General features: G+C 39.3%; 1 protein-coding gene across 1 annotated transcript; it reads right to left on the reverse strand.

Annotated features, from left to right (window-relative positions):
* Positions 1–26,215: 26,215 nt before the first annotated feature.
* On the reverse strand, positions 26,216–118,681 carry Zdhhc15 (zinc finger DHHC-type palmitoyltransferase 15). Its single transcript, XM_051141713.1, has 10 exons — positions 118,309–118,681; positions 97,107–97,133; positions 63,818–63,912; positions 56,675–56,795; positions 42,461–42,530; positions 38,160–38,192; positions 37,319–37,439; positions 32,265–32,397; positions 30,388–30,514; positions 26,216–26,496 (listed from the first exon to the last, which is right to left on the reverse strand). Exons 1-10 carry the CDS (start codon positions 118,442–118,444, stop codon positions 26,385–26,387), a joined length of 975 nt encoding a protein of 324 aa, XP_050997670.1. The 5' UTR covers positions 118,445–118,681; the 3' UTR covers positions 26,216–26,384.
* Between the last annotated feature and the right edge of the window lie 25,498 nt (positions 118,682–144,179).

Genomic DNA, 144,179 nt, shown 5'->3' on the forward strand with positions numbered 1-144,179 from the left:
GTTTCTTGGCCTGCATGAGATCCAGAGGTTGTTTCTTCTGTTTCTTTTGTTTGGTTCTTCAGAGTTCTCCCTTTGAAAAATCATTGCCATGTAGTATTAACCTGTGTACAGGTTTAAAAGCCATTAAAACTTCAGGCTTACATCTTCCACAATCCAGTTAAGTGACAAGGAGTTGTTGGGTAAAAATGAGTACAATGTCTATGAAGATTTTTCTTTAAGAAAACATTTCTGACATTTAAAAACCATTGTCAGTGTCACTAAAAATAACACTGACATGTGCTAAGTATTCCAAGAGCTGTCATCTTAAGATTCCTTTAATTTGATGAGAAACATTTGGTCCCCTGTTGTTGGAAGAGAGGACAGTATATAGAACCTGCTGTGTGCACAGCCCATCTCTCTAATACCCTTAGAAACCACCATGCTGCTACTCATCCGAATGCTTCAGAGCCTCAGGTAATGGGGGTGGAGGATTATGGAAATAGCAAGTTTGGAAAGTAGAATAAAATCAGTGTTAGGTTCACACTAATTGGTAACTGGTGGCTCAGTTTGATAATACCATGCTGGGTCACATTCAAGTGCACTTATTTGCTTTGATGCTTATGTGAAGATGGAACATAGTTTAAAGTAGAAACGTGTGTGTGTGTGTGTGTGTGTGTGTGTGTGTGTGTGTGTGTATGTCTGTGTTGCTGAGATGGAGCCCAGGGCTTTATTTATGATGAGAGCATGATTTATCAGTAATCCAAGACCTACGACCCCCCACATGGTAGTTTATAACTACCATGTGAATATATTACAGAGCCACTTGGAAGCTTATGAAATTACAAAATTATGTGTGTTTCATGTACATGTATTTTATGTGAAGAGCTTTGGAAGCCTTTTCCAGAAACTAAAAGGTGTGTATGATCAAACTAAGAGTTTTTCTTACTTCCTCCCATTGAAACCCTCCTCTGCTTTTGAATTTTTTTGAAACCCTTCTTCTCACCAAGCTCTTTCCTACTTTGCTCTTCTTTTTTGACCCAGTGAGCTAATTATGGTTGCTTGCATGAGTAGAGGGTTATGTACTGGAGCATGGACAACTTATCAAGACTATACCACTGAGGAAAAGAACACCTCTTCCCCAGGACCCATTAACTACCCATAGTCCCTCAATACATACTTAGTTATTTAAAATTAGTTTTTTATTTCTGAGACCTGTTCTTATGTAGTGCATACTTCATTATATTGCCAAGGACGACCTTGAATTCCTGATCCTCCCACTTTTACTCCAAAGTGATAGGATTACAGCTGTGCACCACAATGCTATGGTTTAAAATAACCTCATAAAAATTAAATAATTCATGTGTGTTTGCGCGTGCATGCACCACACACACAGAGGTCAGAAGACAACTTAAGAAAGTCAGTTCATCATATAGGTTCTGGAGATTGAACTCAGATGGTCAGGCTTGATGGCATCCTTTGCCTGCTGGCCCAGAACCTAAAAATTTTTTGACTTAGAGTTGCCTCATGTTGTCCAGTCTGGCCTTGATCCAGCAGTTCTCCTACCTTACTCAGCCTTACTGCATGCTGGGATAGTAGGCTGGAGCCAGTAACTCAGCAAGAACTGTAGTTAAATTATCAATCTACTATTTCACCCTGCCTCTCTGGGCTGGGGATTAACCTCAGAGCATCTTACATTCTACAATTGTATTATATCCCCAGCTATTTAAACATACATATATGCATGTATGTGTGCATACAAACATATATACACACACACATTTACTTATTTATTTTTATTTACGTATTTATATTTTTACTTATTTTTGAGATGGTCTCCCTAGGTTAGAGAGGCTGGCTTTGAATTTACTCTGTAGCTCAGCCAGGCCTTGTACTTGCAATCCCTTACTTAGCCTGGGATTACAGGCTTGAGCCATCCAGGTTTAGTTTAAAATTGTAATTGTTTAGTTTTGTTTTGAGACAGGGTTTCTCTTTGTAGCCCTGGACGTCCTGGATCAGGCTGGAAGTAGCTCTGTAGATCAGGCTAGCCTCAAACTCAGAGACCTCCTGCCTCTGCCTTCTGAATGCTGGGATTAAAGGCGTGTGCCACCACCTCCACCAGGCAAAACTTGCAATTTTTATAGCTTCAAAAATACATATAGCTAGGAAAAAGGTTCTGAGCTTAGAGGACATAACAATTGGTGTAAAGAGGTTAAAGAAACGATGCTTCCTATTTTATTTTGGCTTATTTGCCTGGTTTTTCATCTTGACAGTTTTATTTTATAGGGCACTCAACTGCAGTGCCCTGTAGCCCTGCCACATGCAGACTCTTTGTGATTCAAAAGCAACTTCAGGTTTGCATTTATTGGGTCTCTCTGAAGCACACTACTCTAATAAGTGCTAATTAAGGTGTTTTATGTAAAGTATCAGGGTGGATTGGTAAGTATAATTTAATACCATTTTGACTACATTCTGTGACGTTCTAACAGCAAAATTTTTGCTTTCTTTACACCTTGACATGTGTTTTCTCTTCACCAAAATCTCACATGCTACAGCTGGCTTTATCTGGGAGTGTGCTGACATGGCAGGGGCCGGGTCTAAGCTTGTACTAATTTGTAAAGTTGACGAGTATTTTGGTGAAGGTTTATGGGGAGCATGCCTCTCAAAACCGTAAACATTCAGATATTGTTGTCAAAAATGTTTGCTTTAAGATGTCCTAGCTTCTTGGCTACATTTCGGAATCATCTGGAGTTGGTAGTCTAAACCCCGAATCATGCTACTGTGCAAGAATGAGTATGGATAATATTCATAGAGAAACCAACTAGCTTTTCAATGTCACTGGATACGGTGAGAAAATTAATTTAAAAGATTCTGTTGCTTATATCATGAAAAATGAATACTGGTATGTTTACATGCTCCTATATAAAGCATTCTATATATTTACGTCTTTATTTATATCTATAAAGTTTCTTTTTGAATGTCTATGCCTTGAATCTCCTTGGTAACAACCTTAACTCAAATAAAATTCTTATATAGAGACTTCCTTTTATGTCTTTTTCAATCTAGAAAGAAATTCCTTTTCTTTTGTTTCTAGTACATTGTGATGTAAATTAAAGCTGTTTGTAGCTGCTGCATTGTAATGTATCAAATGACATTAGAAACAAAGATACTTAAGGTCTTTACTTAGAACAAAGTAAATACATTTTTAAAGACTAAATAGAAATAAAAGACTCTTCTGGGGTTCTGTAGGGGCTGACCTATACAAGTTGGGCCTCTCCCACCTGGGTCCACTTCTCACTATTTAGTCACCAAACTTTAGCTGATTGCGCTCTCCATTTCAGTGATTTTTGCCTTCTTTTCTTGGCTAATTGGAGGGGAGAGGGATTTCCACAAAGAGCTTTTTGCGCAAATGACCCATCTATTGATGGAACGCTTACTTATGTGTGAGTGCATGTGAATGTGAGTGTAGAAATCAGAGGACATCAGATGTCTTCTCTAGTTACAGGATCTCTCACTGAAGCTGGAGCTTTCTGATTCCTTTAAACCGGCTAACCAGAGAGCCTTGGGGATGCTCTTATCTCTGTTTCTTCACAGCTGTGATTATAGTCATGTACTGCCACCACACCTGGCTTTTTATAAGGGTGCTGGGGATCTGAACTCGATCCTCCTCCTCCGTCACCTTACCAAGCAAGCCCTGAAGGAAGCTTTACCTTGTGATACCTGAAGGCAAATTTTCAGGATGCTCATGTGATGCCGCTGGTTTCAAATATTTTTCTAAGTGTATAAGGTGTGTTTTAGGAGCAAGTGGGGTGCTACATTTTTTTCTCTGAACTACTGTATTCTTTCTTCAGATGATATATTTTTGGAGACCAATAAATACAGTTCTCAGTATGAGAAAAGGCAAAGCAGACTTGAGAGCATGTTTAGACACATAAAGGAAGACTTTCCTTCCCTTTTTACTTATCCTAATGGCAAAGTAAAAGGCAGAAGGCGTGTGAGGCTGAGCAGAGGCTGAACACGATTAAGTGCCATTAGCCTGGTCAGTGTTCTATCAAAAAGCCATTACCGTTAATTTCTCAGCTCTACTCATGTAAAAGGAAAACACTGAAAGTGTAGGAGGGGGCAGTTCACAAGATGAGATGTTACAGAGGAGTTTATATGTCACACTTACCAATCCACCTGGGAGTGAGTAAACGCTATTGTTTCTCTGGGAAATGAGATGTACAGAACCTGCCAGAGTGGCCTGAAGCTCTAGCCTTTACCAATATTGTTTTGAAAATTCTGATATAGAAAAGACACAACAAATTTAAGTATATAGTTTTAATAAAGGACATAGGAAGATAAAGCTGACCAGCATTTTCAGTATTTCTGCAGCAAGACATTGTTTTAAGAATACTATATATATATATATACACATATCACTGTAAGCAGACTGATGGCAAAAGGGATTTATAGCAAATTGGCAACTTGATCTTAACTACTGAAGTCCCCTGGTGTCTTTCCTTTTCTGGCTCTCCAATATATTCCATATATTACCAAGACCCAGACCCAGCTTCCCTGCTGTGTTTTGCTGATTTAGACAGCAGGCTGAAAGCAATTATTTTGTGAATGCATCTTATCTTACTGTACATTTCTTTTAACCATTCCCTACTGAAACCCTACATCCTGATAGATTGAATTGTGTGTTTTAACTCATTCTGCTGATGGATGTTAACTAGGCTGCTCCAAAGAACACATGTAATGGCTTTGAACATTGTGCAGGACACAGCCTTAGCCCTTTTGGGGAAGTAAACAAGTCAAGGGTTGCATGCTAGTAAGAGCCACCCATTCCTTACTATATTACATAACACCCACATGCAAAGGCAACAGCACAATATGGTATTTTATAGGTGTGGTTAAAGAAATGCGAATGTAGCATACACTGTCAACCACTTTCTCCTGATTGGACAGAGTGCATGAATTTTCTGTGAACATGGAACTTGCAATAGGGTCTGATGATCTTGTTAGATGTCCTCTGTGCCTTGGCATAGAACATATCCTTCAGCCCAACTGAGTCTCTTAGCCACGACAGTAGATATTTTAGAACAGAATCCCTTTCTGTGATTTTGGACTTCATTAAAAAGGAGAGAACAGAATCATCCCTTTAAAATATTTGTTCTAATGACCGAGCAGTCTGCCTCTAAAGAAGGACATGCATTCATGTCCATGTCCTCACATGTGGACAGCTGTGATGAGAGTTGAAAGAGACAGACTATGCATGATTGTGACATTCCTGTCAATTGGGGCATTGTTAAATCCCAGGTGTATACTGAAATAACGCATATACAGTATTCTTAAAACTGCTAGGACTGTGCTTACATAGCCACTAACATAAATGTCTATACTTTGTGCAATTTGGCACATTGTTTTCCCTGGAAAAATGAACCCTGAGGTCGGGCTGTCTGGGTGCCACAGATTATGGCACTGGCCAATGCCATCTAGTATGACATACATGTCTCATAGGGCTAGTGAGGGGGAAGAGGCACATACTGCATTAGAAACTAAAGAGCTGTCGAAATCGCAAACTTCAAGGTTTTGGAGGAAGAGGGTCTTGGAATGTGACTCTGTTCTCTTCACTCCATGGTAATTCCTGCATTAGGAAGTCAAGTCTCTCAAAGAGTGGGCTGTACACAGTATCTACGTGCTTTTGGATGGCACCTTATCTCTTTTTTTTTCTTTAATTTTTGGAAAAATAATTTCCATTCTGTCTCCTTACAAGGACATTGTTGGAACAAATGGAAGAATATGAATAATGTACTCTAGGCTCTGCAAGAAAATATTCTGCACCAAGAGCATGGAAGAAAAGAATGGAGCATATTTGTTTGCTCAGAAATACTGTCATGGTTAAACTTTTCATTCTAGTCCTGCAAATAAAAATATGTAAGAGCACTGGGAGGTTATATAGCACCTTTCAGCTGTGGGATATTAACAACAAGTGGCTCCATTTTCCAACCGTGGAGGAAGAGTACCAAAGGTTGGGGGATGAGATCCCACAGAAGTTACTGGGTGGGGTTCCAAGGAAAAGAACACTAATGAGTGAGAGTGAGGTCAGGGTGTGCTGATTATGAAACAAACCTGTCTTCTTGATCAGTAACTAGCCACTTAGATGCCTATATACAGTAATCAATATATAAGGAATCTACGTATAGGGATACTACCAACATCTACAAACTAATGGGATCAAGATACTAAAGCAAGAATAGGGTTTCTTCTTTCTCCAAGCACCCAGAGAAACCCCTGGTCTATTTGGCCTTTTGGAGACAGAGTAAGTCTTAAGACACTGAACAACCAGCTTGCATTAACCTGAGCTGTACCCTCCCGCCGCTTCCCTGCAGTTTACTGTCTTCTGTGCCATGGTGTCTATGAGGGCTGAGGGCTAACACACTCTACAGAGGAGGTGCTCCTGATGCTTCCCTGACTTCACATCAGACAGCAGAAGACCATAGGTGGGGTCAGAGGAGGTTGCTTTGATGCTGATTTCCTGTGAAGTGCTGCTTGCACCCCTTTAGAGAAAGGTACATTTGTATGGGACTAAAAGGCAAGGCCTGTGGATCATAAAGCCACATGGATGGCCAAATAGACTTCCAAGGGAAACCTGGACAAAAGAAATGCTTCAGGAGGAGCATGGACAGGGAAAGTTTTCCCACTCGAAGGCATAAACATTCATAAATCCAGTATGCACAGTCGGCTAGGCTGCTCCTTAATCTGTGAGTTTTAAAAGCAGTCCCTAGGCCCTTGCCCTGAAAGATTGATTCATTTCTTGTACTCTCTCAAATGAAAAGCTGACTAGTCTGTTTATTTGATGCTAAATGTCTCACCTTGGTTAAAATGACCTACAGGGGACCAAATGGACGCATTTGGTTGTTGCTTTAAATAGCTGGATTGTTTTCCTTCTCGGTTGCACTGGAGCCCCAACACAGGTTTGCTTGTTCCAGGCAACTCTTTTTCACTCAGAGACATTTTAGAGAGAATGATTTAGTAAACCCAACTATCTCATAAGGAGTTCAATCCCTTGATAACCGTGAGATGCCTGTAACTCCCACTGATCTCTGTTAAGAGTTGGGGCTTTTATTGTCAGCAGCTGTGCATTAGAGTGCTGGCTGAAAAATGAAAAACATCAATACTCTTAGGTACTATTATTATAAAGAAGCAGCATTAGTGTCCATCTCATTGATCCAGGCACTAGGACTGAAAGGAAGGCTGGTTATAAATAAGTGGGGAAATGGATGTAAACTCTCTTAATGGCTGAGCTGCCACCGAAGCTTTAAAAAAAGAGGACTGGAATATCAGTGTTCAGTTAACTCTGTACATTAACTCCTGCTGGGGAAACACAGACCTTTAGTTAATCCTCAGGCTAGTGTCATATCTGAAACTTTATCTTCTCCAACAGAATTTTAATTATACCTGAAAATCACCCTCAAATCCTTTTTTATAAAAGGGATGGTCCATGGCTTAGGCTTATAGTATTTGTACCATTATAAAAGTAATTTACAAAGGCTAAAATAAAGCTATATAGCAGAGAAATGAATAAACTAGAGATTTTGACCATGGCCTGGCATTAAAAGTTTTTAAGAAAGTAATACCATTTTTTGTTTGGTTGGTTTTTTCCCCCAGGACAGGGTTTCCTTATGTAACTCAAGCTGGCCTGGAAGTCACTATGTAGAACAACCAGGCTGGTCCTGACCTTGCAGTGATCCCTCTCCTCTGCCTCTCAAGTGCCAGGATGACAGGCGTGCACCATCATGCCTGGCTTTAAAATGCTAATTGCTATGCTTACTAAAGTGGAAGTCTGATCTGCGCTTCCACATTAGCTGTGATGCTTTCAGAAACTTCTGTGATAGGACAGGTTTTGTATTGTTGTTCAATTCTCAAGAGGACCTTGGTCACGGTCTATTTAATCCCCTTCTTAAATTTCAGATACATGATATAAAGTTTGTTCAGAGTTCACCAAATATTTAAATTGCTCTTTAGGTGAAAAGCAAGATTAACTCCAAGCCTCAGTTTTTAAACCTTGATTTTTGGCAGAAATCTGTATCGATATATTGCACATGTATGTGTTTATATATGCTCATGAACATAAGCCGAAAACACATGCTGACTCCCCTCAATACCAGAAAGACCCTGCAGAGAGACTTGAATAATAGTCTTTTATGGGGGAATGAGACTCCAAGGTAATCTTCTGAATTCCCTTTTACCTGACTAGATGGATATAAAGATGTATATTTTACACTTAGGCTTTCATGGATTGGGGGAGGGCAATAAAAGAAAAACTGGCTTGAAGCAATTGTTTCCAAACTGAGTTCAGGCAGCAAAGTAAATTTGCAAAGTCCCAAACCATCTGCACAGCAAGTATGTGATGGAGCACGCAAACTGTGAAGCTTTCAGTCCAACATGGTGACTTATTTTGAGGATTAGAGTGGTTGTTCTCAGCATTGATGTCTGTAAGCCTCATGGGAGAAGGTGGTTCCTGGGGATGAAAAACAGAAACTTAAAGGTGAGTCGAACTACTGCGAACAAGCACATAGTGACACCTAGTTGATAATAATTTATAACCATTAAAATGATTTTATGAAAATGTGTTTTAAAAAAAGAGAAAGATGGCTTAGAGGGTAAAGGCACTTGTTAGCAAGACTGATGACCTGAGTTCCATCCCCAGATCCCACACGGTAGTGGAAGGAGAAAATTGACTCCCGCTAGTTGCTCTCTGACACCCACCTCTTTGTCATGGCATGAATGAACCCCACTCCCAAACAGCAGACAAACAAACAAACAAATGGCAATTAAACCTTTAGAAAAGAAAATATATTCATATTAGTAACTTTACTTCTAGATTCTGTACTATGGAAATGGTTCCAACTGATTTATTTTCAAGGAGCGCCTTCATAACCTTATTCCAAATAATGAAAAGATGAATAAAACCTGAAAGTTAGATTCAGTCTACAACACACACACACACACACCATTGACAAATAAGTTCATTCATAAAGCATTTTCATATAATCTTGTTAATTGTTCTTTAAAATAAAAATTTTAATCATTGTATAATATTTTATTAGAATGATGGAGTAGTTTGTTTCATTAGTCTTCTCTTACTAGATACTTAGTACTTAGTTCTATTTAAAAAATTCTGACAGTATAATAAATTGATAAATAATTGTATAGAACTTTGGCTAATTCATTTAAATACAGTCCTAAATTGTAATTAGTTACCAGATAAAATACTATGAACATATTAAGGCTTTTATATATGTCACCAACTTGCCTTTACACAAATAGGTGATACATGAATTTAAACATATCTGCAGTGATTAGGAATATTTGTCTTTGTGTCTTTGCCAATGACAGGCACTATAATTCATAAAGCCTGATTGATTTACTAGGTAAAAAGTAATACTTACATTATGTTAACTTACACTTTTTACAGTGACATTGAATAATTTTCTAATTTATTTATTACTTTTATTGATTATATTGTTACATCTGTTGCCCATTTTCAAACTGTTGTTTTTCTTTCATTGACTATTTGCAAAAAAAATATTAAATTAAAGATGCTAATTTCTGATTGCTGTATATTTTGCAAATAGGTTTTCTTTTTATTTTGAAGAAAATATAGAATCAGTGAGTCTTTGTGTAAAGATTATGGAAATAATTATTCTTATATACAAAAACTGAAACAAAATTAAAAGTTACTATTTGTTAATTCCTTTCTGAGATTTTATTGTATGTGTGCACTTGTTTTTCCTGCAGCTATGTCTGTGCACCCTGTGCATACAGTGCAAATAGAGGTCAGATCTCCTGGAACTGGAGCAAGAGTTGGTTGTAAGCCATATGGTTCCTGAGAACTGAATCTGGGTCCTGTGTAGATGTTTACTTCAAGTTTGACAAACACAAATAGCCAAATCACTATGCTGTAACATTTATATAACTCATGACTGTCTCATGGTTCTTCCTGCTGTATGTAGTTTATTTTATTCATGTGTAATAATATAAATGTATATGTTAAAGAAGAAACACAATAAAAATGAGTAGACAGTATTCTTAACTGTTGAGCCCCTTCTTCAGTCCCAGTGTTTGTTAATCCTAAATTATGAGCGTGGGTATTCATTTTGTTCTTAATTTTTCTTTAATTAAAAAAACTTCAAAATAAAGCAAAGGGGAATATATTCAAAACTACAAATTTGGACATATATAACGTATTCAATTATTCTATGAATGGATATTTAAGTTGCTTTTAGTTTGGATATTTTACAGATATCACTGTAGTTACTATCTATAAATACCTTAAAAAGTCTTCATAGCCCTGAGTATCCTAGAATTCACTATGTATACCAGAGGGAAAAACTCAGAGATCTGCCTGACTCTGCCTCCAGAGTGTTTGGATTAAAGGCATGTGCCACCACACTCAGCATCTTGACAAGTTTTAAAATATTTCTCCCTCTGTTCCTTCAAATGGTCTTCTATTATTACCAGAACATGATTTTATTGTTCCCATAAAGCCAGTTATTTGGACAGTGTTCCCTGGAAAATGTATTCCTTAGTGGCAATTTTGCTTCCCTGGGGAAGTCGAAACAATGTATTTTATGGTTTAATATTCATTTAGGATGTCCACAAAAGGTTAGGGGCAGCTGCATGGCCATGTACGTTTGGGAAATGTCTTACTCCACTTTGGGGGAGTCACAATATTGCCTAGCATATTAAAAATCCTAGCATGTACTGCCATAAGGTCAAGGTTCCATGACTTGGATAGGAGTTGATAAGAAAGGATATGATATTCAAATCGATTCAAAAGGTGACTACAGCTACTGCTTAGAGACTCACAAAACTTGTAGCTCATTGAAAGTCTCAAGAATTTCTAAACTAAGTATGCTTATATGTTACTCTCTAGTATCACCCTTTTCATCAAACAATTAACATATCAAAATATTAGTGTTTCAGATTACCTTTAGACATGGACTGAAATAAAGAAGCATCCTAGATAATGGAAATGCAGATATTATAATTTGTCTTATCAAGGAATCAAGCATTTCATCAAGACCTGGAATAAGAAAACAGACTCAACTGTTCTCCATTATAACCTTTAGTTATCAGTGAAGCTGCATAGCCAAGAAACCATCATGCCTTTAAATGCAATGTCCCAATGGACATGGCATGACTGGAAGCCACACAGCCCTGGGTTGCAAATCTTAGGTTAGCCACTTGACAGCTGTGTAACCTCAGTTAAGTGGTTTTCCTGTATTTCCATTTTCTTATAAGAAAATGTGAATTGTAACTGTCACCTGGCTGAGTTGATGGAAGTACTTGGAGAACTCACTGGCACACACGAGGTCTGGTACAGTGCCTGTACCTGTATCACATAGCAGATGTGACTGAAGGGACATGACTGAAGACAGCAGGACTCACAAACAGACTGAGAGGCTTCTGAGTAACTGTTAAGCCTTTTCATGGGAAAAGAAGTGATGTCTTAAACAGTTCAGAGCTTTGAGTGCCATGCTACTTCTATAACTAAACGTATCCCTTTACTATGGAATCATACTGGTCTTATTTACTCATAAATGTTGCGAAGAGAAGGCTGTTTGGCTTTTCAACAGGTTAAAGAGAATCCTGTGCAAAAAGCTGCCAGCCGCTGATAACAAATTAGTAGCATGTTAGGAAGGTTGGAATACAGGGAGGCTGCTCTTGGCCTGTTAGCGGGTAAGAATGGGTTATTAACAAACATAATGGAGTCAGGCAAAAAGAACTTATTTGTAATCTGTATCGTTTCAGAGACCTGGAATGCACTGCGACAAGGTTTATAATTCACAGTATGAAAGTAAATAACCTGAACGGGATATTGGCTGTTCTTGGATCCCCTGGGGTCTTTTAGCACAAGTGAAGTACATGTGAGTTTGTAGGGAATAAAGGCATCTTTTTCAGTACATTGCACAGGGAAATTATGCATAGAGCTTCTCTTTCTGTGTGCAACGAGGGAGAAGAATTTAACGCCTTGCTCACCAGAATGAGAACACTCTTTTTTTTCCAGTTCTGCTCCCAAGGCTGCTTGTTAATCCAGGTGGCACTGAAGGTGCCTCCTTCCGAATACTGACCTGTCAGAGATGCAGAAACTGTGAAGACTGCTAGGTTTCTGTCTCCACAGCGAGCGATGATGAGCCTTCCGCATAGTCTGTAAGATTGAAAGGCACAGGTGAGCATTCTGCGCTTAGTGTGTCCCTCGGAGGTTTGTGCTGCTTGGTCCCCGGAGTGGGAGCACTGAGTGGTGGGAACTTTCAGGAATGGCATTTAGTAGAACGTGTTTGGGTCACTGGGAGTTTTTGCCTCAGAAGGCAACACCGTGGTACGTATATGAGGATAATTCTTGTAGGAGAGGATTGTTAGAAAGCAGAGCTGCTCCCAGTGTTTGGCCTTTTCTGCAGCAGCCATTTCTCTTTCTGATGGTGCACCAAGTCATGATACAGGCGTCTCTCTCTCTCTCTCTCTCTCTCTCTCTCTCTCTCTCTCTCTCTCTCTCTCTCTCTCTCTCTCTCTCTCTCTCTCTCTCTGTGTGTGTGTGTGTGTGTGCTGTGCTTTGGCACCGTCACTAAATTGTTTCCACCTTCCAACAACCAGAATTGCAAGACATGTAAACTACTTCAATACAGTACATGGCCTCTGATAACTTTTTATATTAACAGAAAATAGACCAAAATGGTAATCAAATGTCCCTCTGTCTGTCTTATATGGGTGGCTATTTGGTCAGGAACATTTTTTGCTTTCTGTTCAATCCCCAGAGGTGGCTAACATCTATAGAGCTCCAAAGCCTGGTGTTCTACAAAGAAACCTTGATAGGCGCAGGCATTACATGCCAAGAGCAACAGGTCTGCTGTACTATGAACTAAGATTAGTTTACCAGCCTAATCTGATCCATAGTACTGACGTGTATTTGACTTAAAGAGCTGTGGTAATAGCTCAGCACCATCTGTCTTTAATGGAATGTTTTGGGTCTTGTTAACTCACAAAATTACACTATCTTGTTATTCCATTGGACATAATTGAGCCAGCTATTATAGTATTTTAGGTGTTGGTGTGTTTCTGAAAAGGAATGAGGGATCTAGAAAATAGGAGCATTGGGGATTAATAAGAAACATCACTTATGGTACAAATGGTTTGTTTCTACCTCTAGCTTTTTGGAAGTGGAAAGTACACTTTAGATCACCCTGCTTAATGTACAGATACGCACTTTCCCCACACCCTCAATAGAATGATGGACTTGGCATTTTAAGAGAAAAATGTTCGCAGTGGTCACCCTTACAGTAGCTAGTAAATCTGCTTTACTGAAATCAGTGTGCCATTCAAAGTGCTCCCCAGAGTGTAACAGCTCTGAAATCTGGGGCTAACTAGTCAGGGTGGGCTGCTTTTGCTATGGCAGGCTGGCGAGCACATGTTACTCAGTCAGTCTGACTACAGACCCACTGCACTTTCTCCAGAAATAGAGAAAAGCAAACGGGGCTGTAAAATGTTTGTCTTTAGAATCAGAACATTATTGTGGATGCATTATTGTAGATGTCTTCTCGAGAATCCAAGCCCCCCACCTCTCTCTCCCCTCCCCCCACTTGTCTTTCTCTCTGAAAGCTTTTGTTGTGAATTTGCAGCCCTCCTCCGGCATTAACTTTCCACGTGCTGGCCTAACAGGTAAGTGCCACCATGCCTAGCTAGCTGGGCTTCAGGCTGGAGTTAAGTCAGAACGAAGATCACACAGAGCAGCCCAGTCTCTGATGAGGGGTGCAGACTAGTTCGTTTGTAAAAGAAAGGGACAAATAGGTAGCAAGTGCTAAATGTCATGAACATTCTGAGATAGCAATCAATAGTGGCAATGACAATTTTTAAGTGCAGTAAATGTCTTGGCCTTGTTGCTCCTGAGAAGTGACGCTAATGAGCTCGTTCAGTGCTCATGACTGGCGGATAGCTGCCTGTCTTGATGCATTTTAGGTGTGTTTGGCAGTAACATCTTTGAGAAGTTGATCTTTGGGAGTTTGCTAAGTGGGTTTCTTTTCCTTTTTCCCAGACTGACTCACACACTGATTTGGCACAACACTCCCACCAAACAATGCTTTAAATTAAAACTATGCTCTTGTGGGCACGGGTGCTTCAGATGGAAAACCTGATTTTCAATTTCCTTCATGGCTTCCTTCCCAGGCTGAGATTAAGCTAAGACTGCATAGGTGAGGAATGAATTGATAAAAATGGCAGACACTTCAAAGAATTGTGTTCTGCGTAATAGAAGACAAATAACAGGATTTAGGGAGTCAATTCAATGCCGCCCACACTCTGTACCTACAGCTCCCTCCATTCCCCCACCCCCCAATCCCCCCCATCCCTTGCTGCTTCTGCTGTAGTGATTTCCCTATTATCCAATCAAAAGCATGTCAATCCAGACTCAGTGGCTCAGCTCTGCCTTGCGTATGCTAAGATCTATCCCCCTCCTTCCTTTAAAATCTAGGTTACTCCATGAACCCTTGGTACTCTGTGAAGCAACTGTGTGTGTGTGTGTGTGTGCGCGCGCGCGCGCGCGCGTGTGTGTGTGTGTGTGTGTGTGTGCGCGCGCGCGCGCGCGTGTGTGTGTCTAGCCACTGGTCCTCCGAAATGAGAGTACAACGTGGAGAATCCAGGAACTTGAGGCCTGCTTGCTTCAGGCCACATTACCCTTTTCCCTCCAGCCTCAGCCTTTTCATCTGTGAGATCGTATTGCTGGGTAGTCTCCCCTGGACTTTGTGTTCTGATAGTCTACCCTTGGCTCTCTACTTTCTCTCTAATCATTTCCTTACCCACGTAGATGCATTTCACTGTACTTTATTTCCTTCCTCACTTCAATTTTATACTCTTCCTTGATTATCTCCTCCAATGATAGTTAAACTGCCATGCCTATCATACATGACTCCCGTAGCTCACTAGTTCAGTGGCTCTCAAGCTGTGGGTCACGACCCCTGGAAAATCACATCTCATATATCTTACATATCAGATATTTACATTAAGAATCGGAACAGTAGCAGAACTACAGCTATGAAGTAACAACAAAATAATTTGGGCTGGAGAGATGGCTCAGTGGTTAAGAGCACCACCTGCTCTTCCAGAGGTACTGAGTTCAATTCCCAGCAACCACGTGGTGGTTCACAAGTATCTGTAATGTGATATGATGCCCTCTTCTGGCGTGCAGGTGTACATGCAGGTAGAACACTCTATACATAATAATAAATAAATAAATATTAAAAAAAAAAACAAAAAAAAAAAAACAAAATAATTTTATGGTTGGGGTCACCACCACATGTATTAAAGGGTCGAAGCCTTAGGAAGGTTGAGAACCTCTCCTCTAGTTGATAGACTGTTCCTAGCTATACAAAAGGGTTTTCAGCCTTGATCCTTTTTCTCCATTTCTTTAGTTACTGCCGGTCATGACTCTTCACATTTCTTATTTCAGAATTCTAATTCAATCTGTATATCAGTACTTCAATGATTTTTCTAAAAACCACCTTTAATGATATCAATCCTAACTGAAAGCTATAATGTTAATAACAACTGTTTCTTATTTTATTAAATCTACCAAATCCTCTACCATGTTACCTCCATTATGACTTGTACCTTTTCCCTATGTCATTTATTTTTTCCCAGTAGCTTTTTAACATTTACCTTAAGCCACGCATCTTCCCTCTTCCTTACAACTGTCATTAGTGCTATTTCTGCCTCCTTTGTCAATATTTTATTTCTACTTTTGAGAAAAAGAAAATTAAAAAAAAAACATAACAAGGTGTCGTTTAGAAACCACTGGCCAAAATACTAGTAGAGGTGATAAGGTGAAAATAAGTGAGTATAGAAAGAACGCACGAAGAAATTTGGTCCCGCTAAGTAGGTTATGTTAATACTGTAAGTTTATCACGACCTTTAGTGCATAACAGCATCCTTTAAAAGTGAGACAGAAACTATTTGGCAAAAAATTCAGGTTGTGTTATTCAGCTTAATCTTTGACCCCTCAGCATCAGGTGGGCTCACTGTTGAAGATAGCTTGGAGATAATGGAGTTGAAACTGAGGTACAGAGAGAAGAGGCTTCTCCAAAAGTCACATGTTCAAACTAGTGACTGGGAACTTCACTCATGTTTCTTCATCCTTCTATTTCTGGCTAATGAGGCACAGGAACTGAAGTCTTTCCTTTTAAATGGAGCCTTAAAAAATATATAAATTGAAAAGGGGATGGAAAAAAAGAAGAGATACTGAGGGGTGCAGTAATTAAGGACTGTTTACATATGGAGACAGAATCTATTACTCTGCTGTGTGACACTTGAGCTTATCTGAACTTGAGTTTCACTTTCTTCTATAAAATGAAGTTAGTGAATATTTACAACTCATAAAGTTGATTATGATTATTAAATTTGATAGGGTCTATATATCACCTGGCACAGAACAGGGACGTTCTCAGCTACTACCCCATTGTGAATACTCTTTACTCAAATCAGGCTGCTTTCTTTTTGCCCCTGTTAGTTTGAATTCTGTTTACATCATTCTCTTATTTGATCAGCGAACCCATAGGGAATCATCCTTTTCTTTAATCTTTATAGCACAAATTTTATTATTCTGCTCACTTAGTAAATAACATGGTTCATTAAGTAGTGTGTGTGTGTGTGTGTGTGGGAGAGAGAGAGAGAGAGGGAGAGAGAGAGAGAGAGAGAGAGAGAGAGAGAGAGAGAGAGAGAGAGAGAGAGAGAGAAAGTTTCAAACTTATATTCTTCTTGTCTCAGCCTCCATATTATTGGAATTTTAGGTGTTCCCCACCATGCTGAGAAAAAAGATTGTATTGCATCACCTATAATCTTAAGCAACTTTGGAAGTGTCTTCCAAATAAATAGCAAGAATATTAGTTTACCCTTCATTCTTTTTTTCTGCAGTATTTTTGGTCAATCATATAGACATCCTACTCTAGAATCAGAATGCCTCTTGTATATAAGAATAAGAAAGAAAATAGCCTGTTGGAAATATCTACTTACATAACTATCCAAAATGTCTCTATACTAAGAATATGATTCATGTGAATACTAATTCCAAAGGTGTTAGTACACATCAATATGCCTTGAATTCCCATGTAAAAAATGTAGTGAAAAATTGACCAAGTGTAAGGACTTTTCCCTAGCTGTCCCATGTACTGACCCCACATTTGAAATAATGACTGAGGAAGTAGATGTTTTTGAGGAAGGGAACATGAATTTTATGATTTTTAAACATTACAATTTTAAACATCACCTCCTACGGTGATGTTTAAGGATCCACACACATGATCATATAGGTACTGTTAGACCTAAAGGGGTAAGTGATGAAGCAATGTTTTCTTCAAGCAAGAGTCAATGGCTGTCTCTGCCTGGAAGATGATTGAACAAAATTTCACCGGAGAGGAATCCTCCAAGTAACACAGCTCTTGATTGAAAGGACTCTTATCTCCAAACTAGGGCTCTTGTATACAGGATGTACTTGGAGAGTTTGAGTTCTGATGAAGAGAAGAGCTCTCACCAGTCCTCTTAGAAAGGTCCAGGGTTTAGAGCAATCTCTCCTACACGATGACAGTATATTTTCTTAGGAGTATCACTTCATCGTCTTCTGAAGAAAACAGTTCCCTCACATATCTCCTCGACCAAAACTTCCAGTAGTTCCTGACCACTGACAGAATAAAAGTTTGGTCTTGAGTCTAAGGGCTCATCCAATTAGATGCCTATTTACCAGCTGAGTCAATCTAAGAATGTACTCATTTGCTCAATAACATACTGTATTGTGCTTTGATGGGAAACTTTTCATGTATGTATCTTATGTCACCCAAATACTGCAAGACCCTTGAGTTCAGAGAAGACAGTGTGTAATGATATTATGACTACAGGACACTCTCAATACAAATGAGTTTATTTTCTTTCCCTATTCTTTCCAACAAAAGACTTTTCATAGCAGTAGAAACCAAAAGATTAAAAACAAGTAAGAAATATGCTCTACCTTGAGCAGTTCTGATAGGTATCATATAAAGAAAGTTTATGCAAACAAAGGAGTAGGAGATTAGATAGATTCAAGACCATCCAGGATATTGTTGACTTGTTCTTGGCAGCTTATATGTAAAGTATTTCAAATACTGGGGACAAAAATCAATACTTTTCTGGGTAACTGTTCAACAACCAGAAGGCAGGATATTGATTCATCCAAGTATTATCATTAACAACAGAAGGTTATATTTATAAATTCAAGCAAATTTTTCATTTCATATTATAGACCTTTTTTTTTTAACTAGATAAAAATATCCCGGAGGATATTATTAAAAGCTATCAAATGAAATTAAGGTTTCATTTTTAGTATTGTTAGTTGGACTTAAAAGCAGTTTTGGCCAGTTAAAGAAAATTTGGGTCTTTTACTGCTGGATTCTTTGGAAGTGTTTTTCTTATCACAGTTATTGCACTGATTAGAGGGTTTAGAAGAAGCCATAGAGCATTATCATGTTCCTTGACCTGGAGCTCTCTACTGTATTCTTTTTTGTTGTTGTTTGTTTTTCTTTGTTTGTTTGTTTATCTTTTGGAGACAGGGTTTATCTGTGTAGCCTTGGCTGTCCTGGATTCACTTTGTAGACCAGGCTGGCCTCGAACTCACAGTGATTTGTCTGCCTCTGCCTCCCGAGTGCTAGGATTAAAGGCGTGCGCCACCACACCTGGCTGTATTTATCAACTTACAACATCTATCTAGACTTAAAAACATCTTAACCCCTAAACATCTAAGCTTAATTGTAAACCTAAACTATCTGGTCTTCAACCCCATCAGAGACTTGAGTGGAATAAAATGTAATTACCTGAGTCAACTGGAAGGGCAGATTAGCAGCTTCCAAAATGAAAAAAAAAATGACAGTTTGCTGCCTGAACAGTCACCCAAAACTCTTTATAACATTGAAGCATCATCTTCAGCCTTCTGGCCCAGTATATCTGATGTATTCTTAAACAGGGTAATGGAAGAGCTGTGTGAGAAGTCCTTTTGAATTGGATTTACCTTCTTTTCTAAGAAATAAAGAAGCTAAGCCTAATGGATACAAGCCACATAATTACAACGGACAATTGCTAACTTATTAAAGTCAAAACTGATTTCAGTACCTAATGGATAACCACCAACTGGGGTTCTTTGACATCTGGTTTTAAAGGCTTAAATTTGAGGGTCCAGGTGAAGGAATCAACTGAAAGGCCAATTACTATTCATTTAGTTTTAGCATAGAAAATAGGAACCTGGAAGTTCCTATAAATCCTGGAACAACTTAAGGCTTGTGTCTACACTCTGACGAAGCCTCACAGATTCACCTGGTACCTAGGTCACTTGTCTCCTAAGACCCTGGCAAATCCATACCTAAGTTAGTAACCTTAGGAGAGGTTAAGGAAGATGTAGGCTGACCAATCATAATATACACTATATAGTTCAGTTTAGGCTTTTCTGTGAGAGTACCCCGACATGAGAACCATAGATCACTTGAAGTTGCTTGCTTGCATCAGTGTGAAAAGAAAACTCTTTGTAAGATCTTCAAAGCAAATTTTCCTAACAAGTAGGTGGAATTCTGATTTCTCTCAAAGCATTTCTAATAACATCTCAAGAGCAACTAATATCATCAGCCAATCAGATACTGACACAAGGGTTATTTCCAGGTAACATTCGCTAGATGGTGGAGTAAGAGTTCTTGGCCTTCTTTCTTCCCACAAAGAGCAAACATTTGCAATCTGTGCATGAATTAAAATAACTCTGAAAGAGCTCACAGGTCCTATTAAAAAGCTGAAGCCATACAGTGAAGGAAGCAACCCAAGGAAGGACAGTTTTATTTTGCCTGTATCCCCTCATTCTCTAACGTAGCACAGCTCAACCAAGGGAATAAACCTGACTAAGAAAGCAAAAGATACTTATTCTAAAACCTATAGAACAATGACATAAGAAATTGAAGAGGACACAAATAAATAGAAATAGATCTTATGTCCTCAGATTGGAAGAATCAACATGGTTAATATGTCCATGCTGCCAACACAATCTGGATCAAAATTCCAATGGAAATTTTTTATAAATAAAAAAATGTATAAAGAATTACAAAAAGATAATAAATAGCCCATACAATCCCGATAAAGACAAAAAAGTTGAGGACATCATACTACTGCATTTTAAATTATGGTAATAAAAACAGAATAGAATTAGCATAAAGGCAGACACATAGAACAATGGAACAAAAGAAAGAGCCCAGAAAGAAATGTAAGCATGTACTATCAATTATACATCTGGAATTATAAAACTTCAACAAGAATCCCACAGGAGAAATGTCTTAAGAATAATTTTTTTAATATGACACCAGAAACAAAGGAACAAACAATAAATAAATGGTAGTTTATAAAACCAAAAAGCATTTTCACAGCAGAATGACAACAAAATGAAAATGCAACCTGTAGAACAGGAGAAAATAGGTGTGAAACACAAACATGACAAGTATTCAACAAATAAACTGTATTACGGACTTCAGACTAGGAGCAAAACCCAACAAATAATTGAATTTAAAATGATTAAACTACATAAATAGACATTTTTCTACAGATGTCATGAAAATGCCCACCAAGTATGTAATAAAGTGCTAAACCGTTAATGGTCATAGACATGAAAACCAAAAGCACCATGAGATGTCACCTCACAACTATTAGGATGGCTGTTATCCAAAGGTCAAAAGACAGGACTATGTATAGACTATGTGATAGAATGCTGTCCTAGCATGTTCATGGCCCTAGATTTAGAACCCCAACCCACAAAAATGTCAAAAACAAAAACTATTGGTGAGTGCAGAGAAATGGCCACCTTCATACATTGTTTCTGGAAATGCAAATTGCTACAACTGCTATGGAGGTTTCCCTGAAAACTCAAAATGGAAGCACATGGAGTGTATGACGCAGATAGCTTTCTTCTGAGCATACATTCACTCCCATGTTGATTGCAGCATTATTCACAATAGCCAACAAATAAGATTGACTGAAGTGTCTGTGGATGGACATGTAAATAAAGAGATTCTGTCTGTCCCTCCCTCCCTCCCTTTCTCCCTTTCTCCCTCCCTTTCTCCCTCCCTCCCTCCCTTTCTCCCTCCCTCCCTTTCTCCCTCCCTCCCTTTCTCCCTCCCCTCCCCCCTCTCTCTTCACATTGTTATTCATCTTTAAGACAGAAAGGACTTCTCCAATTTACAACAAAATGGACTAAAATGGATAACATTATGGCAGACACATAAAAACAACACTTCATGATCTCTCAGATATGGAGAAATTTTTAAAAAGGAGTAAAATGCATGGCAACAGAATAGAAGAGTAGTCACCTAAGGCAGCACAAGGTAAGAGAGAATAAAGAGGTATAGGCCAAAATATACAGGGTGGCCATTATAGAGAAAAATACGGAATTGGGGACTTCTAGAATACGCAGTACAATGGTGTTCTGAGATGACATATGACTTCACTGAATATATGTATGTAAAAATATCATATTGTATACTACACATTTTTACAATAAAAATAAAAGAAATAAGTAATTTATTCTCTTGCACTAGTTTGAATATTTTTAATCTTTAATATTTAAAAAAGGATCCTGTGTTAAAGTCTTTGAACCATAGGGTGGCACTATCCATAGGTGTCAGAATTTTAAAGAGCTAAGGTCTATTGGGAACTTTTAGGTTACTGGGTGGGGGCATAGCTTTGACAGAGTACGCACTTCAGCAATTTATTAAGGGTCTTAGTTCCTTGCTCTTCATTTGGCTTTACGACTATGAAGGGAGTGATTTTTCATAATAATAGATTGTCTTCACTGTGGATGTCCTTATGAGTGGTCTAAAGCAATAGAACCAACTGATTGTGGATTGGAGCCATCAATAAACCTGCTCTCTTTAGAAACTGACCATCTCAGGTATTTTCTTACAGTCACAGAAAACTAACACATTTTACAGGTGGAAACAACTATTGCTCTGCTGATGAAGTCTCTGTCAACATCTCTGTTAAGTTCACAATCTACAGAATATTGACTGTAACTACCTTTCCTGAATTTCTACAGATGCTGCATCTCCAATAAACATTCATGATCAAGTGCTCAGCTACTAATTTGAAAAAGGCTATTGTTGGAAAATGGCATAGGCTTTGTTACCTCCTGAAACAAAAAGAACAAAGAACACTCGGAAAGGCACCAGTGCCGTAAAACATGTTGAGACGTCACTTCTATCAGAAAATAATAAGAGGCTCTAGACTTCTTCCCCTGAGAAAGTCACGGAGAAATTCAAATATCGTTTTTACATGCAGGTAGATGTTGGCTTATAGTAGTTTGCATTTCAGCATCTCATTGACAATCATGCCCACTTTAATATTCATGACTGTTACGATAGGCAGGGCTGTAGATGCCATCCATCCAATTTGGAGGAAATGGTTTCATTTGGAATAGATTAGTATAAAGACTTTTATTGTCATCACTAATTTTTTAATGTAAGTTATAGGAAAATTTATAATGAGAAAAAACAATAATGTAACAGACGTTTCTGGATCACTTCCTTGAAAAGCTAAAATGCAACTCCAAGTCTCTCAAAAATCTTTTTAAAAGATGCCTGTTTAATCTCTGCAGAAAATTACGCAGATGTGCATACTCATTTGTGCATCTTCTGTGTATTTGTGCATTAATTAAATACTTATTTTTAAAAGCCTCTCCAGAGGAACCTCTTTAAATGCTTTGATTTCATAAATGTGTTTTTTTAAACCTAGTACTAAATTAGGGTAGGGATTTCAAAGAAGATAAGCTTTTCAAGTTGATGTTGCCATATTTTACCATTTTATACACATCTTGAGTATTTTACATTATGCTATTAATAAATCATGATGTACAGTAAATATTATATTATTGGTTAGAAATTAATCCTGACATAATTTCTAAAGGAAACAGAAATAAATTACATGCAATACATGTAATTTTACCTTGCAGCACTTTTATTGGAAATGCAATTGTTAAAAGTGCAAGAACTCAAAGTTAGATGTGAAGGAATAGGAGGGCAGAAGGGGCAGTTATGGAACTGAGGGTTGTTAGTATGCTCAAAATACACTGTATAAAATTATTAAAGAATTTGCCAATAGGTGGTGGTGCACTCCTTTAATCCCAGCACTCAGCAGGCAGAGGTAGGCAGATATCTCTGAGTTTGAGGCCATCCTGGTCTACAGAGAGAATTTCAGGAGAGCCAGGGCTACACAGAAAAAACTTGTCTTGGAAAAAGAAAGCATAAGAAAACAAACAAAAGAAAAAGGGAAAAAGAAATCATCAAGGAATTAATTAAAACATTGTTAGAAAAAAGCACACAATTTGTATATGATCACATATACACAGAAGGCATGCATAGCTGAACACAGTCAACTGAGCAATCAGTGCAGCTTAAGAATCTGTGTTAGAGAAAAGCACTGTTCTATAATAAAGTTGTTAGATATAAGAGTGGCTTAAATTCTCATTTCTGTAAGATGGCCTAGTGGTCTTGATAAAGCTAAGAGACTTGTGGTCTATGATAACGTTTTTAGGACCTTGGAAGCAGTTGTATGCTTCAGATAACAAGATGGAAGTAAATCACAGCACTGTGTCTTATATTTATTCACCCAAAAGACAGACATACCATCATACTGCAAAGATCTCAGGACTTAGAATCAGGATACCTTCATTTGATTCCAAGCACTGCCTGATTCATGTTATGTGATTACGCTATGTTGAATGAGTTAGTTAATATCTCCCATTCCCACTTTCATTAATTATAAAATATTCGTGTCTACACAACACAATTATTAAAGTCAAAGGATGGAAAACATCATCATATTTTATAAAAGATAACATTATATAAAATATTATGACTGAATATTTTTGAAAAAGACTAGAATTAGAGGCTTCTGTTCTGGGTGGGAGAGATGGTTTGGTGGGTAAAGACAATTGTGCAAACCTGGCAACCTGAGTTTAGTGCATGGAAGCCACATAAAGGTAGAAAGAGAATCAAATCCATAAAGTCATCTTCTGATTCTCCCCCACACACAGTAGGCAAGCACATCTACATCTACATATTAATAAATAAAATCTACTTCCGGTATGGATGCTGGGGATCACGTCCTCAATGCTTGTGTAGAAAGCACTTTACCAACAAAGCCATGCCCCCACCCCTCCGAGGCAACTTCCATGTCATGTGGCACTACACCCTTAAAGGGTCTGGCTTGACAACATAAGGCTCGCAGATGAACTATTTCTCTCTCTCTCTCTGTCTCTTTCTGTGTGTGTGTGTGTAATTATTTCATGTAACTTTAAGATTAGGCCTGCTTTTCATTTCTGTTGTAAAGAATCAATGCCAAAAGAAGAGCTCCCGTCATCTGAGATTGCTAAAAGTTAACGCTGTTGAGAAAGACTAAGGGCAGCAGGATGGCGCATCCAAACAATGCCAGCTCCACACGGTAAGCAGGGTGAGGAAATGGTATCCTTTATGTGTTTGAAATTTTTTGGCTGGGCAAGAATCATCTTCTTTTCTAATTATAAGCCTGGGCCTGATCTGTTGTTTTTCAACCCTGAAACTTGCTTTCTTTGAAGAGAGTACTTTCAGGAAGAGAACCCATGCCTGGATAATGTAACTGTGTGAACAGTCAGAAAAGCTTGTTTTCTGCATCTGGCCCTCATTTCAAAGACTTTCAAATCCTCATGCAGCCTCATTTACCCCAGGTAGGCGTCATCATGACTGTTAAAATTTACTACTTAAAAATTGCTGCCAGCTACTGCATTGTTTCAACAATTTAAACAATTTACTATGATAGCTGTTATCAGCAATATTTGCAAAGATGGAAGACATAGCAATGGGCAGAGACAAAGACTACAACGTGCATTATAGAAGTTTATCTTGGGATTTTCACAAAACATCTCACGATGAGCCAATGATCTGATGGAAGACACTGGAAGGCAAAGTTCTCTGTTTAAGTTCTTCCTTTGTCCTTATTGGAGGTGTGCGTAAGTTTGCCCCCATACAGCTTTTACTTTGGAGTGTATTTAAGCCATTGAAAAGTGTGTAAGATTTTAAAGACAACTGAACCAACATGAATGAAAAGATGGTAGAGAAGAGTGAACGGGTCCCCATTTATGGAAGTAAAGATTTGCATTCAAGTAAAATGCTGAAAGTAATTATCCAGGAACACTGTTTACTCACATGCACAGTACTGTTCATTACAAGTCCTGATTTGTATAGTTGTAAGTCATGCTATAGTGAAGTTTGCAGGGAGCTGCTTAAGCTACTGTCTAATGCTTTTGTGAAGGTGGGCTCTCTTTTTTGGTGTGTGTGTGTGTGTGTGTGTGTGTGTGTGTGTATGATGTGCATTCATATATGTATACATGTGGGCATTGTGAGAGTACATGTATGTGCAGGTGTGTCTGTGTTAGCATGTGTATGTTCAGGACAGAGACTGATATTCAGTGTCTTTCTTGATCACTCTCTACCATACATACTGATGCGGGATCTCTCACTGAACCTGGACCTCCACATTCTGCTAATGTTTCCAGGAAGCTTGCTACAGAGAGTTCCTGTCTGCCTCCCACATTGGGATTAAGGGTGGGACACAGACCAACCCACCTGGCTTTTATTGGATCTGGGGACCTGAACAGCACTTTATCTGCTGAGCTTTCTCTTCAGACCCACTGTTTGGTCTTATTTGTGAACTTGATAGAATCAACTTGTGGGTTGTCTGGGAAGGTATTTCCAGGGCTGATGCACTGAGGAGGGACGATCTGCTCTCAAAGTGGATGACACGAAGGGCTGGCCCAGATGCAAAGATGTCCAGCAGTGTCACCTGGCTACATTCTCTTCCTTCTGAGTGACTACACCTATCACTCCCATCCCCCACTGACATCCCCTCTTTCAATCTTCCCATGTGGACCTAATGCAGGAATCTTTAGACCTCCAGGACCAGAGTGGGACTTCTGAGGCTTTCAACTTTGTAGACTGATTACATACTGTTTTTTCCTGCATCTTCATCATAAGGATGGCCACTGCTGGACTACCCAGGCCCTATATCCTAAAAGCCATTCTAGTCAATCCCCTTTCATAATAATAACATTTACATGTCTTTTATTGGTTGTATTCTTCCAGCAAGCTTTGTTAACAAAGCTACCTTAGACGCTCATATTTGTTAAACAAATCTGGCCATACTTGTCCTCCTCCATCCAGAGGGCATGTATGAGGTTGTCATGCTTATAAAATCTCTTCAGACATTGTTTTACTCACTGCATGCTCCATTGGCTTTATTAATATGGATCATGTAGTGTGGAGTCTGCCATGCAGGGAAAGGGCTTTCTTCTGAGCCTACTCACCTCGATTATCATCGTCGTTGTCTTCCCAAGGTTCCTCATTTGCCAACAGTGGGTTCTGTGACTCATTCATAGACCTCATAGGGAAGGAGTGTCCATCACCAGGGCTGGTGGGAGACAGAGGAAATGAGTTTGCAATGGACACAAACGTTCTTTTTTTTATTCAAATTTAATCACACACACACACACAGAAGGAGGGAAGGGGAAGGAGGATTTTATATATATATATGGGGGGAGAGAGAGAGCGCGCAAGTGCACATGTATGAGAGAGAGAGAGAGAGAGAGAGAGAGAGAGAGAGAGAGAGAGAACATGTATGTGTGTGTATGTATGGGTGTATATGTGGAGGACAACTTATGGCAATTGGTTCTCTCCTTTCACCATGCGGGTCCTAGAGATTTAATTTAGGTTATTAGGTTTGGTGGCAAGCATCTTTAGAGCACTGAACAATCTCAACAGCTCAGGCAGGGGTCTTCTTTTGTGGTTCAGTCTCAGTTTTGTGTGTGCTAGGATATAGGTGTGTGTAATCATGTGCATCTAATATAAACTTTTGAGATGGTAATAATCTTCTTAGAAATGAGATATAATCATGGCTTTGGGGCTGTGCTGTTTTGAGGATTCTCTTGTCAAATGCTCCACTACTGAGTATATCCCACAAGACTTGGGAAGTTTTAGTCCTTTTGTCTAAAGCCATGGTCAAATAAGCTCTCATTATCATCTAAGTATTATCATCTACTTGCTGAATTGCTTTCAATTTCCATGTTTTGTTTGTCTGTATCAGTGTTGACTGTTTTCGCTTGTAAGACATTCTTTAACTGGCTTTCCACAATGCCTAATGCAGCAATATACAAAGCAATTTCATAAATACCATTTAACTATGATAGTCTCAATTATATCCCATTATCATATTGTTTTGATTCTAAATTTTCAAGGGAGATGAAAAGACTCACAATCACCAAGTATAATGGGAAAAGGCTGCCGTGAAGGGTGAGAGAACGGTCCTGTTCCCTGTTGTTGACTTGACTTGTAGAATTGGAAAGAGAAATGGCAAGGTGTCTGTGCAGTGTAGGGTCTAGGAATGATTTAGCTACATGTTAGTCTAATCTAGAGCATGCCCCTAAGTCAATTCTGGCCATTTCAAACTTGGAGGCCATGGAGGAAATTATGGTGGCCCTAGCTAGATCCTGTTACAGTTTCAGCACTTGAGTCGATATAGCTGAGTTTATTCTAAGTTTAACTCTGAATGACTTTTAGATTATTTATTTGATACTATATGTACATTTCCTCCTGTTTTTGAATGCTCTCGATAAAATTTTTACATATTTTATTTACATTGCTCTACAGAATATGTCTGAATACTGATTATGTAAGTGAACAGGCTTTGCTTTCTGTTTTTGTTTTGAGGGTAGAGTGATGTGGTCATGGCGTTTGACTGTTTGTGTGCCTCTGTATGTGGCCAGAGTGTATGTAGCTAATTCCTGCTAACAGTTATTAATAAATATTACCCATTGACAAGTGTTGTCAAGCTAGAAGAGTTTACTAAACCACTCCTTAAACAAACAACCCTGAAAAGCATTAGCTTGCATAGAGGAAGTATTGATGCAGCAAGAAAATGGACGAGATTTAACCTTCATTAGTGCCTGATTCCAGCAAATGTTTTTCCAACAAAGGAACGTGAATATACTGATATTTGAGCAGTGAACCTAAAGGGTACAAAAAGGCCAAGACATGTGCTGCTCTAGAGCTCCTGTAGTTTTCGCTGAGCTCATCTTGCTCTCAAAGTTACTCAGAGGACATAAGCCTAGTTCTACAAAAATTGTGTTTCGTTTTGTTTCTATTTTTTAAGATATGATTTCATTAAGTAAGTCTGGCGGACCTGGAACTCACCATATAGATCACACTGGCCTCGAACTCAGATCCACTTTTCTCTGCCTCCCAAGTGCTGGGATTAAAGGTGTGCACCATCACACATGGCTTAATTTTTTTTATTCAGTTGAACTCTTATTGCAGGACTAAAAATAACCTCCAATCTCTAAATCAATCTCTATTTGTTCTTGCTTTTTAAATACTACCTTTATAACAACAGGGATCAACTTCAAATATGAAAAAGGGAGAAAGGAAATATAATTTCTAAGTGTATTGGCCAAGCTATTTTTAAGCACTTTGGGGATATATTTTTTCCTGTGCTTATTATATATATATATACACACACACATATATATCATATATAATGCACACATATATGTATTTGCTATATAATATTTTGGGTTTTAGATTTTCCCTCAAAAATAGTAAGAATTTCTCCTTGTGACATAATCTTTGTAACCACTACTTTGGGCTATGTAATATTCTACTTATCCATTCCCATATTATTGTATACTTAAATTGTTTTGGAATTGATGGCTATAAACTATGTGTGATGAATATTTTTAAAGATTGTGCTTATTACTATCATCATCATCACTGTAGGGAGCAGAGGAAGCCCTAAGTGAAAATGTATCGCCAACATGGGCATGTCCATGTTGAGGACCCCAAGACTTCAGACCTACGGGAAATTGGCAAAGCCATTACCGATATGGACCAGGCTCAAGGAGTCCAAGGAGTCCAAGCCTGAGTGTTTATGAACAACTGATCAGTGTGTGCAAAGATCAACAACTGCAGCAACCTCCCCTCAGATGCTCACAGCCTGAGGCTGCTCACCTACTGTGACCGGCTAACCTTTCTCCCTGTGCTGAACACAATGAACAGGCCAGAGGGGCTCGGTTGAGGGGAAACAGATCCGCCTGCTTTAGCGTTTACTGTATGCGTGTTTGTGTGCCTGTCCTTTCTACACTTCCTAGTCAGGATTCCAGGACCCAAGTTACTCGGGTTGCAACAAAGGCTGATGTCAAATTCACGCTTCTCTTTCCTCAAGCTTTCTAACGCTGGAATTACAGGTATGAACCATAATGCCCAGACTATGAAGAACATTTTGGTGTGTAGTTTACTCTCCATAATTAGGGCACATTCCAAGCAACATAACTACTGGGATAATGAATATGTTTGTTTTGTATTTTTTAATATGTATCTCCAAATTTACTAAAGGTTGGTGCCAGTTTACCTTTCCACGAACAAAACATAAGAGTGTCCATTTGATCATACCCTCACTTCAAGATTTGTCTTTATGAGCATAGAAGTAAAGAACTTGGAGGATATAATAACTACTAAACTGAAACCAAATTTGCATTTGCAGCTGGGAATGGTGATACAAGCCTTTAATCCAGCAGTGAAATGGAAGAATCAGAAGGACCACCAGAAGTTCATGGCCAGTTGAGTCTACATAGTGAGTCCAGACCAGCTACATAGTGAGAACTTGTCTCAAAAATTTTTGAGTCTAATTTGCTATTGGGGATGCTCAGCCTTCATCAGAGAAGCTTCTTACTGAAGTGGGAGGTGGTTACTGCAAAAACCCATAGCTGGCCAAGATGCTGAGAATAAGTGATAACAGCACACTCAGCCCTAAATGGGACTTCTATATCAACCCCTCCAAGGTTCAGGGAACATCATGGAAGAAGGGGCAGGAAAAAGGTAAGAGCCAGAGGGTACAGAAATGGACAACAAAAAGATATCTTCTGGATGTGACATAGCTGCTACACCCAGGAACTCAACAAAGATAAGTCTACTTGCATAAGATGAGGCCCATCAACACTTCATCATGAAAGGCTATAGGTAATGAACAGTTGTTGGGGGAAGGAGTAGTACCTCTTACCCATGTACAGGCAAGCAACACTAATTTAAGTGAGTGAGTAACAAACCTAAAGAAGATATAAAAGTAGAACACTTGCTGAGATGAAAGGTTTCATCAGGAGAGAGGAGGGGATGAGAAAGGGGACTGGAGTGTGAAAATTATCAAAATTCATTATACACATGTGAAACTGATAAAGAAAATCACGTAAAAATAATGCTGCTGCTTTAATGCATGGCTCAGCATTAGCTGCTTTCAGTGGTAATAATTACCTACCTGGACCCAATAGGTATTAACCAGAACTTCTTATTATCACCAAACACCTGCTGGATATTCTTGATGAAGCCAAGGTTGAACCCATTTTTCTCTGGTCCACTTGTAAATACTGGTGTGCAGAAGGCCTCTAAGACAGTCCCAGAGAGTTCAAAAAGAGGAAGCGAGAAGTAAAGGAATACATATTTCATCACTGTGATGATTTTACATCTCTCAAAAAATGTGACCTGGATTTATGATCTTTTTGCTGTTTTAGCATAGGTCCACATTCTCAATTATTGCTAAATTACTTTGTAAAACTCAGTTTTATCATCTAATAAAAGGTAAAATTTTTATTGAAAATAAGGAATTCGCATTCTTATTTTTTTAAGCCAGGGTAAATACATGACAAAAATAATACAGCATTCATGAGGGGAATGTTTTTGGACTGCTGGATTTAAGGAGTGCAGGAACAGATTTAACAGCACTTTATTTGATCAAAGTGGCAACAATAGCCAAATGGTCTCCATCTGTAGATGTGGGACCAAAGTAATGACACATAAAGAGATGGTAATGACATTGGTTTGGTTTTGAAACATTTCAGAGATGAAGATGTTCACAATGAAACCTGCAATGTAAAAACCTAGTTTTGCTCCAGACAAAGTGTCAACGGGTGAACTGTAATCACCTCAAAGACTAGGAGGAATTGGGCTGCATTAGTGCACATTAGTTTTCGACCCACATTTATCCCATTAAGCAAACACTTTCACTGTTGGACTCTGGCTGCATCTCGCCATTTCCCATTTGTCCTTTGTTTTCAGACCCTGTTATCATGAAGCTTTTAGTACTTTTCTACTTTTGTAGCCATCTCTCAACCAAATGTGCTAATTTACTACCCTAAGTACTAAGTGCTATACATATATTTGATTTAGAAAAATGGGTGCAAAGACTTCCCTAGCAAATGAGTTCTCCAAGTGCAGTGGCTTTTACACTAAATTCCCTTCAAATCTAATCCACCCTAGTTAAACATTTAACACTTGAACACTTTCTTCTTATTCCTTGGGTACTGACTTGTAGACCATGTAACTATTCACCATACATGAAGTAATTATTGCACTAGAATCTTTTAGTTCTACATATAATAACAAGCCTAGAGTTTAATGCAAAAAAGCCCTCATTTAGTATACTGATTTTCTGCAGATTTAACATGCATAGCTCATTCGCATGTTCCTTTTATGCACTCTCGTTTGACTTTAAATATAAATTTGATTCTTTATAAAAATAATTTTGCATTTTTACATTTGTTTGGGGTGTGTGTGTGTGTTAAGGTGCACACACTGTGTGTGCATGCCATGGTGTGAGTGTGGAGGACAGAGGAAAACTTGTGGGCACCGATTCTCTCTCCCTACTGTGTGGGTTCTGGAAATTGAACTCAGGTTGTCAGGCACCTGGCAAGCATCCTTACCTACTGAGAAATCTTGATGGCCTGGAGTTTTGCATTCATTCTTGTTATTCATTTGGATTCTTTCTAAGCACTCAGTTTTGAGGTGTGCATCATTAATCAGATTGTCTGTCTTTATTTAGTGCCACTTCGTCCTTTTGATATTCATTTCTTTGTGTGAATACTTCTGTGAAGTCAGACTTGTGAATGTGCACTATAAAGAACTATGGCCATTTTCGGTTCTCTATGGGATGCAGGCCATGAACCCTCTGTGTCGTCTGTAAGCTTTGTTCGCTATTGTCCAGTTTGGTAAATCTTATTTCCATCTGTTTCAGTTTGGAGGCAAAGGGGTGTCACAAAAGCTAAAATACTTATTAGGATTTCTCTCCTAGAGAACAAGCAAAAGGGCACAGTGATACAGATTGCTTTTCATTTTCCTAATATTAATATTCCATCTTACCTAAGGTAGTTTTGTTTCTGCTGACGAGCCAACAATGGTAACCAAAGAGAATCACAAGGCTGACAAAAAACATGCAGGCCACAAAGAGGAGGAAGAGGACATGGAACTTAGAGCGAACACTGGGTAATTCTCCCTAGAAAAGAAATGATAAACAAAGCATTAAAATGGGAATACTTGGCTATTTTTCTATATAGATTAGTAGTGTTCGCATGTAAAAATCCAGCTCCAGTTTTAAAAACAGATTTTGTCAACTTAAAGTTTATTACAGGTATTTATTGTGTGTGTGTGTGTGTGTGTGTGTGTGTGTGTGTGTGTGTGTGTATAGCAGTCAGAAGACAGTTGCAGGAGTCAGTTTTTGCCCTCTACTACGTGAGTTCTAGGGCCTGAACTCAGGTCATCAGCCTTGGTGGTGAGTGTTTTAGCCTGCTGAGCCCTGATTGTTATTTACGTATTTTTACAAAAGTGTTGACCATCATACCTTATTATAGGTATGTCTTTGACTTACAAAGCTTAAAAGCAATTCTTGTTTAAGTGAAATATATCATGTACCAACTAGAAAGGAATCATGTGAAAAGGTATGCTGAGGTCATAATTTCAGTGAAGCTCATATTCCACTGAGCTTGAGAATTATGAAGGATTGTCTAGGGAATAGTAAGGTCACTACTGTTCATCTTACTGTCTGAATGTGGCTATAATAGAATTTTTATTCTTTAAATAAAGCCTTATGTGAGAAAGATTTAAATTTTTTTTTGCTATAGTGTGTGTGTGTGTGTGTGTGTGTGTGTGTGTGTGTACCTTGTGCTTGCCTGATGCCCACAGAAGCCCTAAGTAGACATCAGATCCCCCGGAACTGGAGATGTAGATGGCTGTGAGCTGACATGTGGGAGCTGGGAGCTGAATCGGGGTCTTCTGTAAGGGCAGTCAGTGATCTGAGGCACTGAGGCACCGAGGCACCTTTCCAGCTCCCATTCTTTGGCCATGTGTGTGTTGAAAATGCTCTAGTAGTGAATATAAGAAGTGAAAATGCAGAAATTTAAAGTGTCCTGCCTGAAGTCATAACTTGATTTTAAAGCTATTGAGAATTTTATGCGGTTGCTTTTTTTTTTTTTTTTCTTTTTTTTCTAAACAGCCGGAAGTAAAATGTAGTGATAAACTACATCCTGTAGAGCAGCTGTTCGGACAGTAAAAGTCAAGCAGGGTTTTAAAGGTGATTGTAAAAGCAGGGAGCTAAAGATTGTTATGGTTAACAGGGACATCTGATTTTCCGTGTAGCACCAGCTTTTGTTTGATATGCACCTTCTAGAACAGAATGAATGGTCTAAAGTCCTACAGCATGTACAGCATTTAACATTTTAGCTTGGAAGACATTTTGACTTTTAGAATGAACAGCTGGAGGACCGTCTATGGCTTATTTCCTCCTTTCCCTCAGTGACCATTGTTTGGCATGATGGATTGACTTGAGATACTTCCAGATGCCCCTCCAGTGAGAAAGTTAGAGTGATTCTTAACTTCTGCACGATCCTATTCTACTCCAGTTAGAGAAGGTTAGTGCTTGGCAGCACTTGCTAAGTGCAAACACTATAGATTTCGTTCTTTCCTCAGAGGCTATTTTTACTTATTTACATATAAGGAGATGCTGGACCTCTTCCAGGTGGGATATATGTTTGCAGTATGAAGATAAGGGGAAGTCGGCACATGAGATATGGGGAGGTCTGGGTGAAACCTCCACAGTCCAGGAAACAGCTGGACTTTAAGAAACCTTTATTTGAAACCCTCCTCTTGAGATGTCCCCTCCACAAAATCTTCACCTAAGCACCCGAATTGGGTTGCCTTGGTTCCTGGTTGGTTTGATTTACGGTTATTTTTTCCATTTAGTTTTTTGTTTGTCAGTTTTTGTTATTGTTCTTAAGTAAAATTTCAAATACTATTTTGTAGAATTTCTTGTTTTCACTGGGATTTTGATCTCATGATCTCTACTTTTTGTGCATGTTTTTATTTTTCAGATTTTATTTTTGTTTTTATTTATTTTAATTTTTACATCTACATTTATATTATTACACATATATACAATAAAGTACCTATAGCAAGAAGAACCATGACACAATCAGGAATTATATAAATGTTATATTCATAGTGTTTTGTCTATTTGAATTTGGCAACTTTGAAGAAAACATCTTTTCTATCTTGGTGAGTCTAAAATTCTGAATGTAAATCCATATCTATCATATCTTTATCAACTTAAAACATCTACCTAGACCTTAAAACATCTTAACTCCTAAGCAACTAAGCTTAGTTGTAAGACTAAACTATCTGGTCTTCAACCCCATCAGAGTCTTGAGAAGGAATAAAACTTAATTACCTGAGTGAACCAGAAGTCCAGGTTAGCAGCTTCCAAAATGAAAAAAAAAAAAAATGACAGAGACAGTTTGCTGCCTGAACAATCACCCAAAATTCTTTATAACACTGGAGCATCATCTTCAGCCTTCTGGCCAAATATGATGACAGAGCAAATTTTTTTTGCTCTGGCGACTTCACAGGGTTGGGGTGAGGATCAGATGCAATCATAGATATAAAAGTACTTCAGCCGGGCGTGGTGGTGCACACCTTTAATCCCAGAACTCAGGGAGGCAGAGGCAGGTGTATCTCTGTGAGTTAGAGGCCAGCCCAGTCTACAAAATGAGTCCAGGACAGCCAGGGCTACACAGAGAGACCCCGTCTTGAAAACAAAAACAACAACAACAACAAAAAAGGACTGCAAGAAGCATAAAGTACCATATGGTAGAAGTTGCTGTTCTTGGGAGCACAACTCATCTGTTTAGTGTGACTTTAAAAATATATGGCAGTGTTTATTTTTTTTATTTTAAAAGGTGGTTCAATTTGAACTCAGAAAACCATCTATCCCTAAGCTATGCTAATGTGGTCCTAAGTCTATTTGCCCCAATTGTCAATGCCATTTTCCATGTAAGGACATGCTATGACAGGCCTCATGCCATCTCAGATGACAGGCATAAACTAGGCTATTGTGGAGGAACGGCAATGAAGGAATAGGAAAAGAACAGGGCCACACTCACTGTGGATTTGATTTTACTCCTGGCACTTTTCTCGTGATGAATTCATATTCAGTTAACATCAGTTAAGTGAAAGAAAGCATACAGTACCTGGATTGCATTTCGGTGTTTGATTATTGGCTGGCTAGGGGAGCTAAAGGCAAAATGTGTGAAATACAATGTTGTTTACTTTGCAATAAAGGTAAAGAGTCATGATTAAATAGTAGCCCACTGTGTTAAAGACCAAGAAAGGTATGTAAGAAAGATCAAGGCTCACACTTCCCCACTGATTGGATGAAGCAGATTTTCTTCATATTTATAGTAGCTCAGCATGTGGATGGGATGCCAAATAGGTCATAGAAACCTGAGCAATGGGGAATGGATCTTGTGCTGTGGAAAGGGGCCAACGAAGAGATGCCAAGATGTGTAGCTTTGTAAAATGTTTCCTACTTGAAGAAAATATATGGAAGAAACCTCGTCATTTGTGTTTGTAGTTTGAATTGGAGCTCTTGATATCCAATATATAGCTCCTGATTCTCACAGCTACTAAATATCTGAACTGATTAAGCTAGTCAAATAGAAAGTGTAATTTTCGGCACCACTAGGAATAAAAGCACCAGCTCATAATTTTAATATTCTTGGCTGTTTAGCCTCTCAGTGCCTTGGCTTTTTCTTTTCTCCAGTTCATGATATTGTGGTCCAGTATTGTGACCATGTGATTTGTGTTCTTTTCCCACTGGTTTACTGTTCCAGCTAAGATGTGATGCCCTTGTTACATAGGTTCATGCAAGTCTTCCAAAGTAAGAAACAGAAGCTCGGCTCAGATTTGTGTTTTCTACTCAGAGCACTTTGGATACTGCTCATTGTGGACACCTCAATAACAACTTTGCGGTAGGAAAGGGATTTCTTTGAGAGTCTATCTGGCTGATGCTGACAAATAACATATTTAAATTATTTTACCAGGCATTATATACATTTGCAAATGGAAAATCTGGCTTAATTAAAAAAAAAATAGATGGGATCTGACTGATATTTCCAAGTAGGAGAAAGGTGAAAGTAAGTTGTGTTTTTTTTTTCTTGTTTTAGATTTCATGATAATTCATTAGAAGCAACATCTATCATTAGATCTTAGACAGTGAAGCAAATAATAGAGCAAATACCAGCTCCCCTTCTCTCAATTGCCAACCCACTGTTTGTCAGACCAACCTCAAAAGAGAGGCTGGGTGTGGTGGTCAGAGGCAGGCAGATCTCTGAGTTTGAGGCCAGCTAGGTCTACAAAGCAAGTTCCAGAGCAACCAGTGGTGCACACACAAAAAAGCCTGTCTCAAAAAACAAAAATCAAAAACCAAAACCTCCAGAAGGTTCAAAAGAGAGTCCCTGATTCATTATATGCCTACATGCCTATGTGCAAGGTAATATCTTTCTTCCCAACAGAAATGTTGCAACTACTCTTTGAACATGGAATTACTAAGTATTTTTCCAACAAATCTGTTAAGTCTTTCTTTTTCAAGCAACTAGTGATTTGGCTGGCTGGGTGGTGGCACATGCCTTTAATCTCAATACTCCAGGAAGCAGAATTTCTGTGGCTTTGAGGCCAGCCTGGTCTACAGAGTGAGTTCCAGGAAAGCCAGGGCTACACAGAGAAATCCTGTCTCAAAAAACAAAACAAAACGTAACAACAACAAAGAGGATTTGGAATCAGTTTCAACATTTTTTTTTTCAAATATAAAAATGGTCTTTAAAACTCAACCACAGACATACTTTTTTTTTAAAAGAATGGGTTAGCAGGGAGGTTACTCTACCACAGAAATGATACAGCTTTGCTTAACTGGAATCTTTACTCAACAGTTTCTTAAACATCAGAATATTCAACACAGAAAATTTGTTTTTACTGCCTTGCCTTCTGATGAGTTCATTATTTCAAAATGAAGGTGAGGAGTTCTACATTTAGAGAAACTATAAATTTACTTTGGGGGGGGGAACCAATCTGGGTTTTAAAAAACTTACTCTCCAGTATTTGATGAAATAGCTGAAGACTGTTGTAGCAATGTACAGACAGTAGAGAACAGAATAAGCTAAGAACTGCAGGAAGAATTTGTAGTTGGAAAATCCAATGCAATTATTAACCCTAAAAAAGAAAAGAAAACTAGTTTGAAATCAAGACCTATTGACTGAGAACACACTGATGCTTAAGTGGACTAACCAAAAGATGCACGTGACTCCTGTTGCTTCATTATGTATTGCATAGAAACCCAATTGAAACAGAAGTTCCTTAATGTAAACAGACAGGGAAAACAAGCTCATGTCTCATTTATTTCTATTTTTATGTACCAGCACAGAGTCACCTGAACTACCCAATAGCTTTAGAATGGCTCCTGAAACACCCAAGCAAACCTGGCCTTTCATTGCTAAAAACATGTTAAAGTCTTAGTAGCTACACTTTGTCATGCTCTCTTAGCAATTGGGTGATTCCAGATTGTTTCTTTAGGTTAGAAGAATCGCTGAACTTAACTATCTGTAACATTTCACAGTCAACGTAGCTAGGAACAGAAATGAATTGCATAATGTTGAAGAAGAGATAACTTGTGCCGTATTTCATTACTGTGCTCAAATGCTAAAGTTAATGGACAGAAGACTCTTAGCTTCATGACCTCCAGAACTTACTACCATACCTTTACTAGTATTTTCATCCTGTTTTAAAATGTTATTCCTACCCTGCCCCACATAAGTACAATGAACAGTGAATTACAGTAACAAAAGAAGGCACGATTCAATTCAGATGAGGAATGTGGGTACACTGAACAACTTTGACTCTTTTAGACGACAGAAATGAATCAAAAGGACATACCATGGGCAGTGATGGTCCATTTTTAAAACACACCTGCGAAGAAGATAAAATAATAAATGTGGCTATGGAAATGAAGAAACATATTCACAATTGAACTCAAGGTTCTAACAGTATTTTTACATAGTTCCAGTGAAACTACCTATAAGCTTCCACTGTGGTAACTCCAAAATTACTGACTCCTCAAATACTCACAGGATGATCACACCACAGCAGCAAACGACAACTCAAGAAGTGCAACCTGGAAAGGGATAGGGAACTCCAGACCACTGAGACAGTGAAAAGGTTCAAGATGCCGCCTTTAGTTTTGTTTACTTAATTTAACAATGATACAAGAGGAATATATGTCTCTGAATTAGTAGAGTAGGCACTCAAGAACACAGGCATAAAGATTATATATACTACCACAAAAGTGGGGTTTTAAACCTGGAACAATTTGAGAGACAAAATAAAACGCAATGTTGGCTAATAACACAAAATAGAAAATAAATATCTATATTTTTGTATTGATTCAAAGGATTGAATAAACAAATAAGTGGAGCAAAAGGGACACATCTTGTGATGCAGACATACTCCAAATAGTTTATGCACAATATTCACCTTCAAGGAGAGGCATCCTACTACTTTACTGGATGTATAGTGACTTCCATCCAAATAGTATAGGTCAGAAATGAGAGGGGAACAGAATAACTATACACAGGAAACACCTGGCAAACATCAGTTGAGAGAGATGTTCAGTATCAACACCGTAGTCACAAGTCCCATTTATATGTACCCTTGATACCATGGAATGAGAGTAGTACTTTAGTTCCATAGTCTTCCTCCACAAATCCCATTACCCCATTATAATGACCATGAGAAAGGAGTAAACTAATTTTAACCAAGGAAAAATTTATAAAAGCATCTGATTCCTTTTTTTTTAAATTTTTTATTAATTTATTCTTGTTACATCTCAATGTTTATCCCATCCCTTGTATCCTCCCATTCTTCCCTCCCTCCCATTTTCCCCTTATACCCCTCCCCTATGACTGTTCCTGAGGGGGATTACCTCCCCCTGTATATGCTCATAGGGTATCAAGTCTCTTCTTGGTAACCTGCTGTCCTTCCTCTGAGTGCCACCAGATCTCTCCCTCCAGAGGACATGGTCAAATGTGAGGCACCAGAGTACGTGAGAAAGTCATATCACACTCTCCACTCAACTGTGGAGAATGTTCTGACCTTTGGCTAGATCTGGGTAGGGGCTTAAAGTTTACCGCCTGTATTGTCCTTGGCTGGTGCTTTAGTTTGAGCGGGACCCCTGGGCCCAAATCTGCCTATCCTAATGTTCTACTTGTAGGTTTCTAGGACCCTCTGGATCCTTCTACTTCGCTATTCTCCCATGCTTCTCTCATCTAGAGTACCAATAGGATGTCCTCCCCTCTGTCCCAGTTTCCCGGTAAGTGAAGGCTTTCGTGGGACATGCCCCTTGGGCTAGTATGCAGATATAAGTGAGTATATACCATTTGAGTCTTTCTGTTTCTGGGTTAACTCACTCATTATGATCATTTCCAGCTCAATCCATTTATCCACAAATTTCGGGAATTCCTTGTTTTTAATAGCTGAGTAGCATTCCATAGTGTATATGTACCACAGTTTCTTTATCCACTCTTCTACTGAGGAACACTTAGGCTGTTTCCATGTTCTGGCTATTATGAATAAGGCTGCTATGAACATGGTTGAGCAAATTTTCTTGTTGTGTGCTGGAGCATCTTCTGGGTATATTCCAAGGAGTGGAATAGCTGGGTCTTGAGGAAGCCCTATTCCCAGTTTTCTAAGATATCACCAGATAGATTTCCAAAGTGGCTGTACTAGTTTGCATTCCCACAAGCAATGAAGAAATGTTCCTCTCTCCCCACATCCTCGCCAGCATGTGGTGTCACTTGAATTTTTGATCTTAGCCATTCTGATGGGTGTAAGATGGAATCTCAAAGTTGTTTTGATTTGCATTTCCCTGAAGACTAAGGAGGTTGAGCATTTCTTTAAGTGTTTCTCAGCCATTTGATATTCCTCTGTTGAGAATTCTCTGTTTAGTTCCAAGCCCCATTTCTCAATTGGGTTATTTGGTTTGGTCGTGTTTAATTTCTTGAGTTCTTTATATATTTAGGATATTAGACTTTTGTCAAATGTAGGGTTGGTGAAGATCTTTTCCCAGTCTGTAGGCTGTCGCTTTGTTTTCTTGACAGTGTCTCCTGCCTTACAGAAGCTTCTCAGCCTCATGAGGTCCCATTTATTAATGGTTGACATTAAGGCCTGGGCCGTTGGTGTTCTGTTCAGGAAGTTGTCTCCTGTGCCAATATGTTCCAGGCTCTTCCCCACTTTTTCTCCTAAGTGACTTAGTGTCTCTGGTTTTATGTTGAGGTCTTTAATCCACTTGGATTTGAGTTTTGTGACATTATGAGTCCAGTTGCATTTTTTTACACATAGACATCCAATTAGACCAACACCATTTGTTGAAGACGCTATCCTTTTTCCATTGAATGGATTTGGCTTCTTTGTCAAAAATCAAGTGACCATATGTGTGGATTCATATCTAGGTCTTCAATTCGATTCCACTGATCAACCAGCCTGTTGCTGTGCCAGTACCATGCTGTTTTAATTACTATTGCTTTATAGTACAGTTTGAGATCAGGTATGGAGATTCCTCCGGAGCACCTTTTATTGTACAAGATGGTTTTAGCTATTCTGGGTTTTTTGTTTTTCCATATGAAGTTCAGAATTGCACTTTCAATGTCTTTAAAAAATTGTGTAGGTATTTTGATAGGGATTGCATTGAATCTGTAGATTGCTTTTGGTAGGATGGCCATTCTTACTATGTTAATTCTCCCGATCCATGAGCAAGAAAGATCATCCCATCTTTTCATGTCATCTTCAATCTCTTTCTTCAGAGTTTTGAAATTTTTTTCAAACAAGTCCTTCACTTGCTTAGTTAGGATAACTCCTAAATATTTTCTATTGCCTGTGGCTAATCTGAAGGATATGGTTTTTCTAATTTCTTCCTCTGCAAGCTTGTCATTTGTGTATAGGAAGGCTACAGACTTTTTTGAGTTAATTTTGTATCCAGCCAATTTGCTGAAGGTGTTTATCAGCTTTAGGAGTTCTCTGGTGGAATTTTGAGGGTCACTTATGTACACTATCATATCATCTGCAAAGAGGGATAACTTGACTTCCTCCTTTCCCATTTGGATACCCTTGATCTCCTTTTGTTGTCTTATTGCTCTGGCTAGAACTTCGAGTACTATATTGAAGAGATATGGAGAGAGTGGGCAGCCTTGCCTTGTTCCCGATTTTAGAGGAATTTCCTTGAGTATCTCACAATTTACTTTGATTTTGGCTATTGGCTTGCTATATACAGCCTTTATTATGTTGAGGAACGTGCCTTGTATCCCCGATGTCTCTAAAACTTTAAACATGAATGGGTGTTGGATTTTATCAAATGCTTTCTCTGCATCTAAAGAGATGATCATATGGTTTTTTATTTTCAGTTTGTTTATATGGTGGATTACATTGATGGATTTCTGTATATTAAACCATCCCTGCATGCCTGGAATGAAGCCTACTTGGTCATGATGAATGATATCTTTGAAGGCATCTGATTCTTAATGCCCCAAAATGTCAAGGTTATCAAAACCAAGGTAAAGGCTGAGAAGTTGTCCTGGATTAGAGGACCTACAGCGACATGACACTGTAATGTGGTATGCTTGATGAAATCCAGGAGCAGAAAAATGATATTAGGGGGAAAGAGGGGATATCTAAAAAGTACATCCAAGTCAAAAGTTAAATATATCTTATCCAACAGATATACTCACACACATACAGGATGACATCTGGACAAGGACATTTATATAGCATTGGTTTGAGTAGCAAAAGCTGTAAATTACATAAAGGTTCACTAATAGAGCATTTCCTTTTTGATAATTAAGCTATACTACAATAGAACACAATGAAAACAATGTCTCAATATTAGTTTATTAGTTTTATCAATGTATCATACTAATGGAATATATCAAATGGGTGTGGAGCATACAAGAACTCCCTTCACAATAGATGCTTAAATTTGAAATGTTTCTTTTGAAAATGCTGTATTAGTTTTCTATCTTTAGACTAGAATCATTATCACCCCTGTGAGAGGGTTTGGCATGTGTTCATTATGCCTCAAAAGAAATGCTCTTATCTAGGCATGGTTACATGTTAGGATCAGTCATTTTGTTGTCTAGGCAACCATCAGTGGCCAGCATCAGCCCAGGGAAAGTTTAGTTGTCACTTACATGGCACAGACAGAACAGTGATGACAGCGGTCTGGCTTGATTAGATGGCACCGGTCACAGAACCGTACAGCTATAAGAAATAGAAGGTGGTTAGTATGACTTCAAGGTCAATATAAGACCCTACACTTTGCTAGTTAGTGGATATATTTTGTTACACACTGACTATAGACAGTCAAACGCATCTCAAGCTGCTAAGGAAAAAGTAACAACATAGTAGATTGTGGTAGGTAAGATTTTGTGTTGGGTCAGTGTTAAAAGCAACTTTAAGAGGATGAAAGAAGGGGGAACTTTTCATATTTGGATAACTGGCCACAAGATTTTGTATTATACACTAAATACTAAGAACTGTCTCAGTGATTTGGGAATTCATTTAGCCTGTTTATCCCAACTTTCCTCTCTGCACATAAGAATTTAGCTGCGATTTCCAGAGGTTAGATTGTAGAAGATAGATATGATTCTTACAATACGCTAAAGATGGTATTCTCAGGATAACAATTTGAAGAAGAGAAGAGACATTCTACCTAGAACATTTTGTTTAATTTCCCATCTTACAGATAAAGAAATAGAAAACTGTACCATACCAAGTGCTGTAATCAAGGCCATGACACAGCAAATGAATGGCAGGGCTCTAACTTCTTTAGTTGTTTTTATGACTTCTTACACACACACACACACACACACACACACACACCCTTCCTTCCTCTTCCAATTATTTTCTTTTAATTTTCTCCATATTTGCTGATACAGTATTGATATGTATAATTGTATAATGCTATTATTATTCTCAAAACTTAAAGGTATAGATAATTTGAAAAATATAACAATTCTATCTAAAGTGTGCTTTAGGCACATACAAATGATTTAACACAATAGGCTGCAAATTCAGCAGAGTCCTGAGTTCATTTCTACTAATGAGTGCTTATGTGTGTGTATGGTGGGTGGGGGATAGAGCATATCACCATATGCCTGCAACAGTTCTGTAATTGATCATTAGCCCTTCATTGTTGCTTCCATATGGTATTTAATATTCAGAAGTGCTAGTTGGTTTGCTAAAAAGTAAATCAAATCATATTATTATTCACTTGATACTCAGTTAATTTCCAACATGTGAAGAATAAATTCCAAATTCTGTATCATAGCTTGCAGCCTCTGACTAACTTTTCAAGCATCCTTCGTACCACTCAGCATTCTCTATGTTCCAGTGACATTGGCTACCTCTCTGCCCTTCCAAAATTGCACTTTTGCCTGTCTCATGGCCTGCACAGTTGTTTGTGTCTTCAGTGACTATCTCTGTGCTCTTTGAATGGCTTGGTGGCTAATTTTATGTGTCAACTTGATTGGTGTGCTGGCTAGTTTCTGTCGGCTTGATAAAAACTGGAATCCACTGGGAAAAGGGAACCTAAATGGAGGCATTCAGAATGGCCCGTGGGCGTGTCTATAGAGTGTTTTCTTGGTTGACGGTGTCATGCTTGGACAGGTGGTTCTGTGTTAAAAAACAAAGCTGGCTGGGCAAGCCAGGGAGAGCAACCCAGTAAGCAGAGTCCCACCAACATCTCTGCTTCAGCTCCTGCTCTAACTTCCCTTGATGATGGAATGCTATTTGCAGTGTAAGATGAAATCAGTCCCTTCCTCTCCAAGTTGCATTGTTCAGTATTTTGTCCTAGCAACAGAGAAGAAAAAAACAAAGACAACTGGATATTTATATATTTGTGTTCCAGCCTTGACTCCCTAAAGTGTTGAAATGTTAGTGAAAAGTGTAATATAAATCAAACTCTTTCCTATCGTAGTAGCATTTGGTTAGTGTTTTATCACACCTACAGAGAAGTGAACACTTGGGTTTCCACATATTTGGGTAGGTTTTAGATCTGTGTGCTGTGAGGGTGTTTCCAGAGGAAAGTGGCCTTTGAATGGGGAGAATCAGAAAAGCAGGTAATCTTCTGCAGTGTGGGTTGGCTGCACTCAATCTGCAGAGGGCTTGAATAGAACAAAAAGGCAGAGAAAGGAAGACTCTGCTCTCTGCCTGACTGTGTGAACTGGGACATTAGTCTCCTGCTGTTCCTTGACTGGAACTTAAACAGTTTGGACTCCTTTTTCCTCAGGTCTTCGACTTGAACTGAAAATTGCACCATTAGCCCTCTGCTTCTCTAGGCTTTGGATCTGGCTTAGAATGTACACTCTTGGATTTCCTCATGCTTAGGCCTTTTAGATCAAACTGGAGATATACCACTACCTTTTCAAGGACTGCAGCTTTCATATGTGGATAATGGGACTTTTCAGCCCTTATAGTTTCTGAAAATAAATTCTCATAATAAATGATCTATCTATCTATCTATCTATCTATCTATCTATCTATCTATCTATCTACCATCTAATCATCTTCCTTTTTTTCTAATCATTTCTTTTTTTCTAATCATCTTTCTTTTTTTTTCTAATCATCTTTCTATCTAATGTAATCTACTGGTTCTCTTTCTTCCAAGTAACATAAGTAACATAGAATTTGGTACTGAGAATGATTCTAGAGGAAAAAAGAATAAAAATGTTTTCTGAAATTGTCTCCAGTTTGACTTTCTGAAAGTGGGTTGCTTATGTTACTCAAATTAAGTTTTTAAAACTTGATCAAATTAGCTGGGCATGGTGGCGCACGCTTGTAGTCCCAGCACTAGAGGAGGCAGAGGCAGGAGGTATCTCTGTGAATTCGAGGCCAGCCTGGTCTACAAAGCAAGTCCAGGACAGTCAAAGCTACAGAGAGAAACCCTACCTGGAAAAAAAACCAAAAAAATTATTAAATTAAATTAATTGCTACATTTCAGTATTAAAGTGGGAACTGGTAATTGATGATGCTCTGGCAGGGCAAATGTGTAAAATATCTTAAATCAATGCTGTCAGTCATGACAAGAAGCAAGGAGATAGGTGGTTGTGTATACATTTTGAATATTTTAAGAAAACTAATGCAATGATGTTGGCTTGTTGCTCCTAACAACACTGGTAAAGTAATGAAAGAAAAGCATGAGATAAGGGCTTCATATTTCCTACTCAAGTACTACATAAATGACCTGAAAGCTTCTGAAGGATGCTTATCTCCGGGAGCCTCAGGACAAGGATTAGTGAAAATCAAAGACAGAATTTCATCTTGGGATTACTTAAATTGCAATGCAAGTTGGACTCTTGGTCTTGTAGGATGTTTACTGCTACACTGAGGGCACTGACCGTGAAAGAGTAAAATTTTGTAAGAAGACCTGGTGAAGCCAGGTATTTTGAGCTCCTAAATCCTTTTGAATATCTTTTGCCAGAAGAAGATGCCTCCCACATTATAGTGGAAGCAGCCTCTTTGTTATTGGTGGTGTTAGCTTTTCCATCCCTGACTAAAGGGCTGTACCAAAACCCGGTGGCCACCATACCATACAATGCTGACTGCCCTCAGGACCTACTTTTCTTTGGCTCTAGATCTTTAATTAGACCAAAGCAACAGCATGCACACAAAGGTGAGATACCAGGTGACCCAGGATCACGTACTGTACATTTGAAAAGAACTACTTGAGTCTTATAATACAAACACATAAACCCAAAGAACAGATACTAAGGATTAAAGATATAGGACAATGTTGGAAGGAACAAAAAATTATATTTGGGCGAATTTATTAATGTATAAGCAGAGATTTTGCATTAAGGTTGAAGATTAGGAAGGTGAAGTATTACACATTCTTGTTTCTATGTGGAAGCTAAAGAGTGGTTCATAAATGAAAAATGTAGAATATAGTCACTAGAAGCCAGGAAGAGCTGTAGGTAGCAGGATAGAGGGAGTGCATAGTTACTTTTCTATTGCTGAGATAAAATACTATGATCAAGGCAACTTATTGAAGTGTTTATTTGGGCTTAGGGCTCCAGAAGGTTAGAATTCATGATGATGGAACAAAGGCATAGATCTTGAACCACTAGCATGAAGCAGAGAAAACAAACTTGAAAAAGTGTGAGTCTTTATACTCTCAAAGTCTGCCTCCAGTGACATACTTCTTCCAACAAGGGCACATCTCTTAAGCCTCTCCAAACAGCACCACCAACCAGGGATCAAGTATTCAAATGCACAAGACTGTAGGGGGCATCTTACTCAAGTCACAAAAATGTTGGATAATGGGGAGACCTGGGGGCACCTAGAGGAAGGATAGCAAGTTACCAAGAAGAGACTTGATATTCTAAGAGCATATATAGGGGGAGGAGGTCTCCTTTAATCACAGACATAGGGGAGGGGAGAAGGGGGGAAGTGGGAGGGAGGGAAGAACGGGAGGAAACAGGGGAAGGGCTAACAATCAAGATGTAATATGAATAAATTAATAAAAAAATTAAAAAATTTAAAAAAAAACAAAAAAAGTAAGGGAAAATATTGTATTGATTTATTCTGCATAGGCACATTATATAGATGATGGTGACATGAATATTGAATATATACTTTATAATATTCAAAAAAAATAAAATAAAATATAGTCACAATAGGATGAATAAGTTCTAATGTTCTATAGCATAAGAGTGCTACAGTAATTTACTATATATTTTATAAAGAATATGAAGAAAGAAACTAAAAGGTTCCAAGTGCACACAAAAAACAATAAATGCTTAAGGAGGTGAAAATTACTCTGATTTAATACTGTATAATGTATAGTTGTTTCAAATACCACAATTATTTTCTCCTTCTTGATAATAAAAAGTATAAGACATGTTAGAAATTAAACAAACATATATCTCTGGGCATAATAGACACATGTGTACCTAATTCATATCCTCTTTTAAAATCATATTTTCTATACTACTACCTAAATTATATACTTTTCTATCTGGATTTGATAAGAATTTTCACACACAACCAATGTCTCAACCCTTCATGTCCTTCCCATCTTCCATCAGAGTCTAGCCAGGTGATTCCACCTGATCTATGCCTCCATACCCTCATCAACCACCAAATATAGCTATGGTCCACATTCAGTGCCTTTGTCTAGTCTGGCCAATCTGACTTGTAACATCCCCAACCTCCAGGCTCTCACCAGGACCTGTGCTGTCTACCACCAACCTATAGATAGACCTGTCATGTGCCCATCTAATATCTCCTCCCAGCTAAGCTCTGCAAAACTTTCATGAGGGTCTAGCCAGGTAAGTCTGCCTGATACTCTCCTCCATACACTCCAAATCCCCATATCTATCCCGGGTCCCACATCTAGTGTCTAGGCCTCTTTGGGACAGCCCTGATCTCACTGCACACAAACCATGGGCCCCGAGAACTACATCCAACCTCTCTACCCAGCCAGGCACTGGTTGGCCACACCCTCAATCTCTGCTCTATCTTTATCCCTACACATCTTGTAGCCAGGGTCTAGCCAGGTGAGTCTACCTGATCTTTCCCCCCAAAAACCCTTCTCACATGCTAGAAGAGACGAGGGAGAAGATTTCTAGGTCAATAGCTTAGAAGGATCTATAATAAGGTCATAGAAGAAAATTTCCCCAGACTAAAGGGAAAATATACCCATATAGATACAAGAAGCACATGGAATGTCAAACTGCCTAGACCAGAAAAAAATATCCTCATTGCATATCATAGTCAAAACACCAACTATACAGAACAAAGAAAGAATACTGAAAGCTGCAAGAGAAAAGACAGGAATCATGTGTAAAGGAAAACACACCAGAACAATAGCTGATTTCTCCATGGAAACTCTGAAGGCCAGAAGTGCCTGGAGCAATGCATTCCAAGTTCTAAAGGACCAAGACTACCAACCTAGACTACTGTATCCAGAAAAATTATCCGTCATAGCTAACTTCACACAATACAAAAAGCCTAAAAAAAAATGTTTGTATCTGGCAGACCAACCCTAAATAAAATACAGGAAGCAATACTTCTCAGCTGAAGAATAAACCTAGCCAAGAGACTGTGGAAAGAAAACAAGCTATAATTACAGAGATATAAAGTACCACTGAGTACACAAATAACAACAACAAAGAAACAAAAACACAATGACTGTAATCAACATATATCTTTCAAAACAAATCAAAAGACACATGCTGTCTGAATGGATCAAGAAACAGAGTCCATCCTTCCGTTGTCTACAAGAAACTCGTAATAGCTTTAAAGATAGGCACCGATGTTGAGGGAAATGATGAACAAAAGTGCTTCAACCAAAGGGGACCAGGAAGCAAGCAAGCATTACTACCCTAATATCTGACAAAATAGACTTCCAACTAAAACTAATCAGAAGATATTTAAAAAGGGCATCTTGTTTTATTCAAGAGAACAGTTAAGAAGATATTACTATCCTAAATATATATCCAACAAATTCTGGCATACCTAATTTCATAAAAGGGACACTACTCAAATAAAAAGACACAGATTAACATAAGTTCATTAATACTAGGTGATTTCAATGCCCCACTTTTTCTAATAGACATGTTATCTGGACAAAAATAAGCAGAGAAACACCAGAATTAGTTGACATCATACATTGTGTGGATATAAGAGATATCCACACAAACACTAGACACTATACATTCTATTCAGCAGCCAATGGAAACCTCTCTAAAACAGAGCACACCACAAAACATAAAACAAAGTGAAACATTTCAGAAAGACGAAAATAACATGTGTATCTTATCTGACCATAATACAACAAACTTAAAATTAACAGCAAACAAATTTCTAGTAAATACACAAACTCATGGATATTAAACAACTCATTACTGAATGAGTAGGTCAATGAAGAAATCGAAAAATTCTTGGAAGTAAATGAAAATGAAAACACAACACAAAAGCCTCTGGAACACTTTAAAAGTAGCCCTAAAAGGGAAATTTATAGCTTTAAGTGCCAACACTGAAAAATATTTTTCATAAAAAAATAAGCTGCAATTTAAAAAACCCGAAAGAGCACAAATAAATGACTTGCTGATGCAACTCATAAAATTGGAAAAACAAGAACAAATCAAACTTCAACCTTGTCTGTGGAGAAATAATAAAAGCCAGAGCAGAAATTAATGAAATAAAAGCAAAAACAAACAAATAATACAAAAATCAATGAATCTAAGAGCTGATTCTCTGAGAAGATAAACAAGATTGACAGACCCACAGCTCAACTAACCGAAAGGAAGAAATGACCCAAAGTAGAAACAAGCAGGGAAATACTACAACAGACACAAATAAACTCAGAATATTACAAGGAAAACTAAAACTTGTACCCCATTGAATTGGATAATCTTAAAGAAATGGATGAATTTCTAGATTAATCCAAACCACCAAAATTAAACCAAGAAGAAATGAACAACCTAAACACATCTATAATAAATGAGGAGATTGAAAGAATAATAGCAAGCTTTCCAACTTAAAACTATCCAGACCCAGAGAGACACAGCAGAATTCACCAGCCTTTCAAAGAAGATCAATATACACAATATTTTTTTAGTTATTCAAAAAATATAAACAGAAAGAAATTCCTTTTAGGAAGTCAGTATTGATATGATATCAAAACCAAGTAAAGAAACAACAACAACAAATTTCTCTGATGAATGTAGATATGAAAATCATAAATTAAATATTTTTAAACACAATACAGATACAACAGAAAGGTTACCAACACTGACCAAGTTGGTTTTATCCTGCAGATGAAGGTAAGGCACAATATCTACAAGTCAATAAATGTGATAAACAACATAAATGGACTTGAAAACAGAAATCACATTATCATTTTAATGGCTGCAGAAAATCTTTGACAAAGACCAACATGTCTTCATAATAAAAGTTCTAAAGTAAGTAAGTATAAAGGGACATACAACAGCATAATAAAAGCTACATATGAGAAAACCACAGCCAACATAATTCTAATCTTCAAGAAGTCCCACTGAAATTCAGGAGTGAGATAGGGATATCCCCACTACTTTTCAATAGTGTGCTTGAAGCATAAGACATGATACCATTAGAGATCCCAAAAATCTCATCAGAAAATTTCTAGAAATGATAAAAAAAAAAATTGACAATATGGGAAGATACAGACTCAACTTACAAAAGTCAGTAGCCTTTCTATACACCACCAACAAACACAGAGAAAGATGTCATGGACACACTCCCATTTACAATAGCATCAAAGAAAATTAAACTCTCTAGGAATAAAGCTAACCAAGGGAATGAATGACCTCTACAATGAAAATGTTAAATTTCTGAAGAGGTGGAGAAAAACACTATAAAATGTAAAGATACCCTATGCTCATGGATTGGTAGGAATAATATTGTGAAATTGACCACTCTACCAAAAGCCATTTAGAGATTCAATGCAATCCCAATAGAAACTTCCCATCTTATTCTTCACAGAAATAGGGAAAACTATTCTAAAGTTCACATGTAAACACTAGTAGCCAAAACAAAGCTCAGCAAAAAGAATAGTGCTAGAGAGATTACCATTCCAGACCAAAAGCTACAATACAAAGATGCAGTAATAATACCAATGTTACTGGCACATATAGACCAACAGACATATAGACACATAGAACAAAACACAAGAGCCGAATATGTGTATATATAACTAGAATTATCTCATATTTGACAAATATTCCAAAAACATACATTGTAGAAAAGACAGCATCAATAAATAGTGCAGGGAAAATCAGATGTCACATGTAGAAGAATGAAATTAGACACATATTTATCACTTTGCACAAAGACTAACACCAAATGGTTCAAAGACCTAAACATGAAACCTGAAACACTGGAACTTCTAGAAGAAAACATAGACGGTATGATGTATTTGTAGAAAAGGACTTTTTGAATAAGACTCCATTTGCTCAAGAATTAAGAGCACCAATTGACAAATGGGACTTCATAAAACCAGAAAGTTTCTGCACAGATAAAAAAAAGTAATAATATGAAGCACAAGCTTACAGAATGCAAAAGTATCTCTGCCAGCTATTCATCTGACATAAGTTTAAGATCCAGAATATATAAGGAACTCCAAACATAAAGAGTCAAAAATGATCCACTGGAAAAAAAAAACCCAAGTCCTTGAAAGAAGTAATAGTGACTAAGAAATACCTAGACTACGTGAGAAAGTCATATCCCACTCTCCACTCAACTGTGGAGAATGTTCTGTCCATTGGCTAGATCTGGGTGGGGGTTTAAAGTTTACTGCCTGTATTGTCCTTGGCCGGTGCCTTAGTTTGAGCGGGACCCCTGGGCCCAAATCTGCCTATCATAATGTTCTACTTGTAGGTTTCTAGGACCCTCTGGATCCTTCTACTTTGCTATTCTCCCATGCTTCTCTCATTTAGAGTCCCAATAGGATGTCTTCCCCTCTGTCCCAGTTTCCTGGTAAGTGAAGGCTTTCATGGGACATGCCCCTTGGGCACTCAGAGGAAGGACAGCAGGTTGCCAAGAAGAGACTTGATACCCTATGAGCATATACAGGGGGAGGTAATCCCCCTCAGTCGTAGTCATAGGGGAGGGGAATAAGGGGAAAATGGGAGGGAGGGAAGAATAGGAGGATACAAGGGATGGGATAACCATTGAGATGTAATAAGAATAAATTAATAATAAAAAAATAATAAAAAAGAAAAGAAATACCTAGACAATATTAATCATTCCTAGCAGTTATGGAAATGTAAATTAAAACCACTTTGCGATTTCATCTTATCCAGAGTGGCAAAACTCAAGAAGACAACAGATGTGTGGGAAAGGGAACTCTCATTCACTGTTGTGATTGCAAACTTCTCAAACCACTTAGAAAATCAGTATGGAGAACGTTGGAAAAGCTAAAAACAAATCATATGACCAAAGAAAAAATAGCCCACATGACCCAGCTATATTAATCCTTGGCATTTGCTCACAGGACTTCACAGATACTTGCACAGCCATTCTTTTCACAATAGCTAGGGCATGGAAACAGACTAAATGTCCTTCAACTGATGAATGCATAATGAACGTGTGGTGCCTATACATGATGGAATACTACTACTTAGCTGTAAGGGAAAAATAATGTCATGAAAATTGCAGGCAAATGAATGAACCTTGTATTTACTGAAGTAACAAGACATGCATGCTCTATCTCATCTGTGCTTGCTACATCTAAATCTTTGGATGTGAATGTATAACATGGAGAAATCACAGAAAGCAGGAAAGTTAAAAGGGACATGAGGGTGCAATAGAGAGCGAGAATAGAAAGGTACAAATGATTTGAAGGGAAATGGGAAAATGGAGGTATTAATTAGGAAGTAAGGGGCCAGATCAATGCAGAAGGAGAGCAGGAGGAAGGTAAAATAATAGCAAAGATGTCTGAAAATGCCATAAAGAATCATATTTTTATCTATTTAAATAACAACATATAAGACATAAAATTATCTCTATGTATGTATATATAATATATTTTTAAACGAAAAATTCCCACCTGGTGTATAATATACCCCAAGATCAACAGACTATCTAATAAAACATCAATGCTAGGCATAAGACTTCATTTGAATTGTTGGTCGGGATTGGATCTGACTTGAAAGCCTCCTGCATGAAGGTACCATGCAAGTTTACAAAGGAGGGAAGCAATCAACATTTCTAGCTATGATGTCTATGAACTACAATAATGATCAGCATAGCATGAAAACCCTAAGGGTGCACTAGTGGCACACATACTTTTGCAGTAACCAATAGCTCTCTAATTAGAATTAAGACCTGCTCAACAAGAAGGAAATCATGCCTGGTACTGGAAAGCTACCCACCGATCCAGGGCTAGTAAGGTCATGAATCATGAAGGAGACCTACAACTTCACTTTACTAAACCACTATACTCCCTAACTACATTCTAAATATTTATTTTTAAAATGAATTAATTTATTCACTTTACCTACTGGTTGTAGCCCCCTCCATCCTCTCCTCTTAGTACCACACTCCCTCCATCTTCTTCCCTCCCTCTTTCCCTATTTTCAAAAAAGGGAGTCCTCAACCAACCACACACCTCAGGTCATAAAGTAGCATCAGGACTGAGCAAGTCCTCTTCCCCTGTGACCTGAGAAGGCAGCCCTGCCAGGGGAAGGGGAGTGATCAATAAGCAGGCAAGAGAGTCCATGTCAAAGACAGCCCCCACTCCCCTTACTAGAGGACCCTCATGAAGCCTGAGCTGCCCATTCGCTACATCGCTGTGTGGAGCCTAAGCCCAGTCCATGTATGGTCCTTCCTTGGTGCTTCAGCCTTCCCAAGGCCCTCTGTACCCTGGTTAGTTGGCTCTGTTGGTCTTCTTGTGGAGCTCCTGTAATCTGTATGTCCTTTTCTCCATACCCCCCCCCCCACTTATTCACAAGACTTGCTATGCTTTGCCTCAACATTTGGCTGTGAGTCTGAGCATCTGTTTGCAACCGCTGCTGGGTGGAGCCTCTTAGAGGACTGCTATGCTAATCCCCTGTCTGCAAGCATAGCAGAGTATGTTAATAGTGTCAAGGATTGGTTCTCTCACATGGGGTGGGTCTTGGACTGGGTCAGGCATTGGTTGCACATTGCCTCAATCTATCTTTATCTGCTCTATCTTTCTCCCTGCACATCTTGTAGGCAGGGTACATTTTGGATCAAAGCTTTTGTGGGGGGATTGGTGTTCCCCTTCCTTTACTAGGAGACTTGACTAGTTAGAGGATGTCCTCTTCATTCTCCATGGCCCCTGCTACTAAGAGACTCAGCTAGAGCCCCTGTCATATCCTCAGAAGCCTACCCTGACTTAGGTCTCCAGCTTGTCACAGAGATGCCTTCACCCATGGTTTCTCTTTATACCCACAGATATGCATAGTTAGTTCTCAATACTCATCAATAAAACTCTGTGCAACAGAGACCATTACAGGAAACCACAACTGATTAAAATGCTGAGCTGTGGAGCCCAGTCCCAACTGATACCTCTATAACACAACCTAGACCCAAGGCTCAGGAATCTTTATGGAAGAGGTGGGAGAAAGATTGTAAGAAAAAGGAAAAGAAAGTTTGCTGTGAGACTGTGTGTCTCGTAGAAATGTCGGGGCAGCTACATGGTTCCCTAAACAAAAACTGAACAAAGACAATATGCTAACATGGAAGGGGAAATTTCATGGGGCCTTAACTCTAGACAAAGAACTGTATGCAACCAAAGAATACTGAGAACAGGGGAATAGCGGTCCTCAGGAAGGAACACACTAATTGGTTAGCCAATACCAAGTGGTCAGCCTCAATGTCATATAATACAGCATCATTCTATGAAATGAGGGGCTTGCATTTCCATATTTAGGAATACACAGACACACACAGACACACACACATACACCACCAACAACTAAAGAAGTAGAAGTCATAAATCTGAAAGAAAGCAAGGGGTTGCATGAGAAGAGTTGGAGGAAGGAACGAAAAAAGGGAAATAATGAAATAATATAATTTAATAAAAAAAAGAATTTCTATTTCTTAAGAGACCTGGGGCCTATCTAATTCTGCACTCACATTGCTTGGACCAGTGTCTCACACGTATTATTAACTTTTTAAAAATTAGTATTGTGGAAGTTTTTTATTAGTTGAAACAACTTGAGGGAAGATAAATTTATTATAGGTTATGGCTTAAAAGGAACTAGTCCATCACGGAAGGTAAGGCATGGAACAGGAGTAGCACGTGGCTGTTGTAGTGGGAGCTAGCTCGGATCTGGGTGGATCAGGGGACAGAAGAAGAGGAGCCATACAGTACTTTCTCCTTTTCTCTTTTTAATTCAGTCTGAGACACCAGTTCACGGGACTGTGTCATGTCATTCACACTCAGAGCAGGTTGGCCCCACTTGGTTAACCTTCGCTTCACATCCAAGGTGCATCTCAGTAACGTGCCTTGCTGTTCCCTCCTCTGTTTTCAAGATAGAGTCTCACTATGTAGCCCTGGATGGCTTGGAGCTTGCTCTGGAGACTAGGCTAGCCTCCAAGTCACAGAGATTCTCCTGCCTCTGACCACTCCCCCCTCCCCAACGCCAGTGCTGGGATTAAAGATGTTCACTGCCACACTCTGTTTTATGTCTTTCTTAATTTAATCAAGGTGACAATCAAAATTCCTTATCACTCTGTCCAAACACCCACTGAAATAAGAGGACAAAGAAGCACATGCATCATTGCCCAGGTTCAATAGGTTCAAGAATGGGCCGTTTTCTCTTTATTGCTTTCTTCCACTGCTCTGTTACCTCAGCATTTAAAGCAAATATTGAAACAACCAGACAGTTAAGTGTGTATGAATATTTTGAAAAAAAAAATAGTAAGTACTATGACATTACCCCTCTAACAAAATTAACTATAAATCTTTATTTTTGTCTAATCAAAATTCCCTCAACTGTCAAACTGCATCTTATCAGATATCTGCTGAATAAACAAATAGTGAAAAAAAAAATGACCCCAAATTGGACAGCACAGGAGAACTGTCTCTGTAAGTACTGTTCCATTTATCCAAATGAAGTCCAAGAGTAAAACTTCACAAAGGATATTTAACCGCATAAATGAAGATACATTGTCTTTCATTTATTACTACAAGGATGTTCATAGCAGACTGATTCATATCAGCTAAGCATTGGAAACAACCCAAATTTATATCAGTCACTGAGGAGATAAACAAGCTGTTATATTCATACAATGTAAGCCTACTCAGCAATACAAGGAATGAAATATCAACAATGTGAATGAATGTCACAAATATTATGCTGACTGAAAGAAGCGAAACACATGTATACAAAATTCTAGAGCAGGCAAAGCTAACACCATTGGAGATCTATCAGAATAATAATTTTATGTGTGTATGGGGATTGACTGAGTAGAAGCATGGCAGGACCTTCTTGGAGTGATGGCAAATTTTTAGCAGCTTTGATTACAGGTGTGCATGTTTTTCAAAACATGTTGAATTGTACACCTAAGATATTTGCATATTTTCATATGCAAATTTTATCCACAAAAGGGTGGATATGTACTGGTGTTTGCTATTTGTTTTAAAATGCATCAGAAAAATAAGATGATCCAATAGAAAACAGACAGAGAGTTGACTATATAGAAAGGAATATGTTAAAGCTGGTAGAGCCCAGGTGTTACAGTTACTTACAATTCTCCCAACTTTGATAGGCATTTGAAAGCTTTTGTAAAGAAATATGGTTTTGAGAAAAAGGGAGGAAAAGGCTAGCCTGACAACACAGATGATTTGGTATTCCTGTTAGCTGCTAGCCTGCATGACATGATGAACTGACCTCCACTCCCAGTTCTTGTGTACACTGGTAGCTTCTTGGCCATATCCACAAGCATCTGCTTCTGGACCTCAGGTCTATCTTCATTTTCATAGCGCTCCTTGTCTGTATAGGACAAGTGGAACTGGAAGCAAAATAGGCAAGGTTATTTTCTCAGATTCCCAGATGGGATTAAAAACAACCATAACAGCCTAAATGAAAATATTTATTATCTGTCCTTGAACTTCAAATGCCAGTTTGTCTTTTACATTTCTTTGGCTAAGTATTTTATGAGACAGGTGGTATTCTTTTTTAAATTAAAAAATAGCACATAGACAGATTAAGTACCTTGTCCATGGTATTCAATTAACTTGTAAATAGCAAAGCAGGCCGCCAATGCATGTCATCTAACTCCAAGACTTGCATTATTTCCATTCCATTATGCCTTGTATGATGCTATATACAGTTGTGTAATACAATTCTGCGAGGATCCCTTCTATGAGTAACCAGGGTTATTGAGTGCCAGCTACTTTTTCATAGAATCATAATGCTGATGACACTCTTGGAGAGTCTGGCTTTGTGACATTGTCTGAATATTATAATTTTGCAAATGGGTAGAATTGTGGATAGCCTTACTAGTTACAGAACTTTTTGCCAATTTAATGCTACATTTTGCTAATATTGCCTAAGGTAACCCAATTATTTTTTCAATATAATATAGAATTGAAAACTTCTCATTGCTCTATGCAAAAGGGAGGAATTTATAGTGCGAATTTATGGTTTAAGCCTTATTATGAACAAAAAATAGAAAATAACTTTGGAAAATTAGACATTCTTGATCTAAACATTTTCTCTGTAAAATAAATGATATTTATTTCAGAAGACTGGAGCAAGATAGTAATACAAAGTACCATTTAGCATTCTAATTATTAATCATTTAAATCTATTTGATATTGCCAGTCATGTGAGTTTAAACTTTTAGTATACAGTACCTTATTGTACTTTTTAAAAAAAACTCAGTACTTTCACAGCTACTAGTGAATACGAGCATCTTTTTGTGATGTCATTCGGGGGATTTCTCTTGAAATACCTATACAAGTCTTCTGTCCACTAAAATAATTAGGTGTTTCATCAGTTTCCTTTGAGGATGAAGTCTGGGGGGTTGACTATGCTCCAGTGAAGGCCACATACCCAAGAACACGTGAGTAACACAAGCAGTACTTGATGAGTTTAAAGAGAAAAAGAGGACAGGAGTGGGTGGGCAGGTAGGGTGGGGTGATAGATCTAGGAGGAACATGGGAGGGGTGAATATGATCAAGGTTGCATGAAATTCTCAAACAATTGGCAAAGGTGAGAACAAGTTAGGCTATTATCTTCTTATGCTGAATAGTAACAATTTTTTATACATTGTAGATTCTACTCTTTTGTTCACTATTTTTCTAACAACATGTACTTTTCTTCCAGTCCTTACATGGTACATTTTGAGGGACATAGCGCTTGGTGGGAATGTGGCTTTATAATCCAGTTGGATAACTTAGGTAGTAGCTAAAATGAAATGCATGTCTACAGTGTGACCTAGCAATTCCACTCCTAGTTATATAAGCCAAGACAATAAATATATGTGAGTGAAAGATATATTTAAGTATGTCAAAAGATATGTACAAGAATGCTTAGATTGGGTGTGCACATGTACACATAGATGATATTTTAAAAATGAATTATAAATAGAACATTGCTGGGCATGGTGGCACATGCCTATAATCCAAGAACTCTGTGAGTTCAAGACCAACCTGGTCTACAAAGTGATCCAGGACAACCAGGACTACACAGAGAAACGTTGTCTCAAAAACCAACCAAGCAACCAAACAAGAATAGAACTATACCCATGGTGCATTTTATGGTATCGTGCCATAGCATAGGGGGCATTTAATGCTGTCACAACAAATACGGTTCATTTATAAGCATTCAATTCTTAGCCCTGAGTTCTGCTGTATTCTATAAAAATATAATAAGTAAATATTGTAAAATGACCAGGAACAACCTGGCTGTTTTGTTTTTATAAATACAATAATACTAACATGAAAATACAAAATGTTTTGATTTTCATTTATATTTTGATACTTGACAGTTGCACCTCATGACAGTGTTTTAACCTTTGAAGCATCCTCTCGAATGTAACGTTCTCAGGGGACTATGCACTAGTTGAAGAACACTGGCACAGTGGTTTCTGTTTAGATGTGACAAATACTTTTTGGTCACTCGAAAAATAGTTTAGAACAAGATGTCTGGCACAGATAGCATATTTCTGGCACCATCTAAGCCTTATTAAGGATTATAAAGCAGTGAGCTAATAAGCGCATTTTGGATGAGACAACTGGTGACAGATTGGAATGTTGTGAGTATTAGAGAAACTAATATTGTGGCTATTAAGAAGACCCAAAGAACTCTTCCATTTTTACAAATTGAAAGTGATAAAGATGTACTCATACACATTTAGACATTTGCAGCACATGATTCAAACCTAACATTATCTCATCAAGTTCAGGTCTACACAAATTTCTAACCACTTAGCCTTTCTACTGACCTAAAAGCTTTCATACAGAATATGAAGGGGGATACTTAATTTTCATTAAGCTAGAATTAAAATAACATGGCATTTTCTTTTATCAGGTACATTTTGTAGTGCACAAACAAAACTACCTAGTTCCAAAACACGCCATCACTCCAAGAGAAAATCTTTTGCTTATTAACCTGTCATTATCTCTAGGCAACTACAACCAGTATGTGCTGTACATCTATGAATTTGCCTGCAAAACAGTATGGCCTTTGGTGTCTGGTGTCTTTCAATTACCACATTTCAAGGTTCATCTATGTCAGTACTGCATTCCCTTTTATGGCCAATAATATTCTGGTGTGTGTGGATATACAATCCATTTTTTTTCACTGATCAATATTGGGGTTGTTTCCATCTTTTGGCTATGGTGCTTGATCAATATTAGGGTTGTTTCCATCTTTTGGCTATGGTGCTGCAATAAAGATTTGTGCAGACTGAACCACCAACCAAAGAGCAAGCGTGAGCTGGACTTAGACTCCCTACACAAATGTAGCAGATGTGCAACTTGGTCATTATGTGGGTTCCTTAACGATGGGTGTAGGGGCTGTCTGTGACTCTGTTGCCTGCCACTGGATCCCTTTCCCCTAGCTAGGCTACCTTGTTGGGCTTCAGTGGGAGAGGATGCGCTTAATCCTGCTGACACTTGAGGTGCCAGGGTGGGATGGTCCCCCTTGGGGGCCTCCCCTCCTCTGAGAAGGAAAGGGGAGGGATGGGGAGGGACCATGATGGTGGGACTGGGAGGAGAGGAGAGAAGGGGCTAGGATTAGGCTGTAAAATGATTAAATATATGAATAAATGAAAAAGAGAAAACTTGGAGCATATAACAAAAAAATTTTTGTGCATATGTATTTGGATGCTTTCTTTCAATTATTTTAACTACATACCTATGAATGGAACTTCTGGGTCACATGGTAACTCCATATTTAACCTTATGAGGAAAAGCATAGCTATTTTACATAGCAATCTGCCATTTTATGTTCCAAGTCAAATTTGGAAGATTTTTAATTCTCAGCATTCTCACCAACATTTGCTATTTTTCATTGACTCATCTGTTCATTCACTTAATGTCTTCCTTCTTGATGGTTTTTGTGTCTAGATTTGCATCTCTTTAAATTAGTGCTCATGAACTTTTTGTGTACTTTACAAACAATAGTATATATTCATTGGAGAAAAAACGTCTATTTAAGATCTTTCCATATTTTACAATTGTTATCTTTAGTTGCTGAATTAAGAGAATTCCTTATGTATTCTGAGGAGATGTAAGAATTGAAAATACTTTCTTGTACGTTTTGGATGGCCATCTTACTGCTCCGTTTACTTCCCTTCTAACTGTCATTCTTTCAAACTTTGGCTTTAGATCATTCTTCATTATATGGTTCTCTAAAACATCAAAACAGATTATTTGAGATGTTTATTCATTTAAGTGTTGTTACAACTATAAATTTTCCTGGGAGCACTGCTTGATTGAATCCTATAATTTTTATTGTGCCATGTCTTACTTTCATTCCTCTCAAAGTCTTTTTAAATTTTCCTGTGGTTTCTTATTTGATCCATTGGTTTGGAGTGTGCTTAATGGTTAATGGGCAGAGAAGAAGAGAAGACTGCCTTAAATGGGACACCTAGTTTCCATCCTCTTCTCCCAAGGCTCAGGGATCACTGAAGAGAAGGGGGCAGAAAGACTGTAAGGTCCAGTGGTGGTGGCAGTATATATTAGAGCAGTGTTTTTCATACACAGTGGGGTCATTGCACATATGAACTCACAGCTCTTGTGGTGGTATGCACAAGACGGTGCAGGCTCAAGCCAGACCAAATCCCAGCTTGGAGAGGGGAGGGGGCAAGAAGTTCTACCGATAGCCGAGGAGATATTGGCAACTGATAGCTTCTGAGAGAGAACCGACCTTCCAGTGGATGCTTAAACACTAACAAGTAGTACATGAGTAGCACAAATGGACCCATTTTTTTATGTATGAGGAGGTATAAGGACTCAAAGTTGGATGGGAAAGGAATGGGGTTGGATCTGGGAGGAGTTTGGGTGGAGCTGAATACTATCAAAAATACACTATAAGAAATAGTCCAAGACTGTGCTTAATTTTCCCACACTTGTGAGTTTGTAGCTTTCTTTGTTTTATCAACTTCTAGCTTTATTTCAGTGCATTTAGAGAAAATACTTTGTATGGGTTCAATGTTTTTAATGTATCAACTTCCGGTGGCCTAATAGAGTGTCTGTATTGGAAAATGGTCTATATGCAATATGAAAAATAAATGTACATTCTTTTATTTGGGGGGTAGGTTGCTTTATGTATGTCCTTTCAGATCCTACATTTTGTTTTGATCTTCTGCCTACTTGTTCTATGCACTATTGAACACATAGAACTAAATTCTTTTTAAAATTCTTCTCTCCTATTACATCCCGAATGCAGTTTCTCCTCTCTCCTCCCCTCTGCATCTCCTGCCCATCCACCCCTCCTCTGCTTCTCTTCAGAAAATGGCAGGCCTCCCCTGGATAGCAACCAAACATGGCATATCAAGTTGCAGTAAGACTAGGCACAAACCCTCATATCAAGGCTGAACATGACAAGCCAGGAGGAGAAAAGGGGTCTCAAAAGCAGGTAAATGAGTCAGAGACAGGCCCCACTCCCACTGTTAAGAGTCCCACAAAAACAACGGGCTACACAACCATCACATATATGCAGAGGACCTAGGTCAGACCCGCACAGGTTCCATGGTTGGCACTTCAGTCTCTGGAAGCCTCTATGAGCCCTATTTAGTTGATTTTGGGGGCCGTGGGCCATGTTCTCCTGGTGTCCTCCACCCCTCTGGGTCCTATAATCATGTCCTCTCCCCTTTCCACATGATTCCCCAAGCTCTAGTGTTTGGATGTGGGTCTCTGCATCTCTTTTCATCAAGAACTAATATCTTTTTTTTTTTTTTTTTTTTACTGTTATTGAAGAACAGCACTTTCTCAGATTTTGCTTCTATTTTTCAGGTTCATTCTAAAAATAACTTTAACACATTGACCAATTGGCCGTTGTTTTTTGGTGGTGCTAGAGCTCCAAAACCTGCTAGCCAAAAGCTCTGTCATAGACCCACATATACCACATTGGCCTTTTTATCAATACATATTGTATTTCTTGTTCTCCTGTGTTTGACTTCACTCTCATTTAAAAAAATATTTGTGTTGTGATGAATCAAACACAGAGCCTCACACATGCCAGAGAAGCACTGTATCTCTGAAGCACAATCCCAGGCCGTCTCTCTTCCCTCTTTCCCTTTCTTTCTTCCGGCAAATCTCTTGTTTGAAATTAGAATAGATAGCCTTGCTTTCTTTTGATTACTATTTGCTTATACTATATTTTCCAACCACTTATTGTCAATTTATTTTATTTATGTCTTTGGTGCTAATGCTAACAGATTATATATACATATACATATAATTTTAATCTAGTTTGTTAATCTCAGGCTTTTATAATACATTTGTTTGTGAAACCAGGTCTCATTATGTAGCTCTAGTCCATGCAGGTCTCAAGTTCACAGATATCTACCTGTCTCTGCCTACAAATTAAAGGTATGTGCCACCGCACCTTGTCCCATGATATTTTAAGTGTTATTTATTTTATTAGTTTTTTGAAATAAAGTCTCACTGTGTAGCCTAGGCTGGTCTCAAATCTATGGCAATCCTGTCTCATCCTCTAGAATTCTAGGATTCCAGGATGAGTGACCATGTCCAGAAATCTCAGCCTTTTAACAGTATAAATTAATTCATATATATTTTAAGCATTCAGTAGAAAAGATACTTGTCAATTTGCTTATTGTTTTCTTTCTGTATTACTACAGAAAGAAAATGAAATGCTTTCATTTTTGTCTTTTGTATTATCTTGGTCCACAAAAGAGACAATTTTAATAGCTTTGGTAAGATCTTTCCCATTGTTTCTTTCTACTTCCAAATCTAATTTGCTTTAAAGTACTTAAATCTTGAGATGATCACTTTTCTGAACTTTTTCAAATAGTGCAAGAAACACATGGATTCAAGAGAACATAGCTTAAAAGGGTTGGATTAACTATCAAAATTTCCCTCATAGTTGCCTTCTAGTCTCCTGCTGGGTAGCATTATAAAGTAACACAGTTACATAGATTGAATTAGATGAGATCTCCGAATCGAAGTGGCTTCTTGTATTAATCAGAGGCCCATTGCAGACAGTGGCTTCCTAGTCTTAAAGACACTCAAGGATAGTGGCTGCACAAAGTCCCTCAATAGCCTAGTATATCCTTAATTGCTCCGAGTGAATGAATCCCTTTCAGTTTATCCTCAGCCAGGTAAGGTGGTTTGCCACTGCAATCCTAGCTACTCAGGAGAGGTGAAAGAGGATGGCTAGGAAGCTAGGAGTCAAGGCCAGCTTGGGCAATACATCAGGCCTTGCCTGAAAAGAAAAAGACAAAACAGCCTGAGTTTCTTTTGAATGGAAAGGTTATTTCTCCTTTTGTCCTCTACGTTTTTTTATTGGTATCTTTAGTTTCTTCTGCTTTTAGCTTTGTGAAGCAATAGATATCCTTACCTTCTGGTTTGGCTGCTGTGGGAGTGTAAAGATAGACTTCCAGTAGGTCCACGCAAAGAACACAAAAATGGCATGATAGAGTATGAGGTAGATAACTGAAATAAAAAAGATTTATTTTACTTTTAATCAATTTTTTAGAGTTCAAAGGAACAAAATTAAGTGACAAATGTCTATCTTTTTCTCCTACGACTATGTACTTTCTAGTATCACTATGAAACATTGAGTGCTACTATTTTCTCATGCACAGACAAGAATACATGCAGAACACCACATTTTGAACCAAAGATTTTTCTGGAAGTCATATCCTCTCAAAGCTTTCATGTGATTCTGCAAGTAAAGAGAGAAAACATCCTTTATGAAAATATATGAGACAATATTTTAGCCAGATGTCATTATATATGCCACCATGGGTGCTACAATGGTATGATACAATTTGTATTTCATTAGAGCTTACAACATGCCTTTTCAAAAAATAGTCTCTCTCTCTCTCTCTCTCTCTCTCTCTCTCTCTCTCTCTCTCTCTCTCTCTCTGTGTGTGTGTGTGTGTGTGTGTGTGTGTGTGTGTACATGCTATAGCACACATGTGACATTCAGAGGACAACTTGTGAAAGTCAGTCCTCTCCTTCTACCATATGGGTTCCTGGGATAGAATGCAGGTCATTGGGCCTGGATGCAAGCACCCTTACCCACTGAGCCACCTGGCCAGCCTACAACATATTTTTATATCTGCCACCTCATTTTATTTTATCACTAACTTTGTTGAGATAGATAACAGTATAGGGCAGGTCAGAGTCAGATAGTTTATTAACCAAGGTCACACAGTCAGTAATGTGTAGCCTGACATTAAATACAGGACTTCTGACTCTAAATCCCAAGTTCTTTTCCGTAGCTCCATTGACTACACGGTTCCGAAGTATAAGTTGTAGCTGTGAAACAGATGTACACACGACTCTCCTGCCTGTCTTCTCATAACATTTGCCTTTCAATCAACTCAGTTTTGGTATTGTCCATAGAGCTGGTTACAAGGTAGAAAGTCACTTTAGTGTTGCATTGCAAGTCCTTGAATGTCATGGTCTCATTTCAATCCATGAAAAAGACTCAAGGGAATGAGGTAATTCAAGATCAGCTTACCAAGGTCCAGCCTCTCATACATCTGCTCTTTCAGTCCCAGCCCAGCATACCAGACTGGTTATGTGTGAAATTATGAAACCTCATTTTAAAACTCAAGAAACACAGAGGAAAAGGCAAATGTTTCCTCCACATATACCTCTCACTTCTTACATGACAGCTCTACAACATCTAAAAAATTTAAACTGTCTTCTTGCGAAAAGTGAAATATTCACACAGTTCAAAATGTGAGGTAGTGGGAGGTATACAGCGAAATCTTTGTCTTATTCAGTTACATTCTATGTAAACAAGCAATGACTTCAGATTTTGTTTGTAAAAACCTCCCAAGGTACTTTGTCAAACACAGAGAAGTAATCTGTACACAGTGTTTTGCAACATACTTTTTTATTGCTTATTTTATTTGGAGATTGTTTCACATTATATAACTTGGAAAGAATGAACTTTCTTATTTTCTGAAATAGGTCTCAGTGGAGTGCTCAGCCCTAAATGGGATATCAATATCCTACTCCTTCTTGTCAAGGCTAAGGGACTGTCATGGATGGAGTGCAGAAAGATCATAAGAGCCAGAGGCTGGACAGGACTGCTTCAAAACATTGCTTTTGGACAAGATAGGCCTGTTGGACATAGGTATATAAATGACAATCAGGCTGAGAAATAAATTAGGGAAAAATCTTTCACAATAGCCAAAAATAATATAACGTATCTTGGTGTAACACAAACCACCAAGTCAAAGACATGTATACACTCGGGTGGCAGAGGGAGGTGGATCACTGTGAGTTCAAGGCCAGCCTGGTCTACAAAGCGAGTCCAGGACAGTCAAGGCTACACAGAGAAAACCTATCTCAAAAAAACAAAAACAATCAAACAAACAAACAAACAAAAAAACCAAAAATCTGTATAACAAGAACTTCAAGTCTCTCAATAAAGAAATTGAAGAAGATATCAGAAGATGGAAAGATCTTCCATACTCATGGATCAGTACGATTAACATAGTAAAAACTAGCCATCTTACCAAAAGCTATCTACAGATTCAATGCAAGTCCCATAAAAATACCAACACAATTCTTTATAGACCTTGAAACAACAATTCTAAACTTCATATGGAAAACAAACAAACAAACAAAAGAACCAGAACATCTAAAAACAACCCTACCAAAAAAATGGAGGTATCTTCATCCCGGACTTCAAGCTATACTACAGAGCAACTGTAATAAAAAACAGCATGGCACTGGCATAGAAATAGGCTAGAGGATCAATGGAATTGAATTGAAGACCCAGAAATAAACCCACACACCTATGGACACTTGATTTTTGACAAAGGAGCTAAAACCAAGAAATGGAAAAAAAAGCATCTTCAACAAATAGTTCTGGTTTAGCTGGATGTCTACATGTAGAAAAATGCAAATAGATCTATATTTATCATCCTGAACAAAACTCAAGTCCAAGTGGATTAAAGACCTCAACATAAAACCAGACACTCTAAATCTGTTAGGAGAAAAAGTAGGGAAGAGCCTTGAACTCACTGGCACTGAAGTTAACTTCCTGAAACAGCTTAGGCTCTAAAAGCAACAAATAATAAATGGGAGCTCTTGAAACTGAAAAGCACTTGTAAGGCCAAGGACACTGTCAACAGAACAAAACAACAGCCTACAGACTGGGAAAAGATCTTCACCAACCCTACATCTAACAAAGGGCTAATATCTAAATTATATAAAGAACTCAAAACATTAAACACCAACAAATGAAATAACCTAATTAAAAATGGGGTACAGAGCTAAACAGAGAATTCTCAACAAAGGAATCTCGAATGGCAGAGAAACACTTAAATACTCAATGTCCTTAGTCATCAGGGAAATGCAAATCAAAACGACTCTGAGATTCTATCTTACAGGTATCAGAATGGCTAAGATTAAAAAACTCAAGTTACAGCACATATTGGCAAGGCTGTGGAAAAAGGGGAACTCTCTTTCATTGCTGGTGGGAGTGCAAACCACTTTGAAAATCAATCAGGCACTTTCTCCAAAAATTGGGAATAGCTATACCTCAAGACCCAGCTATACCATTCCTGGGTATATATCCAAAAGACTCTCCGCCATTTAACAGAGGCATTTGCTCAACTATGTGTCTAGCAGGCTTATTTGTAATAGCCAGAATCTGGAAACAACCTAGACGTCCATCAACCGAAGAATGGATAAAGAAACTGTGGTGTGTTTACACAATGGAATACTACTTGGCTACTGAAAACAAAGAAATCATGAAATTAGCAGGCAAATGGATGGAGCTAAAAAATATCATCCAGAGTAAGGTAACACAGACTCCTAAGTGAATTTTAGGCATATGGTAAAGGATAAGCATGATACAGTGCACAGACCCAAAGAAGATAAATAACAAGGAGGATCCAAGGGAGGATTGTTAATCCTCACTTGGAAGGGAAAATAGAATAGACAGAGGTAATGACTGAAGAGAGGGCACAAAGTAGCACAGGAAACACAGAGAGATATGAAGGAGGAGAGCAGACCTGGGGAGAGTGGGGGCAGAAGGACAAAAGGCCTGTAGAGAAAAGAGAAACTGTGGATAGGGGCATCTCTGTGACAAGCTAGAGACCTAAGTCATGGTAGGCTCCCAGGGGGATATGAGAGGGACTCTAGCAGATACTCTTAGTAGCAGGGGCCATAGAGACTGAAGAGGACAACCTCTAACTAGATTAGTCTCCTAGCAGAGGGAGGGGAACACCAACTAACCCACAAAAACTTCAACCCAAAATTCACCCTGCCTACAAGATATGTAGGGATAAATATAGAGCAGATACAGTTGAGATTGAGGGAAGCTCCAACCAATCCCCTGCCTCACCTAAAACATATCCCATTGGAAAGTAACAACCCCTGACAATAATGATACTCTGCTATGATTGCAGACAGGAGTCAAGCAGAGTTGGCCTCTGAGAGGTTCCACCCTGCAGCACCTTGGAACAGACGCTGAGATTAACAGGCAAACATTAGGCAATTGATTGGGGACCTTGTGGAAATGTGGGGAGGAGAAAGGACCTGAAGGTGACAGGAACCTCACAAGAGGACCAACAGAGCCAACTAACCAGGGCCCAAATGGGCCTGCCGAGACTGAAACACTAATCAAGGACCTTGTTTGGACTGGACCTAGGCCCCCTACAAAGATGTATCTGAGGTCTAGCTCAGGATCTATGTGGAGCTTCTAGTAAGGGAAGTAGGGGCTCTCTCAGACATGGACTCTCTTGCTAGCTTTCTAATCACTTCCCCATGGCAGTGCTGACTTGCCAGGCCACAGAGGAAGAGGACACATTCAGTCCTGATATGACTTGATTAGGGGGGAATGGGGATGGGAAGGGGGCTCCCCTTTTCTGAGGAATAAGGGAGGGGATGTGGGAGAATGAGATAGGGTGGGCCTGGGAGGGTACAGAGGGATGGGACTATGGCCAGGATGTAAAGTGAATAAAAAACATAAAAATTTAAAAAGAAAAACAAAAAATTTAAAATTTTTTTTTAAAATCTAAAAAAAATGCTGACAAAAATATCCAGAAAATATGGGACACTATGAGAAGATCAAACCTATGAAAAATAGGAATCGACAGCTCAAAGGCCCAGAAAATATACAACAAGGACATTTGATCAACTATGTTCATAGCAGCTTTATTCATAATAGCCAGGATCTAGAAACAACCTAGATGTCCTTTAACTGAAGAATGGATAAAGAAACTCTGGTACATTTATACAATGGAATACTACTCAGCTATTAAAAACAAGGAAATCTTGAAATCTTCAGGCAAATGGATGGAACTAGAGACAATCATCCTGAGTAAGTTAACTCAGACCCAAATGCCATGCATGGTATAGTCTCCCTTATAAGCGGATATTATCCACATAATACAGGATAATCACACTACAATACAGAGACTGACCATGCATGGTATGGACCTAGACCCCCTGCTCAGATGTAGTAGATAGGCAGCACAGTCTCCTTGTGAGTCCCACAATATGGGGAGTAGTGACTACTTCTGACATGGACTGTGCTCCCCCTCTTCCCAGGCCACAGAGGAAGAGGATATAGGTAGTACAGATGAGTCTTGATATGCTGAGGTCAAATGTTAGGAGAGGAGGGCTCCTCTTTCTGAGGACTAGGGGAGGGAGGGTGGGATCAGGAGACAACAAGGGAAGGGACTACAATCAGGATGTAAAGTGAACAAATTAAAAAAAATTTTTAGAAGTCAAAGAAGAAAAATTTCCTAACCTAAAGAAGGATATACCTATAAAGGTTGAAGTAGCTTATAGAACACCAGATAGATTGGAACAGAAAAGAAAGTCTTGTGACATATAGTAATCAAAACACTAAAAACACAGAAGAAAGAAAGAATATTAAAAACCACAAGGGAAAAAGGCCAAGTAACATATAAAGGCAGACCTATTAGAATTATATTCAACTTTTCAATGGAGACTATAAAAGCCATAAAGGACTGCACAGATGCACTGCAGAATTGAAGAGACCACACATGCCAATGCAGACTACTATACCCAATAAAACTTTCATTCATTGTAGATGTAGAAGACAAGAAGTCCCATGACAATGTAGAATTCAAACAATATCCATCCACAAATGCAGCCCTACAGAAGGCACTAGAAGGGAAACTCCAACTCAAGGAGATTAGCTACACCCAAGAAAGCACAGGAAAAATATTATTTCACCCAAGTAAAACCAAAAGAATGGAAACATACACACACACACACACACACACACACACACACACATGCACGCACACACGCACGCACGCGCACACGCGCGCACACACACACAAACCACCAACAACATCAAAATAATGAGGATTAACAATCATTGGTCACTGACCTCTCTCAATGTCAATCAACTCAATTCCCCAATAAAAAGACACAGACTAATGGAATGGATGTGAAATCAGGATCCATCCTTCTGCTACATAGAAGAAATACACATCAACATCAAAGATAAACATTATCTCTGAGTGAAGGATTGGAAAAAGATTGTCCAAGTAAAATGGACCTAAGAAACAAGCTGGTGTAGCCATTCTAATATCTAACAAAATAAACTTCAAACCAAAATTAAACAAAAGAGATGGGGAAGGACACTTTATACACATCAAAGTAAAAATCAGCCAAATTGATATTTCAATTTTTAACATCTATGGTGGCAATGTTTATAAGAAAATACTACTAAAGCTTAAATTACTCATTAGCCCTCACATATCAATAGTGGGAAACTTCAATACCCTAGTCTCATTAATGGACAAATCATTTAGCCAAACACTAAGTAGGCAAGCGGAAGGAACTAGAAAAGCTCACCCTGAGTAAGGTAAACCAGGCTTAGAAAGACAAACATGGCATGTACTCATTTATAGGTGGATATAAGCTCTAAAGTAAAGGATAATCATGCTACAATCCCAGAGAGTCTAATAACAAGGAGGGTACAGAGGAGGGAAGGGGATGCATGGATCTCCCTAGGAAGGGGAAATAGAATAGATTTTGCTGGTAGCCTCAGGGTGGGAGGGGATGGGAACAGGAGAGTCCAGGCATTTGGGGTGGGGAGGCAGCGGAGGGATAGGGGGAGAGAGAACTGGGAGATTTGACTGGAATTGGGAGGCATTTGTGGGTCAGTGTAGAAATCTAGTACAGTAGAAACTCCCTGGAATCTAAGAGAGTGACCCTAGCTAGGGCTCCTAATAATGGGTGACAAGGAGCTTGAAGCAGTCATCCTCTATAACCATCAAGGCTCCTAGAAGCGGGGCTGGGATATCCACCCAGTCCCCAAACCTTCACCCTACAATTTATCCTGCCTGCAAGATGTGCTGGGGTAAAGTTGGCACAGAACTTGTGGGCGTGGCCAACCAATGACTGGCCCAACTTGAGGTCCACACCTCGAGAGGAAGCCCAGGCCTGACACCGAGTGGATTTACAGGATTTACAAGCAGCCCTGAGACCCAGGAATGAAATGATTCCTAATGATAGTCTGCTATACTCATAAATGAGTACCTAGCCCAATTGTCATCAGAGAGCCATGGCCCAGCAACTGATGGGAGCAAATGCAGAGACCCTCAGCCAAACACTGGGGGGAGCCAGAGGGGTTAAAGACACCAGGAGAATGCAATCCACAGGATCAACTAGGCACTGCTCATTGGGGGATCACAGAGACTAAAGCAACAGTTAAGGACAGACCCTGTATGTGTCTGCGCTAGGTCCTTGGCATATATGTTATGGCTGTGTAGCTTGGTGTTCTTGTGGGATTCCTTACAGTGGGGGTAGGGTGTAACTCCGGAGCTTTCGCCTGTGCTGGGGACGCTTTTCTTTCCTACTGGGTTGCCTCATCTAGCCTTGGTTTTGTGCCTAGCCTTGTTACAATTTGTTATGCCACTGGTTGATATCCCTAAGAGGTCTGCTCCTCTTTTAAAAACGGAAATGGGGGAGTGGATCTGAAGCAGAAAGGAGATGGGGGGTGGTGGTCTGGGAGGAGAGGAGTGGAGGTAGAGGGTTGGAGGAGGGAGGAGAGGGGATAGGAGAAACTGATTGGGATGTAAGGTGTACAAAGAATAAAATTTTAGCCGGGCGTGGTGGTACATGCCTTTAATCCCAGCACTCGAGAGGCAGAGGCAGGTGGATCACTGTGAGTTCGAAGCCAGCCTGGTCTACAAAGAGAGTCCAGGACTGCCAAGGCTGTTTCACAGAGAAACCCTGTCTCAAAAAGCCAAAAAAAATTTAAAAACATAATAAAAATTTTAATTTTTATTTACATTCTTATCACTAATAAGAGTGATAAGAGTGCTTCTTTCTCCACAGTACGTTTATAAATAATTATATATATATATTTTTACCTTACTCGACTTTAAAATACTCTCTAACATGTTATTCTTTGCTAGTATGATTTTGTTTCTTTGGTTTTATGAGATGATATAGGAAAAATTCCATTATTAGAGAGAAAGGAAGGATGTGTCCATTCATGTTAATTCAGAATGGAATGGGAGTATGGACTCTTCGGTTTTAAAGAGACCAGAATAAGATAATTTTATGTTTATAATGTCACCATGCACTTCAATGGTAATGAGATTTAACTTGTTTGGTTACATGAATGACTGAAAATTAAACTCCTACAAATGATAGTACTCTAAGGGTATTTATTCCAAATGATTGAGATGGAGAATGTGGTACCTTAACTTGGTCCAAGTTCTATTACACATTAATATTTAACTGTGGAACTGGAAACAGCTGCATCCCATCCCTATATTCAAAGATTTATATGGTGTGGATTCTTTTGATAGACGGAAAAGGAGGGATCCTGAGGCTAAATAACCACGTTGCAGTTATTCAGTAGATTGATGAAATAGGGACTCCTGTATGGCTTTTGCAACATCTTAGAGAGCTGGAGGAGACTATAGCAACCATCTAATTCTGCCTTCTCATTTTGATATAACGGAGGTCCAGAGAAGGTAAGTGGTTCAATCTGGATTTCCCACTGGGGATATGGGAACAATGGAATCAGAACCTGGCTTTCCTCACTCGCAGTCTAGAGCTCCTTTCCTTAGATCTCAAATTTCAGTGTGCAGGGTGGTTGAGATGGCTGAATGGATAAAAGCAGTTGTTAATGTCTTGAATTGGATGGGCCCCAGGTGGTGGAAAGCCAACTCCTCCAAGCGATCTCCTAATATCCACATTCTTTATGTGACACAGTACGTAAACACACAGACACAGACACACACACACACAAACATGCAGCACACGCGTGCTCGTGCTACATTTAAAAGTGTAATAAAAATTCAGCGTTTATTCTTTGCCAAAGATGGAATCATCATCTGAATCCGAGTTCAAGCATGTAGCAGCCCATCCTTAGGTCATTCTGAAGAACCAGGAGGAAAAAAAATGCCTTTAGGCCATCTGGTTGTCCAGCTCACCACTTCAAGGAGGACAACTCTCCAGCATCCTTGGCAGACAATAACCTCATGTCTGCCAGTGCTTTCAAGTGACTCTTCTTGAAATACAGAGAGAACTCATGGTTCTCGTGTTTGTGCGTCCCTCTGTGTGGACAACATTCCGGAGCTTTGCCCTCAGATATGTGCCCATCTAGTTTGTTCTGCATAAAAAAAAAAAGAATCATATTGCTCTCCTGTGCCACCCCTTTCTCTTTGGATATTCCTTGAGACAAGTTCTCACATTGTAATTCAAACTGTCCTGAAACTCACTATGTAGCCAAGGCTGGTCTTGAACTCATGGCTATTCTCCTGCCCCTCCCCCACAATGCTGCAATTGCAGACACAAGTCACCACACCTGGTTGGCATACTTTTTTCTTTATAATTAATTTTGTGTCTAGAATATCCATCCGTGCAAACCACAGGGACACTGAATCTTTTTTAAGTATGTTGCTCCAGTGAGGTTTCAAATCACCAGAGAAATCAAATAGCTTGTGAACTGTAACCCTGAGCTGTCACTACTCACTGAAATTGAAATGAAATGGGAAAACATTTTTCCTTCAGAGAACAGGCACAGTGAAGCCCTTCGTTTATCGAGCAGTGGTTATTGGTGGGGCATCCTAAGTTAGTGTTACAACACGAAAGCCCAAAGTCTTTCAAGTGTTTTTTCTTCTTTCCTTTCAGCAGATGCAGAGGGTTGCAAGACAACCAGAACATGGTCAAATGCCAAAGAAAAAATTCCTTTAAGCATGCAGTTGTTCTGTATTTCATCACTGTGTAGTAATGTGAATAGCCCATTATGGGAATAGCTTCTGAAATGAGAATGACTACTTAAGCACTCTTCCTAAAATAATGCCTCATAAACACCTTGATAAAATTCTGGAAGCTAAAATTCTTGCTGGAAGTAGCATTAAGAAGTTGTTATTAGCAATATCTTTGGACAGTAGGTTCCTTTTTGTTTTGCTCTTAGGAAGTAGTAGGAAAGGTGTATGTGTGTCGGGGCGAGAGGAGGGGGAACTTGTTCATACCTTCTTATGTGCTTAAAACTGGATGTCATAGACTGTTGTGAATGCAGCAAGATGAGCAGCGAAGTGCGAAAATAAAACGGCTTTCCTACACATTCTCAGACACCCAAATGCCAAGGCTGTTATTGTGGCAATTATCTAACATACCTTTTTTTTTTTTCCTTCTTTAAAAGCTATTGTTAGAGACTCTTTAGTTTAAAAAGAGATTATTTTCTGTAACATCTTTCATACCAGTTGATGACTAAAAGCATTTGTGTTGGTAGTGAGGGGAAATTGGGGGAGAGGAGTACCTTGCAATTATGCACTGTAATTCAAATAGGAACAGCAGTTGGAGATCTAGCAATTGAGAGTCCTTATTAAAAAATCTCCATTTTGGCTGAGAGAAATCTTCAGATTATGCTATGGGGGAAATCTGTCAGCTAGGCAGTGACATCTCCTTTTGAGTGGAGCACTTAGCAATGAAGTGTTGATCCTGAGGTTATATACACTGTCTTACTTTCCTTGCACTGCCTTGTGAACGCCAACAGGGCCAGATCTCCTGTGACAGATATTTGAAGGAGTAGTGACGATGAGGAAAGAGTCCAATACTTTTTGCCCAGGATTTTCAGAACATTTGATGAAGATTTAAGAATTACTCACATGTTATTTCCATGGCTAATCTAACCCTAGCATTTGAACGTTTTATCAGTTGGTTCTGGGGTTTAGGTAGGAATTACTCTCATATCAGTATAACATTCTGGTGACATGTGTCATTATATTTTGAAAAGCATAGTTTCTTTTTCATTAATGTCAACTTCATAAGTTAGGCTTTCATCCAAAGTACCCTAATTTCTTCTAATTATCCACTAAGCATCCACTGCTCATCAATTTATATAAACTTCTTTTAAAGCTGGTTATGTTACAAACTCTTTAAAATTGATAAAAATATGTATTCATTCTATGTGTCTGAGTGTTGGCCTGCTTGCGTGCTCACTGCATGTGTCCTGTGCCTGAGGAGGCCGGAAGGAAACACTGCATATCCGGGAACTGCAGTTACTGATGATTGTGAGCCACCAAGAGGATGCTAGGTGTTGAGCCTGGGTTCTCTGCATGAACAGCAAGTGCTTTTAAACACTGAGCCATCTCTCTAGCACCCACAGTTCTTGAGGGTTATCCTATACATTGATCAGTCATTATCCAAAATGGAACTTCCGTTTAGTTGGCATGAACTAGATCACCCTTTCTCTCTTTGCACTGTACTTACACTAGGTAAGTATTCAACCATTGAGCTATGCTAATAGTCAAAATCTTAGCATTTTAAAGTTGCAAAGCACTTTCTCGTCCATGTGTAGTAGGAAATAGTACACAATTCCAAGAGAACAAAGTACATATGTTTATGGATGTGAGTTACAGTATTAATCTTTGTCAACATGGTTGGACTTGGAATCACCTAGGAGACACACTTCTGGTTGTGTCTGTAAGCCTGTTTCTAGAAAGCTTTAACTGAAGAAAGAAAATCTACCCAAAATCTCATGGACTGGGCTCCCAGACTGAATAAGAAGAAAAAAGTAAGTCAGTTGAAGTCCAGTATTTGTGTCTCTGGTTCTTGATTGTCAAAGCAATGTGATTAGCTGCCACCATATGCTTTCCTTAATATGATGGACTGTAATGTCTCAAACTATGAGCTAAAATAAATCCTTCCTTCCTTAATCAGCCTTTGTCAGATAACTGTATGATAGCAAAACTAACTAATATGAGGTCTTTTTCAGTTTTGGGGGTCTGCCCCCGTGTGTGTGTGTGTGTGTGTGTGTGTGTGTGTGTGTGTGTGTGTGTGTGTGTGTGTTAAGGAGGTCTGGCATTGAGATGTAAGGTAAAACACAATGGATTTGGAACCAGATGATTGGTTTGAATTCTGGATTTGTTATGTGATAACAATGTATCCTTGGGTTAGGGTGTGATGCTCTATAGTATAGCACTTCCCTGGCTTGTTTGAGGCCCTAGGTTTCTCTCCTAGAAGCAAAACAAAAACCAAACAGAAAGGTGCTGGGGAGGTGGCTCAGTTAGTAAATGTACTTGGGAGAGCAATGAGTTGGGATGCAGTTGCTCATGCATAAGTGCCTACAATCCCAGCATGCCCACAATAAATGGCAGGTTGAGAAATGTTATTCAGCATTCTTTTTTAAAGGTTTATTTTATTTTATTTTATCTTAGGTGTGTGTCTGAGTGTATGTATCTGTATGCATGCAGATGACCCCAGAGGCCGGATGAGATCATCTGGAATTGGAGTTACTGTGAGCACTGGATGTGGGTGCTGAGTCTGGCAAAATAGAATCAGGTGCTCTTTATCACAGAGGCATTTCTCCATCCCACCAGCTAGTATGGTTTATGCAGCATAAGAGACCTTATCTCTTGGGCCGGGCATGGTGGCACACACCTTTAATCCCAGCACTCGGGAGGCAGAGGCAGGCGGATTGCTGTGAGTTCGAGGCCAGCCTGGTCTACAAAGTGAGTCCAGGATGGCCAAGGATACACAGAGAAACCCTGTCTCGAAAAAAAAGACACCTTATCTCAAACAAAGTGGAAAGGCGAGGACCAACAGTTGAAATTTGTCCTTTAATGTTCATATGTGTACTGTGGTATGCACATGCCCACAAGCACACATGTATGCCCATAAGATTCTCACACACATATACCACAAAACAAAATATTCCCTCCAAATTATGTGCCCCTGGGAAGCTAGTTAGGCATAGACATGTATATATAAATACACATGTATGCAATATATACAAAATATGTTTGAATGTTTGAATGTGCTGATAAACAATGTTTATAATGCACACATAAAATACTTATCTCACAAAGATTTGAGTACTATTTTTAAATGCATGGACACATCTGACATATTTGACTAACTTAACAAACACTTTGTCCTCCACTTTTCTTAACTCTTGGTGGTTTCTGTTGTAATAAACAGTAATAAAAATTACACAGACTTTAGGTAAAGAGATACCATGGGCTTGTTTTTAAAAATGAAGAAAATGCCTGGTTTCTAGACCTGTACCTTGATGTCGAGCCAATATTTCATTGATTCATTCATGTTGGGTTTATAGAAATAAACAAGGTTAATATTTTGGGTAACAATCTTTGGCATCCCTCATAGCTCAAAACAGATAATTGGAATATCATTCTTCTGTATGTACAATTTGAATTAAGAGAATCCATTGATTCCACGGTGTCAGGAATATCCACAGTAGATTTTAAAGGGAAACAGCGATTACCTGTTGTCTCATAGTGACTAGGGATTTATGGATTGATTCTCTCTGGCTAAGGAAGTGACAGGAGTCCTACCAATCATAGGTTGGCTCCTTTAGAATGTATTGCCTTTTGCTGATTCAACCCATAAATCTATCTCAGTAATGTAGCACTGGCTTTTTCAATATCATAAAATTTAAAAGTTTTAAGGCATCTGGGAGGCTATTTGGCACAGTGGTCTAGAGAACATGCACATCGTCTTTGCAACGCCTCTAATAAGCAGCTGTCTGGCTGTGGTTTGAACATCTGTAGTGATACAGAATTGATCACCTCTTAGGGGTTCAGCACCTCTTATTGCTGAAGAACTCTATCAGACTTGTTTTTCTTATCCCGAAACATGCTTCCTGGCAATGCTCTCTCATTGATCTTAATTTTGCGGTATAGAACAAGAAGCAGATTTGTTGAAAAACCGAGGCCTGCACCCAGACATTTAAAGATATTTCATAACTCAATAAAATGGGCAAAAGACTTAACCTGATACTTCCCCTAAAGAAGAGTTAGATGGCAATGAGACATGTGAAAAGATGTTTGGCATCAGCAGTCATTATGGAGCTACAAATTAAAGTCACAAGGGGACATTAATTTATACACAGGAGAACGATAAAAACAAAGCTACAAATGGATAACACTGACAGTGAGGATTTAGAGCAACCGACATTGTCATTTACACTGGTAGGGAAGCAAAAAGGGCAGAACTACAGCTGTAAACACTCTGATAGTTCCTTATCCAGTTAAATATAGCACACAAAACCAAGAGAAATAAAGACATATTCCTGCACGCACGCGTGCACACGCACGCACACACACACACACACACACACACACACACACACACTTTTTTATTATTTCTCTTTCCTACTCCTCAGAGAAGGGGAGCTCCCATCCCCACTCCAGCATATCAAGTTGCATCAGGACTGATCACATCCTCTTCCCCTGTGGCCTGGCAAGGTAGCCCTGCCAGGAGGAAGTGATCAAAAAGCAGGCAACAGGGTCTATGTCAGAGTCAGCCCCCATTCCCTTACTAGAGGACCCATATGAGGACTGAGCTACATTTGTGTAGCAGGTCTAGGTCCAGTCTGTGCATGGTCCTTGGTTGGAGCTTCAGTCTCTGCAGGTCTCCTTGGGCCCTGGTTAATTGGCTCTGCTGGTCTTCTTGTGGAGCTCCTGTCCTTTCTGAGTCTTTCTGTCCTCCCTCCCCCGCCCCACACCCTTCCACAAGACTCCCTGCACTCCACCCAGTGTTTGGTTGTGGGTCTCTGCATCTGTTTCCATCAGCTGCTGGGTGGAGCCACTCTTAGGAATTTGGGAATAGTTCTACCTCAGGACCCAGCTATACCACTCCTGGGCATATACCTAAAAGATGCTCCACCAAACAAAAAGGACGTTTGCTCAAATATGTTCATAGCTGCTATTTGTATTAGCTAGAAACTGGAAACAACCCAGATTTTCAAACTTTTTTTAATGGTTCTGGAAATTGTAGTACATGGCAGCCAGGCACTCTACCACTGAACTATGTCCTCAGCCATGTACGTGTATATTTTTTATATATAGTGAATGAAAGATTGAATTATGGCACAATCAGCAACAAAAAGCAAAAAAAAAAAAATTATATGTGCAGTGACATGGAGGAATCCTAAAACCATATACTACTAGGAAACCAAATATAAAAGATTACACATTGTATGATTCAATTTATATGGCATTATGGAAAGATAAAACTATCAAAGGCTGGCCTTAAAGTTATGAGCCTTCTGTATCTGCCTCGGGTCTTTCCAATGTGACACCAAGGTCAACAGTATACATTCAGTTTAGTTATATTTCTTGTGAGCCAGGCATGGTAATATATGCTTATAATCCCAGTTCTTGGGAGGCAGAAGCAGGAGGATCACCACAAGTTTGAAGCCAGCCTAGTGTATAACAAACTCCAGGCAGGCTATCTAGAGTTACATAGTGAGAATGTCTCAAAAATACCACACAAAAGAAGGGCTGGTGATATCATTCAGAGGTAGAATTCTTGTTTAACAAGCATGAAGTCCTAGGTTCTATCTTCATTACTTTAAAAGCCAAACAAAGGTTATAGACTCTTTTTTAGTGCTGTGGATATACCTCAGGGATAGAGTGTTTCACTAGCAGGAACAAAGCCCTGGATTCAGTCTCAGAGAAATTTTTATCATAGCTGCCACATTACCACAAAATTTTATATTCATCAGGTTAAACATATCTACTCAAATGTTGATCCTCTCTAAGGTTAAATTATTCAAAGTTCCTTCTTCCGGCCTTTCAAAGCACACAATTCACCCACAGGTTTTACGTCTTTGCATCTGTAACTTAATAGCAATTGACCAACCTCTTTCTATCCCTACCCGTGCCCCTACTTTCCTCAATTACCTCTGGGAAACACCATCCTATTCTGATTTTCAATGAGATAACTATTTTATAGTCACAGATCAATGAGATCATGTGGTCTTTCTGTGTCTGGCTTATTTTATTTAACACATTGCCTTGCAGCTCTATCCACGCTGTAACAAGTAACAGAGAATCACTTTTTAACATTCCATTGTGCTTATGTACATTTTCTTTATTTTTAATCAGATGCCAACACTTAGGTGACTACTATTTCATGGTTATTGTGAATAATGTCAAGATGAATATGAGATTTCAGGTATTTCTGTTTCAACAAACGTATGCCTGAGTGATATAGAGAGATCATGTGGTACTTTAATTTTTATTTTAGTTTTGGATAAAACTCTATGCTGATGCCCATAATGATGTACTAACTTACACTCCACCAACATTGTACAATTCTCTGTCTCCCTCTTCCACACCAGCAATTATTATCTTTGTCTTTAGAATTGTTATTTCCTGTTTATATGCATGAGTGTTTTACCTGGATGTCCGTGTATGCACTTCATGAATGCTTGGTGCCTGTGGAGGCCAGAAGAGGGTGTTGGACCTCTTAGGACTGGAGTTACAGAAGTCTGGGAGCTGCCACTTGGGTGCTGAGAATTGAACCTGGGTCTCCTGGAATAGTAGCCAGTGCTCTTAAACCACTGAGCTACTTCTACAGCATCTCCTTTTGTCTTCTTAAGAAAATGACAGCAGTTTGTGTGTGTGTGTGTGTGTGTGTGTAAAATTTTTTAAAATTTATTCACTTTACTTCCTGATTGTAGCGCCCTCCCTCATCTCCTCCGAATCCCTCCCTCCCTCTCTCTTCCCCCAAGTCCCCTCCCCTAGTCTTCTGAAAGAGAAAGCCCTCCCAGCCTATCAAGCCTCATCTGGACTGCCTGTATTCTTCTCCTCTGTGGCCTGGCAAGGCTGCCCTGCCAGGGAGAAGTGATCAACGAATGGGCACCAGAGGCAGCCCCTATTCCCCATATGATGGAAGCCACATAGAGACTGAGCTGCCTATGGACTATATCTGAGCAGGGGTCAAGGTCCTCTCCATGCATAACCTTTGGTTGCTGCATCAGTCTCTGCCAGCTCCCCTGGGCCCAGATTTGTTGGCTTTGTTGGTCTCCTTGTGGAGCTCCTGTCCCCTCTGGGTCCTTCTATCCCACAACTCTTCCACAAGACTCCCTGCGCTCTGCCCAAGGTTTGGCTGCAAGTCTCAGCATCTGCTTTGATTCCCTGCTAGGTAGAGTGACAGCAGTTCTTATTGGAATAAAATAATATCTCATCTTAGCTTTATGTTCATTTTCCCTAATAGTTACATTGAGCTTTTAAAAAATGTACCCACTGATCATTTGGATGTCTCTTTGGAAAATGTCTATTTAGTTCTCATTTTCAAATTGAGTTTATTATGGGCTTTGCTTTTTATTTTTATTTCTTATATATTACAGTTAATCAAGCATTGAGCATATACATAGCATGCCTCTTTCAAAAATCATGTATTATTAGGAACACTGGCCATTGTGCAACCCCATTCCCTACAGACAGCTAGCCTTGATCCTTGGAAGCTTGTGGCCACCAGGGACAGACAGATGAGACCTCTACCTGCCAGCCCCCCCCCATTGGGTGTCCCTAGGCAAGCACAGAAGTGGGGAATGACATGTTATGCCGTGCTCCCTGAAGGCTCTATCTATTGGACCACAACCCTAGTGGAATTCCCAAATGCCTTATGCTATCAGGAAATGCAGCTCCACCTCCCAGTTCACAGCCATACCTGCACTCCAAAAAACTTGGGGCCATCAGAGAACACCATCTCTATTTTCTAGCACACAACTCAGGCTGCATTACCTAGGCCTACCAGTACCAGAGACAACTAGGTGGCTAAGGGCCCAGCATAAGGACACAAACAACAAGAGCCAGGGCAATATGGCAACACCAGAACCCAGCTCACACTACAGCAATCCCAGGGTTTCTTCGCACAGCTGAAACACAAGAAAACAACCTTAAATCCAATCTTATGAAGATGATAGAGGTCTTTAAAGATTAAAAGAATAAATCAATTAAAGAAATACAGAAAACAAAACTAATTAGGCAAAGAGAATAGATAAATTGTCTAAAATCTGGAAATGGAAGTAAAAGCAATAAAGAAAATACAGTCTGAAGGAATCCTGGAGATGCAAAACCAAGGGAAGAGAACAGGAACAACAGACGCAAGAATCACCAACAGAATACAAGAGATGGAAAAGAGAATCTCAGGCATAGAATACAAGGTAGAAGAAAGCAATACTTCTGTCAAAGAAAATATTAAACCTAAAAAATTCCTGACAGAAAACATCCAGGAAATCTGGGATGCTATGAAAAGACCTAATGTTAGAATAATAGGAATAGAAGAAGGTGAAGAGTCCCAGCTCCAAGTACAAGAAAATATTTTCCAAAAAAAAATGATAGAAGAAAATTTTATCAACCTAAAGAATGAGATGCCTGTAAACATACAAGACACATACAGAACACCAATTAGATTGGACCAGAAAAGAAAATCCTCATGCAACATAATAATCAAAAACTAAATTTATAGAACAAAGAAAGAATATTAATCAGTAGAAGAGTGGATAAAGAAACTGTGGTACATATACACTATGGAATACTACTCAGCTATTAAAAACAAGGAATTCCCGAAATTTGTGGATAAATGGATTGAGCTAGAAATGATCATAATGAGTGAGTTAACCCAGAAGCAGAAAGAATCAAATGGTATATACTCACTTATATCTGCATACTAGCCCAAGGGGCATGTCCCACGAAAGCCTTCACTTACCAGGAAACTGGGACAGAGGGGAAGGCATCCTATTGGGACTCTAAATGAGAGACGCATGGGAGAACAGCAAAATAAAAGGATCCAGAGGGTCCTAGAAATCTACAAGTAGAACAATATGATAGGCAGATTTGGGCCCAGGGGTCCCGCTCAAACTAAGGCACCAGCCAAGGACAATACAGGAGGTAAACTTTAAACCCCTTCCCAGATCTAGCCAATGGTCAGAATATTCTCCACAGTTGAGTGGAGAGTGTGATACGACTTTCTCACGTACTCTGGTGCCTCACATTGGACCATGTCCCCTGGAGGGGGAGACCTGGTGGCACTCAGAGGAAGGACAGCAAGTAGCCAAGAAGAGACTTGATACCCTATGAGAATATATAGGGGGACGTAATCCCCCTCAAGAACAGTCATAGGGGAGGGGAATAATGGGAAAATGGGGGGGGGGAGGAATGGGAGGATACAAGGGATGGGATAAACATTGAGATGTAACAAGAATAAATTAATAAAAAAAAATAATAGAAAAAAAAAAGTTGCAAGGGGGAAAAGCCAAGTAACTTACAAACACAGACCTATCAGAATTACACCTAACTTCTCAACAGGGACTTGAAAAGCCAGAAGGGCCTAGACAGATGTCTTGCAACCTCTAAGGGAGCATAGACGCCAGCCTTAGAGTACTATACCCAGTAAAACTATCAATCTCCATAGATGGAGAAAACAAGATATTCCACAACAAAACCAAATTTATACAATATATTTCTACTACCTCAGCCCTATAGAGGATACTAGAAAGAAAGTGCCATACCAAGGAAATACATGAAATAAATACTTCCACACCAGTAAAAAAGGGGAGTGTACACATACACACACACACACACACACACACACACACACACACACACACCAACAACATCAAAATCATAGAAATTAACAATCATTGGTCATTAATATCTCTCAGCATCAATGGACTCAACTCACCAATAAAAAGACACAGGTTAACAGAATGGCTGCAAAAACAAGATCCATCATTCTGATGCATATGAGGGACACATCGCAGCAAAAAGGATAGACTTTACCTCAGAGTAAAGGGCTGGAAAAAGGTTTTCCAAACACATGAATACAAGAAGAAAGCTGGAGTAGCCATTCTAATATCTAATAAAAATAGATTTTCAACCAAAATTGATTAAAAGTAATGGGGAAGGAGGGATCCAAGATGGCGGCGAGCAGTGTGGACCGCGTTTGGAGGCTCCAGTGAACAATTCAGGGAATTGCACAGATTTCTGAGCCAGGAACACCGAGGTCCGAACATCACGGCAGCAGGAGTGCTCCACGGTTCGGAGGGACCAGGGTGCGGAGGACCTGCGTGCCCCTGCACACGGGAGGAGCGTGGTTTTTCTCTGATCGGAGCGGCAGCGGTAGAGGCGGCAGCACCAGCGGCACCAGCAGCGGCGGCTGAGGTTTGCAGCTCATAGCCTTCCGGTGGAGGCGATTGGTGTGGTGGCTGGTGGGAATTGCTGCGGGAGAGGGGACTCTGGGCAGGATTTGGGTCGCGTGGAGCCTTTGGACCCAGATTGGACTCGGCGGACAGTTCGGCCCCAGAGTCCCGGGTATTGGCCCGGCCCAGCAAACAATTCTGCCTGAGGCACTAACTCAGCGTGGCCATAGCTCCCCTGCTGTGGCGCAGGCTTAGTTGAGCTGCTCCACACTAGGCACCACCTCAGCTCAGCGGCAGCTCCCCTGCGGGGACACAGTCCGGGCGGAGCACTTGTCCCACCACTGGCGCTAACTCAGAGCAGCCGCAGTTCTCCTGCTGTGGCGCAGGCTTGGTGACGTGCTCGGTTCCATCCTAGGCACCACCTCAGCTCAGCGGCAGCTCCCCTGCGGGGACACAGTGCGGGCGGAGCACTTGTTCCACCACTGGCGCTAACTCAGAGCAGCCGCAGTTCTCCTGCTGTGGCACAGGCTGGACAGAGCTCTCGGTTCCACCAGCTCTAAGACTCTGGTTGGACACAGTGTACAGTTTGAATCCAGAATTCCTGGCTGAGATTGGTGGTCAGTTCGGGCCCTGAGTCAATAACTGACCACAGCACGCACTTTGGGCCAAAAGGCCCTAGTGGAGCTTGGTGCGTAGTCCCAGCCCAAAAATTCTGGCTGGGCCCTGTGTGCATTTTGGGCCCAAAATCCCTAGCTGAGCTTGGCAGACGGTTCTGGCCCTGAGAATCTAGCTGAGTTCTGCCCGTGGTTCGGTCCCAGTGCTCCTGGCTGGACTTGGCAGGGAACACAGAAGGCTGTGGATACCTTGGCCTGACCCAACGCTCATTCAGAGACCCAGAACAATTGCAGGATCCACAGCAGAGAGGGACTGAGGATCACTGGCTGTGAGAGACCAGAACAACAGGGCTAACCTCCTAACATCCACACCAGTGAAGCTTTGAGCTCGCAGCCTAGGGAAATCGTAAGAAAACAAGTGAATCTATCGTCAGACACCCTCCATTCAACTCTGGAAGCTACCCAACAAAAACAAAGACGGCAAGATGTCTAAAGGACAACGAAAAAGCATACGCAAAAAACCCCAAAACAACATGGCGTCTCCAGTTTCCAGCTATCCCAAAGAAAACCATCCAGAGAACTCAAATACAACGGAAATACAAGAAAATGACCTCAAATCCTTAGTAATAAGGATGATAATGGAGGAAACAAATAAAATTCGTAATCAAATGCAGGAAGACGCAGACAAACAGGTGAGAGACATAAAAGAAGCACATAGAGTGGAACTGGAAAAATTGCAGGAAAATGCAAACAACCAGATGAAAGAAATAACTAAAACGGTTCAAGCTCTGAAGACCTATAAAGAGGCAATGGAAGAAACTCAGGAATATACAAAAAATCAGATGAAAGAAATCAAAAAATCAGTTCAAGATCTGAAAATGAAAATGGATTCAATGATAAACACACAGACAGAAGAAAAACGAGAACGTGAGACCTCAGAGAAGAAGGCGAGCAACACAGAGGTGAGCTTTTCTAACAGAATCCAAGAGATGGAAGAACGAATCTCAGGGCTAGAAGATACAATCACAGATATTGAATCAACCATTAAAGAAAATGCCAAATCTGGAAAACTCCTGACACAAAACATCCAAGAAATTAAGGACACCATGAAAAGAAGAAATTTGCGGATAATAGGCATTGAAGAAAGAGAAGACATCAGACTCCAGGGCCCAGAAACTATTCTCAACAAAATCATAGAAGAAAATTTCCCCAATCTAAAGAAAGAGATGCCTATAAACATACAAGAGGCCTACAGAACACCAAATAGAATTGACCAGAAAAGAAAAACTGCCCGCCACATAATAATCAAAACACAAAACATGCAGAACAAAGAAAAAATATTAAAAGCTGCAAGGGAAAAGGGCCAAATAACATTTAATGGTAAACCTATCAGAATTACACCTGACTTCTCAGCAGAGACCATAAAAGCCAGAAGGGCCTGGACAGAGATCCTGCAAACCCTAAGAGAACACAGATGCCAGGCCAGACTACTTTACCCAGCAAAATTATCAATAACCATTGATGGAGAAAACAAAATATTCCATGACAAAAACAAATTCAAACAGTACCTATCCACAAACCCAGCTTTACAGAAGGTACTAGAAGGAAAACTCCATCCCAAAGGGTCAAGCTACAACCAAAACTACCCAGGAAATAGATAACTATCCCATGGCAAAAACACAACTACACAAACGCTCGACTGGAAACAACATCAAAATTAAGACTCTTAACAGTCACTGGTCATTAATATCTCTCAACATCAATGGCCTCAATTCTCCAATAAAAAGACACAGACTAACCGAATGGGTACATAAACAAGACCCAACATTCTTCTGCATCCAAGAAACACATCTCACCCATAATGAAAGGCATTACCTCAGGGTAAAAGGTTGGAAAAAAATATTCCAAGCAAATGGTCACAAGAAGCAAGCAGGTGTAGCCATTTTAGTATCGAACAAAATAGACTTTCAACCAAAATTAATCAAAAGGGATGAGGAAGGACACTTCATACTCATCAAAGGTAAAGTCAACCAAGATGACATCACAATTCTGAACATCTATGCTCCCAATACAAGGGCACCCACATATGTAAAAGATCTGCTAAAAAAGCTTAAACCACACATCGATCCCCACACAATAATAGTGGGAGACTTCAACACCCCACTCTCACTGAAGGATAAGTCATTGAAACAGAAACTAAGCCGAGAAATAACATCATTAACCAATGCCATGGGTCAAATGGATCTAACAGATATCTATAGAACCTTTCACCCAAACAAGAAAGAATACACCTTCTTCTCTGCACCCCATGGAACCTTCTCCAAAATTGATCACATCGTAGGTCACAAAGCAAGCCTCAACAGATACAAGAGGATTGAAATAATACCTTGTATCCTATCAGATCACCATGCTCTTAGGCTGCAATTCAACAACAACAGAAATAACAAAAAGCCTACACGTTTGTGGAAACTAAACAACTCTCTGCTAAATGACACCTGGGTCAGGGAAGAAATAAAGAAAGAAATCAAGGAGTTTCTGAAATTCAATGAAAATGAAGAAACAACATACCCAAATTTGTGGGATACATTGAAAGCAGTGCTAAGAGGAAAATTCATAGCACTAAGTGCCTTTAAAAAGAAATTGGAAACATCGCACATAAGCATCTTAACAACACAACTGGAAGCCCTAGAAAAAAAAGAAGCAGAAACACCCAAGAGGAGTAGACGCCTGGAAATTATCAAACTCAGGGCTGAAATTAACAAATTAGAAACTAAGAAAACAGTCCAAAGAATCAACAAAACCAAAAGCTGGTTCTTTGAGAAAATCAACAAGATAGACAGACCATTAGCCAAACTAACTAAAAGGCAGAGAGACAGTATTGAAATGAACAAAATCAGAAATGAAAAGGGAGACATAACAACAGACACTGAAGAAATTCAAAGAATCATAAGATCCTACTTTGAAGGCATATACGCCACAAAATTTGAAAATCTAAGGGAAATGGACGATTTTCTTGATCAAGTTCACTTGCCAAAGTTGAGTGAAGAACAGATAAACAAGTTAAATAGTCCCATTTCCCCTACAGAAATAGAAGCAATCATCGATGGTCTCCCAACCAAAAAAAGCCCAGGGCCAGATGGTTTCAGTGCAGAATTCTACCAGACCTTTAAGGGCGAGCTAATACCGATACTCTTCAAGCTACTCCAAAAGATAGAAATGGATGGAAAATTACCAACTTCATTCTATGAGGCCATAGTCTCATTGATACCTAAACCTCACAAAGACTCAACAAAGAAAGAGAATTTCAGACCAATTTCTCTTATGAACATAGATGCAAAAATACTAAATAAAATACTTGCAAAACGAATACAGGAGCACATCAAAGATATCATTCATCATGACCAAGTAGGCTTCATTCCAGGCATGCAGGGATGGTTTAATATACGGAAATCCATCAATGTAATCCATCATATAAACAAACTGAAAATAAAAAACCACATGATCATCTCCTTGGATGCAGAGAAAGCATTTGATAAAATTCAACACCCATTCATGTTTAAAGTTTTAGAGAGATCGGGGATACAAGGCACTTTCCTCAACATAATAAAGGCTATATACAGCAAGCCAATAGCCAAAATCAAAGTAAATGGTGAGATACTCAAGGAAATTCCTCTCAAATCGGGAACAAGGCAAGGCTGCCCACTCTCTCCATATCTCTTCAATATAGTACTCGAAGTTCTAGCCAGAGCAATAAGACAACAAAAGGAGATCAAGGGTATCCAAATGGGAAAGGAGGAAGTCAAATTATCCCTCTTTGCAGATGATATGATAGTGTACATAAGTGACCCTCAAAACTCCACCAGAGAACTCCTAAAGCTGATAAACACCTTCAGCAAATTGGCTGGATACAAAATTAACTCAAAAAGTCTGTAGCCTTCCTATACACAAATGACAAGCTTACAGAGGAAGAAATTAGGAAAACCACACCCTTCACATTAGCCACAAGCAATATAAAATATCTAGGAGTTACCCTAACTAAGCAAGTGAAGGACTTGTATGAAAAAAATTTCAAAACTCTGAAGAAAGAGATTGAAGATGACCTGAGAAGATGGCGTGATCTTCCTTGCTCATGGATCGGGAGAATTAACATAGTAAAAATGGCCATCCTACCAAAAGCAATCTACAGATTCAATGCAATCCCTATCAAAATACCTACACAATTTTTTAAAGACATTGAAAGTTCAATTCTGAACTTCATATGGAAAAACAAAAAACCCAGAATAGCTAAAACAATCTTGTACAATAAAAGATGCTCCGGAGGAATTTCCATACCTGATCTCAAACTGTACTATAAAGCAATAGTACTTAAAACAGCATGGTACTGGCACAGCAACAGGCTGGTTGATCAGTGGAATCGAATCGAAGACCCAGATATGAATCCACACACATATGGTCACTTGATTTTTGACAAAGAAGCCAAATCCATTCAATGGAAAAAGGATAGCATCTTCAACAAATGGTGCTGGTCTAACTGGAGGTCTATGTGTAAAAAAATGAAACTGGACCCATATTTGTCACATTGCACAAAACTCAAATCCAAGTGGATTAAAGACCTCAACATAAAACCAGAGACACTAAGCCACTTAGAAGAAAAAGTGGGAAAGAGCCTGGAACATATTGGCACAGAACACAACTTCCTGAACAGAACACCAACGGCCCAGGCCTTAATGTCAACCATTAATAAATGAGACCTCATGAGGCTGAGAAGCTTCTGTAAGGCAGGAGACACTGTCAAGAGAACAAAGCGACAGCCTACAGACTGGGAAAAAATCTTCACCAACCCTACATCTGACAAAGGTCTAATATCCAAAATATATAAAGAACTCAAGAAATTAAACACCACCAAACCGAATAACCCAATTGAGAAATGGGGCTTGGAACTAAATAGAGAATTCTCAACAGAGGAGTATCAAATGGCTGAGAAACACTTAAAGAAATGCTCAACCTCCTTAGTCATCAGGGAAATGCAAATCAAAACAACTCTGAGATTCCATCTTACACCCATCAGAATGGCTAAGATCAAAAATTCAAGCGACACCACATGCTGGCGAGGATGTGGGGAGAGAGGAACACTCCTTCATTGCTGGTGGGAATGCAAACTAGTACAGCCACTTTGGAAATCTATCTGGTGCTATCTCAGAAAAATGGGAATAGGGCTTCCTCAAGACCCAGCTATTCCACTCCTTGGAATATACCCAGAAGATGCTCCAGCACACAACAAGAAAATTTGCTCAACCATGTTCATAGCAGCCTTATTCATAATAGCCAGAACATGGAAACAGCCTAAGTGTCCCTCAGTAGAAGAGTGGATAAAGAAACTGTGGTACATATACACTATGGAATACTACTCAGCTATTAAAAACAAGGAATTCCCGAAATTTGTGGATAAATGGATTGAGCTAGAAATGATCATAATGAGTGAGTTAACCCAGAAGCAGAAAGAATCAAATGGTATATACTCACTTATATCTGCATACTAGCCCAAGGGGCATGTCCCACGAAAGCCTTCACTTACCAGGAAACTGGGACAGAGGGGAAGGCATCCTATTGGGACTCTAAATGAGAGACGCATGGGAGAACAGCAAAATAAAAGGATCCAGAGGGTCCTAGAAATCTACAAGTAGAACAATATGATAGGCAGATTTGGGCCCAGGGGTCCCGCTCAAACTAAGGCACCAGCCAAGGACAATACAGGAGGTAAACTTTAAACCCCTACCCAGATCTAGCCAATGGTCAGAATATTCTCCACAGTTGAGTGGAGAGTGTGATACGACTTTCTCACATACTCTGGTGCCTCACATTTGACCATGTCCCCTGGAGGGGGAGACCTGGTGGCACTCAGAGGAAGGACAGCAAGTAGCCAAGAAGAGACTTGATACCCTATGAGAATATATAGGGGGACGTAATCCCCCTCAGGAACAGTCATAGGGGAGGGGAATAATGGGAAAATAGGGGGGGGGAGGAATGGGAGGATACAAGGGATGGGATAAACATTGAGATGTAACAAGAATAAATTAATAAAAAAAAAAAAAAAAAAAAAAAGTAATGGGGAAGGACACTTCATACTCATCCAAGTAACTATCCACCAAGATGACATCTCAGTTCTGAACATATATGCCCCAAATGCAAGGGCATCGACACTTGTAATATAAAACATTACTAAAGCTAAAATCACACATTAATTCCCACACATTAATAGTAAGGAGACTTCAACAGCCCACTCTCACCAATGGACAGGTCATTGAGACAGAAACTAAACAGAGAAACAATGAAACTAACCAACATTATGATTCAAATGGACCTAACAGATACATGCAGAACATTTCACCAAAACACAAAAGAATATACCTTATTTTCAATACACCAGGGAACCTCCTCCAAAAGTGATTACATAGTCACAAAGCAAACCTCATCCAATACAAGAAAATTGAAATAACCCACTGTATCTTATCAGACCACCATGGATTAGAGTTGGACTACAGCAACACCAGAAACAACAGAAAGCCTACACACTCATGGAAACTGAACAATTCTCTAATCAATGACAGCTGAGTCAGGGTCAGGAAGGAAATGAAAGAAATTAAAAACTTTCTAGAATTCTATGAAAATGAAGGCACAACATACCCAAACTTATGGGACACAATAAGAGCAGTGCTAAGAAGAAAGTTCATAGCACTAAGTACCTTCATAAAGAAACTGGAGAGATCTCATACTAGCAACTTAACAGCACACCTGAAAGCTCTAGAACAAAAAAGAAGCAGACACACCACCAAAGGGGAGTAGATGTCTGGAAATCATCAAACTCAGGCCTGAAATCAATAGATTAGAAACAAAGAAGACAATACAAAGAGTCAACAAAGCCATGAAAATCCACAGGAGAGACAAAACCTTAGCCAAACTAACTAAAAGGCAGAGACACACTATCCAAATCAACAAAATCACAAATGAAAAGGGAGAAATAACAAGAGACACTGAAGAAATCCAAAGAATCAGTAGGTCTTACTTCAAAATCCTGTATGCCACAAAATTGGAAAACCTAAATGAAATGGATAATTTCTTGATAGATACCAACTACCAACACTAAATCAAGATCAGGTAAACAATTTAGACACACCTGTCACCCCTATGGAAATAGTTAAAAAGCATCCCAACCAAAAAAAGCCAAGGGCCAGATGGTTTTAGCACAGAATTCTACCAGACTTTCAAAGAAGAACTAATACCAATACTCCACAAAATAGAAACAGAAGGAACATTGCCAAACTCATCCTATGAGGCCACAGTCAGCATGATATCTAAACTACACATAGACCCAACAAAGGAAGAGAATTTCAGACCAATTTCCCTTATGAAAATTGATGCAAAAATAGTACTTAATAAAATACTTGCAAATGGATTCTGAGAACATATCAAAGACATCATCCACCATAATTAATTAGGCTTTATCCCAGACATGCAGGGATGGTTCAACATATGAAAATCCATCAATGTAATCTACTATATAAACAAACTGACAGAAAAAAAAAAAAAAAACAACCACATGATCATCTCTAAAGCTTTGACAAAATCCAACACCCCTTCATGTTAATAGTCTTGGAGAGATCATGGATACAAGGCAGATACCTAAACACAATAAAGGCAATATACAGCAAGCCAATAGCCAACATCAAATTAAATGGAGAGAAACTTAAGGCAATCCCACTAAAATCAGTGGCAAGACAAGGCTGCCCACTCTCTCATTATCTATCTATTCAATACAGTACTTGAATTTCTAGCTATTTGTATCAAGGGGATACAAATTGGAAAGGAAGAAGTCAAAGTATTGCTATTCGCAGATGATATGATAGCATACATAAGTGACCTCCAAAATTACACCAGAGAACTCTTACAGCTGATAAACACCCCCAGCAAAGTGGGGTGGATACAAAATTAACAATAAAATTAATAGCCCTCCTTCATACAAGTGATAAACAAGCTGAGAAAGAAATTAGGGAAACAACACCCTCACAATAGCCACAAATAATATAAAATAACTTGGGGTAACTCTAACCAAGCAAGTGAAAGACCTGTATGACAAGAACTTCAAGACTTTGAAGATGTAAGTTGAAGAAGATAGCAGAAAATAAAAAGATCTCCTATACTCATAGATTGGTAGGATCAACAGTAAAATGGCCATCTTACCAAAAGCAATATACAGATTCAATGCAGTTCCCATCATTGAAAAAGCAACCAGCAACTTCATATGGAGAAAATAAAAGACCCACGATAGCCAAAACAATCCTACACACTAAAAGAACTTCTGGTGGTATCCCTATCCCTGATGTCAAGCTGTACTACAGAGCAATAGTAATAAAAACCACATGATTTTTTAAAAACGCATGATACTGGCATAGAAGTAGAGAAGTTGATCAATGGAATCAAATCGGAAGACCCAAAAATAAGTCAACACACCTATGGACATCTGATTTTTGATTAAAAAAAAAAAGCCAAACCATACAATGGAAAAATAAAGAAAGCATCTTCAACAGATGGTGCTGGTCTAATTGGAGGTCTGCATGTAGAAGATTGCAAATAGATCCATTAATTAATTTAAAAATTAAACAATAGAGAAAAGATAAATAGCACCGAGATAACTGCTCAAAACCATAGTGAAGATTTCCTATATGATCTGGCAAAGACCACTAAAAAATCATGCTGTAGCATAAGGTTTTTCCTCTGAGCTCTCGCTTAAAATCTTGGCATATTTTAATATATTTGCTCTAAATTAAGGCTAGCATAGCTGTGAAGCTGACACAAAGCAGATCTTTCCATGCTCTGGATTTTTAAGACATAGGATGAAGCTCTTGTATCTGTTTTCTTAGACCACAACAAAGTACTACAGACTAGGTACTATAAGCAATAGAAATGTATTTTCTCACAGTTCTGTAAACCAGCCAAAATGAGGGTACCAAAGATGTTGCTTCCTTCTTAGACCTCTTTCCTTGGCATGTGCCATGGCCATCTTCCTCCTCTGTCTTCAATATGGTCTTCCTCCTATGCCCATGTGCGTCCAAATTCCCTTCTATTTGGAGGACACCTGAATTCACTCCCATAATCTCATTTTAACTTAATTACTCCAAATAAAGTTACATTCTGAAGTACAGGGGGTGCTAGATACCACCTATCAATTTTGGGGGGCTCAAGTCCATTGTCACTTTAATATTTATAAAGTACATCAATTCCCGAGAGAGAAAGTAATTACAATCATTTAGCTTTATGAAACAATCCAGAGAATTTAGTATGTAAAACATCAAAACCCTAATGAATCTGCAGAGGATGAGCTGAACTTTTGTTTGCAATGATTAATGGCCTTTTGGGAAGATGAGCAATGTATTATTATTAATTATATTTGGACTGAATGATGGATCATGCCTGATGCCCATCTCATTCTTAAGTTTATTTTTAGCCTCATCTCATTCTTGGGTCTTATTAAATTTCTAATTGTTAGCTTATCCTTGATAAGGGATATTGAAGACATCAGGATTATCAGAGGGAAAACTTTTCCGATCAAGATTTTCAACATAGATACAGTATCATGCTGAAGAAGAACATCTTTATAATATACTTATGAAAGCAAAAGGAATATATTATTATCATATTTTGGTATGAAAGGAGATAGGGCATTATGTTTTTAATGTTTTGGATTCCAGAGTCACTAAGGTTGACACAGGATCTAACTATGATATTTGTGGCAGGTGATCTGGACTCTAGCCTCTGTTCTTTTTCACAAGATTCAACATGAATAAGAAAAACATTGTATTTTCTTTGGATCTCAATGTTCTACAATATGAATACATGACTTTTGACCCTCTATTTCCAAGAGGAATCATAAGGGTTCCTGGAATGTGTCATACTTCTTTGAAGAACCCTTCAGATTCTTTCCAATGTTAGTATGAGCAGCAGTCATCATCAAATAGCAATAATACCTACTACTACTTATAGTGATCATGTATCGGACACTGTGCTAAAATGCTTGCTCAAGATAACCATAGAAGGTGTTATCTTCATTTTACAGAAGAAGAAAGTGAGACCTAGGTTAATTTCCCCATGTCATACACATGGTAAACAGCAAAGTCAATTAATGCCAGATAGGTGTGACACCAAAAGCCTACTTATTCGTTACTGTTACAACTCTCCTAACTTGTAAAGAGAATTTGGAATTTGGAATTTGCCAGATACTCTATTCATTTCCTGGGGGCTGTAGTAACAAACTACTACAACCTGGGTGGTTTAAAAGAACAGAAATGTATTCCCTCACAGTTCTGGAGTGTGCTTTTGCTCAAAACTTCAGTAATGAGTCATTCTCTGCCTCTCACCAGTTTCTGTTGACTGCACACAGTCCTTAGCGCTCCTTTGAGGCATGACAACCACCCTTCCTCCATCCCTTGGCTGTTCTCTCTATATATCCAATTTTCCTTTAGAATATCAGTTACTGAGGCTTGGTCTAATCTTGTATGCCTTCACCTTGACATTATTGCATGTCCACAAACCCTATTACAAATAGGGACACATCCAGATGTTTCAGGTAGCCATGAATTTTGGTGGAAGACTATTCAATCCAGTAAAGAAGCCATAAAGTAGACAAAAACTAAAAACTTTTTGCAATCTGTTTGACTTACCATTTTCTTCAACTTTGGAGACAATGAAAAGCCATATGACTTGGAGATTTCATTTTCTTCTGACAGTCATGTTCCTTATTTTATTCTACTTTATAAAGGTTCAATGTAGTTGGAAACAAGTCATAAATTTTGAGTTATTAGGAACCTCAGAGTCATGAGCTTACTGTCTGTTGCTAGTCTGCTTTGTTAGGTGGTGTTCTTACTTTTCTATGTCATGACATTTATTAGTTTCTAGTAGAGCCTTGAGATGTCAAAGTGCTGTTGTTTTTATAGAAATATAAGTTCTAAGAAGGTCAGTTGCCTTATGAAGGTCACAGAGTTAGCAAATGACCCAGCTAGAACTCAAACCTATACCTCGTGACTCTTAAATTCTATTACATTCCATTACAAAATATAGGAGCAAAATCTTATAACATTGCTTACTGTGTGGAGAAATTTAAGAATTGTAAAGGGAAAATAACTTTGGACTCCTAGGATCAGAAGAGATAATACATTTTAGTGTTAGCAGGATACCCAGCACAATGTTATTATTTTTTGTTTGGAATAATAAGAACATTGTTGTTATTATGTTTTTATGGTCAAATATCACATGTCTCCACCCAGCTATGTTGAAAGTTTGTTATAGAAAATGTTTATAATTCTTTAGTATTTATACAAGCTGATTCCTGACTGTAAGAACCATACATAAGATTAGATGGCATCTTAAGCCTTGCTTGATTGCTGTCACAGTAACAGTACATGTTTGTTGAGCTTTTAGGATGTGCTCTGTTCACCTTTGTTCTGGCTGCTTTATGTGCAGTTCCACTGTCTTCATAACACCCTCACAAATTAGGAAGTATTATTGTTTCTATTATGTATGCAAATAATAAGATGAGGGTAGAATATTTTATTTAAAAAAGATCTGAGCTGCAAACTGAATCTGAGTATAGAGTCATACTCTTTTCTTCTTTTTAAATTTTTTATTTTTTATTTTTATCAATTTATTCAGATTACAACTCAATTGTTATCCCATCCCTTGTATCCTACCTTTCCTCTCCCCCTCCCTCTTTCACCCTATTCCCCTCCCCTAGGTCTATGACCAAGGGGGACCTCCTCCCCCACTATATGGTCATAGGCTATCAAGTCTCATCTTGGTAGCCTGCTTATTCTTTCTTTGAGTGCCATTAGGCCTCCCCACCAAGGGGAGGTGGTCAAATATGGGGTGAGTCCATACTTTTAAAGTACTATTTTCCATTGTCTCCCATTCCTACTGCTCTGTTATCCACATTAAATGAGCACTATCAAAGCAGATAGGTAGCACAGCAGATCTTGAATGCGGTGAAGGTCAATGAATTCTAACAAAAAACTCCCATGAGATGAGAACTAAAAGTGACACTATAGACTGCTTCCATACATACTCTGGATCTTACTGATAAAATAATATAAGGTTATTCATTCATGGAGACTCATGATTAGCTTACACGGTTTAAATGCAAAGTGCCTCAATGTTTTCTTTTTAATTGTAGATAAGGCTAAGATGCTGATGATCTGTTGAGAGGAACACAAGAACATAAAGGAACTGTGGTGATCAAGGCCTGTGGGGCCCTTACTATAGGTCTTGAAGAGGGGATGGATTGGGAGAAAAGGCTAGGTAGCTAGGACAATAACGACAAAACAAGAGAGAGCCTAGGGTCACTATGGAAGAAATTACCATAAATCTCGATAATTTCTATTTGCTACTTTATAGCCAATAGGGCCACTGAAAATATGTTTGGCTGTATTTCTGAGTAAGTTTCCTTTTAAAAAAAATCACCCTAAATGTTCTAATGAACCAAGCACATTTTTGGTAAAGTTGTTCGGTTTATAGACTTTATATAATTTCCTTTTTGAAAAGGAAAAGGATGCATGATACATTCCTAACGAACACAGTTCACAGCACACACTTACCTTTCTCTGCTGGGCTCAAAACAGTCACTGTGGAGAAAGAAGAAAAAAGGAGTTAGAAGAGAGGACAGAGGAGACACACAGAGAGGTACAAGTAATATTTTAAAATGTGTTGTCTAGTTAATTTTTGTATTTTGATCTAGTTATACAATGCTATTTTAGGAAGCTAAATTCATAAGATGAAAGATTGAGAGGATGATTAAATTCCATCCTGTATTAGTTTCTTTCTCTCTTAAATCTTTAGAAATTAAGAATCCATGGGCTGTTGAGATGGTCTGGTGCTTAAAGGTGCTTGCTTCCATGCCTGCCAACCCGAGTTTGACCTCCAAGACCCAGGCAGTGGAAGGAGAGAACTGATTCTAATGCATGCCATGACATGCATAAGCACAAATCTTCCACACAATAAATGCAATACAAATGTAAAAGGATTAATATCCATTTAATATATAATAGAAAAAGGATTAATATCCATTTAATATATGATAGAAAAAGGATTAATATCCATTTAATATATAATAGAAATAACCTTTTAAAAGAACCAACAAATCAAATCATATAAGAGATAAATAACATGGTGTTATGAATTTAAAAGCTGACAAATTAGGACGTTATTACAGGTGTCTCTCAAGTGATGATGAAGTTATATCCCAATTAACCCAGAGTTGAAAATGTAACTAAGCAGAAAGTGCTGGGCTGGGATATAGGTCAAATGGTAGAGTGTGTGCCCCGCTTCGTTTCATTTCCTAGCACACTAGGAATGGTGTTACATGCCTGTAATCTTAGAACTTGGGTGTTGAGAGGAGGAGGAGGAGTTGAAGTTCAAGATCATCCTCAGCTACATAGTGAGTTCAAAAGCAACGTGGAAAGAAAAAAATAAGGAAAGAAAATCATTTTAATACATCTAAATGATTGAATCTCATAGTGTAGCCTGCCTGTCCTACTGTGTTGGCTAGTTTTATGCTAACTTGACATAAAACTAGAGTCATCTGGGAAAGAGGGACTCTCAGTTGAGAAAACACCTCCACAAGAATGGGCTGTAGGCAAGCCTAAAGGCGGTGTTTCTCATTCTGTGGCTCACAACCTCTTTGCCGAACCTCTGTCCTTAAAAATATTTACATCACGAACATAACAGTAGCAAAATTACAGTTATGAAGGAGTAATGAAAGTAATTTTATGGTGCAGGTCACCACAATGTGAGGAACTGTATTAAAAGTATTAAGTACATTAGGACGTTTGAGAACCATTGCTGTAGGGCACTTTCTAAATTACTGACTCCTGGTAGAGGGCCCAGCTCATTGTGGGTGATGCTACCCCTGGGCTGATGGCCCTACCCCTAGGCTAGTGTTCCTATAAGAAAGCAGGCTGAGCAAGCCATGAGGAGCAAGTCAGTAAGCAGCACCCCTCCATAGCCTCTGCATCAGCTCCTGCCTCCAGGTTCCTGCCTTGACTTCTCTCAGTGATGCATGATAAGTTATAGGATAAAATAAAGCCTTTTGTCCATAAGTTGATTTTGGTGATGGTGTTTTATCACAGGAATGGAAACCCTAAGTAAGACACCGATCTTATACATCCTTACAATACTTAGGTTAACCTACCATTGTGCAAAGACCACCTAATAAAAAGCCTGTTTATAATAAAATGCTGACTACCTTATGATTCAGTGAATACGTTACTGAAAACAGTAGAGTTGGGATTAGATTCCATTCTCTGGAGATTTTCCCACATACTACAGCAAGTTCCTCCAACCATCCCTTGCAGGTTTACTGTGAGTTATGTATCACTCCTGTTTAAAACACCATTGTAGAAATGGGACCAATCTGTCTTTATCATCACCATCTGTGTGTACTTGATGCTAAGGGAAGCAGATCTCTAGTTTTAAATCTTTTTATTTTCTTTTTGGCCAGAACAGTTAAAAGTGAGAGAAAATAGTGGCAGTTGGGGGGCGGGGGGCAAAGTCAAAACAGTGAGTGAGAACATATTTTAGGTACTATTTCTTCAGACCTTTCATTAGTCATGGTTTTTCCTTTTACATACAGTTGTGTGTGTTGTTGTTGTTGTTGTTTTAAATTATTCTTTGAATGACCATTTGAATGGAGTTTTTTTTTAAAAAAACATTACATTTGGGCTGTGTTAAAAATCTGATCACTTGATTTCTTCTTTTTTTCTAATATAGGAGTTTGAAGTATAAAATTCTATTCAGCTGAAAAGAAGAATAAAATCATGACATCCGCAGGCAAATGGCTAGAACTGGAGACTATTATAAGGAGTAAGGAAAGTCAGAAGCAGAGAGACAAACACTGCATGTTCTCTTTTCATTCTGGTTTCTAGCCCTGAATCTTCAGTTGCACATATGGCTTGAGTAACAAAAAGCCAGGAAAGTAGAAAAGGACCATTGAGGAAGGGGAGGGGGGAAGAATACTAGAGAAAGGGCTAGTAGCACACAGGTGCTACGAAGGACAAACGGAGAAAATGGAGGAGAGGTGCGTAACTGATTGGGGCAAGGAAGGGTAATGCAGAGGGAGAGGAAGAAGAGATAAAGAACACTAACGATGCTTTTAAAAAGCCATAGGGAAACACATTATTTCATAAGCGTACTTAAAATACATTATATGTGATATGGGGTGTGTGTGTGTGTGTGTGTGTGTGTGTGTGTGTGTGTGTGTGTAACTTTTCAAAATGGAGTCATCTCACATGGAAGGAGTAATGCTTTCCCAGAAACCACACTGCATCTAACAAAAACCCCAGTGCCAGGCAAGGGACACCCCCCTTTCGAGTTGTAGGTTCGGGCTTCCAGAGAGCCCTCACAAAACAATATAGGTTACTGCCATCCCCTTTGATTACCTCCCACAACCTGAAGTTATGACTCCATTGCTGAAAACAGCACACACTTTGGTTTAAGCACTTAGAAGACTCAAGCTGGTACTGACGTGGCAGCCTCCTCCCCAGTGGCTAGCTCTCCTAGTAAAAGAAGGTGCTATGCAAGTTGCCAAGGGAGAAAAAGGATTCACAGTCTTACCCAGCTGACAAACCTGAGACCCACAACAACAACCGGACTGACAAGACATCCCAATGGTGCCAAGTGGCACTTATGTTTGAGCATGAACAGTTGTCTAAACAGACTTAAGGCCCACTTGATAGGTGATGGCTTGCTCATGTCTGTCACTGTAAACCCAGACAAGAACCTGTGGCTGCAGAAGACGTAACCCTAGAGGACAACGTACTACTACCATTTCCTAACTGAATACAGCTTCCAACTGGATTCTAAATAGCATTGTATTAATATATAGGTGTGTCTCTCTCACCCCTCATCAAAAAAGCTTCTTTTTTTCCCCAGCAGATGGGGGTTACTACAGATATCAACAACTGGTCAAAAGGCAGGGAACAACTGACTGTTGTTGAATGCTCACCCCCAACTGGGATATTATAACACAACCCCTACACCTAAGAAGCAAGGAACTTTGCATTAGAGGGGACGGAATGATCCCAAGAGCCAGAGGATCAGAACAACTGCTGTGAGAGCGTGTCTTCCTGGCATGACTGGGAAGCTAAACCCATATACTCTCAGTATGGTTGCATAAGAGCTTCACCAGTTGGCATGGAAACGTAGATAGAGGAAACTTTCACAAGGCCCCACACCTAGATGAAGAGTTGCAGGCATTTGATATTTGCTTTCTCCAGGGATGAGCGCCCTGATAGATTTCCCAGTCACAAGTGGTCAGTCCTAAAACATACACATGTACATGTGGGCAACAGTTACTGGCTTATTAAGGTTTGTGTGAGGGGCTGGAGAGATGGCTCAGAGGTTAAGAGCACTGGCTTCTCTGCCAGAGGTCTTGAGTTCAATTCCCAGCAGCCACTTGGTGGCTCACAACTGTCTATAATGAGATCTGATGCCCTCTTTTGGCACTGAGGTGCACATGCAGACGGGACACTGTTGTATGTGTGTACAGTGCGCGTTACCAACAAGGCCTATGTAGTTGACGCACTCATGGTCTTCTGCAGCTGCACAGGCCTCAACATGGTCTCAGGAGGCTACACATGTCGTTCACATCACAGTGTCACCCTGAGGCAGCAAAGCCCGAGGACATCACCAAGTCATCAGTAAGTGGCACAGACTGCATATGTCAGCATTGATCTCAGACTTCATGGAGTCTTGGGGCAACAGCTTGGACAACAGACACCAACATGGCCTCCAGTGGCTTCAAGGACCACAGTGGTCCTTCGACGAGGTCCAATCCAGGAAGTAAACCTTTCTTCATCTGGGGGTTTTAGTTGTTGCTCAGAGCCAGGGGCATCCTGCAGCCCAGCAAAAGGTTCAGGGGTGGAGGCTGCATCTGCATAAGCTCCAGGTTGTTATATACCATTAGGCGAACCCTCTGCGTGATGACAGCATGTCCATCTCAGGCCTCTCTCTCACCTGTCACTGCCATCATGTCTGCAGTTCCATCTGTCTCCATAGTGCACACACTGTACAGCTTTTCTATCTTTCCTATCTCTCCATCATATATTTGTTTATTGTAGTGGCACCCACCCAGTCCAGGCCTTGAGGCCACCCAGTTCTTGGATAATATCTGCTTGCCTTGGTTGGGGCCAGGGCAGCACTTCTACTTACTTATTTTTAAGTGAAACTCATGAACTCATATTAGTGAGGCACCATGAAATGATTGGTACATGTATATGTTATGTAATATTTAAGTACAGGAAGCATATTTCTGAGTTCTTCATGCACAATTACTTGTAAGTTAATTGGGGGGGCCTAATTCTCATTTGTTTGGCCATTTGCTGCCAGACTCTAGATGAGAGATTACTTGTTGGGACTGGAATGAAACGATGTGTACGCAGAAGCATGAGTGAAAACAGCGGGTTCACTAGATGGAGCACAGCCAGCTTTAAGTAACTACAAGACTCTTAATATGTAACAAGACTGGATTATGCAATCCACCTGCAAGAAGGCAGTAGATGGCCAACACAAAAGGAACTCAATAGCACTTTTTATTTTACTGGTCTTTTGCTTGTATATTATGTTTTCTAATTTTGTGGTTTTATGGGGTTTTGTTTATGTATGTAAATGAGTGAGTGTGTGTATATTTTGTGTATGTATGTGTTTTCTTTCATTTTTTTCATTCTTGTTTGTAGTTTTTTGTTTGTTTGTTTGCCTGTTTTCTAAAGCGAGAGAGAGAAAGAGTGTGGAGGGGTAGGGGTGGGAAGGTGGGGAGTTTCTCAGAGAAGTTGAGGGAGGGAAACTGTGACCTGAATATATTGTCTGAACAAAATTGATAAAAAGAAACTAGCCAGGCAGGTCAGTTCAAACTACTGTACCAACCAAGGACAATGCATGCAGTAAACCTAGAACCCCTATCTATATCTAACCAAATGGACAGCACATTCTCCACAATTGTGGGGAGAGCAGGATCTGACTCTGACATGAACTCTGGTGCTGCCTATTTGACCACTTCCCCTTGGTGGGGAGGCCTGGTGACATTCAGAGGAAGGGGAAGCAGGTTACCAGGGAAAGACCAGATAGGCTGTGATCTTATAGTGGGGGCAAGGTCCCTTTCTGTCACAGACCTAGGGGAGGGGAATAGAATGAAAGAGGGAGGGAAGAAGGAATGGGAAGATACGAGTGAGGGGATAACAATTGAGATGTAATCTGAATAAACTACTTAAATAAACATTTTAAAAAAGAAACTAGCCTCAAAAATGTAATATAAAAGCAAATATAAAAATATTATTGATAATTTTATGTGGCTAATATGTTGAAATGGAAATATTTTCATATATTGGGTTAAATAAATGATTAAAATTAAATTCCCTGAGTACTTTTTAGCTTTTATCCCCTACTAAAATTTTAAATTTCATGACCATTGTAATGTTTCTATTTGACAGCCATGACATGGGGTTTCTTCCACGTTCTTTCTATACTGCATGTGTGGATTATCCCAGTAAGCCCCACATACTCCACCTTTACAAATTTGTCTTCATGTCTACTTACAAAGAATCAGTAGATATGAAAGAGAAATGAGTATAAATGGCTGTCCAATGGTAGCTCCAGTCTTTTACTTCCCCAGTAGTGAACCTAAATTTGAAGGCACAACAGTTATAATCATCTAACCACAGCATTCTAGACCCAGGCATGACAAGTTCAGAGGATTGGCCAATTGTACATGTACCCAAGAGGTTCATTTTGCAAAAGTTTCAGAAGACTCTTACAACATTCTCACTTGAAATATGACTGGGATATTTTAGTATCTTCCTTTTAGTATCTTCCTTTAACATTGCAAAAGGCAATGGGAAAAATAAAGAAAAAACCAAAACTATGAAAGTAAGCATTTTCCCCTCAGAAGTTTATAACTTCCAACTGCAAAAATTGTAAGAAAAATACTTTTCCCTTATATTGATTGACTCTTTACAGAATTTTATGTGTAAAAACACTTTTAAAATCAAGTTCCTTGTCACTCATGTATGAATGCCTTCTCTTCTATCACATATACAAGTGTTTGTAATGCAGAGCCCACTCCTTCGCTAGGCTGGTGGCCATTGTCACCTTGCTGTTGCTCCTCCTCTCCTCATTCTCTTCCTCCTCATCTTCTTCACCATTATGATCACTAAACTATGTTACTCTGCATCTTTTTACCGATAGTCTACTTCTGCATTCTGCATGTGTGTCCTAGAAACTAATCTCATTACATATTAAGAGTCCTGCAGTTACTTATAGCTGGCTGTGCTGTTTGGAGAACTCCCCGCTCTCACCCATTCATTCATTCTTCTGGATACACATTGTCTCATTCCAGTCCTGACAAGTAACCCTCTCTCACCCATAGACTTCGGTTCTTTCAATGCTTTTTCAAGAGAGGGTTGACAAAGCAGACAGGTGGTGGGGTGAGAATATTAAGGGCTACCGTGTGTATTACAGCACCGAGAAGGGCATGCAGACTTTTAAAATGCTATGCCTAGTCACAAAAGCCCTGCAAAACTCCAAGCTTTTACTTCTAGCTGGACTTCGGGAATTGAAAAACAGGAAGAGTGGGCTTAGGTACAATTGTAAACAGCCTAGTTAATGATGATGAGAGGAAATTCCAACACAAAGCCAATCCGTAGTGACTGGACATTACAGTTTTCCATACATATTTTTTACCCCAGGGATCCATGAAATCTCTACTTAATTGCTATGTAGAGGGTACAAGGTCCTTGTCCACAGAGATAAACACTATAGACACCAGGAAATGAAGAAGATGTTTGCCTGTTTTCCACCCAGAATGCTGGGAAAGGATGTAGTTTATGACCTGGGAATCTTTTGCTATCTGTAAGGCCAGGCTTCACCCGAATCCCCCAGACTATTATGTTTGTTTATCCAAGACTTTTCCTCCCTAGATCTCAAGCATTGCTTCTCAGTCCATAAAAGCCATCCTTATGAAAGAGGTCACTTGTACTTTACAACAGTCTCTGAACTTCTGTTTTATCTTAGGGCCAAACCAATCCTGACTCCCACAGGCTATTATGTTTACCTCAGTCATTCTCCCTGGACTCTTACCTTGAGCATTGTTTCTGAGTCAACAGAACCCATCTTTATGGACGAGATATGTATATGTACATCTATATATCCTTTGCAAAGAGTGTCAATATAAAAATGTCTTAAACTTTGTTGTATGCGCAGAATTGAGTTAATTGCCATAAGAAAACTTCTTTCCCCTCAAAATTGTGCATGTTTAAATATGTCTAAAATAAACTGCTCAGTGTCAGACTCTGGAAGTTTGAACCAGCACTAGCTAACTATGTCATGATAAACCGGATTTACTTCTTGCCTTTCGCAGGTTATTTCCATGCCAGCTATAAGTATTTGCAGGAATGACCCCACAACTAGTTGATCGCTATTTAAGGAACAGAGAATTAACAGATCATGCGTGACAAAGAATATAGTCTTTAAAATATAGGTGAGTGTGATGATTTGAATGTCCCAGGTAGTTTCAGGCATTTGAAAACTTGCTGATGTTGTTTTGGGAGGCTTAGGAAAGGCGACCTTGTTGGAGGAGGTATGGCACCAAGGTTAGGATTTGAGAGTTGGATGACTGTGCCATTTCGAGGTCACTCTCTTTGCTTTCTGCTTGTGGATGAAGATGTGAATGAACTCTCAGTCTTTGGCTCCATGCTTCCCCACCATGAGTGACTATTATCCTGTGGTACCAAATAAACCCTTCTTTTAAAATTGTCTTGGTATGGTGTTTTGTCACAACAATAAAAGTAACTAAAATATTTAATAAGTCATTAAGAAGCAAGCAACTCAACAGGCATGAACAGACTCCAGAGGAGGAGGAGAATATCATTTCCAAAGGTGCCATCAACAAATAAATGGAAACCAAATAGCTATAAATCAAAAAGAAATAAATATTCATAGGAAAACAGATGAACTGGAGATGATTATGTTCAGTGAGACAAGTCAACAAAGAAAGAGAAATTTGCATTTTTTTCTTACATGCAAAAATAGATTTGAATTCCTGGGCATAGTAGCACACGCCTTTTATCCCAGCACTCAGGAGGCAGAGGCAGGTAGATCTCTGTGAGCTCGAGGCCACCCTGGCCTACATGATGAGTTCTGGGACAGATACAGCCACATAGTAAGAATCTGTCTCAGAAACAAAACAAAACAAAACTCTGTGTGTGTGTATGTATGTATATTACATACACATATGACATAAAGTAAAATGAGGACAATGAGAGAAGATGATGAAGCCTAAAGGGAGCAAGGAGGGGGCTAACAGGAGAATGTAAGGTACAAATGTGACAAGAAAGCAGAAGAAGGGACTATTTGGGGGAGTAAGTAGACCAACAAAAGTAAGAAAGCAGGAATAGTGGAGGGTAATCAAGGAGCAAATAAGAAAGTATAACAATATATACTTGTGAAAATGTCACAATAAAACCAACTTCTTTAAATACTAAAACTTTTAGTAAAATAATATATAAAGAATATAAACATGTAGAATGAGAAAAGAGATTGAAATAGCAATAGAAAGACTTCTAAAAAGAAAAGCATGACATAAGACAGATTTACTACCAGATTCTGCCAGATCTTTAAAGATGAACTATTGGCTATTAGCAATGATGCTCAAACTATTCCATAAAAATAGAAAAGGGAGAAACTCTACCAACTTCAATCTCATTCGGTGAAGCCAATATTACCTCAGTAACAAAACCAGATAGTCTAGATATTCTCCTCTGTCTCTGTGTCTCTGTGTCTCTGTCTCTCTCTCTGTCTCTCTGTCTCTGTCTCTGTCTCTCTCCCTTCCTTTCTCCCTCCCTCCTTCCCTCTCTGTCTTGTGGTTTGAATAGCTTTGGCCCCTGTACACTCATGAATTTGAATGTTTGGCCCATAGGTAGTGGCATTAGTAGGAGGTGTGGCCTTGCTGGAGTAGGTAGGTTTAGTCCTGTTGGAGGAAGTGCGTCACTGTGGAGGGGTGCTTTGAGAGATCATATAAGCTCAAGCCATGCCCAATAGAATAGTGTCCTTCTACTACTGCAGATCAAGATGTAGAGCTCCCAGCCCCTTCTCCAGCACCGTGTCTGCCTGGACACTGCCATGCTTCCACTATGATGAAAATAGACTAAAGCTCTGAAACAGTCCCAGTTAAATGTTTTCCTTTATAAAAATTGCCTTGGTAATGGTGTCTCTTCACAGCAATAAAAGCCTAACTAAGACACTCCACCCCCTCCCACACACACACTGAATTTACTTAATGAACATAAATACAAAAATTCTTAATAGTATAAAAGGATGGTGCAACACATGCAAACCAAAGTAACACCGCACAAAAATACATTCAGGGACAGAAAGAGCCTGATTGTATTAATAGGCAATGAAAAGGCCTTTCACAAATTCAGTGTCCTTCATAAGAGCCCCTGAAGAAACTGTGACTAGAAGGAATATGCCTATGTATGATAGAGGCTGTAACAACAAACCTATAACCAATGTACTACTGAATGGAGGAAAATTTGAAAGTGTTTCTTTTAAAATGAGAAAAGAATATCCATTTTCTCCACTCTTAGTTAATATTATGCTCAGATTCTTAGAACACTAAGGCAAGAGAAATTATAAAAGTGATACAAATAGGAAAGAAAGCAATTTATGTCTGTTTGATACCATATACTTAAAGACCTTAAAGATTTCACTAGAAAACTCATACCTATAATCCTTTCAGCAAAGTAACAGCACCTACAGTCAACATATACAGACTGTAGTGTACTTGACTTGGTTTTTGGTTTGGGTTTTGCTTTTTTGAGGCAGGGTCTTCTGGTTGCCCTTGAGCTCACTAAGTAGACTACACTAGTTGGCCTTGAGCCCCCAAGGATCTGTCTGTCTCTACATTCCTAACAGTGAGAACACGGATGTGTGTCACTCTGCTCAGCTTTCTTTAAGTGGATTATGGAGATTAACGTCAGGTTTCAGACCTGTGCAGCAAGCAGAGTCCCAACAGAGATACCTCCCCAGGCCATCAGCAGCTTTTCTATAGTGAGATTAACACTAAGGAAAGCAAGACAATTATTCTGCTCACCACAGCTTCAAAAATGTAAAACACCTAGGAATAAACTAACCATATGAAAAGACCTCTACAGCAAGTGTGGTGGCACAAGCCTTTAATCCTAGCATTCAGAGGCAGGTGCAGATCTCTGAGGTTGAGAACAGCCTGGTCTATAAAGAGAGTTCCTCTAAATGAGAGACGCATGGGAGAACAGCAAAATAAAAGGATCCAGAGGGTCCTAGAAACCTACAAGTAGAACAATATGATAGGCAGATTTGGGCCCAGGGGTCCCGCTCAAACTAAGGCACCAGCCAAGGACAATACAGGAGGTAAACTTTAAACCCCTTCCCAGATCTAGCCAATGGTCAGAATATTCTCCACAGTTGAGTGGAGAGTGTGATATGACTTTCTCATGTACTATGGTGCCTCACATTTGACCATGTCCCCTGGAGGGGGAGACCTGGTGGCACTCAGAGGATGGACAGCAAGTAGCCAAGAAGAGACTTGATACCCTATGAGCATATACAGGGGGACGTAATCCCCCTCAGGAACAGTCATAGGGGAGGGGAATAATGGGAAAATGGGGGGGGGGGGTAGGAATGGGAAGATACAAGGGATGGGATAAACATTGAGATGTAACAAGAATAAATTAATAAAAAAAAATAAAAATAAAAAAAAAAATTAAACAAAAAAAAAAAAAAAAGAGTTCCAGGACAGCCAGAGCTATTATACAGAGAAACCCTGTCTCAAAAAAAAAAAAAAAAAAAAAAAAAAAAAACAATTCGAAGTAAACCAAAGAATTAACATAAGACCTGAAAATCTGTAACTGCTTGAGGAAAATACTTCAGGATAGAGGCACAAGCATAGACAAGAATTTCCCAAAAAGGACTCCAGTAGCACTGAAAATAATCCCAAGAACTGACAGATGGGATTTTATGATATTAAAAAATGTGCATAGCAAAGGAAACAATCGCCAGAGTGAATAAACAGTCTACAGAATGGAAGGAAATATTTTCTAACTATACATCAGACTGGGGACTAGTATTTAGAATCTATGAAGAACTTAGAAAACTAAACGTCGAAAACTCCAAATTATGTAATCAATAAACGGTCCAGAAAATTTAATACACAGTTCTCCAAACAAGATATACAATGATCAATAAATATTTTCCAAAAGTGTACAGGCATCTTAGCTTCCAGGGAAATGCAAATTAAAACCAGAACACTTATCATCAAGGAAGGAAATAGCAGCAAATGCTTGCAAGGATTCTTGGGGTGGGGGTGGAGGGACAAGTGGTGTACATCACGGGTTGGAATCAGTATAGAAATTCCTCAAAAATTAGAACTAGAAAAGGAGGCTATCTCTGAGATAGAATGTCTATCCTAGTTTCCTCCAGTCCAAGCTTGAATGAAATCAGCCTCCTCTACTAATATCTTTCTTGTGGTTTTCAGGAAAGCAACAGGAAACAGAAGCTGTGGGCTTTGGCAACAGCCTTGGTGGGCTTCAACCAGGACAAGAAGCTCAGAAGGTCAGTGACACAGGCCTTCTAGGTATCCATGAAATACTGCTTTAGAGAATGTGACTAAAGACGTTATCCATGACAACTCAACACTGTGGGTAAGACCCTGAGGGAATCCTGGCATCTGTCACCACAAGTAGCTATGCTAGGATCTCCCCATTTCTCTAGGCACAACACTCGCTTCCTGGACTACATCTCAGGAGTGGTTGTGTTGGCTTGCCTGTCTGCCTGTTCGTCTCTCTGTTTGTTTGAAGATCTCACATACCGGGGCTCAAGCCTCTGTTTGGAAGGGTGATTATTTTGCCTGGGTATACTCAGGCTTGACACTTTGCGCAACAGTCTCTTCAGATTTGGGTTTAATAATTTTTCTCCATTTTTGAGACGTTACTACCATCTGGACTCTCTTAGGTCAGTAAGCACCAGTTGCCATGAGGCAGACCATCTTCACTGTCTAAGGCATGGATAGCCATTTTCTTAGGTTTGAGGTTACTACTGTTGGGATAAAGAATCAGAGGTTTAAATTCTCAAAGAAATGTGTTTTCATTTCCAATTGAATCAATGTTTGGGAGTTCTCTATACTAATCTGTGTAAGCATGGGTTCTCTTGTTCTTTCATGAACCAAGGAGAAATCTGAATTAATATATCCATTCTTATGCGTCATTTCAGATGCTAGTTTTTAATCTGTGCTTTTGAACCTATCTCACTGCACACTAAAATTGCTGTTTAGCACTCCTCACTTAAGCAACGAAAGGGTGTTGTTTCCAGAGAAACTAGTGAAACTTGGAATCATCATATTAAGTGAATTGAGCCAGAATCGGAAAGATAAACATTACATTTCTCTCATAGGCATTATCTACATTTAACAGTACGTTTATTTATGTTTACATATGACATAAAAATCAAAGGGAGTATTCAGGGAAAAGAAGGGCCAAAGGGGGAAACAAAGCTGGGAGTGGGAGAAAAGGGATACCCCATGTTTTATCTCATGTGTAGAATCCTCTTATATATGCATATAGATTATATATGTATATATGCATACAGAAGATATGAAAGCAGACAGATGACTTGGAAGAGAGGAAGGAGATCAAAAGGAGAGGCAGGAAGAATGTGGAACAAGGAAAGTTATTGGGAAGCTGAATAGGAACAAAGTATAAAGATATGCATTATGAAATGTCACATGGAAACTCATTTCTTTGCATACTAACTAAGAATTAATGATCAAAAAGATTAAAATCATACCACTAACATATGATTCAACATTACCACTCTAAGGTATATACCTGAAAAAAAAAATCTATGTTTGTATACCATACAGATATTTATGCAATCATGTTTACTGCAGCATTTTTCTTAACAGCCAAAATATGGAATTAGCCTATGAATATAAAAAAATATAAAGAAAATGTGACTCATATACTCTCAGATACACACACAAAATAAAGTTTTGTTTAAACATAAAATAAATGAAATTTTGTAACTGTCAAGAAAATTTTTGCAAGTGAAGATCATCATGTTAGGCAAAATAAACCAGACTCAAAAAAATTAATACATGTTTTCTTTCCTATGACAACTCTAGAATTTAAAACAAGATATTTACATATGAGTAGAAAAATTCTACATGAACATAGAAGTACATGGGGAGGAAAAGGGGGCTCTAAAGGGATCAGAAGGCAAGGAAAAAGAGGGTCATGGGAGGGGAGGCAATATCACACATACACACACACACACACGGAGGGGGGACGGGGGGGGTGGTGAGGGATGGGTCAGAAGACTTTTAAATCAGAACATGGCTGTTCTGGCAAGAGATCACATCCTTCTAAGTCTGTGTGATCCAGCTTTAATATAGACAAACCTTTAATCCCAGAACCCAGAAGACAGAGGCATGCAGATATCTCAGTTCAAGGCCAGCCTGGTATAGAGCAAGTTTCTGGTAAAGAAAAGTTTAGGTCCAGGTGTGGTGGTACACACCTTTAATCCCAGCACTCAGGAGACAGAGGCATGCAGATCTCTGAGTTTTAGACAGTGCTGTTCAGGTAGTTTGGTTGAGTCTGTTAGTTGAGAGGCAGTGCAGTGGAGTTGAGTTTGTGGCAGTTCAGTTCATGGAATTCAGAGGCAGTTTTTACCAGGAGAGTTTTACAGAGAGAGAGAGGCTGAAGAGAGAACAAGTTAGACACAGGTGAAAACAGAAGGAGCCACAAAATAAAAAGGAGCCAGAAGATTAGAAAAGATTGCTAGAGTTAGGTTGAGGCCAAGAAGAGCAATTCAGTGAGAAACTTAGAGAAGCCAGATAGGCCAGCTAGGAGAGGAGTTTGAGCTGGTAAAAAAAAAAAAATACTTACACACACACACACACACACACACACACACACAGACACACACACACACACACACACACACATGATATATATGGCATAAAACAGAAGAGAGACTTTTCAGGGTAAGGAAGGGAACAAGCAAGAGGGAGAATAACACAGGATAATATCGGTGATTACACACATGGTACAATTATAAGCATATATGAAGATTTGATAATGGAACTCATTTCGTGTGCTAAGTAAGACTTTTTTGTTTTGTTTTCTTATTAAAATTTATTATTCAGATTATGTCCGGATTGTTATCCCCTCACTTGTATCTTTCCATTCCCCCCTTACTCTTTCACCCTCTAAGCAAGACTTTTAAAGAAGGAGCTCCACAAGGAGACCAATGGGGCCAACAAATCTGGGTGTGGGGATGGGGGAGTGTTACAGAGACTGATGCACCAACCAAGGACCATGCATGGGGAGGACCTAGACCCTCTGCTCAGATGTAGTAAATAGGCAGCACAGTCTCCTTGTGGGTCCCACAATATGGGGAGTAGGGACTATTTCTGACATGGACTCTGGCCTCCACACTTTTCCCTGATTGGGAGGCCATGCCAGCTCACAGAGGAAGAGCATGCAGGCAGTCCTGATGAGACTTGATACCCTGGGGTCAAATGATAGGGGAGGAGGGTTTCCCCTTTCTGTGGACTAGGGGAGAGGGTAAAGGGGGATGAAGGAAGGAGGGTGGGACCAAGAGGAGATGAGGAAGGGGGCTACAATTGGAATGTAAAGTGAATAAATTAAAAATAAAATAAATTTTAAAAAAAAGAAAATGAAGGCTTTTTTAAAAAGCAAAATGGGAAACAACTTGAATAGTTATTTTTTGGTTTTTGTCTTGTCTCATCTTTGGTTTTTTTGAGGCAGGGTTTCTCTGTGTGATAGCCTTGGCTGCCCTGGAGTATCCCTGTAGACCAGGCTGGCCTTGAACACACAGTGATTCACCTGCCTCTGCCTCTCCAGTGCTGGGATTAAAGGCATTTGCCACCACACCCATTATTTTTGTTTTGTCATATTTAATTTATTTTTTGAGATTATAATTACATCATTTCCCTCTTCCCTTTCCTTCCTACAAATTCTCCCATGTACCCTATCCCTTGCTCTCTTTCAAATTCATAGCATCATTTTCCATTAATTGCAGTTACAAGTATGTGAGTGTATTCCTAAGTACATAAATACAACCTGCTCAGTCTGTATAGATAATTGTCAAGTAAGATATAAACATGGTCAAGTACATAAAATATACTCAACATGTTTATTCATTTAAGAATTGCAAATCAAGCTACAAAAAGATGCCATATTACACTATACCAAAGTAGTCTTTTTGTTTGTTTGTTTTTGTTTTTAGAGACAGGGTCTCTCTATGTAGCCCTGGATGTCCTGGACTCGCTTTGTAGACCAGGCTGGCCTCGAACTCACAGAGATCAGTCTGCTTCTGCGTCCCTGCGTGCTGGGATTAAAGGCGTGCGCCACCATGCCTGACAATGGTAGTCATTTTTTTTTTTAACGGAGAAAGATATTGTGGTACTGTTGAAAAATCGAAACCCTTTCTCCTTTATTGTTAGTTGAACTGTAAAATGTTCAGCCACGTTGAAAGATAGCTTAGAGGTTCCTCAAAATGTTACCATACAATTCAATCATTCACATCCTTCTCTCTGGTATAAAAAGAATTATTTCCATATAAATGTTCACAGTAGCATTGTTTGGAACAGAAAAAAAGGTGAAAAATCCCAAATGTCCTTGAGCAGATGTATAGACAAACTCTGGCAAGGAAAAAGAATAGAATATTAGTAATCTATTAAAGGAATGGTTTACTGTTAGATGCTGCCATGTAGGTGGATCTTGCAAATAATGTTAATTGAATGAAGCCAGATACAAAAGGACATACACACACAGACACACACACACACACACACACACACACACACACACACACACATTATAGAATAAGTAAATAGTAAATACAGAGCTACAATATAGATGAGTGGTGACTAGGACTGGAGATGAAGGGAACAAGGAATTGCTTCTTTGTTAATATACTATTTTTAACTTTTTGAGAATTTATACATGCATACAAGGTATTTTGACCACAATCACCTCTTGTACTTCTCTTTCACTCCTCCCAGATACATCTCTACTATTCCCAATTTAATATCCTTTTCTTAAATAACCCACTGACTTTAATGTGTGCTATCTATACCACCATGGTATACTCAGTACCATATCCTTAAAGAACATTGACCCTCTTCCCTCCCCTAGAAGGAGTGCTATTTCTTAATATCTATGTGGTTTTCTTTTGGTGTAGCAATAATGATTTGGTAACTATATTGAAGTAATGGCTTCACAACATTGTAAATATAATAAATGACTGAATACTTCAAAATGGTTGTCTTTTGTCATAACATTTACCTTAGTGAAATGAATACTATTACTTTCTTTATTATTAAAAATATAAGCTTCTGGTAAGCAAGTCCTCAATAGTCCCTGCATCACAAATATGTCTGTCAGATATATTGGACAGAAGGCTAAAGATGATGCTCCAACATTATAGAGAGTTTTGTGTGAGTGCTCGGGTAGCAAACTCTGTCATCTTCTCATTTGGGAAGCTGCTAACCTGTACCCACTGTGTATTCACATAATGAATTGTATTCCTTCTCAAGTCCCTGATGGGGTTGAAGACCAGATAGCTTAGTTTTACAAGAAAGCTTAGTTGTTTAGGGGTTAAGATGTTTTTAGATCTAGATAGATGTTTTAAGTTGATAGAGATGAGATATGATAGATATTGACTTACATTCAGAATTTTAGACACACCAAGATAAGAAAGATGTTTTCTTCAAGACTACCAAATACAAATAGCCAAAACAATATGAAGGTAATATTTATATAATTCCTGATTGTTTCATAGTTATTCTTGCTGTATGTAGTTTATTTTACTTATGTGTAATAATATAAGTGTATATGTAAAAAAGAAATATAAGAAAATTTAAAAGATAGACGCTGAACAAGAAAGAAAACAAAAATAAAAACGAGTAAGAAAAAAATGTACAGCTTCCTGGTGGCCTTCAGAGGAAGGATAGCAGGCTACCAAGAAGAGACTTGATACCCTATGAGCATATACAGAGGGAGGTAATCCCCCTCAGGAACAGCCATAGGGGAGGGGAGTAAGGGGAAATTGGGAGGGAGGGAGGAATGGGAGGATACAAGGGGTGGGATAACCATTGAGATGTAATATGAATAAATTAATAAAATATGTTTTAAAAAAGAAAAAATGTAAGCTTATTTTCTTGAGGGAGGTAGAATACTTTATATTCTTATTAGTATTATAAGTTGGCATCTAACACACTCTTATACTGTGTTGTGAACTATAATTCATGCTTTTCAGCCATCACAATGTTTAAATTCACAATAGCATCTTAGGTGGTAAGCAAGTGTTTGTGGTAGGAATAAACATGTACATTAGTAAGACACATATGTAAACAACAGAGATTGAAAGAGATTAAGTGACCTGCCCTAGGTCTTCTGGCTTGTAAAATCGAAATTAGTCTAAAAAACAAGATAGCCCACCTGACATATCTACAACATAATTCCTGCACCTAAGGCCTAGAGAGGATTACAGAAGAGAAGGTGGAAAGTTTGGAAGAGCCAGGGAGCAGCAAGTTTGCTGTGAGATTGTGTCTTCTAGAAATATCAGAGAGGTGACAACCATGCTTTCTTATCAACAAGACTGCATAAATAAGAGCCAAACACGGGTGACAACAATAGAAATGCTAATAGGAAAGGGGGAAACCTCAGGGGGCCCCAACCCTAGACAAAGCAACTAAGGAATGCTGAGAGCAGGAGAAATAGTCTTCCCAGAGAAGAGCACACTGGTTGGTTATCAAACACCAAATGGGCAGCCCTATAGGCATACACACAACTACATGATATAAATGGACCAGGATGTGCTTACATATCTACAAATGTGTGTATGTGTGTGTGTTACAACAATTAAAGAAAAAATAGCCATGAATTTGAGGCACAGCCAGGGCGGGGGTGCATGGGAAGAGTTGAAGGTAGGAAAGGGAAGGAGGAAATGATGTAATTGTTTAATAATTAAAAATATTATAAGCTATAAGTACAAAATTATCACCTTCAGTTATAGCCTGATATAACTGCAAGAGATAAGGTTCCCTTTAGTAAGAAGTTGTCTCTTGCTTCTACTTCACAAGTACTGGAATGACAAGTGTGTGCCACCACAGCTGACTATTTGCACTATTGGTCTTGTCTCAGTTTAAATCTCTGCACAGTGGAGCTAATAATGGCGTCTACCTTGTATAGCTGTGAAGATTAAATGAGGTGATATGTAGACTTGTTAATATAGCTGCAGTAGTGAGGACTTTTTTTTTCTGTCATAAAGTAAGTTCTATATAAGAATTAACTATCATCATTACTAATTTTTAACAGGGTTTCTTGTTGAACACATGTAAATCAGCACTCAAGGACTTTAAAGAGAGGCTTAATAGTGTTTACAATATGGCATTGTTCCTGGGGGCAATGTACATACCATAACAATGGAGCTGAACTTTTGAGGCCTTAGTTAATCATTCAAAAAGGCCAAAGTGGTAAGAGCTGAGAACCGGAAAACTTCCCAGCCATGGTATAGTCTAGTTAATACAATACACCTTAATACCAGAGGGAGATGAAGGGGGAAAAAAAAACCACTCAAAACGTCTCTCCACGAAGGCAGCAAACAACTTGTCAAAAGCCTTTTCTGTATTTCCCATAACATCATTAAGAAAGAAGGCCAGGAAAAAAGCCAAACCTTGATGTATAGAGTTGACTAGAAGGAATTCTGATATCAGGAAAACAGGGTCACTTTATTTCGCCCAAATTTTTGTAGGGGTGTAGTTTTTTCAAATACATAAGAGAATACGGTTGTAAGTGTAGTTGGGTCCTGGGTCTGAAAAGCAGCACACCAACTGTAATATTTAAGGAGAGAAATTATGATATGAGGAAATAAATGAAGCATGGGAAGACAGGTTTGCAGGGCTGTCTGATGGAATAAGTATGAATTCTAATAGGGTGGCACTGAGTGCCCCACATTGAGTGAATAGGGGAGATGGCAGGTCACAGGTGTAAGTAAGGGTGCTGACAATGGTATTCTAGTACTACTGAGGTGATAACAGGTAGTTATGGGATCTTACCTGCAAAGATATGGGAATTCTTCAATGGCTCATGAGAAATTGAGAGGTGACCAGATATATTATGAGAATTAATTGGAGTTTATGAGAATATTAGAGAGAGAACTGGGGTCATGGAAATCTAAGTGGGGAGTAAAAACAAGGAAATGTCTTGGATTTTGTGTTGTGAAATACTGTAAAATTCTGAATTTGAAAGCATGAGCCATATGATGGGGACCAGGTTGTAAATAAGGAGAGACCTGTGTGATTCTTGGTGTGGCAGGACAAGGCAAAAGATAAGACCAGAATCCTTAAAGGGGTGGTCTAAGAAGGAAAAACAAAACAAGAAATGGCATCCCCATTGGAAAGGGCAGAAAGCATTACAAACCTCAACAAGAAAGAACTGGATTTGCCAGGCTTGAGAAAGCAGGAGGCACTCTGGGAGGAAACAATGACAAGCACCAGAGACAGATAGTGACAGGATGTGGTGGGAACAATGGGAAAACACCGCAAGAGGTAGAGTGTTTCTCAGAAAAGACAACAGGGACAAGACAGGATTAGAAAAGGATTAGGTAAAGATTGTGGGACCTCTTTGAAATGTAAAGAGAGCATTCTAGTAGAAGATTATAGTTGGTGAGACATGATCAGAATGTGGCAAAGCAGGGGTCGGGGTTGGGGGTGCTACTGTGATGTGTCAGAAACTCCTGTGGGCCTTCTGATGGGAAGGGTTGAATGCTTCATCAAGTGGAAAGGGAAGAGGCTGGAGGGCACCCCAGTGTGGTACAGTTAGGAGCCCTAATAGGAGAAGAGTGTCGTGTAGAACCCGCACACCACTAGAAGAGCTCTGAAAAATGAGGAAAACCCACAGGTAAAGAAAGGGGAGGCTTACTAGCATTGTGTGGACCGTGAGATAGAACAGAGGGAACTGTAGAGCCATAAGAAAGTGAACTTATGAAGCCTCCCCCCCTCTGTTGTGTGCGTGTGTTGCGTGCACACACTACTCCTGGATCTCAGGGAAAGGATGGAGGGCTTACCACTGTGTAAAAAGTGAGATAGAACAGAATGCTCTGCCATGAGAGGATCATAAGTGGGTGGAGATGTGAAACATGGCAGCCTGTGTGTGAGAAGTGCAGAAAGAAACTAAGGATCCCAATGTGGAGAAAAGGTAGGCTAATAGGAGGGTGCAGGAATCCCCAGTATGTAGAGAATCCCCAGTATGAAAGGAATCCTAGTACAAGGGGGAAATGGTGGGCTCTGAGTTGGATGCTTAGGTGGAGCGGGCACTTTAAGGACACAGGGAACCGTGCTTCCTCAACTGGTTGGGTGGGCTCTGAAGGGGAAGATACAGCCTAAGTGGTTATCTCGTGCGGGGGTTGGGGGGAGGTCCTAGTAGGAAGAGGCAGGAAATGATCGAAGGTAGGGCAAAGAAATAAGAAAACACTGAAGAGGGGCGGTGGCGACGTGGTGGGACCCTCGTGGGATGGCGCACGGGAGAGATTGTGAGAAGCCCAAGGTTGGAAACTGGGAGTTTTTCCAGGCGCGAAAGGAAGACCCGCAGAGTGAGGGCTGAGCGCACTGGGGACATCAGTGGGAAGGATAGGGCAGACGATTATGCTGGAGCATAATTTCCCCCACTTTATGTGCCCAGCCCCACTTACCCAGGCAGAGTTCAAAGACGTAGGCATAGTAGGACCAGAGAACGACGAGGACAATAATGAGCACTGGCACCCAGGACAGTACCCGGCGGCAGCACCGCAGCCCCCCAGACAGAGCCATCTTCCAACCCCGCCGCATCTTCGGCTCGAAGATCGACCGAGCAGGCCTGCTGGCGCCGGCCGGGAACTGCTTGGGCGGCGGCTGGGAGGCGGGAAGGCGCGCTGTGCGGCGCTCCACTGCCTAGCCTGGCGGGAATCGGCTCCGAGCCGCTGCCACCTGTGGGGCTGCGCTGCCCGGCGCGCCCCGCCTAGCACAGTAGGCGTGAGTCACGGTTTGAGGAACCTGCCTTGATAGGGCAGAAGGTGGTGGCCAGGGAATCCAGGCCTGCGGGGCTTGGCGGGACTGCGGTCCCTCCCCTTCCTACCTTTCCCCCACCCCCAACCCCTTGCTCTTCCCGTGCAGGGCTGGACCTCTGCAAAACTGTGAAGCCCAAGAAATGTGAGGCCGCCCAACTGCCCTTACTGCACTGCGTCCACCTTCTCTTCAATTCTGTTTTTTCCCTCTTCCTTTCCCTGTCTCTCCGTTTCTCTCCTGTCCCAACCCCCAGACACACAAGTACACAGGCACCATATGAAAAATGCACACAGCACAGTAGCACATCATGAATTAAAGGTCAACCATCCCCATCCTCCCACTGCCGCTTAAACAGTATGCTTAACACGTAGTGCCGCAGTCGCTGCTGGGGTAAGTCCCGTGACAGGGCAGTCTTTTCCTCCCTCTCTGTCCTCCCTGCAGAATTAGCTTAGTATATTTTCAGAATAAACACAATGGTGCAGAAACCAAGCGAGGTCTATAATGATTCTGGGCACAGGGAAAGCTATAAAGGTAGGGGTGTTTAATCCAAGCTTTATTACTAAAAGCGTTTTCAAGCAGAAGAGGCTGGATGACCTTTCAGACTAGAAACGTGTTTGAAAAGGCATAGCATAATGACAGTTCTAAAATGTTCCAAGAACAGCTGGTGTACCTTGAAGAGAGTTTGTGTGAAAAGGAGAGGGTGGAAATTAGACTGAAAATACAGGCTGGAGCCAGGTTGCAAAGGCTCTTCTGTGCCTTGTCAGAGACTGGAAACACTAGTATGTAGAGCAGATGGTGCACAGTCAGGCAAGGTTTGGGGGCCATGGAGTGATGTCACAGTGATATTTCTGTAAGTCAATAACCAGGATTTTGGAAAGGAAGATGACCTGAGGGCAGGGAAACCAAATAGGAGGCAGTTTCTTTCAACAAATATTTTTGGAGTAGTTGCTTTCTGTTAGGTCAACTTTAGAATAAATAAGGATGACAACACAGGGCACTGCACCAAGAAGCTCATGGTCTCCTTTAGGCAACAGGTTGTTAGTTTTGACACAAGTACCTACCATACTCCTATTATTGTAGGCATTTATGTATTTCATCCTCATTGTTTTAATGATTTCCAAAGGTGTAGTACACAAAGAGATTATAACTTTGCCGAGACCTGGTTTGATTTACATTCGGTGTGACTGCTGTGTGGGAGCAAGAGGGTTTATAAGCTTGGTTTGTGTTTTGAGTGTTTTGAATCCATGCAATAAGTTCCTAAAGTGACAACAGCTTTATTGTTTCTTTTCAGATTAAGATAAAGGTTGATGTTCCCAAAGTAATAAAGTAATGAAATGTAGACTGTATTCTAGTTACACAATTTAATAGCCCGATAAGTTCTTTAGCCTCGAAGTTCTGACATAAATATTTAAGATTTCCATTAATCGTGCTTTTGAGGATCTTAGCACATATATTTTGAAATCATTGTGTCTATTTTGTTTAAGTCAAGTAGCTTTGTGGAGGAAATGATTGAATGCAGAAGGGAGTCTGAGCTGAGCTGGGAACTGACTAACCTGCTAAGAAGGAAACAGATTTAAGTAGGGATTATGGGGGAAGAAATGTCAGGTAAAGGGAATTATATAATGGTGAAAATATATCAGACTTTATGGCATATTTTAGGAGATGCAAGAAACCTGTCTTGGAAGGTATCACAGTAGGCTAACCTCTTGGTTAATATTTTGGTAGCAAGAGTTTGAGCATTTTGGGTTAGAGAACTGGAGTGCTTGTTGCTGTTCAAGTATTTAGTACCTCCTACCCACCTGTAACTGTATCTCCTGGGGGCTCTGACGCTCTCTTCTGATCTGTAAACACCTGCACATGTGGCATGTATGCGCACGCACATGCACGCGCGCGCGCGCACACACACACACACACAATTAAAACTAAAATAAAATGACTTTGGGCCCAAAGCAGGGCATGAGGAGAGAAAGGGGCAGATGGAACTCTTTGGGGGTGATAGTTAATAGAATTTGTTAATCACTGTAACACATGAGAAGTGAGATAAGGCAAAACTTTCTACCAGATTTCCTGCTTCAGTGGCTAGAAGAACAGTGTTGCCTGGCACCACCACAGGGCCTAAGGAGGGATTGAATAGGGAAGTTGAAAAGTTCCCTTTTGGGGCATGGTGAGCTTTGCCTAGATTTTCATTTTCTGGTGTAGCCTGGGTACTAATAAAATACCTCGGAGTGAAGGCTTCTGATAGACAAAGTTCATATGCACATTAGCATGGATATCTAAGAACCAGGGGGAGAAAAAAACAAGTTCAAGAATATATTACAAGCAAAGCATGTTCATGGCAGGATCATTGGCTTGTTTATTGTTTGTCTTCTTTCCATTTTTGACTGGCCCTTAAAGCAGAGTGGTGGCAGCAGCAAAGTCCTAGAGAGCAAGGTGCCAGCCAATTTAGTGTCTCATGGGGGCCTGTTTCCTCTTCATAGAGACTCCCTTTCTCTGTGCCTCCACATCAAGTACCCTGGGAAGTTCTTGGGGAGTCTCTCTTACTTTTAACACTAATCCCCATTCACAAGGACATAATCACTTTCCAGTGTTCCTTCCTCTATTTCTTCTAATTTATTATTGACCGTGGTGGTTCATGATTGTAATCCTAGCACTTAGCAGGAGGCTCAGGAATTGAAGGCAGCCCTCAGCTGCATAGCTAGATATAGGCCAGACTCAGGCTGGCTTACCTGAGACTTCTTTTCTCAGTTTGTTTTTAAAGTTACACTTACTTAGTGTGTGTGTGTGTGTGTGTGTGTGTGTGTGTGTGTGTGTGTGTGTGTATAGAAGTGTGCCTGTGTATGCATGCATGTGTGTATGTGCACATATGTCCATGTCACACAGCATGTGTGTGGAGGTCCGGGAACAATATACAGAAATAACTTCCCTCTTTCCATCAGGTCATCATGTGGGTCCTAGAAATCAACACAGGTTGTCAGCTTGCCTGCAGGGACTTTCACCTGCTGAGCCATCTCCCAGCTCCTCTCACAGTCATTGACATGTACTATTGGACATACTGTTATATTTCATGAAGGCCATTGCTTTCAAGCACATAATGTACTTCAGCTATATTAACTTCCTAAGACTTCCTCACTTTAACTACCCTTTCTCCCTCTGCTAGTTTACTGTCTCATATATATGAATGTGTGTGTATGGGGGTTATACACCTACAGAGATTTCTATGATCGACTAATAAAGAAGACCATGTGGCATTATCTTGTGCATATGATTTGGTTTCTCTTAATACAATGATCTCCAGTGCCATCAGTTTTTGTCAAATGGAATTACTTCTTTCTTCTTCAGGACTGCAGAAAACGCCATCTGTATCTATATACCACATTTTCTTTATTCGTTAAGCTGTCATTTGACACCTAGGCTGAGCCCATATGTGTTCTTATCTGTATGTGGATGCACACATGCACATTTGTATGCATACGTGTGGACACTGAAGGACAGCCTCAGGTGTCATTCCTCAGGCACCTTTCATTGGCCTGGAACTTCATGAGTAGGCTAGGCTAGATGGAAAGTGAGTTACAAGGCTGTCTTCACCTCCCATCTTGCCATCTCTGGGATCTCCGAACCTGGATTTTAAGTGTTCTGAGGATCTGAAGTCAGACCCACAGAGTTGTGAGCTAAGTGCTTTCCTGGGTGAGCCATCTTCTCAACCTCGATCCCCTAACTTCCCTATAGTGAACAGTGCTGTAATACACGTGGATGTGCAGAAGTTGTATAGCTGCTTCCTTAGAGTCCTTGGTTGTCTACCCTGGATGGATATAGTTGGGTCACGTGGGAAGGGGTTCTGTTTTCAGTTTTTGAGGGACCTCAGTATAGAGTTGTGTAAGGACTAGACCAATCTACATTCCTGCGAACAAGAGTGTTTCCTTTTATCAGTGTTTCCTTTTATACATGTTCTCACCAGAGCCTTTTTTGTGGTAGGCATTCTGAGTCAAGTAGGGGAGCATCTTCTTGTAGTTTTAATGTGCACTCTCCTAATGGCTAGAGATGTTGAACATTTTGAACTTTCTTATTGTGATCATACTCATCATCACTACTCTCTCTTATTCCCTCAACATCTACTAATCTCCTTCTTTCCAGCTAGTCTCTCTCCCACTTTCACATGCTCAGCATATGTGTACACACAAGTCTCTTACATGTGCTCCGCACTGCTGTGTGCTCCGCACTGCTGTGTGCTCCGCACTGCTGTGTGCTCCGCACTGCTGTGTGCTCATGATTGCAATAGCTATCCAGAAGACCAAGTTTCTCTGGCTTGCACAGTCTTCCCAGCTCCTCTACTACAATGTTTCCTGGGCCTTGGAGGGGATGGTATAGACATCCTCTTGATTACTGTCAACATTTGGACAAATTATGAATTTCTGCTTTAACTATTGTACACTCTTTTTTCTTTTTCATTTTTTGTTTTTGTTTTGTTGTTTTTTGGGTTTTTTTTTTCTTTTTTTGAGATGGGTTTCTCTGTGTAGCCTTGGCTGTCCTGGAATTCAGTCTGTAGACCAGGCTGGCCTCGAACTCACAGAGATATGCCTGCCTCTGCCTCCTGAGTGCTGGGATTAAAGGCATGTGTCACCATGCCTGGCTTGTACACTATTTTTTTTAAAGGCTTTTCTGACTAAGGCTGAGAGAAACACTAGTCTATAGGCATAAATATAAATATTTAGAAGTTAGTTTGACTGCACATCATTTAACGAAATATTTAGTAGTAGATTCCTCCCTACAGCCTATGACTTCCCTATCTTTTATTTTTTTTATGTATACAGTGTTCTGCCTGCATGTACACCTGCATGCCAGAAAAGAGCATCAGATCACATTACAGATGGTTGCGAGCCACCATGTGGTTGCTGGGAACTGAACTCCTGACCTCTGGAAGAACAGCTGGTACCCTTAACCACTGAGCCATCTCTCCAGCCCGGACCTCCCTATCTATAGACTTTTGACCAGGTTTATAGTATCAAATGTGTATTTTCCCTCGATACAATCAGAAAGATTGATTATCACCAGAACACTAATGCCACTATTGCATCTGTGGGAATATTTTGCCTGGCTGGTCAGTATTGTGACACATAGGATACATAGCTGGGTAAGACTGTTGATAACCTTTCTCCTCCACAGCAACCTGCAGAACACTATCCAGCACTATGGATGCTAGTCAGTATGGAGGAAGCTTTCAGCTAGGTTCCATCCTGTATCCAAAGTGTGTCCGGTATCCATAGGCCTCTTCAGAAATAGGATCTTACAGTGTAGTTCTGTTGGGCAACCAAGAGTAATGGTTGTTTTGGGATCCTTTTGATGTGTTTCTTTGGTTTTTGGTGCTAAAGTAATACCAGCTTCACAAAATGAATTTGGTAATGTTACCTCCTTTCCTATTTTATAGAATAGTATGAGAAGTATTGTTCTTTTTATATTTATTGGCCATTTGTAATAACTTATGCTCAGGAAAAGAGGAAGTAAATAGGCATGGTTTTATGACTACTGATTTTATTTGGTGTTTATAATGTTTATGTCCATGGCCAATCATTATTTAGCACGGTTGAATTTTAAATAACATAAACAACACTAAAAATAAGTTAGACAGAGAGAAATATGGGAGACTGGTGTTTTATTAATTCATCAACTGTGTTAGTAACAAAATGTATTCAGCAATGTACATGTGTTGAAAAAATTGCAGTAATTATTTTTCTAATATAGATATTTATTCACCTTTAAAAATTCTGAATTCATTATTGTAAACATTCAAATATTTTTAAATGTCAAAGGCTTTTTTCTTTCAACTACTTGTCATACTATGTAATTATTCTTTTAATTACTGTATTATTATTATTATTATTATTATTATTATTATTATTATTATTAGTCTTACAAGACAAGGTTTCTCTGTGTAACAGCTCTGACTGTCCTGGAATTCACTCTATAGACCAACCTGGCTTCAAACTCAGAGCTCTGCCTCTACTCCCGGGTGCTGGGATTAAAGACCTGTGCCACCACTGCCCAGTTTGAACTTCTCATATATTCTAGATTATTACTCCTGTCACATGTGTAGCAAAGATTTCTCTCCCATTCTGTAGGCTGTGTCTTCATTTCAAGTTAGTATACAAAATAAGTAAAAAGTTTTGTTATAGCTTTTTAAAAACATGTATGTCATTATACTATGTTCTGAGTCATCTCCCTCCCGCATTGCATATACCAATCTCAATGATCAGTTATGTACTTTCAGGACTCAAAATATATCATTCCATGTTTTTCAAGATTTCAGAGTTGCTGATGAAAGATTGGGTGCCATTCTTATGTTTGTCTTTGTAGGTGAATTGGCATTTTCCCCACTAAAGCTATTAATATTATTTTTCCCTTTGTACTTTTGACATCATAACTATGATATCTTGAGGAAATATTTGTCACTATTATGTATATTTGAGTTTCCAAATGCCTATTATTTTTGGTTTTCCGTTTTTCTCTAAACTTTGGAACTGCTATAATTTCTGTGCCTTTAGTTTTTTTATCTTTGGCCATTCCTGTGTCCTATGAGTTATTTTGTCTGGTTTCTTGGTTGTCTAAAGTTAAATGTAGCATTTTGATGATTTTGTTCTCTATTTTTGACTTTCTTCAGTTTGTTCAATCTTAGTGATGCTTTTTATTTTGGCTTAAATTTGATTCATTGAGGTTTTCACTTTTAACCTTTCTTTTTTCTTTTTTTCTCCTGAAAACCTTTTTGTTTGCTTAATTTTTCTTCTATATTACAGGATTTATTATGTATAATTCTGATTTTTTTTACTGTTTTTGCTCTGTTGCTGACTTTCTGTCCCAGGTCTTAGATTGAAGTCATGTACATATGTGTATCTTCAATGAAATCAGTGATCAATTTTACTAGTAAACTTTTGACGTCTTCACCCAGCATTTTACCAGTTTTTGTATCTTTGAACTCAGTAGTTGAGAAGTTATGATATTTTGGAAGCATTGTTTGGCTTTCTTTCTTCAGTTCTTTTTTAATGTGTATGTTGGTTCGAACCACTATGGCATCTTCATTTATGAATCTTCTTATTGAGTTACCTAGTATATTTATTTTCTTATTTATTTGGAGGGTTTAGTAAGGACATTTTCATATAAGTATATAATATAACTTTCACATATTTTTCCTCACTGCCCTGTACTCTGCCCTTTACTGCCCTTCATTCCTTTCATTGTTTCCTTCATCCCATTAGATAGCTCTGCTTCTATTTGCATGACATATGTATGACATGATTTTATGCATCTTTGTGGATTTAAGATTTACAAATGAGAAAAAACCACGGTATTTGTCTTTTTGAGACTGACTAAATTCGCTTAATTTTAGTATCTCTAATGACATCCATTTTCTTGAAAATGGCAAAACTTTATTCTTCTTTATACTTGATTAAAATTCCATTCTGGAGCCGGGTGTGATGGCACACACCTTTAATCCCAGCACATGAGGGGCAGAGGCAGGCTGATCTCTGTGAGTTCAAGGCCAGCCTGGTCTACAAAGTGAGTCCAGAACAGCCAGGGCTACACAGAGAAACCGTGTCTCAAACAAACAAACAAACAAACAAACCATTGTGTATGTATACCATACTTTATCTTTTCCTCTGTTTACAGATGCTGAGATTGGCTTCATAACTTAGCTATCATGACTAGTGCTGCAGTAAACATTGATGTTTTATGAAGTCTAGGATTTATGTCGAGAATCATTTTTATGCATATTGGTGTCCTGTTGTTCTAGCTCCATTTGTTAAAAAGAAAATCTTTTCTCCATTGTTGTGTATTTACTCCTTGGTCTAAGATCAGTTGACAACATTTATGTGAGCCTATGTTTGGGTCTTCTGTTCAGTTCAGTTGTCTGTCTCTTTTTTGACCAATAGCACCCTGTCTTGATGACTGTAACTTCTTAGAAAGTCTTTGCTGCTAGATAGTGTCATTCTTCCAAAGCACTTCTCCTTCAGTGTTGTATTGGCTAGTCTGTCTCCATAAACTAAATAACTGCTTCTTATGCCTATCAATAACTGGCTGCAATTTTGATTAGGAACACATTGAATGTATAGACTTCATTGGTAAGAAGTGGCATCTTAATGGCAGTCAGTCTTTATATGAACATGATGATACCTCCCCATTTATTTAGTTCTAATTTGCCTTTTTCATTAGTTTTGTGGTTTCTTCCTGTAGAGCATTAAACATTTTGTTAGATTCATTCTTAAACTTTTCACTTGGGGAAACACTAACATAAGCAGTATTGTATTTTCAGCTTGACTTTTATATATTAACCTTGAGTCCTTTAGCTTTGCAATAATTGCTCATTCTAATTTTTGCTGATGCTTTCCGATTTTCTATGTAGTTAATTGTATTATATTTGAACAAGGACAATTCTTTACATCATTCTCAATTAGTATACAGTATTTTGATTTCTTTTGTATTTATTATTGATCTTAGTGGGAAATTTTTAATTCATTATATGTTATATATAGATTTTGTAGTAGATATTCTTATCAAATTAAGGAAGTTCTCTATTCCTACTTTTTGTCTTTTTTCCATAATGAATGGGTATTGAATTTTTATCAAATGCATTTTCTGCATCTGTTGATATGATCATGCAATTTTCCCTCAGCCTATTAATGTGTTGGATTAATTCAGTTGATAGTCAAATGTTTCTCAACCTTACGTATCAGAATGTCTCATGCTATTGAGGTGTATAATTATTTTTATATATTATCAAGTTCATGTGGTAATAGTTTGTAAGGGGAGTTTCATATCTAGGTTTAGGAGAGACATTAGTCTATAATTTTCTTCTCTCTCACAATGTCCTTTGCTGATTTCAGTATTATGTTGCTGGTAGCTTCATGGAATGAAAGGAGTGGTTACCTCTGTACTCCAAAGAGATCATAGAGAATTAATACCTGACATCCTTAAATATTTCGTAGAATTTAGCAGTTAACTCACCTGATCCCAGTGATGCTTTTTTGAAGGTCATGAAATTTTATTGAATTTTTAAAATTAATATGGATCTGTTTAAACTGTATCTCTTGTGAGAATTTTGGCAAGTTGTACCCTTCAAGAACTTTGTCCATTTAATTGCTGATTATCAACCTGGCAGGACCTAGAGTTACCTAGAAGGCACACTTCCGGCCACACCTGGGAGGCATTATTGTGATTAGGCTCATTGAGATGAGAAAATCCACCTACCATGAAGCACCATTCCAGGAACTGGGTGGGACACTGGAATAAAAAGAGGAAGACAGCTGATCAGAAGCATTCATGGATCTCTTCTTCATTACTGCAAGTGCTATGCCAACAGCCACCTTAAGCTTCTGTCACCATGCCTTCCCCACCGTAATGGACAGTCCCCTCAAGTGGTGAGCCAAAAATAAACTCTCCGTTAAGCTGCATTCATCAGGGCACTTCATCAAGCAAAAGGAAAAGTAGCTAGGACATAAGCCATATTATCTGTGTTCTCAAAATTGTGACCATATAGTTCTTTATTAACCCTTTAATGTCTATTAGGTCAATAGAGGTAATCTTCTTTTACATTTCAGTAGTATCAATTTGTGTTCTTAATTATTGTGTTAAAGTGGCTTATGGTTTCATTAAAACTTCAATTCTTGCTTTCAGTTTCACTGACTTCTGTGCTAGTATTTATTATGTATTTTCTTTCACTTGGTTGGGATTTAATTTGCCTTACTTTTTGTAGGTTTTCATTGTTAATTTTATATTTGTTTAATATTCTCTTATATGCATTCAGTATTGGTTTTCTGAATCTCACAGTTTTTGATGAGATATGTTTCAAAAAATTAACTAACTTGTGACTTCTTTGATAAGGCTATTATTTAATCTCCACATATTTGGGATTTTTACAGTCCACTGTACCTTAAAAAGTTATATTTTAAGAGATGGCGTGATGCTATGCTACCTAAACAGGCAATAAGCACTTGGGCTTAAGTGATCCTCCTGCTTAAGCCCGCTGAACAGCCAAGATTGTGGGCATGTGGCACCAGTCACTTCCTGTCCTATTGATATCTTAGTTCCATTGTAATCTTAAAGCATGTTTGACATGATTTCTAGGACTTTTTTTATTTTAATGGGTGTTTTATAATCCAGAATGCATTTTATATTGGTGAGCATTCTATATAAGCTTGAAATGAATGAAGTTGTCTATTGTCCATTATATATGCAGTTTTGTCAGATTTTGGAATATTTCCCTAATGGTGGAATGTCACTATTTGAAGAAAGCGTCAGAATTTGGATTTTGAATTGATGATGTTCATCCTGAATATGATATTGTGAAATGGCCACCACAAACTGAATAAATCTGTATCTCAAGTGTTAACCCATTTCTTTGTGATAAGAGCACCGAGAATCCCCTTCTTAGCAAATTTCAAATGTGCAATAGAATATTACTTAAAATAACTACTAGATTTCCAGGAGGTATTCATTTTGGATAAGTAAAATTTTTGTGTACTTTGATCAACAACTCCCCACTTCTTCTTTCTTCCGGAGACAAAACCTGTAAAAAGTTGGAAACCCAGCCTGAGTACAACACAGATGAGTCTGGAAGATGTTATCCTAAGTAATTAAGCCAGATACATTAAGAAAACCATTTCTTGGTCATTGTGTGGATGTAGGATGTAAGGTGGTTAGGATTTTCTATATTTACCTGTCATAGACAATTGCATTATTTCTCTATCTTTGCTATTAGCACATGGTTGCTGGAAAGAATGCAGGTATTTCTGTGATGTGCTGATTTCCTTGTCTTTTTTTCCTTGTTTTTTTTTTTTTTTTTTTTTTTTTGTACTAGCCATCCTAACAAGTATGAGGTGGTATCTCATTATGGTTTTGATTTGCATTGACATGATTACTAGTGATACAGAGAAGCTTTTTGTGTCCCAATTGGTCATTTGCATGTTTTTAAATGGTTAGTTTTTATTTTCAATTAGACGTATCTGTTTGGAGTGCGATGGTGCTCATGACTGCAGCTATGTGGCCAGGTGAGGATGTTGACTCCTCTGCATCTGGAGTTTGAGATGCTTAACATGTGGACAGTGGAAACTGAACTCAGGTCCTCTGCAAGAGCAGTATACATGCTTAATCACAGAGCCATCTCTCCAGCCTTTGTATGTTTTCTTTGGGTGGGAAAGATTCCATTCAAGTTCATTGCCATTTTAAAATATAACAATTGCTTTTTTTTTTTTGATAATTTAGTAATTGTAGTTACTTTTATTATTTGGGAATTAATGCTTTATCAGATGGATATTTTCCAAATATTTTCCTCTTTCTGTAGGTTGCTTTTTCATTCTATTGATAATTTCTTTTTTACAGTTATTTATTTGCTTACACATGTGTGCTTACATATGTAGAAGTCAGAACACAACTTGACAGATTCAGTTTTCTTCCCCTACCATGTGGGTTCCAGGAATGGAACTCAGGTCATCAGGCTTGGCAATAAGTTCCTTTATGCACAGAGCCATCTCTGCAGGCCCATTAGCCTTCTTATTCGGAACATTTAAGTTTGGTGTAATTCCACTTATTTGTTTTCTTGTTATTCCCTATACTTTTGATGTTCTATACAAAGCATGAGTGTAAAGCCAAGGATCTAGGAATCTTTTCTGGAAATAATGTAGTTTCATTATGATGACGCTTAGGCTGCCCTTCAGTTGATTCTTGTGAATAGCTTAAATGAATTCCCTGCTTCATGCACGTAGACACTCAATTTTCTCAATATGGTTTATGGAAAAGACATGATGCACTTTTAGCATCCTTCTGAAAGATTAGTTATTGTATATGTACGAATTTATCCTGGCTTCTTTCTCGTTCCGTTGGTCTGCATGGCTGTTTATATTACTGTAGTTTTACAATATAAATGAAACTAGAAACTATGAGGTCGTAATTCCTTTCCTTCTTTTTCAGGATTGTTTTGGTTATTCTGAGTCTCATGTGTCTAACTGAATTTTTGTTTAGCATTTTTATTCTGCATTACTAATTTTTTGTTTTCAAATTTATTTTGAAATTTTCATGCATGCATACGATGAACTATGATCCTATCTTCCTCCCATTCCCCCCAACTGGCCTATATTTCCCCAACATGTTCTTTTCCAATTTCATATCTTTAATTTTTTAAAAAACAAAACATTTAATTGGGATCTAGCTTATACTTTAAGAGGATTAGCCCATGGTTATTATGGCAAGGAGCATAGCAGCAGGCAGCCAGGCATAGCGCTGGAGCAGTTTTTGATTTTGTTTTTTAATTTTGGAGAATTTCCTACATCTTTACTGTATTCAGATAACTTCTACCCCCTTCCACTTCCCCTCCATGCCCCTCCACTCCATCTCAAATTCATGACCTCTGTAATTATTATTGTCATGGTAGAAGGAGAGGACTGACTGCCACAAGTTGTCCTCTGAATATGTGTGTTATAGCATGCATGCTCTCTCTCTCTCTCTCTCTCTCTCTCTCTCTCTCTCTCTCTCTCTCTCTCTCTCTCTCACACACACACACACACACACACACACACACACACACACAGAGAGAGAGAGAGAGAGAGAGAGAGAGAGAGTATGTAATGTTGTTCATATGAGTATGTGTTTAAGGGTGACCGCTGGGGATTACATAACCTATCAGGGGCCTCCTCCCTAGAGAAGACTGATTCTCTCTCTCTTAGCAGCCATGAAATGACTGTGGCTGTTCATCTAGGGGTGGGGCTCTTGAGATTTTCCACAAATGTGTTGGTATGTCAACTGACATTGTCAGTATGCATGTCTTATTCAGGTAACTATACTGTTGAGATGCCATGGGGCATCCTGATAGATTCCTGGGAGTTTCCATTGTCCTAGGTTCCTAGTCCATCCCAGAGATAACCCTAATCCAATTGTCTCTCCCGGTACTCTCTCCCTTTGTCCTCTCTGCCCCCCACCATCCTCCCCTCCCCTCATACCTCCTGCTCCCACCCCTACCCCTTACCTTACCCAGTCTCCTACCCCCATGCACCCCTAATATCTATTCAATTTCCCCTTCTCAGTGAGATTTAAGCATCCCCCTTTGGGGCCTTCCTTATAATACTTAGCTTTTTGGGAATCTGTGGACTGAACTATATGGTTAGTATCCACGTATAAGTGAGTATATACTATGCGTGTCTTTCTGGGTCTGGGTTACCTCACTCAGGATGATTGTTTCTAGTTCCATCCATTTGCCTGCAATTTTCAAGATTTCCTTGTTTTTAATAGCTGAGTAGTATTCCATTGTGTGAATGTACCACAGTTTCTTTATCCATTCTTTGGTTGAGGGACATCTAGGTTGTTTCTAGTTGTACCACTCCCAACATAGTGCAATGCCTTTAGGAAAGAGCCAATCCAATGAAATTTTTTTTCATGAAGTCTAATGAAATCATATAGAATTTACTGGTTAGGATAGGATGAGTAATAGTTTAAGCCTTTCATGACTATCATTCTGAACTGACCATTGTTGACATCTAATATATACTCAATATATATTTCCTGCATACTTACTAACCCTTTCAGAGTTTTGCCCAGACAATGGTAGTTTTTTAAGGTATTATGCCAAACTACATTCCCAAAGTTCAGGATGCTCTGTTCAGGTATGGAATACTCATTGAATAGTGGGTTTAGCTGTTAGTGGCTAGGTGAATAAGTATCTTATGTCAAAGATTCCCCCCCAAAATGACCCATAGGTTTGGCCATTTGTTAGACTCACAGGAGTCAGCATAACATTTTATTGCTGGATACAAGTTATTGTACTGGCTTAGTGAAGTTGGATCTTAGGGGAAATAAAACACAGCTAGATTCTGGAGAACTCCCTGTACAGGCTTTGTGTGCTTCTTTCCCTTTATGAAGGATTATGCAAAGTACACTTTCCTCCAGCAGTGAAAATACAGCAACACATGCAAAATGTTTTCTACCATGGAAGCCTATTAGAAACTCAGCACCCCAGATTTTTATTAGTGACTAATTACATAAATGCTCTGCCTAGTTCATACCAAAATGCCAGGCTCCCAGAAGGAAGGCAGGTGTTCAGCATAAACCACATTGCTTGTGCAGACAGTGTATGCACAGTGTGCTCCTCTAATCAGTTAACTGTTGACTTGGAGTATTGCAAGAGCCAAGTTTCTCAAGATGTCAGCCAACTTTAGGAGCATGCCCTTCTAAGGATAGCAGTCTCAGGCTGCTGTATTAGCTCCTTAATATGCACCTTTCTTCTTCTCTCGTAGAACGAATAATCCTGATGATATGGTTGTACCCAGGTCAGATAATCACTCATTATAGGATTCTTCTGTTACTTCAAAACATGTAAGGTCTGTTTTGACTCCAAAATCACAGGAAAATGAAACATTGCATTATTTTAAAAGGAAATCTACCTCACCTGGCATACACAGGGCTTTTCTGATATCCTAAAGTGTTATGGTTGTTAGACCTATGAGAGTTAGGACCCCCTAAAGGTAATCTATATGTACCTTGAAATTTACTTTCGTTATTTAACACTGAGAAATTGCCTTTAACCATGACCAGCCTTTTTGAGAATTAGGGACATAGTACTTATATGTAACAGATGTAGCTGATATTTACTCATTGGCTTTTTGTTTGTTTGCTTATTTATTTTTGTTTTTAAGACAGGGTTTCTCTGAGTAATCTTAGCTGTCCTGGACTCACTTTGTAGACCAGGCTGGCCTTGGACTCACAGAATTCTGCTTGTCTCTGCCTCCTGAGTGCTGGGGTTATAGGTGTGTACCACTGCTTACTTAAATATACATATATATATACATATATATATATATATATTTGAGATTACAACATAGTTGCACAATATCCATAGGATAAAACATTTTACAAAATAAATCAAATCAAAAGAGAGAGGTATTTCGGTATATATCTTTCTGAGGTGTGTGTATTTGTGGACATATGCCCAGATTGCACATGGGGAAGACATGTCATGGTTTTCTATGCTTTCACCGAACTATATAGTTCCCAACTTATTATGTAAATAATGGAGTTTCACTTTGTTTGGAAGGATAATTTTACTCTGAGGCCACAGAACAAGAATCAAGGACAGAGGACGAGGTGGCTGGAGTAAAAGTTTGCCTCTAGGTAGGCTAATACTAGAAGTTTTCAGTTCTGTAGCTCTTACCTCCTCTGGACACTTTATGACATGGTCATTAGGAAAGGATGTTGATGAAGCTATCAGCAACAACCAGCAACTCCAGAATTCTCAACTTCCTTGATTATTTTGGGGAATTCTCACTATAATATTTCTGAGTAATTTTTGAGACTTTCTTTGCAATCAATCATATTGCTCAACAAACAGCTCAAGGACTATTATTTCAGGCTCTTAAAATCAAATTCCTCAAGGTTGATGGAGAGGCAGTAGTTACTGTAATTGGTCTAAAATCAAGAGTGTGATTTACTTTTAACTCAGATGTCAATTAGAGCTTCTTTTCTGTTGGGAATTTAGTTAAATATAGCTTGGTTCCTCAATTTCACAACCTGTACAGTCACTGAATCCTTTTCATGATTTCTTTGAATGTTCAATCATATGCCTCTTTGCTCTTGAGAGACCAAAAATAGATGTTAGTAGTTGTCTAAGGCTAAGTAATACTGGGCCAAATTATAAGGAGGAATGATAGGACCCACTGATATGCATGGAATTACTAGGGAGGGACAGTGAGAATGTTCTAAATTGATTGTAGTGAAGGGTTAGCTACTCTAAGTTTACAAAATAACACTGAAATGGGCAGATTGTATGGGGTATGAGTCATATCGCTATAAAGCTGTTACTTTTAAAGAAGTAAAGGTATGTATGGGTTTATTAGGTTTTTTCAATTTCCTGCCAGAAGAGCTGCGGCAGTTTGCCATGCTACCAGTTTGTATGAGAGTGCCTGTTTCTTCAGAGCCTCTGCATGTGTTGTCATATTTCTTTTTTGCCAGTCTGATAGGTGTGAAATAGTGTCTCAGTACTTTTTTTTTTTTTTTACTTTGCATTTTCAAATTTTTGAGTGTGCTGGAACGTCTTTTCATGCTTGAGGATAGACTTTTGTGGACTATTTCTTCATACCTATCCCTAGCTGTTCTATTGGGGTTTTATGTTGCTGCTGCTCATTTGTTTGTAGGAGTTCATCATGGGTTAGGGATATCAGCATTTGTCTGTCAGTGCCCATGCTTACCTGTTTGATACTGTTGATTCTCTGAGCTGGCAGTTTGTCCACTTAACCACCCCATTTCCTTCACTATTGGAGACAGCTCAAATCCTAATCATAGAATTAGTTGAATGTCGTAGAAATCCTTTACACTTGCCATTACAGTATCATGTTTTTACCTCCATGTTTTCATGCAGCTCTGCCAGCACTGGGAGAATGAAGGGTGCTGAGACAGCTAGATGCACTATCCTAGTAGATTTGGAAAGTCTTTGATTTTAAGACTGTGCTATGCATTTTTATTTACATCCCCCATTCCAAAGAAAAGAACCTAATTTAAAAATCTTTCTGATCACCTCCAGTGCTAAAACTTGGCAGAAACACCCTCTTTGGCTAATAAGACTTCATGTTTTGATAGCCACTTTTTAGAAGGCAGTGAAGGAATGCTACAATTCTGTTTCCTGGAGTGTAGATCAGCTTAAGAAAGAAAAGCTATGAGGCTTTTGTTTTGATACATTCTTATGTGTTGTACTGTCAAATTCTTTCTGGCACCCTCATTAATTTTCCTTTTGGAATGAACCTACATTATTATTATTTTTTGGCTAGCCTTTGGTGGCCTGTAGCTGCCTTCTTCTTGACAGTTTGGAAGTTTCTTTAAAAAACTAAACATGCAATTACTGTATGCTGTGTTTTGAATCCCTCTCAAAAACTCACGTTGAAATTTAATTGTCATTCTAACCGTGTTGAAAGGTATGACCTTTAAGAGCTGATTAGGCTCTGAGGCTCTGTTTTAGTGGATGGATTAACACCATCATCACAGGAGTAGGTTAGTTATTGAAGGAGTGAGCTATGGAAAAAAATTAAAATGATACACACAGCCTGATATTTTTTTGCATTTCTTTTACATGATTCTTACTAGTCCAGCATGTCAGGGAACATGTTAAGAAGGTACAGAGATGCTCACGAGATTTGAGTGCCATGCTTTTGAGTGTCTCAGCCCCTGGAACCCTGAACCAAGTAAACGGCTGGTCACTCTAAGTTATCATTGTTATACTCTTCTTTTATAGAGTCAGAAAATGGATTAAGACACCACAGGACACAGAAATGGAATTTTGGGACATACATGCCAGATCAATGAAATGTATGCCCCAACGTTAAATTGTATATGAACGTTCACAGTGATTGTTTTAATACTAATACTAACTAAAAAGTAACAAGAATGTAGACATATAGTGCATGCATACTACAGAATACCATTCAGTAATCCATAGGAATGAACTATAGATATAAATAATTGGACAATTCTCAAAGGCACTGTGTTATGTTTTTAATTTTTATTTATTTTTTACTTTATGTGCACTGATGTTTTGCCTGCATATAAGTCTATATTACGATATTGGATCCCCCAGAACTGGAGTTACAAACAGTGGTGACCTGCCATCTTAGTGTTGGAAATTGAACCCAGGTCCTCTGAAAGAACAGCCAATACTCAGACCTCTGAGCCATCTCTCTAGCCCAGCCCTGTGTTGTATTTTTTAAAAGCCAGTCTCATAATGTTGGATAGAGTATTAGCCTATTTGTATATCCTTCTTTAAAAAGACAAAAGTAGGGAGTAAAGTGATGGCTTAACGGTTAAGAGTTCATAATGCTCTTCAAGAGGACCTGAATTCAGTTTCCAGTGCCAACATCAGGTGGCTCACTACCACTTGTAACCCTTGCTTTGGGGGATCCAATGTTCTCTTCTGGACCCAGAGGATAGCCACATATACACACCTCCACACCCACATATACACATAATTTAAAAATAATACATAACTATTTATATCCAATACCACTCATTCACCCCACTGCTTTATAATTATAACTTAATCACTATCCTTAAGCTCTGGGAACCACTGATATGTTCTTTAATACTTTATGCTATAAAAAGCTTGAAAGATAGAAAGCAACTAAAAGTGAACCAAAAATACTAAGAACAGGAACTGTTTAATGTAGCCTGTACAGTTTTAGATATTATTAACAAATTAGCAGGGGTTAGATACTGATTTCATTGACAGAAGAAAATATATTGCTAATAAGTTTTGTTATTTGAAAGGACTTTTCTGGCCTGTATTGTAGATGAGATGCAAATTAAATAAAAATGCTGCATAGTAGGCCTTCGAATAAATTTGTTAGCAAATACCCTATCTTGTATCAAAATGGAAGTTCTGGAATCCAGGCCCTGAGACAGAATGTCAGAATGAGCCATGTCAAAGTCTTCATATTTGTAACCACCTGATAATTCTGCTACTTCTGGTTATGTGCCAGATTCCTGTGGTAATAATAATTGACACATTTAGACTGCTTAACCTATGCTAGGCTCCATTTTAAATGTGCTTTGTGTGCACTGTCTAATGTCAAAGACCTCTCAGATTATAGTATTATTTTTGAGATACAAAAACTAAGACACTGACTTGCTTCCATTCACACAGAAAGTAAAGTCTGGCCAAGCACACAAACCTTAGGCAGCTAACGCCATGGCCCAAGCTCATGAATGTTATGTTGTGAAACCTCCTAAGAGACCATGGCTCCTTGCATGCAGGTGAGTAAAAAGAAACATCTCCTACTGATTTCTCTGACTTGACCATTACTCTTCAATTGTTTCTCTTTTCTGTGTTACCTGCAGCTATAATTATTGTTACTTTTAATCCCGTGTGCCTTTAGTTAAATACTATCTTGTTACCAAATCTTTTGCAGTCAGTTCGCAGCAAACATCTTCTTAGTGGTTGGCTCCCTGTCTCATTGCAAGTATCTTGTGTTACCCTGTTGGTAAGGCTTTCTTAGTTTATCTAGCTATGGATATATATTTCAGAGCTGGAAACTGTGCAGCGCTGATGGATTGCTGAACTAAACTAAGCAGATTGACAAGAAAGGAAATATGGTTAAGACCTAGGCACATACCAGGAATCTAGGAAGAGATAGATAGTTTTGCTGAATGAAGATTATGCCTATTAATAGTGGAGCAGAAAAACTACAACCAACAATCCTCATTGCCAATTTTATAAAATTTCAAGGGACATAGCCATACCCATTATTTTACTAATTGCCTACTAATCCTTTTGTGTTGCAAAAAGAGTTAGATAGCTACAATAAAGAACTAAAGGGCCTACAAATCTGCGGTGTCTGCCATTTAAACTCTTTACAGAGAAATTTTTACCAACCCTCAGTACATGAAATGAAACATTTCACATGACTGGAGGTTTCTGTGCATGTAAATACAAAGTTCTAGTCTGTCCTCTTTTACATAGAGACATTTACAGGCACTAAGAAAAGTAATCTAGATGTGAGTGCCAGAGAGGAAGTTATCAAAATAGCGTAATAGAGGACTTAGTACAAATAAATAAATAAATGAGACCGGCCTTTAGAGACACCAGTAGAGATCGGTTACCAAGGAGCAGCTGGGATGTTTGTACATCTGTGCATCTTGAAGAGAAAGCATGGCCATTCTAAACAACTAAGAAGACAGAGGAATAGAGGACCTCTAACCTAGTCAAGATATAGAAATAAATATTTGTCATGACTTCACAATAAAGCAAAAAGACAGAAGGGAGGAAGGGAGGATGGAGATGATAAGTAGAGATCATTCAGTGAGAGGATAGACTAGAGGAGTACATTCCAACTCATGGCTTCTATGGAAGCCTCTTCGGAAATTTAAGAATTGAGCAGGATTTGAATATAGGAGACCATGACTTTAGGCTAGAGGCTTGAGCTTGAATCTTGAATCCATTAGAAAAAAGGTTTTTTTTAAAGCTAAGCTTCTTGGGCTTAAATCAAGCTCCACAACGTGGCTATTTAGAAATATTATTTCTCTGAGCTTCAATTTCATTATATGTAAAATGGAAGCATAATAATAATTTGTTCTAGTTAAATGTGTTAATTATGTAAAGGCCTTAGAACAGTGTGTGGGAGTTAGTAATGAATCTGTACAGAGAAATGCTAGGAGACTAGGTAAACTTATCTATAAATAGTTTCTGTAGGTATGTTGAAGATGGAAACTAGTTTCAGAGTGTGCTATAGCTAAAACACATACTGGAGAGACCTCTTCTGTGCAAAAACAGTCTGGACATTCAGCTTTGGGTTTTGTATTGTTTAACCGTACTGCTTCTTCCTGTCACAGTGGGGATCGTCAAGCAAAAAGCCAAAGACCACTTGACCAAATGTGGTATCTGGCACACACAATCAGAAATGGACCTACACTTTCTTAGGAGATGTTACTGGCATCAAGGTATTATTTAATGCCTCAGAGGTTACTTTACCAGATGAGTCTGTGGCACAGTGGTAGAACTATATTGAACTTACAGAGTCCTCTTTGGACAGATTCGATCAATCCAGGGAGTTTTCCCTTCCCACCAAGAGGGGATGACCAGAGCCATACTTAAGCTAAAGAGCCTAAGAAAATTGACTGTACTCTCAGTAACAGGCATTTCAAATAGAAAGACCTGGGAGAAAGGTTGACACACTTTACATGTAGTGGTAACAGAGGGAAGAGAGGCCTAAGAAAATACTTCATGAAAGCAGCCACAGGATTCCATTTAATAGAGAGAAAGATAGAAAGAAGGAAAAAAGGAAGGAAGGAAGGAAGGAAAGAAGAAAGAAAGAAAGAAAGAAAGAAAGAAAGAAAGAAAAGAAAGAGAAAATGCTGATCGTGGTTTGGTGGCCCCGGACCCTTAGTGAACTCACTTGTGAAACTCAAGAGTGTGTGTCACAAGACCATATGCTAAAATATGGCCAGAAGAATCATAATTGTATAGTATTTGCTAGACTTGAGTCCACTTCCTCAGGGTATGGTCTGACTATTGCACACTGGAGGTGGGGGGTAGGGGGATGGGAGTGGGGCTAAGCAGGACCAGGGCTGGAGGAGAATCCTCAGTGTCCGTGAAAGAACACCAAGGAGACTGTATTTGAGGACAGCTCATTTATTAGGAGGAGCCAGGGGGATATTTATACGCCAGGGAGAATAGCTGGTTAGGTCCATATGGTGGTTTGCTATTGCTTGGGGCAAAAACATTGAGGATGCTTCATTTCAATACTTGAGAGCAATAGGGGCCATGGGAAGGAAGCTTTTAAGGTCACATAGAAAAGGACATCCAAATGTAAGTGAGTATATACCATGCATATCTTTCTGGGTCTGGGTTATCTCACTTAGGATGATCTTTTCTTAGCTCCATCCATTTGCCTACAATTTTTTAAAGATTTATTTATTTATTATGTACACAGCATTCTGCCTGCAGGCTAGAAGAGAGTATCAGATTTTGATATAGATGGTTGTGAGCCACCATGTGGTTGCTGGGAATTGAACTCATGACCTTTAGAAGAACAGTCAGTGCTCTTAACCTCTGAGCCATCTCTCTAGCCCCTTCCTTGTTTTTAATAGCTGAGTACTATTCCATTGTGTAAATGTACCACAGTTTCTTTATCCATTCTTTGGTTGAGGGATATCTAGGTTGTTTCTAGGTTCTGGCTATTATGACTAAAGCTTCTTTGAATGTAGTTGAGCAAATGTCCTTGTTGTGTATTAGCCATATAATACAGGATAACCACACTACAATCTACAGACCTAAAGAAGCTAAATAACAAGGAGGCCCCTAGGGAGGATGCTTAATTCTCATTCAGAAGGGCAAATAGGACAGACACCAGAAAGTGCTTGAAGAGAGGGAACAGGGTGGGAGCCTACCATAGAGGTCCTCTGAAAGACTCCATCCACCAGGGGATCGAAGCAGATGCTGAGACTCACAGCCAAACTTTGGGGCTGAGTGCAGGGAGACTTATGGAAGAGTTGCGGGATAGAAGGACCTGAAAGGGACAGGAGCTCCACAAGGAGAACAACAGAGCCAACAAATCTGGGCCCAGGGGGACCTACAGAGACTGATGCACCAACCAAGAACCATGCATGGTGAGGACATAGACACCCTGCTCAGATGTAGTCAATAGGCAGCTCAGTCTCCATGTGAATCCCACAATATGGGGAGTAGGGGCTGCCTCTGACATGGACTCTGTTGCCTGCTTTTTAATCACTTCCCCCTAGTGGGGCAGCCTTGCCAGACCACAGAGGAAGAGGATGCAGGCAATCCAGATGAGACTTGATAGGCTGGGGTCAGTTGGTAGGGGAGGAGGACACCCCCTTTCTGAGGATCAGAGGAGGGGGGAGGGGGCAGGAGGGGGTGGACCTGGAAGGAGAAGAGGGAGGGAATTACAGTTGAGATGTAAAGTAAATAAATAAAAATAAACAAATTACAAAATAAATTAAAAAGAAAGAAGGAAAAGAAAAAGGAAGTCTAGTGCTGCCTGGATGCTTCAGGGGTCAGATAAACAGCAATCAGCCCTTGTAGCGTTGGAGACGCCTGAGCATGCACTGGGGCACATCTGTACATGGTGAAGCCTATCTTCTGGGGTCTGTTGCCATTAGAACAAGGAGGAGGAACAGTCAAACGTCTGCCACTCTCAGGATGAAAAAAATCCAGAGTTTTAGGTGTGCTTGGACCATTCTTTGCTTCAGGCCAGCCCCACAAGTATTCATCCAGATAGGAACTTGATAGAAGCCAGAGTGTGCAGGAGAACACAGACACAGTTTGTGAGCTACATGCTGGGCATGTGAAGGAAGCCCAGGGGCAGATGCAGCGTTTACAACCTGAAGGAGCTTACAGAGGTGTGATCAGCACATTCAACTCAACCTGTGAAGAACTGTTCATTGACAGGACCAGCCTCTGTGACCCAACCTGGCAAAAGACTGCCCAGAGGTTTAACAGGCATTTGGGTGTCTATGAAGACTGTACTCAGACTGTAAGCCACAGCCATCCCTTACCTCTCACATTTGTTCCTCCTTTTTCCATACTCAGTGTCAACTTGTCTGGACATTACTTCCTGTCTCTCGATTGTTCTCTCTCCCCAACTCCCCTTTCTTCTCTTCTTTATTCTTTTTCTTTTTTATAGGCTTTGCCAAAGACTATAGGTTGGCCTGATTTGTGGAATTTCCATATCTGTGCCTCTTCAGAACTGGGACTGTTTCCAATTGTCTATTTGCATTTCCTTACCTATCTTTATTGTACTTTTAGTCAGGACTACCCCATCCCCATCCCTTGTCCCTATTGTCTCACCTTTTATTTTTCCTTATCAACCCAATATCAATCTTTCATCTTAACCTACTTGTTTTCCCTTTCCACTCATACACACAGTAAAAAGTATTGTGATGACTACAGAAACTCCATTTTATGCTAGGCATCCATCTTGGTACCCACCAGCCATTAGTCTCTGATTCTAGTCCCTGGAAGATAAGTTCCCAGTAACCCCAACTCAATGACCCCCCCCACCCATAAATGTATAGCTGTGACCATCTACTTGTCATGGCATGGTTTCTGTTTGCCTTCTATAACCTGCTTATGCAGACAGTCAATGACTATTTTGAGGTCATCTTGACTACCCAATCTTGGCAAATCAGAACTCACATCAGAAAGCTCTTGGCTTTCTTGTGCAGATACTCAAGGTCTTCTTGTGATTTTCAGCTTCCTAACTCCTTCCCTCACCCCCACCCCTTGTGATGTCATGGAAATCTCAGATTTGTTGTTGCCTCACAGGTTGGTGTCCTTCTAGCAGCTTTAATAAATTTAGCTAATTACTATTTGGATTGAGTCTATGGTCTTTCCCCAGGGATCATGAACTCCAAAACATCTGGAGGCACCAGTAAGATCCCTGGGAGACCTAAGACTCAGGGCAGGGGTCTGGCATGGGCCCCAAGTGGAAGCAAATTCAATGTGGACTTGATAGGCCCCAGGGAGCCTGAGATCGCAGCTGCTACAAATTAATGGTCACTAGTCAGAGATAGACCCTAAGAGGGAGCAAGTCCAACATGGACTTGATAGGCCCCAGGGAGCCCAGACTGCACTATCTCTAAATTTGCAAATTAAAAGCAAAACAAAAGTAAGAATTGCTGGCCAACACACTTCTGAAACTGAAACCAGTAAGTGAGGCATTCTGTTCTGTTGTGGAGTCCAGACACTTGGAGAAACAAAGGAGAAGATGTCCTATTGGCCTTCTGGTTTTGCTGTATACATGGCCTAAGTTTGTCTGGTCTTTCCTGATTGCATTGTTGTATTGTCTTTTTATGTTGTTATCTTTGTCTGTTGGACTTGTGTTTTTAGTTTTGTTGCAGAGATGGGAGTTGGGCTGAGCACAGCCAAACTGCCCCTGAGCTACATCCTACAACATTCTCAGGATTTCGAAGAGGCACAAAGCTCCTGGCTGCCTTCATGCTAGCTAGCTCCCTCCTGGGGCTTGCTTTTGTCTGGGCTCCTCTCATTGGCTCTCAACAGATACTTGTCTGAGCCCTCCTGGTTGTGATGGTCTTCCCTTGCTCTGCTTCTGAAGGACGCCTTTTTCCTGCTTCTTCTATCTCCCAGCTGACTCCTGTCTCGGACCATGGAGCTCTGGCCACCACCGACCCCTGTGCCTCTGGGCGAGTGCAATGCAGGTGCCCCGCCCACTCGGGGATGTGCGGCTCTCCTGGACACCACGTGCCCACCCCTCCCACTGCCTGCTGCTCAGGAAGAATTTCTTCTCCCTAAGCCTTCTTTGTTCTCTGTTTGCTCTGGTCTCTTCCTCTGATTACTGAGTTTAGTTTTGCAGGTGTGTCTTGGGTATGGCCGGTATTGAAGCACTGTTTGGTTTTATGCTGTTCTACTTCGTTAAAAATCTCGTTCTAAAGTTTGCTTACGGGCCCCTTCTCCCGACACATGCATGCTTTAAAAAATTTTTTAAAAAGATTTCTCAAAAATATTTATCTTGAGTCAGACAGGCCTCCTGATTCTGATAGGGAAAGAAAAAAAAAAAAACAAAACGAAACAGGCCAGGAAAAGCCATTATGTGCTTTAAAACAGCTAAAAAAGGTAGAGTCTTCCCAATAAGGATTACTGCTGCTTATCTCATATTGCTTTTCTTGGTTTTATTTAACTCTTTAAAACTTTTGTTGTTAAAATGTAAACTAATCTCAAGATTTGTAAGACCATTGTATAAACTTTCTGTACATTAAGCTTTATAAGTTTATTAAATGTGGTTAAAAATTGTAAAAAAAAAAATGGACTGGAGAGATGGCTCAGAGGTTAAGAGCACTGGGACAGAGAGGGACAGAGACAATTCCACCTGTAATTGTGATAATGCTAACCACTGGACAAAGAACTGCCCTATACCTGGCCCACTGCCAGGACCCTGTCCAAACTGTGGACAGACAGGACACTGGAAAATTCACTGCCCCCTTTTGCCTCACCAAGATAGGCCAGTCTCTCAAGTTCTTCATCCATAGGAAA

Source organism: Acomys russatus, chromosome X, assembly GCF_903995435.1.
Source record: "Acomys russatus chromosome X, mAcoRus1.1, whole genome shotgun sequence".
NCBI classification, from domain to species: Eukaryota; Metazoa; Chordata; class Mammalia; order Rodentia; family Muridae; genus Acomys; species Acomys russatus.

Coding starts and splice junctions, on each gene's coding strand:
- Zdhhc15 (XM_051141713.1), bottom strand. CDS start 118,444: ATGCGGCGGGGTTGGAAGATGGCTCTGTCTGGGGGGCTGCGGTGCTGC. Junction 56,796..63,817: donor CACAGCAGCCAAACCAGAAG/GTAAGGATATCT, acceptor TTTTGCTTCCAG/TTCCACTTGTCCTATACAGA. Junction 37,440..38,159: donor ATGGACCATCACTGCCCATG/GTATGTCCTTTT, acceptor TTTCTTTTTTAG/GGTTAATAATTGCATTGGAT.